At 45.2% G+C, this 143,412-nt stretch overlaps 3 protein-coding genes and 1 non-coding gene across 9 annotated transcripts in view; 2 read left to right on the forward strand and 2 right to left on the reverse strand.

Moving 5' to 3' along the window:
- The first annotated feature begins 13,756 nt into the window (after positions 1–13,756).
- On the forward strand, positions 13,757–13,829 carry Trnam-cau (transfer RNA methionine (anticodon CAU)). Its single transcript has one exon. It is a non-coding gene; the product is annotated as a tRNA-Met (tRNA).
- A 3,350-nt stretch (positions 13,830–17,179) lies between these two features.
- On the reverse strand, positions 17,180–64,654 carry Tbc1d31 (TBC1 domain family member 31). Of its 4 annotated transcripts, none has more exons than XM_075960986.1 (22): positions 64,441–64,654; positions 59,414–59,560; positions 57,322–57,437; positions 53,478–53,656; positions 48,054–48,205; positions 47,310–47,469; positions 45,619–45,819; positions 43,234–43,410; positions 41,147–41,226; positions 40,916–41,062; positions 37,867–38,000; positions 36,137–36,270; positions 35,407–35,586; positions 34,288–34,520; positions 33,651–33,803; positions 29,349–29,484; positions 26,477–26,569; positions 24,122–24,259; positions 22,838–23,032; positions 20,976–21,114; positions 18,275–18,373; positions 17,180–17,521 (listed from the first exon to the last, which is right to left on the reverse strand). In XM_075960986.1, the coding sequence occupies exons 1-22, from the start codon at positions 64,515–64,517 to the stop codon at positions 17,388–17,390; spliced, it is 3,204 nt and encodes a 1,067-aa protein (XP_075817101.1). In that variant the 5' UTR covers positions 64,518–64,654; the 3' UTR covers positions 17,180–17,387. The 4 variants fall into 4 exon arrangements, with proteins under 4 accessions (XP_075817101.1, XP_075817102.1, XP_075817104.1 ...); XM_075960987.1 differs by having other exon boundaries at positions 18,275–18,370; positions 64,441–64,611; XM_075960989.1 differs by lacking the exons at positions 17,180–17,521; positions 18,275–18,373; positions 20,976–21,114; positions 22,838–23,032 and adding an exon at positions 23,605–23,853 and having other exon boundaries at positions 64,441–64,616.
- A 16,691-nt stretch (positions 64,655–81,345) lies between these two features.
- Derl1 (derlin 1) lies at positions 81,346–107,874 on the forward strand. The gene is made up of 8 exons (XM_075960991.1): positions 81,346–81,778; positions 91,657–91,768; positions 96,333–96,397; positions 97,322–97,348; positions 97,831–97,926; positions 98,940–98,992; positions 100,618–100,728; positions 104,462–107,874. The coding sequence occupies exons 1-8, from the start codon at positions 81,626–81,628 to the stop codon at positions 104,598–104,600; spliced, it is 756 nt and encodes a 251-aa protein (XP_075817106.1). The 5' UTR covers positions 81,346–81,625; the 3' UTR covers positions 104,601–107,874.
- Positions 107,875–136,698: 28,824 nt separating this feature from the next.
- The window catches only part of Zhx2 (zinc fingers and homeoboxes 2), a 131,032-nt gene continuing 124,318 nt past the window's right edge, over positions 136,699–143,412 (reverse strand). For all 3 annotated transcript variants that reach the window (XM_075960992.1, XM_075960993.1, XM_075960994.1), the window contains one exon: positions 136,699–137,975. The gene's annotated coding sequence lies outside the window, so the exon portion shown is untranslated. The remainder of the gene's footprint in view (positions 137,976–143,412) is intronic.

The raw sequence follows: 143,412 nt of genomic DNA on the forward strand, positions 1-143,412 counted from the left end.
AGTTGCACAACTCTGAGAGCCTGGAGTCCCTCGGGCCTTTGTTACAGTGAGGAGCTGCTCCTCGTTCGCCCCCGACCCCCAGCGCCACCAGCCCAAGGGATAGACAGGAGCGAGGACCACTCTGCTCTGGTTCCCTGTGGGCTCCTCGGCTCAAACTCTGATGGGTTCATATAAGGGCAACAAAACCCCTCCTTCCCACCCGTGTTCCCTCCTTGATGTGCCTTTGTCTAGCATTTGCCATTATCCTGTTTTCTCAGTCTGCAAAGAGTTTCCAAGTCCAGGGCTCAAACTGACCTTTGGGAAGTATGGTTGCTGCTCAAGCTACTACTTGCTGGCCCGGGAACCCGTGTCTGGAGGCAGGGATTCATTTGTGAATGAACGCTGTGACTTCTGCAGAAGTAACCTGTGTTTTCTCTACAGACCAGATCCAAGCCAGCGGAGGGATGGAAGGAACAGCCAGAAGCCTGCCTTTCTCGAATTGGGTTCTACAGGAAATGGGCTAAGAGGAGGGCTTGGGCACAGGTGTCTTGCTTGGAAGGGAACTCCAGAGAGCCAATGTTGAGAGGGACGGGGAATTTAAGAGAAGGGAAGGACACTTGTCTTGGGCAGGTTAACTTGTAGGTCACTGTAGTGGCCATCTGGGGTTCCTGGACATGATAGAACACACCTAGGGCTCGGTTCTCTGTGTGTTAAGATATGGTCACATCTCAGCTTTCCTACCTGGAGGCTGAGGGGTCTGAAGTGTTTTACTGGCCAGCCTGTCGTCTATCAGTGACGGAGGGTCTCTCACGCCCAGGTTTACCCTGACACCTGGCCTGCCTGTCGTCTAACCGTGGCGGAGGGTCTCTCACGCCCGCGTTTACCCCGGCACCTGGTCTGCCTGAGAGTCCACTAAGTGCAACCCTGTGGTGACTAAGTGGCAGATGGTGCCAGGAAAATGTAACTGTGGGAGTGGTGACACTGGAGGACAGTGCCAGGCTCCGGCAATACCCGCTAAGGACCTGTGCCAGGAAACTCCAATTGTGTGTGTGTGTGTGTGTGTTGAGGAGTCAGAACATAGGAAGAGCCGGTACCCCTGGGGCATTGCTTCTCTTTGGAGGAAGACAGACCTAGGCTTCTAGGACAGTAGAAAAGTGGCCCAGGTGGCTTGGTCCAGCAGGACAGCCACACGTTTAAATCAAAGTCCAATCCAGAGACAAGAAAAGCAATTTTAAAAGGAATTTCTTTCCTCTTAGGACAGACAACGAAAGAGTCCAATTCACAGTTCAGACACGCCTCCCTTTGTTTTGGCTTCTCTCTTCCCTCCGTCCCTGTTCCCTGAGGACAAACCCACTAATCCCTCCTTGGCTTTCCGCCGTCTCCCTTCCTGCTCCTGGAAGTGGACTTGTTTCTCTTTCCCATAGCCTTCTCCCTCTTTCTGACTCCTGGGTTCCACTCATGTCCCCTCCCAACGTTATCTGATTTCCTGCATTACCTAAGTCCAGTCCCCCTTCAAGTAAGACAGACCCAGGATAGAGGGTGTACACCCATGGGATTTGCTATTCATGCCTAGGGGTAGTATGTGCACCCCTTCAACTCGAGACTGTCTAAAACGACCCCTGTGATCTCTCCCACACTTGACAGTCACGGGACACTTAGGCAATCTGACTCTCTAATATTGAGGGCAAGATGAGTTGCTGGCCCTCAAAACACAGAAGAGGAAACTAATGACCAGAAAGACTGAGTAGTTGGCCCTAGATCATGCAGCTATGAGGTGACAAAGCCCAGGCACTGGGATCCTAAGGCTCCCATTCTTCCTCTGCAGGTCCCTTTCTTTCTGTTTCCCTTTCTACTCTTCAAGCTCCGCAAATTCCCAGTCCCAGAGGTTGAGAAGGGCAGAAAGAAAGAAATAGGTGGGTGTCCTCTCCTCTGGACTCAACTCTGTGTTAGCTTGATAAATGGTTGAATGCCTCCCTTGAGAGAGCCGTAGATTTTTATGGCCTATAGGCACCATTTTTTCCCTGTTTCCCCACAAAGCAGCTCCTTTAAAAAATGATGAGAAGCCTCGCTGAGTGTGACTTAGCCTCTTCAGAGCCCTTCTCTTGTCCCCAGCTCCTGATCTTCCAGTGAAATCCTTTAAAAGAGTCAGCAAACATGAATATTGCTACCCGCCCCCAATTCCTTACCCTTGACAGACATTACTAGTTGATCACAGAGCTCTAATTGAGCAGGGAACTAATTTCGCAGTATAGCTTATAGGGGGCCAGAGAATTCATCTGCAGACACCAAGACAGACGCCCAGAATATGAGATAATCTACATAACAACTGGGCCAACAGGATAGTAGCAGAGATGACTTTTTGAGAAACTGAGGCATGGGGAGATTAATTAAATTCCTAAAACACCCCATGGTAGAGTCTGGACTGCCTTTCTCTCTGAAGCTCTTGTCCCTCCCTGCAACCAGATTCAGTAATTGCTAGACTTTGTATGTGTGTTTGAGACGGGGTCTCACTCTCTAGTCTAGGATGGCCTGGAACTCAGAATGTAGTTCATGCTGGTTTAAACCCATAGTGACCCTCCTGCACCAGCCTGCCGAGTGCTGAGAATACAGGCACAGTCTTAACCACACCTGTTTGTAATTACCAATGCAAGCGAGAATCCTCTCTGGGAGACCGAGAAATTTGTGGTGGCAGTAGGGGCAGGCAAAACATCTCTTGGCTTCTTGGCACCCCAAGTGTCTACCCTAGCTAGGAATCAGCACAAAGCAGCTATTGAGCAGGGTCTGTCCAAACAGTAGATGGTTAAGAGACCCCGATTGAGAAGGTGGCTGGTGTGGATAGGGTCTCACGGGGTCCAGGGTTTGGTTGTCTACTGCTTGGGAAGATCTAGAGGCTGTGACTGGGCCCTGGGAGAACAGCACCACCCCTGCCACTTCCCATCAAGGCCTGTAGCAGTGAGTCTTGTTACCCGGTGACCCGAGATAAGCAATTAAATTGAAAATTAGTTGGCATATTAATTAGACAGGCAGATCATTCCCTGTCAACACCAATCAATTTTAATTCCTTCTGCATAAAATCAGACCAGCGAAGGCAGGGCAGGGTGAGGTGTTCTCCAAGCTGTATCTGCTGGAGGCCAAGGCAGTGAATGGGTGGGGAAGAGAAGTGTTGGGGCGGGGGTACTGCCAGGTGCCCCAAGCCCCACTTATCCACAGAATCTTCTCTATTTGATTTTCAGGGAGGCCACCTTCCAGGTTGGTCTCACTGGGCCCATCTTTAGCACCTAACAAAATCCCAGAGCCAGTCCCAGAATCCCCCACTGTGACTCAGTGGGTCTTTTGTTTCCCACCTTTGACTCCAGATCAGTTCCTTGAGATTTCTGACATGGACAAAGACCACAGAAGTTCCTAGCTTCCTTAATAAACACCAAGCAGCTTTTTAAAAATTATTATTATTTACATGCACTAAAATTCATCCTTCTGAATGTGCTACCCTGAGCTCTAAGACCCACAGCTGTGTAGCCACCACCATAACCAAACAACACTCCCATCACCGCTAAAACCTCTGTGTCCTTCCAACGTCGTAGCTTCTCCTCCCTCAGGTATCTGTCCCTAAAACATTTTGCTTCTTCTTGAATGTCTCATTTATAGAGGCACACAGGGTTAGACTTCTGAATCTGGCTCTGTCTTCTTTTGATTAGCTATGCACTGTGATTCACCCATCCTGGGCATCGGTAGCCAGCTAATTTTTATTGTTGTGTAGTATTTAATTGTTTGTTTATCCACTTCCCAGAAAAAGGACATTGGGTTATTTCTCACACGAAGAGTTTATGAATAAAACCGCTATGAATAATCACATGCAGAATTTAATGTAAACAAAGTTTTATATAAATCAGAAAATTGTCTAGGACAATACTTCTAAGTATCATGATAGATGTTCTTACAGCTTTGTAAGAAACTGTTGCTCTGTCTTGTAAAGTCTGAACTAATCTGTATGCCCATCGCTTGCTCCACATTGCTCATGCATAAACTTGTGTGCGTGTGTGTGCACACGCGCGTGCATTCATGTGCGCGTATATATATATTCAAGTCTGTGCACACCTGCTGAGTGTGTGGAGGCCAGAAGTTAATGGCAGGATATTTTCCTCAGTTTCTTCTCCATCTTTTCTTCAAGGTCTCTTTGAGCTTGGATTCTCTGATTCAGCTATTCTGGTTGGCCTTCAAGCCCCTGGAATCTGCCCACCTCTCCACCGCCAGGGCAGGGGCTATAGATACATGTCACCACACTTGACTTTACATGACTTCTGGGGGTCTGAACTCGGGTCCTCATGCTTGCACAGGCAGCATTTTCCCCAGTGAGTCATCGCCTCTGTCCCAGTGTGTAAATTTTAAGGAATAAATCCATGTGTTGCTGGTGGCCACAGTTACACAATTTGCAGACACAGCAACAAAATACAAACATGGATTCCCTTGTGCAAAAGAGAAGGAAAGAAACCCCATAGATGGTATCGAGCTAGAGGCCTTTGTCATTCTTCTGGGGACTTTCTCTTGGCCTCTCATGGGTTGTTTATTTTGCTTCTTAAACGTGCTCCTTGATGTTTCTGTGTGGTGTGTTTACCTGTGTGTGCTGAGCAGAGATGAAGATCTAGATGTGGAGTAGGACTTACAGGGTTGCAAGTGTTATCTCAGCCACTCCACGAACGCCTGCCGTAGACGTGGAGAGGCTGGCGTGCTGTGGTTCTGGGAAAGCTGAGCAAGAATGAATGCCTACTGGGCCCCTGACCTTCTAAGAAGAGGCACTTCGTAATTAGACTTTCTCTCTGACTGTTGAGTGAGTTAATGGAAGGCCGCTAAGGCAGATGAGGCAACTCTGTCAAGGGGAGTTGAGCAATTCCAGCACAGCATCGTGTTTGGGGGAAGGTCTGGGAGCCGATTCCACTGATAGAAATGGAAAGGAATGGTGCTTGGGCAGCCCAGCCCTGTGAGCTGGCATGCCAAAGCCACACCCCCATTAGCTCTGTGAACCGGGGCCCCCATGGCTCTGTGCGCCAGCACTGCCCGTGGTGACGGGAGACACTGCCCACTACAACTGCTGCTATAAGGGTTGGAACTGGAACAGAACTCCTGCCCTGTTCTGGGTCTGAATTTGGAAGGAGCAGGCTCAGCTTTGGGCCCCAGGGCTGCTGCACCCACAGCCCACACCCACGGCCACCTGTCCCACCTGGCAGTAGGTGTGGAGTGGGAGGGTGCTGTTGGGTGAGCATGTAACCCTTTCTTCTCCGGCTAGGGGTTCTTGATGTTCTGCCCATCTGTACATGGAGACTAGAGAGTTAAACAGTAGGAAAGTCCTTTTGGATAAGAGTCCCACTGTGCAACCCTGTGTATCTTCAGTCACGTGAGACTGGAGGCACAGAAGTGAACCTGTCTTCTCTTCAAGGGAAGATCCATCTGAAGCAGGGAAACATCTCTTGCAATCAACCCTCAAATGCTCAAGGGCTCCCAGTCCCCACAGAGGCACAGTATGGCCCACCGCCAGCAAAGGCAGCAGTTTAGAAACCGTGAAGTGCCAGGCTGTGGTGGCACACGCCTTTAATCTCATCACTCTGGAGGCAGAGGCAGGTGGAGCTCTGTGAGTTCAAGGCCAGCCTGGTCTACAAAGCGAGTTCCAGGACAGCCACGGCTACACAGAGAAACCCTGTCTCAAGGAAAACAAATCAACAAAACCAAATCAAACAAACAAAAGAAACCATGAAGTCAAGCAGCAAGATGGATCAGCCAGATGGTAAAAGCGGGACCTTAGTTCATCCCCTGGATTCTCAAGGTGGAAAGAGAGATATGACTCCCCAAAACTGTACTGTGTATACACACGCACATATACTACACACACACACACACACACACACTAAATATAAAAGAAAGGAAAGAAAAGAAATCATGAAACCAAACATGGGTCTTGAAAACAAAGCAACCACGGTCCTGAACTATGGAATGACTCAGGAATTATGAGCACATAGCACAGAGGAACTCCACCTAGCTCCAGGGCAGAAGCCTCAGGAGTGGCCAGTGGGGACAAGAAAGGATGTCTGGCTGTGGGGCGAGGGTGAGGTGAGATGAACCATATAGGTCAGACCTGAAGGTACGTGAGGATACGGCTCCTCCCATGGGCGGTGAAGCGTTGAGGTGTCGGCAGGACACAAGTCAATGTCAGTATAATATTAGTAATGGCTAGTCTAGCCACATGGTCCTATGGAGCTCCTTGGGGACATCTGGCCAACAGCAGGGGTGAGGCTGCCTCCTCTTCTGCTGTCAGGGTGATGACTGTTAGACACCGCCAGTAATAGCTTGCTGCCTCCTGCCTGGCTGTTCATTCATCAAGTTGAACCCAGACTGGGAGGACTGTGACCTTCTGAAGCCCTGGACACTTGGCAGAGGAACTGCTGGCTGTTTCTGCTTTCTCACGCCTTGTATCCATACCTCTGCTCCTTCTACTTGCATACATAGCTGCCCTCCTCCCTTTCCTCGGTTTTGTTATAGCCAAAACAATAAGATGAGGTTCCTGGGCGTCTACCCAAGGCCAGCCTGGCAGGTTGCAAACCCCAGTTGTAGGAGACCTGGAGACCTTTATGTATCCCAGAGGACAGCAGCACAATTCCAGCCCCGAGGGCCTTCTCGATAACGCCCCCCCCTCCTCCATTCTCAGCCCTGCTCCGCTCAGTCTTAGTTGAAGCAGAGGCTGCTGGAAATGGGTGGAGGTCCTGATGCACAGACGTTTGGAGCCAACTCTTCTGTCCTTGCTCTAACCGAGCAGTCAAACTGTAGGAGGAAAAACTAAGACCAGGCTAGAGTGGCTCTTAAACCACTCACAATCCCTGCCAAATAGACAGCGATAGTGACCTGTGGGTTGGACAAAAGTGCAGAGAGAGGTGAGGGGCTAAACACCTTGATGGCTCATACCATCTGAGCTCCTGGTCTTGGCCTTTGGGTAGATGAAAAGTTCGCCTAGGGGTGAGAGGACAGGAATGAACTTGTCTTTATTTTAATCTGCCCACAAGTTCTTCTGTCTTCCACGATCCCACACATCAAACACATTTGCACGAGACCATTCGTATTTCTGCTGTCTTTGTTGCTAATGAAAACTAGAATGTCTGGAATTAGGAGACTTTCCTGTCCCCAGAGTGGGGAACATGAACAAAAGAAGCTGATTCTGTCGCTGTGTTGAAGGCTGAATGACCCAGAACAGATTGAAGAGACTCCGGGGCTTGTTTCTTCCCTCCTGGGTCCCTCTTACTGGATGTGGATAGACGGCTGTCTTCCTCCTGGCTGTCTTCCTCCTGCACCCTCATAGGGCCCTTTCTCTGTGTGTGCCCAGGTCCTGCTAATCTCTCATAGACACTCCAGGCAGCTACAAAGGCCAAGCAAGAGCTGAATGGGTCACCAGGTGTGATGGCTAGTCTTGGTAGTCAACTTGACTACATCTGGAGTTAACTAAAACCCGAGCAGCTGGGCGCACCTGTGGGATTGTTTTCCTAAGAAAACCATTTGAAATAGGAAGACACACCTTTAATCCAGATCTTTCGAGGTGGGGAAATAGACTTTTCATGTGGGCCATACCTTTGGCTTCTGACAGCCTATATGAAGGGCATGGGAGGATGGAGCCTCCTCTCTCTGCCTGCTGGCCCTCACTCTCATTGGCAAGACCATTCCTTCACTGACAATGAAAGCCCCATGGACTGAACTGCTAGATTCTTAGACCTTCCGTTGGTAGCCAGCCATTGTTGCGCTAGCTGGACCACAGCCTGTAAGCCACTCTGACAAATCCCCTTTATCCTCTGAAGATCCCTGACTGAGACACCAGGGAAAGAGTCCCAGCTCACTGCTAAGTGGAAATAAGAATAGTATGGTCCCGTTTATGTACCTAAACCCCGGGTGTTAATTTCCACTTTTGTGGGAAGATGCTGCTTCCTAGCGTCAAGGGTGAGGCTGGGTGGAGGGAACTATTCACTCTCATACGTACATGAAGGTTAGGTTGCATTGCTATTCTCAAGTCCTCCCTCCTCCCCTTGTCTTGGATCTCTCTCTCTCTCTCTCTCTCTCTCTCTCTCTCTCTCTCTCTCTCTCTGTCTCTCTCTCTCTCTCTCTCTCTCTCTCTCTCTCTCTCTCTCTCTTTCTCTCTCTCAGGTTCAGTGACTTGGAACTTGGTCATGTGATTTGCTTGAACCCAGGACCCCATTTGTATTAAGTAGACAGTGCGCTAACACTGAGCTATTTTCCCAGCGCTCTTTATACTTTTTATTTTGAGACAGGACTCACTAAGTTGCCCAAGATGACCTTGAATTCTCACTTTGTAGCCCAGAAAGGCCTTGAACTTGTGACCTTCCTCCTTCAGTCTGCTAGTAACTGAGACTTAGATGCCTGTTCCACCAGGCCCCACTAGACCGTTGGAATTTTACTGTACAAGCTAAGAGCACAGGCTTTCTGTGAGATTACCTAGCGTGCTATGATCTCTTGGGCTCCTCCTACTCTTTGAGAATGTGTCCTGTTGTGGAAGATTTGTACACCGTGTGAAAATTTATTACTGTGATTGGTTTAATAAAGAGCTGAACGGCCAATAGCTAGGCAGGAAGTTACATCCATTTACCTGTGAATTTCATGATTTTAATGGATGAATAATGTTCCATTGTATAAATGTACCACATATTCTTTATCCATTTATCCACTGACAGACATTTAGGTTGTTTCCAGTTTCTGCCTATTGTGAATGGAGCAGCAATGAATACAGTTGAACAAATGTCTCTGTAGTTTTGGGCAAATGTCTCTGTAGTAGTACAAAGCATCCTTTGGGTACATGCCCAAGAGCGGGTTAGCTAAATCTTAATGTAGATCAATTCCCATCTTCCTGAGGAACCACCACACTGATTTTCGTGGTGACTGTACATGTTTGTCACCGATAATGATGAGTGTTCCTTTTACTCCATATCCTTGCCAGCATGAGCTGTCATTTGTTGTATTGATTTTGGCCATTCTTATTGGTAATGACGAAATCTCAAAGTAGTTTTGATTTGTCTTTCTCTGATGGCTAAGAATATTGTACATTTGTTTAAGTGCTTCTCAGCCGTTTGTTTCCTCTTTTGAGGATTCTCTGTTTAGCAGGTTTGTTTTTGTTTTTGTTTTGTTTTTGTTTACTTGTTTTGGTTTTGGTTTTTTGAGACTGGGTTCCACCGTGTATCCCTGGCTGTCCTGGAACTTTCTCTGTAGACAAGGCTGGTCTTGAACTCAGAGATCTGTCTACCTCTGTCTTCTGAGTGATGGGATTAGAGGTGTTTGCCAACACTGCCTAGCCTGTACCCCATTTTTAACTGAGTTACTTGTTTTCTCTTTTACTATTACATTTAATTATTTAAAACAATTTTTAAATGTAAATATTCTTTGATTATATTCTTCCCCTCCTCAAGTCCTTCCACATTCTCTCCCCCTTTTTACCTACACGACTTTAAGTTTTTTCTTAAAGAGCAGACAAAAACCCAATATAACAACAAAACCCAAGAAAATAAAATAAAACACCACACCAAAAGAAATAAAAATCCACCAAACTGTAGCCAAATAAAAGCATATAAAAATGTGAAGTCCTTTATATGTTTATCAACTACTCCTAAAATAAGGCCCACTCTGAGCTTTTTTAATATATATTTTGTATATTAGCCCTCTATTGATATGCAGTTGGTAAAAATCTTTTTCCGTCTGTAGCCTGTGACCTGGTGCTCTGTCTCAACAATTGTGTTCTTTGCTTTTCAGTTGCATGAGGTCCCACTTACTGTTCTTAAAGTCTGGGCTATTGATGCTCTGTTCAAAACTACTCCCCATTTTCTCTCTTTTCAGATTCAGTGTATCTGCCCAGCATATGTTGAGATCTTTGATCCATCTGAAGTTTTGTGCAGGGTGGTAAGTATAGATCTATTTGAATTCTTCTACACGCAGCTGTCCAGTTTGACTAACACCATTGGTTAAAGATGCTGCCTTTTCACCTGTGTGTATTTCTGGCTTCTTTATAAAAAAATCAGGTATTCATAGGTGTGTGGATTTATGTCTGGGTCTTCAATTTGACTCCATTCATCAACATTTATGGGTTTTGTGCCAATACCATGTAGTTTTTATCACTATAGCTCTGTAGTACAATTTGAGGCCAGTGATGATGGTATCTCCAGCAGTTTTTTTACTCTTTGGGATTATCTTAGCTAGCCTGTTTTTTCTTAACTTTATTTATTTTTATTTTATATACATTGGTGTTTTGCCTTTGTGTATGTCTATGTGAGCTGATGTCGGATACCCTGGAACTAGAGTTAGGGACAGTTGTGAGCTGCCATGTGGGTGCTGGGAATTGAACCCTGGTCCTCTGGAAGAGCAGTCAGTACTCTTACGTGCAGAGTCATCTCTCCAGCCCCTAGCCGGTTTTGTTTTTGTTTGTTTTGTTCTTTGTTTTTGATTGTGTGTGTGTGTTTCCATACGAACCTGAAGGTTGTTCTTTCAAATCTGTGAGAAATTGTATTGGAATTTTGGTTGGGATTGCACTGAATCTATATATTACTTTTGGAAGGATGATAATTTTTACTATATTATCCTACCAATCCATGACCGTGGGAGACCTTTCCATCTTCTGATATCTTCTTTAGTTCTTATCATATAAGCCTTTTCACTTGCTTAGTTAGAGCTACTCCAAGATATTTTATATTTTTTGAGGATGTTGTGAAGGTGTTGTTTCCCTGGTTCCTTTCATAGTCTGTTTATCATTTGTATGTAGGAGGACTACTGATTTTTGTGAGCTGATTTTGTATCCAGCTACTTCGCTGAAGTGTTTATCAGCTGCAGAGATTGTCCACTGAATTTTTTAGGGTCACTTATGTTACTATTACATCATCTGCAAATAAAGATATTTCCTCCTTCCCAATTGTGTTCCTTCCCTTGATCTCCTTCAGCTGTCTTATTGCTAAGACTTCAAGAATTGTCTTGAATGGCTATGGAGTGAGTGGGCAGCCTTGTCTTGTTCCCGATTTTGGAGGAAATCCTTTTGAGTTTCTCTCCATTTAAGTTAATGTTGGCTATGGCCTTGATTTAAATCACCTTTATTATGTTAATGTGTGTCCCTTGTGTTCATGCTCTCTCCAGGACTTATATGAAGGGGTGTTAGATTTTTTTTTCCGTAGATTTCTTAACAGATGTATGAAGTTCCTCTTAAAGGGCCTTTTTAAGGACTGGAGAGATGGCTCAGTGGTAAGAGGTCCGGAGTCCAATTCCCAACAACCACATTGTGGCTCACAGCCATCATATAATGAGATCTGGTGCCCTCTTCTGGCCTGCAGGCAAACATGCAGAAAGAACACTGTATTTTTCTTTAAGGATCTCTAATGTATTAATAAAGTCTTTGTCTTGTGCTTCTGCTATTTTGCATTTCTCAGGACTTGCTGTGTGTTGGACTCTAGTGGAAACATATTGTCCTGGCTGTTATACTGATTGTATCTTTACATTAACATCTGAGCATCTGGGCATCTGGGTTTCAGATGATTGTAACTCTAGGTGCTGGTATCAGGTCCCATCTTTGTTGGGTGGGTGTTCTGTTCACTGGTTTCTGTTGCCCTCTCTGGTCCTTAGGAGACTGTGGTGGGTGTGGTTGCCTGGTGGGGAATGCGTCTCAGACGCAGCCAGGAGTGGATGCTGGGGGTTACAGTTTCAGAAGATTAATCCATGATCATCATGGTGGGGAGCATGGAAGCAGGCATGGTTGCTGGAGCTGAGAGCTTACATCTTACCTGCAAGATGGAGATTTCAAGATTGGGCCAGGTATGGACGCCTCCTCCAACAATCCCACACCTTCCAGTTTTTCCTAAACAGTTCAATGGGGACCAGACATTCAAAATATGAGCCTATGGGGCTATTCTCATTCAAACTGCCCTGAATTATGCATTTTCACCCCTCCACGATCCATCACTGAGTTTAGTATTTTAGGTTTGGTTTTGAAATTTAGTGAGCAAACATTAACACATGTCAACAGCCACTCCCCCTCCTTTTTTTCTTTTTACAAAGGAGGTGGCCCATACTCAGCTCTATATTTGCGGCCTTCCCTGGATGTCCCTCACAGCCTAGACTGACGAATACTTGTTCCTGTTGCCGGCTGATGTCTTGACCCTTTGGAGGACGCTTGGGCTGCTTCCAGTTCTCTGCTATTCCACAGATCGCAGAAGCAGCGATGGTTTTCTGTCCCTGTTCTGCCAGACCCGTGAGCAGGTCAGATTGCTGGCATGCAATGCACACTTCCTCTTGCCCGAGATCTGGAGTCCACAGCCAGCCAGGTTTACAACAGAGACCTAACCTGAGCAGAATCTCCACGGGATTCTCAAGGTTGGGCTAGTGTGAGGGCTTCCCACCATGATCTGTGGGCGTGAGGTTTCCTAGGCTTGGGGCGTTCGTGGTTAAATGGGGCGTTCGTGGTTAAGTCTGGACAACTAACTCTTTTCCGTGCTGTTCCTGGTTCATTCCCTCAGGTGTAGTGAGTACCTGACCATCCACCCCCCCCCACACGCGACGTGGGGGCTCTCCCCCTAAATTTGTGAGATTCTGCCTCCCACCAGCTCTAGTGCCTGCAGTCCAATGGAAAGCCTGCGCCTCTTTATAGTCTGCACTCTCCTAGTGCCCATAACAGAACTGGGCAGTGACCTTCCTCAAGCTCCTCAGAGGTCCCAGGAAGGCCTCTGCCACTCACTGGGGCTGGAATCCATCCCTCCACCCCAGTCCTGTCCGTCATTCTCTGGACTTGTTCAGCTCTCTCGTCCAGGACGGAGGATCACTTCCTACTCCCATTTAAATTTTAGCCAGGCACATGGCACATCTTCCAGTACTTGAAAGGTGGAGGCAGAAACCCAGAAATTCAAGGCCATCCACAGCCACATAGCCTGTTCCGGGCCAACCTGGGATATAGGAAACTCTGTCTCAAATAACCGCACACACTCAAGCAGCCAACCCACTCACCCACCAAACACCAACAAAATAATGGCGAAAATTTGCAAATCCCTGGCCTTCGTCTGGCTGGTTTTCTTTTTCCTTTTGTAGTTGTGTGTTGGTGATAACGGCGGTGTGAACAAGAACCCTAACCGTTTCTCGGTAACGTGAAGTTTTTTTCATTGAGAATTTAAAAGCGCGTCTGGAAAGAGCCGGGGGCGGGGGCGGGGGCGGGTGGGGTGTGGGCGGAGGGGGAGTTGGAGAGTGACAGGTGCCAGGGCTGGGGCTTTTCCGGAGCTGGGCCACCCAGAGCTCCTGGCGATCACGGGAGAAAGACACGTGGAAGCTGCACTGGAGGTTGGGTGCTGGGGATAGGAGTGGGGCGCAGAACAGTGTGCACTTGCACGCTTGCTAATTATTACCTCATGCTCCTCCCGCTCGGTTGCTCCAGGATGAGTGTCCCTGAGAACCCAGCAGCCGGAAAGAGGCGGGGAACGCAGTAGGTTTCATGAGATGACGAGTGTGTAAACTCTGCACAAAACTGAGCTCGTAACGGCCTCTTTCATGCTCCCCCTTACCAGGACAATGTTATCTAGCAACCCACTGTGCTTGTTGATGGACTGAGGGACAGGCGAGAATAAAGACGACACGAGCGAAAGTCTGCAGGTCCGAAATGGGCAGGGACCTCTGGGGTTCTGAAATGGGAACAAAACTAAAGGAAACTCAAAGATCTGAGCATGCGCACTGCGCTTTTCCAGCAGACTCTTCATAATTAGGCCGAAGACAACCACTAGGTGCCTCGTTAGCGCAGTAGGTAGCGCGTCAGTCTCATAATCTGAAGGTCGTGAGTTCGATCCTCACACGGGGCACAATAATTTTGATCTTTTCAGACATAAAATACCTTTGGCAGAAATGAATTGTATTCTTGTCCGGGTTTGAAAGTTACACGAAGCAGCCCCAGCGCGGAGATTGTCTTTCCTTGCCTGGCACGTCCTAGGTGACCCTAGCCCTGTTGATCCTTACCCTGCTCTTGAGCTGGCAATAATTTTGATCGCTGGGGACGAGGACAGCCCCGGGCTGGGAAGGTGTACAGTTTTGCCGGGTGCTGCTAGCCGTGCGGTTTGAGGGGCCAGGAGCTGGGCGGAGAGCGGTGGGGACCCGCCCATGCTCGAGCACTGCAGGGGCCTCGGCCACTCCTGCAGGCGGCTGCGGTGCCACCACGGATCAAATAGCAAGTTACGTGGGGGGTATGTCAAATGTAACCCGCTTCACCTTCCAAGCTGCACCCCTGTCAGGGATAACTGCGGTAGAGAGGATTCTTCCCAGAGTGACAACCCTTCTTTAGTGGGTCGGGGGTGGCAGCGTGGAGAGTCTGTCATTTTTCTGGGGTGTGTTTAGCTCAGTGGCCGATTCAGGTACTTCTAGGATAGGCACGGGTTAGTTTCCTGACTCCCTCCACTCCCTGGGATTCAAACTTCCCCCGAAGACTTCCTGGATCGCCCCGAGCCCCAACTGTAGTGGTCCGCAGTTAGTCGGATCGTCCTCTAGAAATCCCTGCCAGGTCTGGGGTTTTCTTTTCCTCCTTTTCATTCAATAAAGAGTCCTTGGGGAAGGCTAATGATGCGGGCCTACAGCAGGTCCTTTCTTAAGCCTCCCTCCCCTTCAGCCAAGAGGTTGAGGGGCTGGGATTACGGTGAGTGGAAACTGAGTCTCAGGTCCACGGATCTGGGCCGTTGGGTCCAGAGTCTTTCTCCTGCATACACTGAGCTACATTTTAGCAATCTGTCTGTCTCCTTCGTTCTTAGAGACAACACAGCAGCCAAAGAACCCCGACTATTACTGTCTTGCTGCACCTTGCTGCTCTTGGGGAATTGCTGACTTGGGGAATTGCAAAGCCCATTGGGTCGCTGCTACCACAGACTACGACTCCAGGTGGTGGTGTTTCTTACCTTTGCTCTCGGCCAGCAGGGCCACCACGGAGTTTCTCAGGTTGGCAGATGATTTCACATTGGATGCCTGACTGAAGGCCTTCTTTTCGGCTCAGAACCTGGAGTTGGGAGGTGTGTGGGGTTATGTCATAAACCCACAATTCCGTTCCTAACTTCCTAAGTTTGAAGAGCATTGTCTACACCGGGGGTTTCTAAGATTTTCCTTTTGGCCTGAGAAAATTTTACATGACCCGGGTTTATAAGTATATAAATAAATACATGAATAAAATTTACTGAGAAGAAGCCACAATTTTATTTTAGGTTTTTTTTTTTTTTAGTTGGGGCATGAGGGGTTTGTTGAAAGATCATGGTAAGAATGCTCTGATTGTCCGCCATCTTCCCGGCAGTCCTAGGGAGCAATTTTCATTTTACAACTAGTTTTTAACAGCAATTCTGAGTATACATATAACTAAACCATTTATTAGAGATAAAAGCAAACTGGAATGCGAATAAGATAGAAGCACTGAATTTTATACAGCGAATGAAGTCTCGGCTGAGAACGTGATACTGTAATGTGCAGCCTTCTTCAGAGCTGACTGGTGTATTCTTGAGTATGGTAGTGCGAGCCTGTCACCGCATTGCTTGGCAGGTAGGGGGATGAAGATTAGCTCAAAGTCATTCTCAGCTACCCAGCAAGTGTGAGGCAAGCCTGGGCTATTAAGTTCTGCCTCAAGAAAGCAGGAGCACGAACAACCCACCTCACAAAATTGATGATATTTCTATTTTATAATTGCTAATGTTGGGAACCTGGCTTTGCATAAATATGTAGAACAGAGTGGCCAAAGTATGTTCTGGGCCATTTCAGAAACTGTTGGAAATTCTGACTTAATCCCTAGCCAAAATTTGCTTAGTGATTTTTTTTTTTTAAACTCAAACAGTAATTTTGACATTGCTGGGAAGATTCCAAACACTCTATCATTGAGCCATAGATGCAGCAGTATTTTAAACCAATTATTTTAACTATGATACAATCTTAAAATACACTAATTTGATGCTTGCGTTCTGAGGAATGGCAGTAGGAATATATTAAAAGTCTGTTTCCGGAATTAAGCCATTATTTTTCCAGAAGAACAAAAAAACTCAGCATGCACAGTAAAAGCCTTGGAATCTATAGCACACAGTAAAAATCTTGAATCAGAGGCTAGATGTCTTCAGCGGTAGTCTTTGGTGTGTGTTCAGAGTAGAGGCAGCAGTGATGCTGCGCAATGCAGCGTGGAAAAGCCCCAGAACCACTGTGCATTTGATACCGGACTCATCTTTGGCTGCTGCATGTGCAGAAACATCTTGCTGTCGTCAAAGGTTCCTGACCTCCATTCAGTGACAGGATTCCATATAGCGCCGTGACCTACAGCTTAAGGAGCTCTGTATCAAGCCGGGCAAATGTTGGCATCTCAGACTCATCAAACAGAGGCCAATATTGAGTCAACTTTGTCAACCAACCAAGAAAGCTGTAGAGCGTCTTCCAGCCTGAGCGTTGCTGCTGTGAATCTACACTATTTTAAAAAGTCCAAAAAAGTTAAGTGTAGGAGGAGGGCCTGACAAATTGGTGCCAACGTGGCTATCTAAGTCCACACAAAACCTGAGAAAGCTTAAAAAGGAATTGTAGAAACAAAAATACAGGGTTTAACACCGCTTCTTGCTGTGTGCTGGTGGTGTGCGGCAGTTTCTTTAAGAGGTCTTACTGATTCAGCGGTAGTAGCTGCGGTTTCATAACAGCAGCTTCCTGGGGGCCGGTGCGCCACTCGCTGAACTGCAGACACCTGCTGATTCTCACAGGTCCTGCAGTGGAACAGTGCAGTCCTGCCTGCTGTCAGCAGAGGGCAGGAGACCACAGATGGTCACACAAAGAGACCGCACAGTCCAGAAGCGCAGTGCAGGAGGCTGCCATCCAGCCAACCCCACAACTGCAGGGTTCTAACCCCATCCTGCTTGTTGTTGGAGCAAACCCAGTTTTCTTGTTTGTTTGAAATTACAGGTTAGTTACTCATGATGGGCACCCAAGTGTGCGGTAGTCAGAGGACAACTGGGTTCTCTCCTTCCGAAACCTTGTGAGGCCAGGGATTTGAACTCAGGCCATCAGATCTGGAGTGTGCGCCTGCACTCACTCCGCAGCCTCCCTGACCACGAAGTCCTGCTCTTTATTTATTCTTTATCTTTAAAACACACCCCATCTCATCAGCTGAACACTCCCAAGTCTGTGCTCCTCTTTCTAAGAAGAAAGACAAGCTGGCTTAAAAGTTTCCAAATGCATTTATTGTGAAATACTGCAGACGCCCTTTACAAGCCCAAAGCATTAGAATTCAATAGAAAACATAATTTTATAGACATATTTCTCTATACAAAAGTCTGACCTTTCTAAAAATTTAGAATAAATAATTGAAAAATCAGTGCCATTGATTTAAAAGGTATCCCTTGGGTTGTTTCATGGTGAAGCGCCTTCTATGTCACCAAAAGATGAGGGGGCTGACACCTGTCCCGAGCCTGGGCTGTGAGTCTCTGGCGAAGATTCCGCACTTTCTTGAGAAGGTCACGTTCCGTGTGGTTCCATTCTGTTGTTTTCCTACTTGAAAAAGCTTGAATACGAAATTACAGTTATTATCAGTTGAGTTTCCTGATGTACTAATATAGTACTTCCCTTCAGTGGAATTATGTTATAAAAATCAATAACAAAAACCAATATCCTAAAAATGTTTCTTGAACTAACAGCCAGCCATATCACCCTGCTCGATGTGGCTTCATTTCCCACCCAAGCAGCTTTTTGTTGCTGTTGCTGAACTGACTGAATGACCGCAGAGAACTCACAGCTTCTGGGCACTGAGCACAGTCCTGTCTGAATCAGACACACAGCTGGGCTAGGGGGCTGAGCTCTTCAGCACAGCCCACATCCCACCATGGTGCTCAGCGGGAAGGAGACAGGACAGACTCCCAGTTAGGAGCTGCACGGGGCACCACAGCAACCTCCCCAAACACCGGATAGGATGTTCCGGCAGTAGCTAACGGCAGGGGAGATCAAGACTAGAGTAACACCCTGCTCAAGTTTATAGAGCTTCATCCCCATCGCGGGGCTGGGAACACTGGAATCAGAATCGCGGGAGCACCCTTTACATATTTAAATAGCTCCAGCTTCTGAAAATGATTTTCATCCCCCAAAGGAAGGCAGCTTTCGTGCTTTCATTTTGCATCCAAATAACTGAGCTCAGTTGGCTCCTCCTGGTTGCTCTGAAGTGCAGAGAGACTATGTGGCCTATGCATCCACTCCAGGATGTGTGTGACACCCCTCCCCCCTTGAAAAGTAAAACCACAGTCTTCCTTATTTACCAACTTACTCTGTGTGGAGGAATCCATTTCAGAAACGCCATTTAATTGTGAGGTTTGGGACAAATAGTTTGAGGCCATGTGTTCCCTTTGCAACCAGGGCAGTTCTGCTAGAAAGGGCGGAGAGAAGAAAGGTGTGAGATCCAGCAGAAACCATTTATTGAGGACAAACTATGCGTGGTAAACTCGCTTCCCTCCTTTCTTGCTCTGGGAAGAACACTGCTGCATTCGGCACACAGCAGAAGTGCAGCGTCAGGAGTGCGCAGCTGCACTGAAGCTCTGCTAATGGCTTTTACCAACATCAACTAAAACAAAGGCCAACAGAGAGCTAAGAAGTGGGCACCAGGGGCTAAAAGCACGGCTTGGTGGTAGAACACCTGTCAGCACACACAAGGCTCCAGATTCCCTTCCTTGTAAAAGATGCCAGGGTGGTGATCCCAAATATTAATAGAGATTACGGAATGTGTTAGCAAATGGTCCCTGAGAACCACTGTGAGCATCGGTGGCAGCGGGGTGGCTAGCCTGGTGGGCTACGTAGTCCAGACAGCGAATCAGAAGCAGCAAGCCTGACCAGAGTAGAGCAGCAGCAAAGCCCTGGGAGCGCGGCTGTGCAGTAACTGCTCTCCTCTGACAGGGCTGACAGACTGGGCAGGTCAAGGCATTGCTGCCAAACCCAAAACCAGAGTCAATCCCGGACAACACAGTGGAAGGAGAGAACTCTCACGGCCATACACAGGTACCCACCACAAAAATTCTTAGAGAAAATGTCAGAATATGTTTGTGTGCACATTTATCCAGCAGTTCTAGAAACAGGTGGTTGGAGGACGGTATAAAATAATGCTGGAACTGTAGCAAAATCCAAGACTCCCAGACACCATCTTTCCCTTTACAAACAGGAGACTGGAGACTAGAAAACCGAAGGCACGGCGCTCAGTGGTTATACTCAGCCCCACGATCTCAGGCCAGGGTCCCCCGCAGGCTCACCTGTCCCACGTGTCACCTCCTTTCTTCTAAGCCCTTCCTGTCCTACCTCCAACACCTTGTATTTTGAAACCTGGTCCAGGGCCCTGTCTGGCACAGCATGCCCATGTTATCTGATCATTCACTGTGGCTGTGGTAGAGAGTACGCACACATGCCGAGTGCAGGGCAGCGCACACGGCTCCTCCCTTCCACTGCCTGCACATCGGGCTTGTATGGAAAACAATGTCTTGTTGACTCCCACTGCCTTTTCTTTTTATGTATATAATTTATATATAATTAATACATTCAAAATGATTGTAGTCCTCATCATTACTTTGAGAACATTTTCATCATTTCCCAGAGAACTCCCAGATCCTTTACAGCCCTCTCCCCACCACGGTCCGGCACCAGCCTGCTCCCCTCTGTGGAGCTGTCCCCTTCCTGACGACGTCATATGGATGTGCTCTCAGTGAGTGGGCAGCCTTTCACGTCTGGCTTCTTTAACTAGACACAGTCTTCAGGGTCAGCTATTCTGAAGCATTGAACATTCCTTTTTCTAGTAGAATCAGATTTCACTGTATGAATAAATTTGTTCTCTCTCTCCTCAAATTTCACTGAATTTTCACAGAACTGAAACTCACGACAGCTTTATCTTTCTGGGTGCTTGGACTACAGGTACACATCACAGCACCAAGTTTGAACACATACTCAACTATATACTATAAACAGGCAAACTGTATATTGATACAGTATATATACAGTGAAGTTGTTGTTTTTTTAAAGGCAATGTTGCTTTCTTCTTTTTTTCCAGATTTATTATTATGTATACTGTTGTCTGCATATATCCTTGTAGGCCTGCAGGGGGCACCAGATCTCATTATAGATGGTTGGGAGCCACCATGTGGTTGCTAGGAATTGAACTCAGGACCTCTGGAAGAACAGTCAGTGATCTTAAGCTCTGAGCAGTCTCTTTAGCCTGAAGCTGTTGCTTTAAAAGGTAAAAGTCATATACAAAAGCCTGACAGTAGAAAATGCAGTAAAAGAGAACTCCTATCTGGACTCTACTTAGAATGTGACATTATAATTTTCATCTAAAATTACACTTATTTGCTCACTTATTTATTTTGTGCACGCGTGGAGGTCAGAGGACAGAGGTCAGAGGTCAGTGGAATGAGTTCTCTTCTTCCATCATAAGGATGCTGGGAATCCAGCTCAGGCTGTCAGGGGTGGCACCTGGGGTCTGCGTTGCTGAGTCATCTCAGTAGCCCAATAGAATTTTGATTTCTCAGTTGATAGGGTCGCAAGCCTTATCCTAAAACCTAACAGTTAGGCCCTGGAAGATCCCTGTGGTACTTTGACACCCTGTTGCCCTGGAGCCAATTGTTTGGTGAAGCACATCCTTACTAAACTTAGAAATAGTTCTCTGGGGACACACCAGATTCCAGAAGAGTAAGAGAATTCCAGAGAGCACAGCCGCCTGGAGTAAAGCAGCTCTACAGGGCGTGGAGACTTTGCTCTGTCTTCTGTGTGACAGTTCTGTGCCGGCCTGAGCTGAGGCAAGCCCTCCACTGCCAACCTCTGACCCCGCTCAGGCTGTTTTCTTGAGAGGCACTCTGCTACCCCCAGCCTACTCTCCCTGTACTCCTCTCCTCAAAAAGGTTACTAGTCCCTTTTAGTCAAGCACAATTTGAATGAAAGAAACAAAAATGGCCTGTAGATGTATCCCTGGTAGCAGACCCACGGACACTCACCTTCGCACAGCAGATCTCCACCATGTTCCCGAGCTGCACTTGTCTCCTGCTTTAAGAACCACTTTCTAGAGGCATCCGACAGGGCAGAGGCTCTCTTTTCTGATTCCAAGTGCAATTCCTTTCCTCCGGCTTCCTTCCACTGCTCATGAGTGGGGCAAAAAGACCATCAGAGAGTGCAAACAGACCACGTGCGCGGAGTGAGCCCCGTTTCCTCTACTACTCTCCTTTGTACTTGAGAAACACAGGACCTGTGTGGTACTGTGGGAACTGGGGTGTCTGTGGTGGCCCGCGGTTATGTAAGAACCCCGAGAGCAGAGGCAGGTCTTGCTAGCAGTGAAGCAGCAACTCTTTTGTAAGGTTCCAGGCCTTACCAGACTAAGCTAGCTTCCTAACAATGGGAATTAGTCTCCTTTAATGTAAATGCTATGCCCATGCTACAGAGACTACAAAATTCAGAGAATTAATTATTTGCTTGGCTCTGGAACACACATTGATCATAGAAGTCTAGTGATTTCTACCATCCCAGCTCTTTTCCCTATAAAATGAGAAAATTCATCTTAAAATGAGTTCAGAGGATGACTAAATGGTGAATTTAAAACACCCCAAAATGCTACAGCCTTTACATGGAAGCACACATACAAATTTTGTGATTAAAATGCCAATTCATTAAATACAAACTCAAAGACTCTCAAACTCTGAGGCCAGAAAGGCAGCAGAGATCATTCCCCCTTACTGGTCAGGGCAGAGTCAGCCAGCTTTCCCAAGACCACACCACAGTAGAGGTGACTTTAAGGCCAGGATGCTGGATGCAAGGACTGTGCAGCACGTGCCTGCACAAGGACTCATGGTCTACTCTCAAATGCACTGCTTTACCTCAAACTGCACTGTCTGCTGAGACGGTGCCAGCAATCCTTGCCTTGGACAGAAAGGGCTCCCACCACTATGCGCCTATGGCCAGTGATTGAGTGTTCTGGGTACCGCCCCGTATCTCAACCTTCTTTCTAGTCCTTGAGTGACAGGGCTATAAGGCAGGTTCTCCCCTCACTAGGGTGAGGTAGGAGGGAAGAGACTGTGGGACAGGGCAGGGAAGAGGCTATTACAGTGTATCAGCAGACAGGAAGACAGATACTAGCTACTCAAATGGCCAGCCAAAGCCCGAGCCTCCCACATCTGCAGGTAGGAAGATGAGGTCTGAGGACAGTAGTCATGGTACTGATTTCAGTCTGCCCTGAAAAAGAAAATTACTTCCGTTCTCCTTACAGTTCTGCTGCCTTGGGTACCTCTACTACTGGCTACAGTGCCTATTGTTTAAATAAGTCCCATGTAGATTTGATCCATGTTTGTCTCTTAGGGTCCTCTTTGTTCTCTAGGGTTGTGAACTGTAGGCTGTTTTTTCTTTGCTTTATGTCTAAAAGCCACTTATGAGTGAGGACATGTGATAATTGTCTTTCTGGGTCTGAGTAACCTCACTCAATATGATGTTTTCTAGATCCATCCATTTGCCTGCAAATTTCAAGTTGTCCTTTTTTCTGCTGTGTAGTACTCCCTTGTGTAAATGTACCACATTTTCCTTAGCCATTCTTCGGTCGAGGGGCATATAGACTGTTTCCAGGTTCTGGCTATGACACACAATGCTGCTATGAACATAGCTGAGCACATATCCTTGTGGTATGATTGAGCACTCTTTGGGTACATACCCAAAAGTGGTATTGCTGTATAGCCCATTATATCGTGATCATTTAAAGGGTGAGGGGAATAATCAGTGGTAGGGTGCCTGCCTTGTATTAGTAAAGACTGGGTCCAGCTGGCAAGGGAAGAGATTAGCTTAGCATACTAACAAGACACTTGTAAGTTTCCCTTACCTTCTTCGCTTCCTCCTTCATCATGGCATTTAAGACTTCTATTTCCCTCCTCCTGTTCTTCTGCAGGAGAGTGGTGACTTCCTGGTAGCCCTCGCTGCGCTGCTGGTCGTCACACTTCTGTTTGTGTAAAGCCTGAATCTGCCAGTCAGCATCGAGGCAGGCTTGCTCAGCTTTAGCCAAATTGTCCTCAACTACCTAAGAAAAAGAAAATTTCAGAAACAAGGTGAAATCATGTAAGGTATGGACGTTCACTCGCTGTATCTGAGTCTGCTAGGCTGCGCCATGTGTTTAACCAAACTGACTTCAGGGCCCCACCATAAACCAATTAAATTCATCACCAGGTCAGCGGAGGTAGTTTAACAGCTTCTAGAGAGGCCATGGATGGGGTACCGGATGGGATTGTGAGTTCAAGGCCAGCTCAAGGTTAGGTAGTGAGACCCTCTCTCAAAACAACCCTAACTCCTTAAGTGACTCCGATTCCTGCCCAAACTGGGAACTCCCAGGTTAGACAAAAGGCAAAATTCAACAACATCTGCTTTTAACACCCTGAAAAGCAGTTAGAAAAAGTCCCTTTTCAGATGCACAAAACCAAAAAACCTGTAAGAGAAACAAAACAGTACAGTACTTCAGAGGAGTCCGCTAAGAGACTGACTGGTGCAGAGGTTCCTCTCAGCCTCCACCATCCCTCATTTTCAGAACACAGCATTGTGTTAAATCAACCTCAGAGAAAGTTCTTTCTGAACATCTCCCGTCGAATCTCAGTCCACTTAAACTAACATTTCTGAAAGGGCACTTCGTAAGAAATGTTATAAAATAATTGGAAATTTTTCTTTAAGGCTTCACCAAGATATTGTGAATCAAACCTGGCTCAAGCTCTCATTTCACACCAGTGTTTCCAATCCCGCCTTGGCCCATGTTACTGGATGCGCATTTTCCAGAGGCCGCTGTGGAAAGCCTGGCTTGTACACCATGCACAGGCCTGAGGCTCTGCGACCTTGTGCTCTTGGGGGCAATTCCTGAGAGGAACACAGCAGGACGGAACAAGGTGCAAGTTATTAGTTCTCCTGTGCGTCCTCATGTGCCTTAACGTTCTCTCAAAGGGCACGTCAGCCGCGTGGACCAATGCCGTCAACAACCCATAAATACAAAGCCCCGGGGCTTCTAAGGACAGAGGCAAACAAAATAAACAAATGGATTATGCAACTTCAAAAACTTCCAAATGCGAGCTCTCAGAAGGCCACCTCCCAGCTCCCGCTGTGGACCCCAAGTTGAGTAGGCTCTCACCCTCAGAGTCCTGTTCCCCAGCTGGCTGGTTTCTAGTAGATTCCGGAACATGTGTTCTTCAAGAGCCACTTTCCGCCGATGGGCATCCGCACCATCTCGAATTTCCTTTGCAATAGCATCTTGACTTCTAGTAAGATCCTGTTAAGCACAAAAGGACTTTGCTTTGTTCAGGCCCCAAGGACAACTGTAACTGTCTCATTATCAGAGTGAAATGGAAACAGTGGTGACTTCACTGATAACTGCAGGGACCCGGAAAAACTTCTCCACAAATGCACTGAGACTAGCAGCTAACAGGTGTGTGACACGCTGGGGAACATGGCTCGGGAAGAAGGGATCCATGCCCAGCCCACCCCTGGCTCTGTATCAGCCTTTGAAACACAGCAGCCGTGGGTGGCTGTTCCTGGAGACCACATGTGAACCACAAGTCAAGGGCTGTGTGCACAGACCTGGGAGGGTCCCGTGCTCTCACTCCAGGTACCACTGCAGTTTCACACATCAGAGAGTGAAGCGAAGCTGGGCTTGCGAGCTGCATGGCTGAGTGCTGAGGGTGTGCACAATAGCTCCCCTGGACTCCTCAACAGAAACAGAAGCTGTTGTTGCACACAGCGTATCCACTACCCAGCTATGGAAAGGAATAAGGCACCAAATTATGCTACTCCATAGATAAACCTTGAAAACACTACGCTAAATGAAAGAAGCCAGTCACAGAGGCGCTGTCTATATGTTGCATTGAAATGGAATATCCAGGCTAGATAAATCCGTAGAGATGGAACTCGATGACTAGGTGGGGACATGAAAGGTGGTGCTAACGGTGGCTGGGGCACGAGGGATGCCAACAATCTCCGTGATGGTCTAAGTTAGAAAGGCAGAACACAAACTGCATGTGCCAATGGCCTCACTAACCACTGCTAAGGACATGAGTTTTCTTCTTACAGTATTAGGATTAAATACAGGGCCTGTGTGTTCTATCTTAAGATTTATTTTTAATTTGTCTCTGTGTGTGTGGTATAGGTGTCCTCAGAGGTCCTGGAATTGGAGTTACTGGTGGTTGTGAGCACCTGATATGGGTGCTGGGAACTAAACTCCAGTCCTCTCAAGAGCAGTACATGCTCTTAACCACTGAGCTTACTCAGTGTTAAAACTATAGGATGAAATTCCAGTCCCCAGGAATTCTTTCTTAAAGGAAAAAAATTATTTATTTAATGTGCATGAGTGTTCTGCTTGCACGGATGTATGTGTACCATGCGTGTGCAATGTTCACGGAGGCCAGAAGTTGGAGCCCCTGGAGCTGGAGTTACTGGTGTGCCACTGCTCAAGACCCAGGAGTTATTTCTTCATTCAGAGATTTTTCTTTTATTTTTCTAATGATCTACAAGCAGCTGGATTACCTTCACAATTACCTAAAGATAAAAATATTTTTCAATTACATACAGAAAAGGTACATGTACAAAGATGTTTATTACTAAAAATTGTAGGCAATTTAAGCATTTAAGTTTAAGATTTATTATTTTTATTTTATGTGTATGGGTGTTGTGCCTGCATGCATTTAAGTGCACACGTGCACAGAGTGCCATAGAGGGCAATGGATCACCCCACTGTACTCTGGAACTGGAGTTACAGATGGTTTTTGCTGCTGTGTACGCATGGGTAATTGAACCTGGGTCCTCGGGAAGAACAGTCAGGGCTCTTGCCCACTGAGCTGTCTCTCTGGCCCAAACATTTAAGTTTAAATAATGTATGTCTCAACAGCAGCCGCTACAGATGATAACTATGAAGATCTCTAGCCATTCAGAAAGAGACTTGCATCATACTGTCCTAATTAATACTGAATGAGTAACAAAATGTTTTTCTCAAATAAAAACTTGCATTAACAATTCTTTTCAATGATAAAAACTGAAAATATTTACCCTAACCACATGCAATTCAGATATTCAGATTTATATTTCTTGCTTCATGTTCCCACTGAAGTTCAGAGACTCTCCCTTATCTAAATGCTCAACATGTAGCCGCTCAGATTTGGGAGGGTTCTGAGTTCTGAGCACTGTGCACTGCGCAGGGTGGCAAAGTTCACTCGGGTCCTCAGATAAGGGATTTTAGTCCCTGCTACATAAAGGTCTGTTGGGGAGCTTAGCAAACGGGAAGCCATGGTGAGGCCAAAGGTGGGCTCCAGCTGGTGCCCAGACCTGCGACTACATTGCCGGAGAGCTGCGAATCTGAGCATTGCACATACGCATTCCAACATCCGCCAACTTACAATCCTGGGTGACATGATATCCTGCTTCAAGAGTAAATAAAATGCACAATATAAACCACAGACGAGCAGTTTATATAAACCCACAGCCCGCTGGCCTCTACCTTCTCATAATGTCGCTTCTGTGATTCGAGCTCCAGCTGTTTCATTTCCAGGTCTTTGGCCGTGGCAGCAATTTCTTCATCTCTCATTTGTACCTATGGACAAATCACAAATTGTCAAGGTCCCTACGAACTCACAGCACAATTTTTCATAGATTTAATAATATTGTAATTCAGGTATTCCATTAACAGCACTCCAAAAACAGCAACCACCAGGAACTGGGTTTAAAACAGAGTAGCTGGTAACACAGTCGTACTCTCGTAATTGAGGGCTAATCTGGGTTAAGCTTGTGTTTTTAAGAAGCACGCACAGCTGCCATATGCCCACGTAGACAGACTGACTAGCAGGTGGCAGCTCTTCCCCATTACAGCAACCAGCTCCCAGTTACGGAAAACCAGCAACTGCAAGTTAGGGTAGAGAGAAACAATGCTTACTCTTATAAAAATAGTGTATTCAATTGTAAAAAACTTTAACTGACTTGGTTTCTTGTGACTTGTCTGACTGCTCTGTGCTCTGCATGGCCCGTGCTTACTGGAGCTCACTGTCCCCAAGTCTGATTACCTGGGGCTCTCAGTTGTAAGACAGGAGTTGGGTAAGGGACTCTCTATAGCATCTTCCTAAGTATTTGGCTGCCTACAGACCCAGTTATCTTTAAGGGAGAGAAGAGAATAAACGATGTGTATTTGGAAAACAAAACAACAAAACCACAACCAATCAGCTTTCCAACTGTCAATTCCCATTCATTCATTCAGCGAACATGTAAGGACTGTATGGCTGCGATCTTGGTCACTACCAAATGCCTGCTGACTAAAGCGCATGCTATTAAATACTCAAGAGAAGAAGCAGTAAAAATAAGGATACCGTGGGATGCAAAGACACACACTCAAGGAGTAAAATAAACTGTGCAACTGACCTCGAGGAAGTTACGGGAAAAGCACTAGCTAAGGGGAGGTCTGAGCATGAAGCCGGATCCTGGCAGCAGAGGGGAAGAAGTGTGTGGAAGGAGAGCACCACTCTCTGTGGAGGGCCCAGTCATCGACTATGAATTTTCAGAGATACAAACAGCTCTACAAGAAGATCACACGAGACTATGCGTAGATGTCCACAGCCCCTGCTGGAGCTGGGGCAGACTCAGAGCACAGCACAGGAACAGGCAGCCAGAAGGGCATGCAGGGTCTCCCCGCTGCTGCTTAGAAGAATCAGGACACCTCACTGTATGTCAAGAGGATTTGGGATAAAGACATCAGAGTTTTGAGCATGGACCACTTTTGGGAAAGAATATATGCTTTTTATTAAGAATACAAAGCTATTAATTTGATTCACTGGATGAAGTAATTTAAAAGAACTGCAGAGTGTAAAAGCCAACTAAAATTAATTAGCCCTAAACAAAACAAGAAGTATTAAATTAAATGTTTTACAAGACATATTTTATTAAAACTAGGTTTTAAGTTTCCAAGATTAATGTATAAATTGAATACAATCCTAATGAGAAGAATTTCAGTTGAAGGGAGAAAGGACTCAAAAAGATGGGATTCTCAGTTTGGAATGTAAGTATTTCAGAAGAACAAGGAGTGAGGACGAGGCCAGGCTAAAGAGTCACAGCTGCTGTCACCCAGTGTGCTGCTGGACAGACACAAAGCAAGTGAAGACTGAGGAGACAGGCAAGTCTATGAGTAACAATGTTACCCAGCACGTGGGCGCTAACAACAAACGGTGCTGGGGCAATGGCATGCTGTCTAGGTCCCTAACTCACTCCTGACAGTCAATGTTCAGATACACCTGCAAGCCTTTTTTCTACAAAGTAACAGAGGGTAAATATTTTAGGCTTTGAGTGTCACAAGGTTTTTGATACAACTACCCACTTTGCGAATAATTTTAAAATTAAGATACTATTAAAAACAAATGACACTATTAACATTTTTAAGAGGCAAGGGTAAAAGCCAGCTGAAGATACTTACAACAGAAAAGGGCTATAGCCCAGCCATACACTGCAGGGCATACACAGCTATGTGAGACTGTTGTGCAAAACACAAGCTGCAAAGGCGAATGAACGCAGGCTGCCGTCTATCTGGTTAGAAATGTCACGGTTAATGGGGAGACATTTCATCTGCAGAGACTAACCTGGGTTTTGTTTTTAGAAAATGGTTAATTACAGTCTTTTCCTGTGTTTCTAAAGGTAGAGGAGTAGTTATATTTTCTTATGTTTATATAAATTTCATTTGCCTTCTATTTTTGTGCCATGTTTTTAAAGACTGTTTAACATCTTTCCATGTTGTCTTTATGTATCAGCTCTCTTCACTGTGGATGTATTCACTGGTGAGTTCGCCATGGTGAATCACTTTTACACACGTAACACACCCACACCCCAGACAGCTCAGCTGTAGAGATGAGGAAGCACAGGAAGTCAGCTCTCTAGCTCCAGATGTTCTGGACTGGAATTCTTTCTGTATTGATCACATGTGAATTTTCATAATAGAGAAGAATATCTCCCCCAGCTCACAATCAACACCTGACAGGCTTTTACTTCTAAACAAACAGTCATTAAATTGACTAATTTCTTGGCATAAGGATAGCTGAGCCAGGCAGTGGTGGTGCATATCTTTAATCCCAGCACCTGGGAAGCAGAGGCAGGTGGATCTCTGTGAGTTCGAGGCCATCTACAAAGCGACTTCCAGAGTCGCAGGACAGCCAGGACTGTTACACAGAGAAGCCTTGTCTTGAGGATCACCCCCGAAGGATAGATGAACGTAAAAGTAAACAGAACTGGAGGAGCTGTTTTAGTACTGTCATGGACTCTAGCACCATCACATAATTTGAAGGTGCTCGTTCCATGAGGCTACAGGGAGATCTTGAGTAAGATTAAAGCTGATGAACCTTTCTCTCAATTTCGTCCTCCAGCCGGCGCAGCTCCATCTCACGCTGATCCTGCTGAAGCTTGAGAAAGCGTCTCCTAGCAGCATCCTGTAAGCGCATTTCCTTCATCTTCAGCTCTCTTTTCGCAGCAGCCAGCCTGAAAGACAAACTGTATCAAAGCACTCTCCAACACACCTTTGATTTTTTTTTTACCACTGTGCTATTTGGATACATTTTGTCCACTATAACACAACTGTGCTTACAAGAAACAAAGCCAGTACTCAAGAGGGTCATGGTGAGGGCAACTGGCCATCCTTTCAACTTTACCTTCCAACATTCTACCTGTGAGCTACTTTCCCAGCGCCCTGATGGAATCCAGGGCCCTCTTACATGCAAGGCCAGTGTTCTAACAGCAAGCTGCAGCCAAATGCTATCACATCGTTTCAGTACAAGTGATACTCTTCAACTAGAGGATCACTGCAAAACCACTACAATGGCGTCAAGCAGGGTACCCACACCCTTTGTAATTTTAGTGGAGGTCATCAGTTCTGCAATTGCTCTAAATCACCAGGAGAAATAAGACTCAACAAACACGGGGAGAAGTGTGTGTGAGGTACACACCTGTTTCCCCAGTACTAGGGAAACCTGGGCAAGAGATTTCCACCTTTGCCAAAGTGTAAAAGTTTCAAACCTTGTTTTATGTATACGAGTGTTTGCCTGCATGCATGTATGTGCACCACATGCACGCCTGGAGCCTGTAGAAGTCATAAGAAGCATTGGACTCTTAGGAGCTGAAGTTACAGATGGTTGTGAATGCCTTATGGGTGCTGGGAACCAAACCCAGGTTCTCTATAAGAGCAGCAAATGCTCTTAACCACTGAGTCATCTCTCCAGCTTCTTGTCAAAGATCTCATTTGTTTGCTGGCTTTGAGACAGGGTCTCACTGCGCAACCTTGGTTGTCCCAGCTATCTTTGAACTCAAGAGATCCACATGCCTCTGTCTCATAAATGGTGGTATTAAAAACATGCACCACCACAGGTTCTAAATGCATAAGTAGATAAGCGATTTATGTTTCAATTTGTTTGGATCATATAGTTATGGTTAAACATAATTTTAAAAATTACATTGTGCTGTGTGGTAGTGACACAAACCTTTAATCCAAGCACTTGTGAGGCAGATGCAGGTGGATCTCTGTGACTTCGAGGTCAGCCTGGTCTACCCTGTCTCAAAAAATAATCAAAAAACTCCAAAAATTACGTTGCACCAAAAGTGATTTTCCAATACTCCAATACAAAGCATTTCTGCCTAACATAGAATGATTTTTTTTTAAAAAAAAAAAAAGAGAGAGAGAGAAAGTCTCACTCTGTAGCCCAGGCGGGTCTGGAACTTCACTATGAAGCCCAGACTAACCTTAAACTGGCAATCCTCCTGCCTCAGCCTCCCTGGGTGTTAGGATGACTGGTCATGCCTGACTTAGAGTGAACACTGCTAAGTAAGATTTTCAAAATACATTAGAGCTTATATTACATCTAAAAATTCATGCAGGGGCCAGATTCAACACTGCTTTAGAATTAATTTTACTACATAAAGTTTAGGTGGCATATGCACTTTTTATTACCTTACATATTTGCTTAATGGAAATTACACTGGGTAACTTTACAAACAGTGTTCTATGTAAGAAAGGCAAGGGAACAGAACTTATCTGACTCCTGTCCTCAGTTTCCCATAGCAGTGGATTATACCCATGTCCTGGATCATGTGGATGCACCCGTGTTCCTGCTGGGTCACGAGGACTGCACCCGTGTTCCTGCTGGGTCACGAGGACTGCACCCGTGTCCTGGGTCACGAGGACTGCACCCGTGTCCCTGCTGGGTCACGAGGACTGCACCCGTGTCCTGGGTCACGAGGACTGCATCCGTGTCCTGGGTCACGAGGACTGCACCCGTGTCCCTGCTGGGTCACGAGGACTGCACCCGTGTCCTGGGTCACGAGGACTGCACCTGTATCCCTGCTGGGTCACGAGGACTGCACCTGTGTCCCTGCTGGGTCACGAGGACTGCACCCGTGTCCCTGCTGGGTCACGAGGACTACACCTGTGTCCCTGCTGGGTCACGAGGACTGCACCCGTGTCCCTGCTGGGTCACGAGGACTGCACCCGTGTCCCTGCTGGGTCACGAGGACTGCACCCGTGTCCCTGCTGGGTCACGAGGACTGCACCCGTGTCCCTGCTGGGTCACGAGGACTACACCTGTGTCCCTGCTGGGTCACGAGGACTGCACCCGTGTCCTGGGTCACGAGGACTGCATCCGTGTCCTGGGTCACGAGGACTGCACCTGTATCCCTGCTGGGTCACGAGGACTGCACCCGTGTCCCTGCTGGGTCACGAGGACTGCACCCGTGTCCTGGGTCACGAGGACTGCACCCGTGTCCCTGCTGGGTCACGAGGACTGCACCCGTGTTCCTGCTGGGTCACTAGGACTGCACCCGTGTCCTGGGTCACGAGGACTGCACCTGTATCCCTGCTGGGTCACGAGGACTGCACCTGTGTCCTGGGTCACTAGGACTGCACCTGTGTCCCTGCTGGGTCACGAGGACTGCACCCGTGTCCCTGCTGGGTCACGAGGACTACACCTGTGTCCCTGCTGGGTCACGAGGACTGCACCTGTGTCCTGGGTCACGAGGACTGCACCCGTGTCCCTGCTGGGTCACGAGGACTACACCTGTGTCCCTGCTGGGTCACGAGGACTGCACCTGTGTCCTGGGTCACGAGGACTGCACCCGTGTCCCTGCTGGGTCACGAGGACTGCACCCGTGTCCCTGCTGGGTCACGAGGACTGCACCCGTGTCCCTGCTGGGTCACTAGACTGCACCCGTGTCCCTGCTGGGTCACTAGGACTGCACCCGTGTCCCTGCTGGGTCACGAGGACTGCACCCGTGTCCCTGCTGGGTCACGAGGACTACACCCGTGTCCTGGGTCACGAGGACTGCACCCGTGTCCCTGCTGGGTCACGAGGACTGCACCCGTGTCCCTGCTGGGTCACTAGACTGCACCCGTGTCCCTGCTGGGTCACGAGGACTGCACCCGTGTCCCTGCTGGGTCACGAGGACTGCACCCGTGTCCCTGCTGGGTCACGAGGACTGCACCCGTGTCCCTGCTGGGTCACGAGGACTGCACCCGTGTCCCTGCTGGGTCACGAGGACTGCACCTGTGTCCTGGGTCACGAGGACTGCACCTATGTCCTGGGTCACGAGGACTGCACCTGTGTCCTGGGTCACGAGGACTGCACCCGTGTCCTGGGTCACGAGGACTGCACCTATGTCCTGGGTCACGAGGACTGCACCTGTGTCCTGGGTCACTAGGACTGCACCTGTGTCCTGGGTCACGAGGACTGCACCCGTGTCCTGGGTCACGAGGACTGCACCTGTGTCCTGGGTCACTAGGACTGCACCTGTGTCCCTGCTGGGTCACGAGGACTGCACCTGTGTCCTGGGTCACGAGGACTGCACCCGTGTCCTGGGTCACGAGGACTGCACCTGTGTCCTGGGTCACGAGGACTGCACCTGTGTTCCTGCTGGGTCACGAGGACTACACCTGTGTCCTGGGTCACGAGGACTACACCTGTGTCCTGGGTCACGAGGACTACACCTGTGTCCTGGGTCACGAGGACTGCACCTGTGTCCTGGGTCACGAGGACTGCACCTGTGTCCTGGGTCACGAGGACTGCACCTGTGTCCCTGCTGGGTCACGAGGACTGCACCTGTGTCCTGGGTCACGAGGACTGCACCCGTGTCCTGGGTCACGAGGACTGCACCTGTGTCCTGGGTCACGAGGACTGCACCTGTGTTCCTGCTGGGTCACGAGGACTACACCTGTGTCCTGGGTCACGAGGACTACACCTGTGTCCTGGGTCACGAGGACTACACCTGTGTCCTGGGTCACGAGGACTGCACCTGTGTCCTGGGTCACGAGGACTGCACCTGTGTCCTGGGTCACGAGGACTGCACCTGTGTCCCTGCTGGGTCATAAGGACTGCACCTGTGTCCTGGGTCACGAGGACTGCACCTGTGTCCCTGCTGGGTCATAAGGACTGCACCTGTGTCCTGGGTCACGAGGACTGCACCTGTGTCCCTGCTGGGTCATAAGGACTGCACCTGTGTCCTGGGTCACGAGGACTGCACCTGTGTCCCTGCTGGGTCATAAGGACTGCACCTGTGTCCTGGGTCACGAGGACTGCACCTGTGTCCCTGCTGGGTCACGAGGACTGCACCTGTGTCCTGGGTCACGAGGACTGCACCTGTGTCCTGGGTCACGAGGACTGCACCTGTGTCTCTGCTGGACCATTTTCTCTTCCTCCTGCAGAAGCATCTTTCTTCTCGTCTCCTCAGCTCTACGAAGCAGCTCCTGCTTCTGGTACCAAGCCTCATCCTCAGCTCTCTGTTCATCGATTTCAGCTTGCATATTTTCAACTGTCTGCCTGAAGTAGACAATATTTATTATTATAAAAATACAAACAAGAAAGTGAAGTAATTTAATTCAAAACAACCAAGATATAAAACGTAGGACCTGCTGAAAGTCCACTATGTGGTTTTATTTTCAGATACAGGAGGAATTGGGCATCTTTGAAGACACCTCTAGCCTTTGAATTTGGATTTTATGCACATACTTTAGAATTCAAATTGACTTCTCATTAAAAGCTTTTACTTGGAGTTGGAGAAAAGGCTCGGAGGTTGAGATTGTGTGCTGTTCTTGCAGAGGACCAGGTTCAATTTCTAGCACCCACAATCACCTGTAACTCCAGGGGACCTGCCATCCTCTGGTCTCAATGGGCACCCACACACACACAGTGCCCACAAACCCATGCAGGGACACATACATACACATAAATAAAAATAACCTGAAGAAAAAAGTCTTTCTTATTTACAATGTTTGGTTTATATCAAGAATAATTACATGATTACCTCTCTCTCAAGAAATCCAATTCATCATTCCTGATTCTTTCTCGTTCCCGTGTCTGATAGTCCACAATAAACTTTGGATATTGATTAAATATGGGATATTGCCCTTTGGTCAATGCAACAAAAGCATCCAGCATGCTTCTTGGATGAATATCAGCAGGCGTAGTCTCCATGAGACGATAAACTTCTCTAATTACAACATTTATGTCCAGGTTATTCCGATGGTGAAAAAAATACTGTAAGAAAACTTGATGTTTAAATCAGAGTTTACGCAGTAAAGCTAACTACCACTCGGAAGTAGTAAAAACGAGGACACCATGAGATGCACAGACACACATTCAAAGGGGCAAGAGAAACAGAGCAATTGATCTTAAGAAGACTGGGGGAAACACTAGCTGGGTGAGGCCAGCTTTGAAGCCAGAGTTCTGGGAGCACAGAGAGAGGGAAGGGGAGGCTCTCTGGCACTGTGTAACAGTTTAGGCTAGTGCAGAATTTGCTACAAAGTCCAAACTAGCCTCAAACTTGTGACCCTCCTGCCTCAGCCTCCTAGTGCTGCTATCACGGGCCTCAGGCCTATAATTCCAGCACTAGGAAGCAAAGGCTGAGGACTGCTGTGAGTCCCAGGCTAGCCTATGCTACAGACTGAGTTTGAGCCAGCCTGGGCTACATAACAAGCCATTGTCTCAATAATCCGAAACTGGCTGCACACAGTAAAACTCTCAAGTTCTACCTATACACATTTCCAGACAAATACAGACCAAAGGAGCCACGCATGAGATCATTCAAAGAACAAGCAACAATCAAGCGTTAAATGCTCTTTACAAAGGAGAAAACAGCACAGTTATAACCTGCTTGTCAATAATCATGAGGTCAGGGATGTGGTCCAGCATTTTATCTATTATATTTCCACCACCTAACATCAATGCCTCACCCTGTAGGCTCTCACTAAAGAAATGTACTTCTTAGCATAAGCAAATGAGATTTGAGAACTTCTTGTTTGGGGTTTGCTGTTGACTCGGTGGGTGATGGGACGGAACCCAGGGCCTTGTGTGTGCTAGGCAAGCACTCCACCGTTGGCCATATTTCCAGCCTAGAGAACCTTCTCCATGGACGGGTATTTACCTCAATATCATCCTTAAGAGTAGAGTTGAGCAAAGGTGCTCTAGAGCAGGTATTGTAGGCCACCACGGCCATCAGGAGGAAGGAAGGGTGATTGGAGAAGACATTATCGAACAAACGGAGCCATTCCTCTCTTGTCAGCACTTCTGAGAACACAGTTTCAAGGAGAGGCCAGGCATACAGCTAAAGCAAACAAGAAACGGTGGATATCACACTGATAATCTAAGAGTCAAAAGAGTCAATGGAAATTTAAATTATGCAGTAAATATATTCAGTGTTTAATTATGAAAAGAACTTAAGAACTTTGTGAATTTGGGCAACAGGTCTGCTTTACCCCAGGCTAGAGATCAACCCAGGGCCTTGTGCACACAAGGCGAGTGCTCAACCACTGAACTGCACCCTCAGCAACTATCTGGACTCTCTTCATAGACTTTCAGGAAGACAACTCAATAAAGAAGAATGGCAAATTGTTAAAAATACAGACTGCAGCTGGACAGCTCAGCAGGCACAGTTGTTGGCCATCAAGCTAGATAACCCAATAAGTCCTACATACATGCTCACAAATGTGTACACACACACACACACGCACACACATACACACACAAATAAATTAATCTAAAAATAAAAATTACAAAGTAGAATATATCTTTCATTATTCATTGGGGGAAATACTGCAAAGTCAATTCTGGCTCTCACAATAAAGATGTCATTCTAAAGTCCTTCTGTTTCTTACCTGGGAAGTTACATCTCGCTCTATAAAGTGCTGCAGCAGTTCCTTGTCATGAAATGCCAAAACATTTTCTATCATGCTAAGAATATTGATGGGAGGGTTAGGAAAGTACTCAAACCAATGTTGACACCAATTGACTACAAAGGAAAAAAATAATCAGAAATTTTGTCTTTAAATACTATTATGTATTATAAAAGAATTTTTTGAGACAGTCTCACCATGTGTGTGTATCTATGAATGTATGCATGTATGTATTCATATTCCCAGGCTAGTCTCAAACTTCTGATGCTCCTGTCTCAGCCAACCTAATGTTGGGATTACAGGCATCGGCACTGGAACTTTTTATCTCTAGTTCTGTGCTATTCACTCATTCATTTAGTTAGTTATAGGTTCTAAGGCAGGCCTTGCACTTGTGGTCCACCTGCCCCAGCCTCTGGATCACAGCCCTGTTCCACCAGCCCCAATGAAATAATTTTTTAAAATTTTGCTCTTCAATATGCTCATGAATAAAGAAGAGATAATATCTTTTTAGTTTCTAGAACATGAAACTCCATGGTGTTAATATAGTAACTTAGGCATAAAGAGAATTTGCCAATTTCTTCAGAGCAGTCGTTGAAAATGTGTCAATAAAAACACGTGTGTACACACACACACACACTTCTAAACCATTCCTAATCCAACATGTTGGGCCTTCTGTTTCCTGCTGACTCTTGTATTTTCTGTCTTTGATTAACAAAGGGCTATGTGTTTGGTTTACCCTTACTGTCAACTTGACAGGACTTAAAATCACTCAGGAGACAAACTTCTGGGCATGTCTGTGAGGACATCTCCAGAGAGGTCTCGATGAGACGAGGAGAGCCATCAGTACCGTGGCTCTGCTCCATGACGGGGCCCCAGGAGGCACAGGGGAGAGCGTGTGATGCTCGGCACCAGTGGGTACTTCCTGCTGTGGCCTGTGGACGCTGCTGCTGTGACTCCCCTCCCACGATGGACCATGAGCCGTCAGCGATTTAAGCTGTGTTCCTTGATGTTATGACCGCCCATCTCAAACCAACAGCAGAGGTTTCGATAGCAGAGCGCTATACTGTCTATAAGGGCTTTCTAATTCTAGAACTCTATTACTTCATTTATTGCCATACATTGAAATCTGAGCTAATAATTGAGCCAGAAACAAGATCTTGCCAAGGTTTCCACCTCTTTAACTGCTGCTGTGGGAATGACACATGCAGTGAATTACTGGAGCAGACTGCCCTGACCAGCCTGAGAACGTGAGTCCTCTGTGCCTCGGTCTCATCTCTAGAAAGGGGATAGCCTTAGCCATTGCACAGGTGGCTATGAGGGGAAAATGAGCAAACAAAAGTCCAACATCGAGAACAACGCATCATACAAACTGCTCGACTTTAGGAGCCTCAGATGTGGGGCGAGGGCAGCAGCCAGCACCTGGGCACTAACCAGCAGGCCCTGGGTGCAAAGGGCTCCAGCGAACAGCGGTTCTCTGAAAACAACCAATCCCCACCTAGAGCGAGACCTGCTTCTTTCTAACCGAGTCCAGCCTGCAACAAAAGTGTCTAAAAACCCCAGCTCTCCACGTATAAGTGACTGATGTGTTTACTTCTGCTCTCAACTTGACTGTTTCATACTTGACTCAAAAATAAAGAGCTCTAGGTTCCCAAAGGGGGGCAAAGGTGCCAAGACACCAGGGAGGTTTGGTTCTGCAGTCATGAAGTACTTACTTATGAGAGTAGCAACGACTTCAAAACAGATGAGCTGATTGTTCTGGAATAATTTTACAAATGGAAAAGCCAAGAGTGGAAGATACGGTGTGTCACTGAAGATCGTAGACCAGTGAGCTAACGCAGAGAGGGTTCTGGAAATGAGAAAAGGAAATAAAAACTAGAAAGGGATAGCATTATTAAAAATGTCTGGGTAACTGATTGGATTTGGTGGAGACTTTCTCTCTTCTCCCCATCAGACAGTTCCCCTCTTCAGAAGCACTGGGTGGCGGCAAAGCACACCTTGATTCCAGCAATGGAGAGGCAGAAGCAGGCAGATCTCTGGGAATTCAAAGCCAGCCTGGTCTACACTGTCAAGTCCAGGCCAGCCAGGGATACAAGGTGAAACTGCATCAAAACCAAACCAAAACCCAGAACCCAATCTGCCCTTATCACCAACAAAAGAACTTAACCCCATACAAATGGTGGTAGGTATTACATAAATATGTGTTCTGTGCCTGAAGTTTTCAGTTAATATTTGAAACATTTACATCAGTATGTGTAGCATAAATATCTTCATGATGTTTTTCTCGGTGCCTATGAGAGCTTTGTGCTGAGGAATCTCATTTATTTAAATAAGGTTCCTGTCATTGGGCCTTAGGGTCTTTCTGCTTTTCTAAACAATGCTGCACTGAGTACCATTACAGATGCCTCCTTCTTCAAGAGGGTAACAGGCGGGTAAGCACAGAAGATATGCACAGCTGTAATTTCAGCAGCCACCGCCACACAGCCCTCCACGAATGTCTGTATACTCTGCCGCTGACACCGTGAAGGGATCTCTGTTTTCTCAAGGCTCCTCACAGTCTTGTCAACATTGTGTGATGGATATTCTTGGTTGTCAACTTGGCTATATCTGGAATAACTGAAATGGGACTGGCTGGGCACAGCTGCGAGGGATTTTTTCTAATTAATTCATTTGAAGTGGGACAACCCACTCTTAATCTCTGAGGTGGGCAGATCCACCTTTGACCTGGGCCCCACCTTTGGCTTCAGTGTATGTAAAGAACAAGGAAGAAGGAAGCGTGTTCTCTTTGTCTGCTTGCCTTCACTCCCGCTGGCAAGCCCGTTCTTTCATTGGCATTAGCCTTTAAGACTCTGGCGCATACTGAAGATCAGCTAAGAATCCAGCCTTGTGGGGGTTTTGGGGACTGAACTCAGATCCTTGAGTAAGTGCTTTATGAACTGAGCCATTTCCCCAACCCCTGGAAATTTTTCTTTATAGAAATTTCCCACAGAATAAAAGAGAAGGAATGACAGAGCTAGATAGTCAGTGTTTTGCTAGTCTCTGGGACACGATAGATCTAGAAGATGATCACCAATGACCAGTACCACCTTCAAGAGAGAAACGACCAGGGACTATAAGTCTCCTAACAGAAGCACACAAACCACCTATAATGTCTCCCAGTAAACCCAATTGGAGAAAATTAATACCCTAACTTTCTCTCCCCTCCCCCCTTCAAGACAGGGTTTCTCTGTAGCTTTGGAGCCTGTCCTGGAACTGACGAGTGCTGGGATTAAAGGCGTGCACCACCACAGCCTGGCAATGTCCACCTCTTGTCAGGACCTTTCATGCATGATCAGTGGTGAGTACATCGTGGATAAAGAGAAATAGGGCAAACACTAGGAAGGCAATAAACCACCAAATCCAGAAAATCTGTGGTAGAGTATGTAAGGTAATTCCTGGTTCTTCACCAAATACATTGCCAAGCAAATAAAGAGAATCTGTAGATTAAAAGAGGCTCCAGGGGGTCTGTGTGGTGGCACATGCCCAGACTCCCAGCTCTCATGAGGTAGGAGGGCTAAAGTTCCAGCACAGCTTAGGATACACAGACACTGCTTCCAAAAAGCCAAATAAATAATAAAATAGAAAAATAAAAGAGACTTCAAGGAGGTGGGGTCAATCAAACATTGTATGTGTAACTTGTTTGAATTCAGATTTGAACAAGTTTACCATAAACTTCCCACATCAATCAGTAGTGGGGACGCTAATTGGGTATGTGGGTACAGGAGTGAGCCTTCTTGTCGATGACAATAGCAGTGCGCATGCTCAGGTTAGAGGACCGGCATCTCCAGCCTTGAAAGGCACACATGTGCATGCATGTCCAGGGAGGCAGCAGAGCGGCTGCTGTGGAGAGGGAGGAACACTGCAGTGAGGGGTCCACGGCAGCTGCTGAAGCTAGCGAGGGCACAGCTGCTCCTTATGGGGACCTACTTTTACATAAGCTTGCGGTTTCTCATCAGAAACACGTAACACTGAAGAAAGGTCTTGGATTTTAGAAACCAGGAGCAACTCCAGCTCTAACAAAAGTGACAGAATCACATTACCCAATCTCTCTAGGCCTTAGTTTCTTTACCTGTAACATAAATTAAATCCACATTTACCTAGCAATGAAGATGCTTGTGAAGACGCTTAGCCTTGTGATGTGCACAATGCCACCTACAAAGTCCACCCTTGAAAACTGTGCAATACAGTGACTGAAAAGCAACCTCCCAATGTTTTACGTAAGCTTCCAGCTTTGTGCTCCACCCCATGCAGGGGTGGGCTGCAGCTGGATGTAGGGCTTACAACTAGCATTTACCACGTGTCTACTACAAATTAGATGCTGCTATAAACATCCCGAGTGACACGCTCTTCAAACACCCCAATAATCTCAGTATTGGGGTGATTAGCTCCCATTTCATTTCCTGCCAAAAATGTAAGGATGGGGGAGGAAAGACATATCCTTTATCAGTTATTAAATGATGGAATAAAGAGTCCACTCTAGGTCTTCTGTCTTAAACCCCAAGCTCTTTCCACTACTTTGCACTGTTCCTTTAGATTACCGGAGAGAGTATGATTTTCTGGTACATAGCACAAACTAACATCCATACATGATGTGTGTATGTTTTGTTTTTAAAACAGTCCTACATACCAGACAAGAACCAAGCGATACTTTGTAAGAAGGGGATTTGGAAAATGCGCAGTTCCTGGGTCCCATCCCCATGCACGGCTGCAGTGCGCTGAGCGTACCTCTGCAATACTCTCAGGAGCTTTCTACTTTTGATGGGGTATTTCTTCTGAAGGTTGAGATAAGCCACATGAGTCCCCTTATCCACCAGGCTACTAAATGCAGTATGATTTTCAGGCAGTTGTAGTAAAGAACGCCAAATAAACATTCTGAAACAAAAATTTAATTTTAAATAAATAAAAAAACCCTGCTTTGAATAAAACTGACTTAGAATGAAAGAATCCGAGTTTTACCTGTATTTTGTTGGATATTCCCCATAGCCTTTCAATAAGATTTGCAAACGTTTTTTATTTAATCCTTCGGACAATTCATTCTACAAAAAGATTGCATCGGTAAGTGACAGCTGTGAAACAGAAAAAATGGCGGTCATCTAGTCCACAGCGACTGCCAGACTTCAGAACACAACATGGCAGTCTGGTCCACAGTGACTGCCAGTCTTCAGAACACAACATGGCAGTCTGGTCCACAGTGACCGCCAGACTTCAGAACACAACATGGCAGTCTGGTCCACAGTGACCGCCAGACTTCAGAACACAACATGGCAGTCTGGTCCACAGTGACCGCCAGACTTCAGAACACAGGCACAGGACAGGCAGGGGGCACATGCTGGCAACTTAGCACTCAGAGAGTGGGCGCAGGGTCACGAGTTTGAAGCCAGCCTGAGCTACAGGGAAGCTCCTCTTTCAAACAACCCAACAGAACTAAACATAATATACAGTATTATGAAATATACAGAAATATTCATGTCCCTAGACCTTCCATCCATGCTTCCTCTCTCCCACCTCCCCAGTGTAGCCATACAAAGCATATGACAGTTACTCATATTGCCCCTCTAACAAAGCACCAAAAAGGAAGACACCAACCAACACACCTGGAATCTGCTTTATACATTCTTTCATACATGTAAGTTTTATAATTGAAATGCTTATAAAAATTATTTAAATTAATGTGAAAAATACCAAGTGTTGCTGAAGAGATGGGATAACTAGAACTCTCTCTCTACTGTGTTAGGAATATGAATTACTTCAACGGCTTAGGAAAACTGGCAGTATTTACTAAACAAACCTATGGTACATCAAGAAACTAAGGTATGAGGCAGAACACATACTTAGTACATATGTCTAATGCAAAGGTCTCTCCACCCTCCCCAGCAAGGAGAGTATTATCACTGAGGCAAAGGACAAAGTCTAGAAGGGAGTGGTAACGTCCATTCTTTAATGTGGGTACTGGTAGCCTGGGTGTATTCAGTTGCTGAAAATTTACTATGTACTTTGCATGTGCATTTTACTGTCAATAAAAAAGTTCCTTGAAGATAATGTTAAACATTTCTATGAAGATTTATATTTTCTTTCTATTTCAAAATAATATATATGCTTTGTAGATAAAACAGTTAAAAAAGAACAGGAAAACCATTTGAGAAAAGAACATGGGGCAATAAGATGCTCAGTGTTTTGGCAAAAGTGCTTGCTACATGAGCTTGGTGACCTGAGTCTGACCCTTGGAACTCACAGTGGAAGGGAAGAACACACTTGAAAGTTGTCCTGATCTCAACGAGTTCACATTCGTGTGCACATACATACACTTAATTTTAAAAAACAAAACGTTTTGAACTTTCTCCCAGAGTGATCCTACTATTGGCTGTGCAGTGACAGACTCTAGAGGGGCCGTGTAAAAAGCATACTTCCTGTTTTTCCCGTTATAACCTTTACAGCAGCACTAATAAAAATACAACACGAGTCACAAATAGCATCTAAAATTTTCTAACAAGAGCATTAATAAAAGTAGAGAGAAACAGGACAAAAATCAATTTCATAATATAACTTATTTAACCCAACATAACCCACTTTAACACATAATCAATATAAAGTCAATTCACAAGATATTTTACATTCCAGGCTTTCCTACTTTCTTACTGCATGTGTTTTACACCTAAAGCATCTTTTAGAAACATTTATTTACTTAGCACGCGCATATGTGAAGATGCGAGTGCATTCCACAACATAGGTGAAGATCAAAGGACGATTGCCAGAGGTGGTTTTCTCTTTCTATTGTGTGGGTTCCAAAGATGGAACCCAGTTGTTAGTTAGGGTTTGTTGTGTTTTGTTTTTAGATAACATCTCACTATGTAACTCAGGATCCTGCGTCTACCTTGTAAGTGCTGGAATTGCAGGTGTGTGCCACCGTGGTAGGCTGCTATAGCACATCTCCACTCAGATTACCACAGCTCCATTATCACCAGCCACACACCAGCCCTGAAATCACGAGCTGAGCCCACAGCAGGGTCACAGTAGGCTGGAGTCGAATTATAATGAATTCTTACCTCTTTGTTTTCTACGTTACCCTCCAGGTCTTGCTTGAGTATTCTCGTTTGAATTCTGCTCTCTTTAGATCTTGCTGGCCGCTGTACTCTTCCTGACACCATTTTCATCTTAAGATTACTGGAACTCAGTGTATTATTAGGCAAATCCTCAATCACTTTGACTAAGGGAGGAGGTGGCTGAAGAGGAGGAAAAAAAAGGCTCATGTATTTATGTACCTATACGTATCTGCCACAGGGGGTATCCTTGGAAAGTAGGCCTATTAATATATAGTTCATCAACTTTACTTGAATAGCACGCTTTAATTTGTATACAGCATATGTCTGCCAAATTCCTTTAAGAATAAATAAATATACATGATTAACACCAGTAAGTAGAATTTATTTTAAAAAGGTGTCTTGAAAGAGCATGATGCCAAACCACTTTCTACTTGCACGATAGAACCGGCACATGACGATGACACAGAGAAGGCAGGGTTAGACACATGTCCTGGGAGGATGCAGAGGACAGCATCCTAACAGGCTCAGGGCTCAGGTGCAAATCCTGAGGGAGCACTGGGTCCCCTGCACTGCGTGAGGTCAAAAACTGTGGTCTGCACAGCGACGGCTGTTGGTCCCTTAATGCATCAACTGCTTAAGAGGGCAGCTAGGCAAGACCACTCAGAACCCAACGGCTCATTTTTTGGGGGCTCTCGAGTGGGAAAATCTTACAATCAACTTACTCAAACTGAAATGACTCACTAGAACATTTTCTTCATAAATGGCACTCCTTTTGAAATCAGATGATCTTCCTTATTCAAAGGAAATGAGCAAAAAGGTCACACAGGCCAAGTTCTAAAGTGCCCCCTTCCATGATGTAATTCTTCATCTTGGGGTAGCATCAAAATGATTGACCAAATTATGGTCATCTTTAATATTGCTGAACTGTTCTTTCTTTAGTTTCAGTTCATTCTAAGTTTTTATTAAGCCTCTATTCTGAAATTATTTCCTCTGCTGGGGCCTCCTCCTTGGCTCTAAGCACAATCTCCCCAAGGCTAGAGCTGGACATGGGACTGAATTCGACTCCTCTCTGTAATGAATACGTAAGAATTCACTGACTTCATTAGAATCACATCAGAAATTCTCTAATGACGGGAAAATGAAGCAAAACTCGGGAGAACGGGGCACAGGTAAGTCAAGGTTTGAACAGGAAAAGTGGCTAGACATTCATGCAGCTGCAACAGCCACGAGACTCTAGGCAATGTGCCCAAAAAGTAAAACACGATTCCACTTTGGAAGACCTTCGCTTTTAACGGGGAATGCAAAGGCTTTTGGGAAATGTCTGTATCCAGGAGAACGCTGGGAACTGTAGTTCGGCAAAAGAACAACAATATTAAGAAATCATAAGACAGAAGAGTGGCTCAGAGGAGAGAGACAACTCTCCACAGGTCTGATGGCCTGAGTTCTAGCCCTGGATCCCACCATGTAGCGGCTAGAGAACCCCGCCTGAGAGCTGTCCTCTGACCGTCATACACATGCCATGGCACACATGTGCCTACACACACACTAAACATTTTAAATCACGAAATGACGAGGGACTGGAGAGATAGCTCAGCAGTTGAGAACACTGGGTGTTCTTCCAGAGGACCCGGGTTCAATTTCCAGCATTTATGGCAGCTCATAACAGCCTGTAACTCCAGTTGCAAGGGATTGGACACCATGACACAGACATATAAGCACAGGCAAAACACCAATGTGCACAAAATAAAAAAATTTACATTTATTATAAAAAATGATGAAGAGAACATTATTTTATAAAAATGTCATGTAGAAGATGGATTGATAGAAGGAATAGCCACTGAAGACTGACTTTAGGAAATGTGTTTAAATTACTGTAACTCAGAATTAGTTAATAAAGACCAAGATAGATTGCAGGTAGCAAAGACAGACGATCGACAGATTAACAAATAGATGACAGACAGATAATAAGATGCTCAACAGATAAGATGATAGAGCATAACAGAGATGATGGATAGATGCATGATAGGTAATTGATAGCTAGGTGATAGATTAGATGACAGATGGTAGCTAGAGACATATCTCAAACTTAAGAAATCTTACGACTTAGCAGAGACTGGATTAGGAAAGAAACAGAAATGGCCACAGCGCTCCAAGGGTTGTAACCTACGCCGGGATTAAAGGCCTCCTTTGGAAAAGAGATCACGGGTGACACTGAAGAGGGGAGCACAAGCTGAGAAGGAGCCTGGTGAGGAATCAGAGCTGGAGATGTAGCTCTTCAGAGCCAGGGAATGTATCTTAAAGAAGTCAGAAAACAGCAGAGGAAATATTTCCTCCTTGGTGATACAATATTGACGTGCAGAGAGCAGGGTCAGTCACTGGAGGACATACCTTATTTATTTCTTGTGTTAAAGCCTGAACAGAATATATGTTCAGACTTCCATTTTCCATAATAGATGCTATGTACCGACCATGTGGGCTAATTACTGATGAGCTAATTCCTTCTTCGACGCTCCCAATTTCAAAGAGAAGTTTACAAGTCTGTATGTTGACAAATCTCATAATCCCATCTTGACTCAGCACACCAAGAACCTGAGTAGACAGAAATGACGGAACTGTAACATTTGAGAGCCCAAGAGACTAGCTATATGTGTGTACATTTATATGTGTGTCATGCAAACATATTTTAAAAGTAATGTATTCATTTTATATAATTTCTAAGAGGGCAGTTCAACCTTCAGTGACCCATTATGCATTCTGAAACCACCAATGAGGGCTCGTGTGGATGTGTCTGACTGACATGGTATGGAGTACACTCCTGGAAACCATGGAAGGCTTTGGCTCCCCCAGGCAGGCCACCTCCACTGAGACACAGGATCAGACACTGACCCTCACCTCCACACTGGCTGTCAGCGGCAGGAACGAAGCACACATGCTCTTGGTGAAGGTTCCCCACTCCCTGCCAATCTCCAGCCGCTCTAATTGATATTTGGAGAACAGACTGAGATTATGGGTTTTTGTAGTAGGAAGCTGGTCTTCAATGGGAAAATAATGTAAATTTAAGTCATATGACTTGAAAGCATTATCTGGGTAAGCCTCTTGCACCTGTGGCCTGGGGGCCATGGCTACAACCCATAACCACACGACTTCCACTGTCGTGTCGCTGCATGGTGGTAACAGGAAAAGCTCTTCCACTGGCTCGCTGGCAGGGCACAGAGCTCCATGTGTGCAGAGACGCAGGCTGCTCTTGAGAACAATTTGGAAAGACCCTGTCCTAGTTACGATAACTCTGTGAAATGACTTCAATTCTTGGATTTTTATCCTACAAATAGGATATGAAAAATGACTCGTGAAAATTTATCTGGTGAGGCAACATTTATAACAAAAAGACCTAAGAATATATTAGGTGCCCAATAATAGAGAAATTATTTAAACACATCTGATTTAAACACATATAAAGAAAAATATGAAATATTACGAATCCATGAAAGACATTTTGTACTAATATAGAATAATTCCCAAATGAAGAAAAAAGGTATAAGGCTGTGTAGAGAGAAAACATGTTATATATAACAGCAGTTGCAGGGGAGGAGTGAATGACCACACAACAGGAGACAGGATGGGGCTTACCTCCAATACCTACTTGTAAGATACCCATGTGCTTACATATTACATGTGTGTGTAAAACTACATGAAACACATATGAATTTAACTTTAAAATTCATGACTGTGACTGTCAGTTTAAAGTTAAAGCAATTATTTATCAGTAGTACTAAAGAACACAAGTTTTTGAATTCTTCCTTCAACTCTAGATTCCTCACACACACACAAAAATACATAAAATTTTGGAATTGTGTCAATCATGCTATAGGTGGTATAGGAGCTGATGAAGATGAAGCTGGGATGCAGGTGGGGTGGGGGCATTATGGGGAGCTGGAGGGAGGTAGTGTGGGTGGACACGGCTAGCATACTTTGTATAACTTTCAAACTTTCAAAGAATAGGGATGATTAAAAAAGAGAAATACCTGAACAACAGAGCCAGCATGGGTCTGGAAGCGGAGCTGGCTCTTTCTGTTACTAACCTGATTGGAACCAGCATCAAAGCTGTCAGGAAGGAATTCAAGGTGGCGAACAGCTCGGACCTTAGTAGGCATCTGGATGATTCTGAAGAGCTGTGTGGTCTCCAAACACCACAAGTGCAGGTGGTTGGATTTGCCTCCAGCAGCCAAGATTCGGCCATCTCTACATTTAAAAATACAAACCCGGTGAGGGACCAAGAGCAACTGAGCGGGCGTGTGCATCAGTGCTCGCCTGCAGTCTGCTGTGAGGTCTACTAGTCACACCGGGCAGGACAGAAACCTCAGTCAACAGTATGGTTATATTCCCCAAAAGTAGAAATACACACTGAAATGTTTACCATCAAAATGATTTATGTAAGCTTTGTTGCTAAACAAGACAACAGAGAAATGGTCAGAGACAGAATTCTACAGGACCAGAACTGACTGACAACTGTCAATCGGATGAGTCCACAAGTTTCTCCATTTTTATATATAATCAAAAGTTTGCACAATAGCTAGTAAGTAGTGATGCAAACCTTTAATCCTAGCACTTGGGAAGCAGAGGCAAGGCAGTGTGGTCTATAAAGCTAATTCTAGGAAAACCAGGGCTACACAGAGAGACCCTGTCTTGAAAAACCAAAGTCTGCATGATAAAGTCAAGTCAAAGGTCTATAGATCACATCTAAAGCTGAAGGATTTTTCCCCAGATCCTGAATGGAAATTTAGAATTTTTAAATAGAAACTAAATTTCTTAAAAATGCTCATTACCTAGTCACGGCAAACACTTTGTATACGATGCTAGAGCCTTCAGGTGGAGCTGGTAATTGGTACTTGCAAAACAGAGTATCACATTCCCAGGCGAAGATGGAGTTGTCTTTGAAGCAGCTGAGGATTGTGTTACTGAACGGGAGAAAGAAAACCTAGAGACAGAGAAGGTCACCTTTCACCCTGGGTTCACACAGTCCTCTTAAATTTAAAACTACACAGTTATTTTCTTCTTTTAAGTTGATCTCTTCTAACACTGAGAAAATACATCTTAATATAAGATAGCATAATACCAGTATTTCATAAGCTATAATAAATAAAAATAAATGCCAAACCCTTTCAACTAAAAAGTTGACTAAAATGATGAAATACATAAAATTCTAAATAACAATTTAAAATTTGTCAGCTTATATTTAATAATTAGATATCTGATGAAAATTAGATACCGCTGAATCAAATGTTTTACACTAATGAACATACTTATATACATATATAATTACACATGTATTTACGAACTATAGTCACCTGCCTATTGTCCCATACGTGCAATGAAGATGAAAATCTACAGAATCTAGCAGCATGTTGTAAAGCTGTAGCACAGCTCACTATTCAAATGCCTATGATGCCAGGTGGTGGTAGCGCACACCTTTAATCCCAGCACTCGGGAGGCAGAAGCAGGCAGACCTCTGTGAGTTCGAGGCCAGCCTGGTCTACAAGAGCTAGTTTCAGGGCAGGCTCCAAAGCTACAGAAACCCTGTCTCAAAAACAAACAAACAAACAAACACCGTCTATGATGATGTTGGTGTAAACAAACCTGCAATGCCAGTTGCATTCAGTGTAAATACGCAATAGTGTACAGGGCCTAACACGGTAATAATAAGCATGACTGTTTCCAGTTCACACATCTACTCCACTTTTAATCACCACTTCGGATAATCCTCCCACTTTTTCTGAGCAAGCAGCTTCATACTGGCAGCAACCTCAGACACCTCCTGCTCACATGCTCTATGGCTACATCCAGAGCCATTGACCTGTACCATCTGGATTGTGTGAGCATGTTGCCATGTTCATACAACAAAACTGCTCAACAATGCCTCTCTCAGAACACCCACATGGTTCAGGGATTCCGACTCTGTATTCATACGAACACTATTAAAAACATTAACCACGCTAAAGAATATTGCATGTTAGTGGAAGCCTAGAAAGGCTCTGTCACGGTCTCTCTAGACAAGAGAGTCCCACATGCCTCAAAGGCCTTAATAGCATCCCTCCCAAACCAATCAACTACTCTATAAGAGTAAGTCCTCTGGGAAACACTGGAAAAGTGACGATAAATGTAAATACTACGTGTTCCGTGAAATGAAAGTGTATACACAATCACATTTTATTAGACACGTTACTTATTTGATGGAGAACTGAAGGTGGAAGCAGAGCTGAAAATGTTTATTATTTGTTTGTTTTTTCAAGACAGGGTTTCTCTATGTAACAGTCCAGGCTGGCCTTGAATTTATATAACCACCTGCCTCTGCTGGGATTAAAGGCGTGCACCACACGATGGAAATGGCATCTTTTATTCTAATTCTCACTTGTCTGTTACATAAGCTTTAACCAATGTCTCTTTTTGAATATAAAGGTTTTGCTAGGGCTAGGGGTGTGGTTGTGGCTCAACAATAGAGTGATTGTCTAGCATGCCAGAGGCACCTGAATTCCATCCCTGGCACCCCAAAACAAAACCCAAAATACTGAAATTGATCACTGACAGCCTCAATATAACCCTCTGGACTCATCTGCATAAAACTCACAAACACACACACATACAATATATATATATATATATGCCACACATAAACATGTATATAAAGTACTATGAAGCATAAAAGTCAAGGTAATTGTTGATAAGACACGTAAAAGCCTAACCAAAGTACCTAAGATGCCAACAGAGCCCAATCGGAAGGGCCCCTGCTCCTGACTTGTGCTGGGCGCACACTGCCACAGGCCATCCCTGGACCTTCTGATACAGACTTACTATGTGAGAAGATTTATAACATGATCTTAGAGCAAGAATTGGCAATGAATATATTATAATCCATAATGAACACATTAAGACACTTTCAAAACTGGTGTCAAAAAATGACTTCAGAAAATTCTTATTTTAATTAGCAGTCATTTTTTTTGTAGAAAAGTAATAAAGTTTATTCCTACTGGGAGAAGCAAAGGCTTAAAAGTTAATGAGCATCAACTTCTATTTTAGGTGAATAGCTGTGATAAGATTATTGCCTGCATGATTATTCATTACCAGATTTGTGATTTTAATTGCTAGATTTTAATGATTATAAAATTGTTCCTAATGAAACATGTCATTATTATTTAGATAATGTCATCTCCTGACAACATTAAGTACTTAAAAAAAAACTTCAAAAAAATTAACAAGATGCACGGGAGGGGGACAATTGAGCTCAGGGCGGGGGGGGGGGTGAGACTTGCTTCCTTGTGGCGTATGAAAACTCTAAGCTTTCTGTATTTGTCATTTTCTATTGCCATGAAAAGATACTGTTGGCTAGGTATTTAGCTCACAGTTCTGGAGAGCAGCCCTGCTCCTGTTGGCGTCTGGTGGGTGTCTGGCTACGTCATCGCGCAGCATGCCGGCGGCAGGTCTGCAGAGGGAGCGATGCAGATATGCAGGAAGCCAGAGGGCTCGGCAGCACGGCTTCCTGGCTTTCTCTCTAACTCCATCACCTTTCCTTTCTGCCTTCCCTCTTTCTCTCAGAGTTCTCAAGAATATTGAATCCATTTCACCTTCCTAACGCTGCGGCCCTCTAATACAGTTCCTTGTGTTGTGGTGACCCCTGACCATTATTTTCACTGCTATTTCATAGCTGTAACTTTCCTACAGTTATGAACTATAATGTAAATACCTTGCAGGCAGGATATCTAATATGCAAACCCTATGAAAGTGTCATTCAACTCCCAAAGGGGCTGCAACCCACAGGTTGAGATCCACCACTCTAAGGTCTTGAACTTGCGGCAATCCTGTGGACTCCTGGAGGCTGAGATTACAGGCATAGACTGCATATCTGGTTATTTTATATTTTTGAATGTTCCATTTTAAAGGGCTATATAACTTCGCTTTTGTATTATATTTATTTTCATGCACATGTGTTTGTGTGTGCATATATGTGATAGAACACACTTGGTGGTGAGAGGACATTTTGCGGAAATCAGTTCTCTTTTTCCATCCTGTGGATCCCAGGGATCAAACTCAGGTCATCAAGCTTGGTGATAAGGGACTTTCTTGCAGAGCCATCTTGTTTGCCCAACTATCTCTCTTGGAAAGAGTTTGCTGGTAACTTACAGACCACGGTGCTCTATTATTTTACTATATACTTACATGCATGCATCACAGCACACACTAACACACACTGTCTCTCTCTTTCTCCCTCTCTAACTGAATTCTCATACTTACTAAAATCTGGAGACATTTTAACTAAATGCCTAGATGACCAGCACTGTTCATGTCGGCATCCATGCTAAGAGCAGGAGGCTACTGTCATGTTCCACAGCCATTTCCACTGAGGGTTCAACTCCCACTCCTCTTTATGCTTTGGGATTTAAAATTCAATTTAAGTGCTAAAGTAGTTAAAGAGGGAAAGACCTACTAATACATTTGGCTCCCGTCCCTAATGAACACGCTGCCTGCAACTTCTATCTTCTTTTTAATTATCAAAAGCACACTAAAGAACTCTGGGATTTCCATGGAGACCGCATGACAAATTTTTGGTTGACGTGCACTATTAGCTGCTCATGTTAATAATGAAGAGAATAAAAGCAGCATCACATTACAACATAGCCTAAATAAAGCAATTAATCTCACAGGAGACACAGATACTACAAAAACAATACTGAGCTAATCAGAGAAAAAATATTAAACATGGAAAGCAAAATAAATGAATTTTTTTTTAAAGGTGGTATATTTATACATGGGACGCTAGTTAGTGAATAAAAGGAATAAAATACATAAAACAGGCCTTATATAAGTCAATACCAAATAGTTCAGTTTATATGAGTTTTATAATAGACAAACCAAACCACAGTAAAAATATATCGGAACTATCCATGGACGGACATGACGACTGAGTAGTGAGGGCAGGAGATAATGCACCCTGCAAAGTAGCCTACTACATGTCTATATAATTATGAACTGAGAAAAGAACATAAGAAGTGTAATAAAATAAAAAGAATTCAATACATGTGATCGTTGGCTATATCCAAATGGACTTTCAAGTTAGTGTCTGTGTATGTAGTACTTAACACTGGCTTGTTCTGAGCATGCCATCCTCCTGTACCCAACCCTCAGTTCATGGGCTACTAGTCACTCTGGGGATTAATATGCTAATGACTTGATGGACCTTGATGGCTGATTGCCCTGCTTTATTTTGGTTTTCCCTCTGGATGCCTAATAGAATGTTAGCTATATTTTTTGGTCAGCTTACTCCTTAAAAAATTTGGGTCCACTATCTAAGACTTACTGTTTGGTTAAGATTAGCTAGTCCGAACCCAAATATTAGTGGAAATCACCTAGATTAATTAAATGAACACAGTGTTGCATGGATAGCTTTGATCATTACCACTGTATGGGCTTCCATCATGGAAGATTCAATTAGATATAAACTCAATTTAATATGTTGGACATGTAAAAAGAGAGAGAGAGAGGGGCGATGGTGGCGCACACTTTTAATCCCAGCACTCTGATCTACAGTTCCAGGACTGGCTCCATAGCTACTGGGAAATCCTGTCTCGAAAAACAAAAACAGAATCCTCAATAAAAAGCACACTTCATCTTCTTTGTGGGAGAAAAAAAAAAGAAAAAAGAGGGTATGATGAAAAGTCCCCAGGCAACAGTGGGGATCACCCCACAGGCCACACGCATTTGCATCTGTCACCCTCACCAAAAGTGTATAAACATTTCATATGTAAACATGTGTAGGCTTAAGTACTTAAGTACAATGATGTTCACATTTAAATTTAAATTTACTTTAAAACACATAAACAACAATCAATGACCAGATGATCAATCATACACTAACGTGTAACAAACTGCACAGTAGAACACATGTTAATAAAGGACTCTAGATGACAGGTACCCATGTTCACTAGGAAATTTTATAAATCTGCTGCATGTTTAGAGCTGTTCATAGCTAAACTGGAAAAGGGTTAAACTAAAACATCTTAAAATCTTCCACTTAAACGTGGAAGTTTCATGGCTATAATAATTTAAAAGAAAAATTTCAGTGCTCTGATCATAACCATAAGCAACAGTTAAACCCGACTCCTCTGCCTGGGCTGAAGATACAACGAATCAGTACTTTCCGTCCCCTCTGAATCCTGTGACCACCATCCGGTGGGAGGGCACAAGCCACCATCGCTGACCTTCTGTATCCCCACAGACTGGCGGATGTTCAGCTTTCGTTTCCTCTGGAAAGTGTCCAGGTCCCAGAGCTGAGCAGTGTCTGAGGAAGTAGTGATGGCGTATCTCCCGGATGCGTGCACAGAGATGGAAGTAACCGACGATTCATGCCCTCTCATCCAGCTAACCAGCTCCCCGGCGACTGCGGGACAGTGAAATTGTTACTCGTAAAGTAAAACACTAGAGATGGAACTAACCGACGATCCATGCCCTCTCATCCAGCTAACCAGCTCCCCGGCGACTGCGGGACAGTGAAATTGTTACTCGTAAAGTAAAACACTAGAGATGGAACTAACCGACGATTCATGCCCTCTCATCCAGCTAACCAGCTCCCCGGCGACTGCGGGACAGTGAGATTGTTACTGTAAGGATTAGTAAAACACTAGAGATGGAACTAACCGACGATTCATGCCCTCTCATCCAGCTAACCAGCTCCCTGGCGACTGCGGGACAGTGAAATTGTTACTCGTAAAGTAAAACACTAGAGATGGAACTAACCGACGATTCATGCCCTCTCATCCAGCTAACCAGCTCCCCGGCGACTGCGGGACAGTGAGATTGTTACTGTAAGGATTAGTAAAACACTAGAGATGGAACTAACCGACGATTCATGCCCTCTCATCCAGCTAACCAGCTCCCTGGCGACTGCGGGACAGTGAAATTGTTACTCGTAAAGTAAAACACTAGACATAAACACCATGCTAGGACTGATTCAACTAATGGACAGGGACATAAAGGCATCGCCTTTAACATTGGCAAAGCTGGCAGCCGGCGGCTAATATTTACCACAGGAGTGTTAGCAACATATAATCATGGAAATTTCATGATATCTACTGAGGGCTTAAGAGCAGCCTCAGCGGGACACTAGAGCTTGGGTACTGTGACATGGTAACAGCTTTATGTTGCAGTTTACAAATAGTCTGAGGCACAAAGAACACGCTTAGATTAAAACAATTGATTTAAATAATTAATTTTGCCAGGCACAGTGACACACACCTGTCACCTGGGAGCACCTGGAAGAGTGAGTCGGGGGATGGCTGTAAGCCTGACGTCAGCTTGGACAACATGGTGACTATGAGGCCAGTTCTGACCACACAGATGCTATTTCAAAAGAAGTAAGTGAAAAAAGCCACACAGAAAATAAAAATTAAGATGAATTTGGGCCACACGTGTTGTGGCCATAATCTCAGCACATGGCAGGCTAAAGCAGAAGAGCTCTGAGCTTGAAGCCTGGGCTACACAGTGACTTCCAGGTCAGTGGGGGCTGTACAGCAAACAAATAAACAAACAAACAAATAAATAAAAAAGAGTTTTGGCTTTGAGGTAGTCGTGTGTGTGTGTGTGTGTGTACAGAGAATACAGTCTGGTAGAGAAAACAGCAAAACTACTCATGCTAATTACCACTGAGTAACTAAATGAGAGTTTTATTTTATTCTCACACTTGTTTGAATGTTTCTAAATCATCAATATCATATTACTTTTGTGACCCAAATTCTTCCTCCCAGAAAAATGGAAGTGAGGAGAGAAAGAAAGCGAGATGTAAATCTAGGAAACAAAGTAGGTCAGAACTGAAGACAGAGCAACAGCTCCTGAGGGAAACAGCAGCCGACTGCGGTTGTTCTCACTCCTTCCTGTGGCTCCGCAGTGAAATGAAGAAGGGGCGACCACATTGGAAGCTTCCCATAAGCTCCACTTAAACCACTGCTTCCGATTCAGTATCGCCCCTCTCCGCCTATGGTGGGGAAGTTTCCCCTCATATATGAAGTGCAATTCTTCTTTCCTGATGTTGAGTAGAAAACTAGAAGATGGCCAACTATGCTCAGTTCTTTGTCTCTAGGGTGGAGCCCGTGATACATCCCTTTCAGGACAGCCCGTCTGGTGTTGTCATTGCTCACGTCTTCAGGAAGCCATATTGCTGAGGTATCGTGGGTGTAGTAGCTTCCCTGTCATTTCTAGGAGACTTGCTCTCACAGCAGACTTCCTGGTCAATCCCAAGGTTTTTTTGTTTGTTTGTTTGGTTTTTAGAGACAGGGTTCTCTGTACCCTGGCTGTCCTGGAATTCACTTTGTAGACCAGGCTGGCCTGGAATAGATCTGCCTCCCTCTGCCTCCCAAATGCTGGGATTTTTAAAATAAGGATTATGGTAACTGAACTCAGGTCCTCATGCCTCAAAACAGGCACTTCACCACCTGAGCCATCTCTCCAGCTTAAACCCCAAGTTCTACATGCTACTGAGAAGTGGGAGGCAGGTGGGGGCTTGAGGACCTTGGAGACCAGAGTCTTCTTATCGTGGGGTAGGAGGCACAAGAGTCATTCATCTGTTAATGGATTCTGTGAGAAAGCAGGATTTGCCACAAACAAAGAAAAGGTGACTAGGAAGTAAGGAACTTAAATGGGGTGTCAGGTTCAATGAGAGAGACTAGGCTATAAAAAGATGGAGCTAAGACAGAAGAAAATGGTGGCATCCAAAGAAGCTAACTGTAAGCATATAATTTTTTAAACAATTTTTGTTCCAGCAGTGTTGGCTGGATTCTCTAGGCACTACTAAAAAAGGTAATTATTTCTGCTTATTTGCAGGTGGAGTGCAGTACAGACATTCCAAGTTCCAATTCTGGCTGCTTTACTTTATAATCCTGGAACACTGGTCAAGTTAGCTCGCTGCCTCAGTTTCCTCATCTGCAAAATGGTGATGACGATATCCATCTCAGCGAGTTATTAGAATGAAAATGAAGTAGAACATATAAATTCAGAAAATAGTCCTTGGAAAAGAATAAATACAATAAGATGTTCACTGTCACTATTATTAACAGTCATATTTATATCTTTCTAAATATTATATACCATGTTATTTAGTTATTAGTAACAAAAAATACAATTAAAATAGTTTTCTTTTCACTTACGATTGAAGAATAAAGGGTTTAGTCTACAGTCCTCCAGAATGTCAACTTAAAAATATATGTAATGTGGTATGAGATTCATGGGATTGTTTTTGTTTATTTGTTTGCTCATGGTTTTGGGAGATAACTGTATAGTAAGAAATTTGGCCTCAAAAGAGAGGTCTCATTTTTGTCCATATTCATGGGAAGAAATCTTTGAACTCTTTGGGTTTCCCACATGATAGGAATATTTTCATTACTCAGTCGTCCTTCAGTTACAAATAAATGGCTTCTATTAAGGCTTCAGAGTTGGGGCTGGTCTCACCACAAAGACCAGCAACATTAGCAGACTGAGCATCAGGAAGGCGGGAGAACGGGAAAAGGAATTCATCCACACAGGCAATGCTTCCACCCTGGCAGTAATGGGGTGAGAGATGTCACCGTCAGACTGCCCTCACCTCCACACATGCGCAATAATTCAGTCAGTTAAGTCTGTGTGAAGAAGCCTCAATGAAATTTCTTGACAACAAAGCTCGAGTGAACTGCCTGCCTCAGCGAGAACTGGCAAAGTCAAGGCATGCTGATGCTGATGCTGGGAACTCATCACTGAAGACGACAGACACATCCTTTTAGAAGCCTCCCAGATCCTACCCTATGCATCTCTCCCACTGGCTGGCTCTAATGAACGTGCTATATAAGACTGCAGTCAGTCAACACTTTCCTAAGTTCCCCTGAGTTTTCTAGAAGGTTATTGAAAACCCTGACTCTAGAAGCAGCTAACCTGAAGCAGGAATGGCCCTTGGACCCCAGACTGTGGCTATCTGAAGTGAGATGTTCTTGATCCGACTGTTCCTGAGACTACACAGACGGGTAATGGCCTCACAGTCTGTTAGCTTACATTTTATTCTGCTTCAAAAGACAAACTTCTTACCTGTATCAAAACATTTAATGGAATAGTCAGCTAATGCCACAAGGAACTCAGACTTCCTGCGAAGATCAAAGGCCAGAGCTGTGCAAGCTTGTGCTGTTCGCTGAACAAGAGCAAACCTATTAAGAAACAGCTGCATTAGAATCAGAAATTCCACCAGTGATCATAAACTTTACAATGGTGGAGTCCTTGGAGCACAAAATGAGACCTAGGAAATGGTGGGCCAAAAAAAAAGAACAGATAGGAAGGGCTGAGAGACCCACTGTGAACGATGAAGGCATTCCTATCGTGTGAAAAATGCCGGGGCTAGGATTCTCAGGAATCATGCTAAGGAGACTGGAGTCTACTGCCATATTTGGGAAGCCATTGTTAAGCCTCTGTAAATTCAGCATAGCAGAATTACAATCGGCCATGTCTTTGGGAAGATGTTTACAGAAGCAATGGCAATCGACAGACAGAGGGACTGAGAAGAAAGGTCACTGTGAGCGCCATGAGAGAAGACATCAGCCAGAGAGACAATCACACAGTGGAAGGGACACAGAGGAGGCGACGTCAAGCCAAAAGAGACCTGGGATGCATTAACCACGGGGGAAGAGAAGGAATCAGAGTTTCTCAAGTGTAAAAGAAAGACAAGAATAGGAATCCTAAGAGTTTGTTGTGATCAAATGAAATAATACACAGTAGTTCTTACAAGAGCTTGGCACACAATTAGAATTTCATTTATAAAATATTAAGCTTCCGAGCAAAGGGAAAAGGGCATGAGCCAGAGAATAGGGAATCTTAAATCTTATCTTAAAGATGTTGAATACAAAGGCCCTGGACAACATTTAGAGCCATGCTGTCCCTCCCCCCCCCCAAAAAAAATAATACATTATACGGGCCATATGTGTAAGCAAAATTTTCTAGGAGCTATGTCACAGTAATGAAAAAAATACAATTAATTTTAATATCCAAAACCTGAATAATCAAATTTTCTTTTTTTACACTAAGCCTTCAAATTCCAATGTGTATGCCAGCATTACACTCAGAATCTTTCTAATCACTTTCTGAAGGCTCAAGAGGTGCAGGCAGCTAGTGGTTATCAGAAAGCGAAGCACTGAGTAATTTCTAGAAGTAAAATCTGAGTTTATAGCATGTACATGATATCTGGTCATGTAAACACTCAAGACTCTGCTGGGGATGAGATTATTAAAAGAGCACAGAAGGACAATCCCAGGGCAGGAGCCTGAGCAACACAAAGTACAGGGTAGGCACTGGCTGAGGCCAGAAGACAGGGAGAAAGGGATCAGGGAGGTGGGTAAAACAGCAGAGCTCTAATTTGAGGCCTAGGAGAGGAGGGGAGGGAAGTATTTAGTCTTTATATACAAGAAGCTGCAGAGACCATTGTGTTGGACAATAAGAAGACTGTTGCAGTGATTTCCTTCCCACCTGCCTCATGGCATGGATACTTAAGAGACCGAGCCTACTTAGTTGCTTCTGCACTAAATGGAAGAGCAAGGAGGACAGTGTTAATTCTTTGTGGTTCTTAGATCTATACACCACAACAAAACCGTTCAAGGGAAATCAAGTTTCTAAATTGCCCAGTAAAGTACCAGAACTTAACAATAAATTAGCAGCAATAAAAAATTTAAATAAAAGAAAAAAGCAAGCAGAGCTGGCACGATTCCTCAGTGGGTAAAGGTGCTTGCCATAATGACTAACGGGCCAATTTCAGTCCCTGGGACCCGCACGGTGGAAGGCGTGCTAGTTAACTTGTGCTAGTTATCCTTTGACCTGTGCATGCACACACATACAGACACACATAAAATAAATAAAATACAATATAATTTCTTTTTAATGAAAGGAAAAAACAAGCAGTCGGGATGGTGGCTGCCAGCAATGGGGAGGTGAGGCAGGACTACAGAAAGTCAAGACTAACCCGGGACATGATGAGACTTTGTAAAATCTTTATTCCTCCTTTCCTCCATCCTTCATCAGGGCTGACAGTAGCTTCCCAAGAACTCAGTAGTGCTCTGTAAATCAGTGGTAGCTAACGAACTAGTCAACAGTCAGTAACTTCCTAAATGGAAAGTCCATACCAAAAGCACCTGCTTACCTGTTTCCATGCAAGTCAAAAGCATAGATGTTTCCCTGGTGGTCCCCAGCAATAAAGGAATTGCCCGAGCCATCAAAAGCCACATTCAAAAACCGCAAAACTTTCGGATGGTATTCAGAAGTGCTGTGAACGATGTTCACTATAATTCTGCCAAAACACATCAATCTAAATGTTACATTCTACATCACATACCAGCTTTTACACATAGGGTTCTATGAGGGCTTCCTGCCTGCCTATGCTTCCCTGGAGTCCGTCTTATAACGACTTCTAAACAGTTCAGAAAGCCATTCATTATGAAAGCTAGCATTCATTTATTCATTAATTATCCTAAGACTTACTGTCAGAACTGAAGAAACCAGACACGAGGAATAACTGATAGACAAGGTTCCTGTCCGCCTGTCATTCACAGATAAACATACAAACAGTATGTGTTATGGTGAACAGGCAGCAAGGTCTAAGAGTTTGTCTCTGTAATATAAAATGCTCCAAAATGACTTAAATGAGCTGTGTCTCCACCTCTAAGAGACTACACAATCCCCTAGCGGGTGTACTGTGAGGTCTACCTGCTCTTCACTGCATTCCGACACCTGACTTCACCACGCAACACACTCTCACCACGCTTGTGGAGTGCTTTGAATTGCTTCTTCATAATCCCCATGAATCACACTTCTCAAATGGTAAGAAATGAAGCTTACTCTTCAATATTATTGCATAGAAACACATAGCATGTGTTAAAGTTATGTGAAAATTCAAACATATTAACCATGGCTTTAAATTGCTCATATATAAATTCAAGCACAAACATACAATTAAAATAAAAGTGCAAAAGAAAAGGCATACAAAAATGGGAAAAAAGACATACACATATAAACACTGCTAGGTGTGTGCAGAGAACAGGAACATGGATCACTTTTCCCTACTCTACTTTCCTATTTGGCATAGTTGTTAACAATCATACACTACGTTCATGGGCAAACTTTGTGAAGGATGTATAGCAATATTTGTTTAAATTTACTATTTTTTGAGGATTCTTGTGTCATAGTTGCCAAAAAACTGTTTATAAACCTACAGCACAGGGCCAGAGTGATGGCTCGGTGGGCAGAGCCACTTGCTACCACGCCTGGTGACCTGAGTTTGATCCCCTAGGCCCACATGACAGAGAGAGAGAAATGACATCTACAAGTGCACCAAATATATAAGAAAAAAAGCTTGCACAAAATGACACACACACACACACACACATATAGGGTTGGGTTGCACAGTGGTGCACACCTATAATCCAGGACTGGGGTGGGGGGTGGGGGTGGAAGCACAGGCCTTGAACGCACCTTGGGTCACACAGTGAGATCTTTTCTCTAGAACAAAGCTTGCCATCTCATTCTGGTCTTGAACCAGTACAATCCCTTCCTGTTTAAAATTGTGTGTGTGTGTCCATGAGCATGCGTGAGTGTGCACACGCATGTAGAGGTCACAGGACAGTTTGTAAGAATCAGTGCTCTCCTTTAAGCTCAAGAGGTCAAGCTTGGTGGCAAACTCCCTCACCTTCTGTGCCCTCTGGCCAGCACTCCCTTCTTTATTTCAACAATAGTATTTATCATGAAGACTTTATCTTTTGAATCTCTTAGGAACTGTTTTACTAAGCTGGGCATTGGTGGTGCAGGCCTTTAATCCTAGCACTTGGGAGGCAGAGGCAGGCGGATCTCTGTGAGTTCGAGGCCAGTCTGGTCTACAGAAAGAGTGCCAGGACAGGAACCAAAGCTACACAGAGAAACCCTGTCTTGAAAAACAAAACAAAAAACAAAAATTGTTTTATGTGTATGGGTCTTTGGACTGAATCTATGTCTGAGCACCCTGCTCATGCATGCCTGCAGATGCCAGAAGAGGGTGCTAGATTCCCCTGGGACTGGAGTTACAGATGGTTGTGAGCTACCAAGTGCATACCTGGAATTAAACCTGGATCTCCGTAAAAGCAGCCAATGCACTTAAGCCCTGAGCCATCTTTCCAGCCTCTTGTAGAAGAGTTTTAATACAAATTAAATCTCATTTAAAAAAAGACCTTATGGAAGTGTGATAAACTGATATATATATATATATATTACATATTTTCATCAAGGATTGAGTATTATGTAGCTCGTTGGTGAAGCACTTACCTAATACATACAAGGCCCTAGGCTGAATACTCAGCAGTGAAAAAAGTTATTTTTCTGCATGTTTATCTAAATATATACTTTTTAGATTGACTGGGGACATAGAAAAATTCTTACAATGCTCTTTTTTTTTTAAAAAAAAAGATTTATTTATTTTGTATAGTGTTCTATCTGCATGTACACTTGAAGGCCAGAAGAGGGCGCCAGATCTCATTACAAATGGTTGTGAGCCACCATGCGGTTGCTGGGAATTGAACTCAAGACCTCGTGAAGAGCAGGCAGTGCTCTTAAAGGCTGAGCCATCTCTCCAGCCCCACAATGCTCATTTTTTAACTTTCTTTTTTATTTAGTCTTTGTGTCTTTCAAATCATGCATTTCCATTCCGTTCATTTTCCTGTCCTGGTAACCTCCCCCACAAAATAAGATAAAAATTAAGAGAGAAAAAAAAAAAGAAAAAAAAATGAATGATGGTAAGGACCTTAAATCCCAGCACTCTGAAGGCCCAAGGCAGAAGGATCACAAGTTCCAGCAAAGCCTGGGCTTAAAAGTGAGACCTTGTTTCAAAAACCGAAAGCCAGGCTGTTGTGATGGCCCAGCCAGTAAAGGTGCTTGCTGCCAAGCTTAACGACCAGAGTTCAAACCCCAGGACCTTCATTCATGGTGGGAGGTGAGAATCTCCCCAAAGCTGTCCTCTGCCACATGTATACTGTGGCATGCAATACAACAAACAAATAAATGTAATGAAACAAACGAAAACAATACAAAGAACCAACCAAACAACAAGTGCAAAATAACGGTAGAGCAAATGCAACTGGGTCACCAAGGGCAGTGCTCAGGCTACCAGAGTGTGACTAAGTGTGACTAGGGCTGATTTCCTGCTCTGAGGATACGGCTGGCAAACCTGGAGCTACTTCACCTGTCTTCTGACTCATCTTTGTCTCTCTCAACTCACGGCAATATTTTTTTATTTGACAAATGTAATTATTGCCAACGTGCAGGGTGTGTGCGCTACGCAGCTCACGTGGAGGTTGCGGACAACGCTGCAGAGTTGTGCGCACCCCTGCTAGTTTTACTTGTCCATCTGACACAAGCCTAGGTCATCTGAGAGCAAAGCCTCGGCTGAGGAAGGGCTTGATAAGACTGGTCTGTGGCATGTCTGCAGGGGACTGACTTGATTGGGTGGCATCGTTCCCTGGACAGGGAGTCCTCAGCTGTATTTCAGATAAGCTACCTGAGCCTAACCCAGAGAGCCGGCCAGCAAGCAGTGCTCCTTCGTAGCTTCTGTTTTACGTTCCTGTCCTGACTTCATTCAGTGATGGTCTGTGATCTGGAAACATAAGCCGAATAAACCCTTTCCTGTCCTAAGTTGCTTTTAGTCGGTGTGTTTAACACAGCAGCAGGTGGGAAGCTGGAATACGTGAACTCTGGGGATTAAATTTAGGCAGCCAGATGTGTGCAGCAAGCATCTTTACCTACCTAACCAGCTCCCTGGCCCAGCAATTGGTTTAAATCAGTGGTTCTCAACCTTCCTAATGGTGTGACCCTTTAATACAGTTCCTCAAGTTGTGGGGACTCCAACCATAAAATAACTTTCATTGCTACTTCATAACTAAATTTGCTACTGTTATGAATCATAATGTAAATATCTACTGTGTTTTCCAATGATCTTAGGTGACCCTCGTGAAAGGTCCGTTTGACCCACAGGTTGAGAACCACTAATTTAAATGAAGCAAAAGAAAGCTGTATTTTCATAGAAGCACATTAATAAATAACCAGTTCTTTGCTTTTCCATCTTACATACCTACCCTGATATGCAGCAGCAAGATTGTATCTAGATTGTAACAGCAAGAAATGGTAGGTTGGCTACAATTCTCCGACCTTTTGGAGAAGCCAGAGACAGAGTGTGCTACTAAACAAACTCCACGTTTGGAAATGAGAACGCTGAAGAATCTCCATTATTGACCATATTTTTTATTCAATAGGTTGGTGGGTCAATCGCATTAATAAAGAAAGGGTGGACAACCACCAGAAACCAAAGTGGCTAGGTGGTTAAGTAAGTGGCTGACCCAACACTTTTAACTGCGTTTTCAGCCTACAAAGACACATTTTTTGATTTCTGGGGGAGCAACTAAAAGATAAACAGAAAAGTCTCTGGAGTAAAAACCCTCTAGACTTGAACCCAAAGTGATACCACGAAGTCCGTACAAGCCTAGGGAGTCAGAAACACTAAGACATGAACCATGGGAAACCAAACAAATAAATCTCTGGGGCAAAGACTCCCTCTGACGTCACTCGGGAGGCCGGATCTCAAACCAGGCGGACAGCTCTAAACAGAATAAAAACAAGCGCAGGCGCTGTAGAAGGCCCCCGCATAGTTGACAGCCCCAGCAATACACACTTCTCCGTGCAAACTGCAGAACTTAGGTTTGTTCCAGCACCGTCCCACAGTGCTCAGCCTACACTAGGCTCTCAACATTACAGATGTGTGCATGACTGAGGATGGCGAGCTTCGGCTTTAGGAGCGATAGGTGTGCATTGCCTTCTTTGCTCCCATCACCTCCTGGCGTCCTTCCCGGATGGAACAGTCATTAATAAGCCAAAGCAGGCGGAGTCTGGCACTTAGCAGAACTGCAAACTCTTTTTGCATAAATAGAAGAGCCTCCTCCTGCCTCCCGCTCCCTGGGACCCAGGACCAGAACTTGGGACGCATCTGCAACCTAAACGGCTTCCGGAGCTACTTGCATCTCTTGAGGTCCCAACCCAGGGAAGCAGCGCTGGGCCAGAGTCAGAACCCCGGAGCCGGCACCCCACCGCCACGCTTCCCCACTCAGCCTCCCGCAGACCCGCCCCCTCGACGGTCCCCACATCCCGCAGCCTAACCCGTCGTGAGTGGCCGGCGAAGGCTTGCGGTGCCATATCTTGCCGCTCTCCTTGTTGCCCAGGTCAGTGCTCTGCATGTCGAAACCCCACTCGGGACCACTGCTGGCCGGGTGGGTAACCGTCCCGAGAGCTTCCCGGCAGGCTCCGCGCGCCCAACCCGGGAAATTCGAGCGGCCACCGCGAGGTCTCCGCCCCCCGAGGACAGTACCAACCCCACGGCGGACACCCTTCCTAGTTACAGCCAATCAGAATGCACATCGTCCACATCCGCCCTGGTGGTCCCTCCACTCAGGACAATGGGATGGGCCAACGATTTTTTTCCTGGACTCTACCCCTTTTTGAGGCGTCTTCCAAGCCTGCGACCCAAAGGCTTCTGGGAGTCGTAGTTTTCTGAAGACGAAACTTGTAACCTGCTCTCTGGCTGCCTCTAGGCTCAAATAGACAACGGAAGTGTTTTTCTCGTGAGAGCGCCTGCCTCCTGCATTCTGTTCTAAATCGCGTTTAGAGAATAAGGGATTTATAGAAACAACTAATGCAGAAGCAAAAAGACAAGTATGCTGAGAATTTACAGAGTTCCTTTCCTAGAACTTCTAGGCTCCGCAGAACCTCCTAGCTAAATATTCTGTTCTTTTTGCCATAGTCATCGTGATTTAATTGTGTAAATTTACAAGAAACTCCCATTTTATGGTTTCCAGTCTACAGTTACAATCTAGAAAAGTAAAGCTGTCAAGAACCAGATACATTGACATCGGAAATCTTTTTTTTTCTTCCAAAATTCACTTACTGTTTATCTAGTGCTTACTATGTGTGGCTCTCCTGAGTGCTTAGCATACTAACTTAATTTGCAGAGAGAAACTTAACAATTTAAATAACACTTCAGTGCTGTACGAAGTTGAAAATTCGTTTCAGATCAAATTGTCCCACATTTAGTGTATAAAACAACAGAAATATATTCTCTCAGCATTCAGTGTCAAGAGTCTGCCAACAGAGATTTTCTTCGTTGTCTGCTTGTTGTAAATTTCTCTGTACTTTTCTCATGTGTGAAAATAAATGGAAAATCATAATAAAATAAAAATTAAATGAGGTTTTCAAAATAGAGTAAAAACGTCTGTAAGGAAGCAGATCTTGGGCTGCCCTCGCTGAGCCTACTGCCTGGGAAGATGACCTTTGGCTATCATAGCTTTGGGCTACAGTCATCTGATGAGCCTATTGCTCTTGAGACTTAAGGTGTCTTTCCAGAAACTTTGCTCAAGAGATATTAGGTGTATGTATATATTTTCTTCTTATTGCTGATAGGTCACATAGCACCTGCCACATAGCTCCTGCCCTTCCTCAGCTTCAGTAGATGCTTCTCTGTTTTAAGAAGTATTTATGTATTCAGTGTTCTGCCTGCACGTTTGCCTGCAGGCCAGAAGAGGGCACCAGATCTCATTTTTGGATGGTTGTAAACTACCACGTGGTTGCTAGGAATTGAACTCAGAACCTCTCAGCAGCCAGGACTTTTAATAACTGATTCATCTCTCCAGCCTCCAACAGAAGCATCTTACAAGTGTTTGCTGCTTTGCAATAAATCAGCACTTCTGACCCATAAATGCTCCTATTTTACCTATTTCGTTTGGAACACTCATGCAAGACTATTTGAATCTGTATCTCCTGAATTTCAGTTCTTAAGTCTCTCTAACAAGGTTCTCTTGAAGTCTCAGAGCTTGAATTGATTGTTATTTCCTTGGGCACTTATAACTGGATTTAGGATTCACAAGAATAATCCAGAATAATATTCTTTTTTAAACAATTTATTTTGTGTGCATTGGTGTGAAGGTGTCAGATCTCCTGGAGCTGGACAGTTGTGAGCTGCCAGGTGGGTGTTGAGAATTAAATCCAAGTTCTCTGGAAATGAGTTCTCTTAACTGCTGAACCATCTCTCCAGCCCCCATAATGATATTCTTATATGAAAATTCTTATTCACATTTTCAAAGGTGTGTGTGTGTGTGTTTAATAAACTTCATGAATACTAAGAGATTGGCATATGGACATATATGACGGGGAGAGATGAAGCATTCCATCTACCATGGTAAATGCTATTATTATCCCTATTTTTTAGACAAGGAAATTGAAGTAGGGGGAAAAGCAAAATAGAATTCTCATCCCTTTGTTCCTGATCCCTATGATTTTCAGCAACAGAAAAGCAACAATAAAAGAAGTATTTGGTCGAGCATGCTGACGCATACCTGTAATCCTAGTACTTGGGAGGCTGGGGCAGGATGATTTCAAACTGGAGACCATCCTAAGCTACAGAGTGATTCTTTAGCTAAGAAAAAAGATCATGTGGATTAGTCAATAACAGATACACACATACAACTCATATATGTAGCTTTATTTATATGTGTAAGTTTTGACATAAGTACCCACTGTGAAACTACTACCAAATTAAGATGATGAACATTCTCTCATCTTAAATTTTTCCTCTATATTATCTGGGCGGTAATGGAGCACACCTTTAATTCCAGCACTTGGGAAGCAGAGGTGGGCTGATCTCTGTGAATTTGAGGCTGGTCTACAGAGTTGGTTCCAAGATAGCCAGGGCTACACAAAGAAACCTGTAAAAAAAAAATTCCTCCTATATCTTTGTGATCGTTTTCTATCCCCCTTTTATCTCCTTGGCATTGGTTCCTTACATTTTATAGCAATTTATATAAATGGGGTCTTATTCATCACCCACCTATTTTTCTCCTCCAACTGGCTTCTTTCATATACCATGAGTTTGGAAGTATTATTAAGAGATCCATTTGTTTTGTTGGGATACTTGTTAGTCATCATTTTCATGGCTAAGTGGTGTCTCATTATATCCTTATAATGTGTTTACTCATTCTTGAACACTGCCATGTCTGCAATTTTTACTTATTCCCTATAAAGCTGTTGCGAGTGTTCCTTGTATTTCCCTGGGGGGGTGTTATTGAAAATGGAGCCACCGCCTTGTGTGGCAGACATAGGTTTCGCTTTTCAGGGAAGCTGGCAGACGTGTTCAGCACGTTTGTGCGATTTCCCTCCCCATCCTCAGAGCAGGAATTCAGGTGCTCCACGTTTGTAATAAATCTTTGTCATTTTGGCCACTCTGGGAATATCCAGGTATCCATGGTGATTTTAATTTCTTCTGAAAATGCAAACGAGGCTCAGCACCTTTTCATGTGATTATTTATTTGTGTTTTACATGTATTCTTGGTAAGTAATTATCCAAATCCTTTATGTGTTTTTAACTGGGTTGTTTGAATTCTTATTATTGCACTTTGGGAGCTATTCATACATCCTAAATACAAGCTTTTCATTGTACATATATATGCTTTGTGAATATGTTCCCAGTCTGCAGCTTTTTCCAGGTGTTTTAAAAAAAAAAAACGGTGTCTGTCAAACAGTAGAAGACACTAATGAAGATCAACCTACCTATTTTCATCTTTGGAGGGTTTTGATAATCATATTTAAGAAACCCTTTACCCATGGGACTGGGTGATGGCTCAGTCGGTAATGTGCTTGCTGTGTTGGGTTCAAAGCTCCCCGAATATGCACAAAAAGACTGGGCATGGTGGTACACACTTATAATCCCAGTGCTGGGGAGGTAGAGATGGGCAGATCGTGGGGGCTCCACAACCCATTACCCTAGCCTACTTCTTGAGTTTGAGAGAAGCTGCCTCAGAAAAAAAAATGTGGATGGTTTCTGAGGAAGGACACCCAATGATGACCTCTGACCTCCACATGCACACGCATGTACATACCCACACATACAAAGTGCACCCACCCAGCTCGTACTCTATTGCTCCTATAAACCCTCAGCCCCATCCGGATAAAGATGCCTTTGCACGGGGCACTCTTCAAAACCACCGGTGATGACAACATCAACAGGTGTGACTGCTGAGTAAACGGCAGAGTGAAGCAGGATGCAGGCAAAAGCCAGAAAGTTGGAAGGAAGTAAACAGGCTGCCGTGCAATGGAGTTTGAATCTTACGCTGAAAGAATCTAATGGCCATCCTTGTTTCTAGGTGCACTTTGGTCTGCAGTGGGGAGGGCACTTAAAACAATTAGATGGTGGACTGGGGAGATGGTTCAGCTGGTAAACCTTTTGCTAGGCAAGTACCCAGACCCAACATAAAAGCAGGTCATGGTAGTATGAGTTTGTAATCGCAGCACTCCTAAGGTGAGCTGGGAGGTGGATGCAAGAGAGGACCAAGAAACACATGGGCTTACTTAGCAGTGAACAAGGAGGAGACCTTGTCCCAAACAAGAGAGAAGGCAGAGACTGACTCCCTGCGGTTGTCCTCTGACCTACGAGTACACACTGTGTCACATGTATACCTCACTCACATACATGAACAGGCACACACACATACATGTGCATACATCACACACACATACACATATACACAAAAGTGAAAGTAAAGGGTTTGAGGCTTCAGATGGAAAGGCAGGGGAGGGGATGAGCTGTCATTCCCAGCAGGACCGAACAGGAGATGGAGTTGGCCAGGGCAGTCACTGAGCAAGAACTGTAACCAGGCAACAGCTGGATGATGTTGACAGATTGTTGAGGAAGGCTGACGTTACATTATAAACAGTTCTGTTTCTTCAGTACAACGTCCGGGTCCTGCTCCCAGCTGATGCAAACCCAGGCAACGCTTGCCATCCAGCTGGTGACTCAGCAGTGTGACCTTGTGAGAGGGAGGAAAGAGGCAGAAGTCATCATAGGTAAACATGACGTGGGCATGTCCCCGCTTCTGTCGGAACAGGGGAGAAAGAGAAATGTGTTCTGAGCCGCTCAAATAACTATCCACGCCTAGGTAGTCTTATCAAACATACATGAGAGCAAGCAAGGGTGATATTTCATGTAGAAGAAGAAGGATTTGGCCCTTACAGCTGAAACTGTGCACTATCCCAGGGGGTGGCGGAAATGTGATGTTGAGCTTGATAGCTAGTTCACGTCCACACACGAGAAGAAAACAGCTGACATAGATCAGGGTTTCTCTTTTTGTTGTTATTGCTGTTTGTTTTGTTTTTCAAAGCATGGTTTTTCTGCTTAGCCCTGGCTGTCCTGGCAAGCGCTCTGTAGACCAGGCTGGCCTTGAACTTCAGGGATCTGCCTGTCTCGGTCTCCTGAGTACTGGGATTAAAGGCTTGCACTGCCAAGTTGAGTTTTTTGTTTGTTTGTTTTGGTTTGATTTTTCAAGACCAGGTTTCTCTGTAGCTTTAGAGCCTGTCCTGGAAACTAGCTCTTGTAGACCAGGCTGGCTCCGAACTCACAGAGATCTGCCTGCTTCTGCCTCCTGAGTGCTGCGATTAAAAGCCACCACCGCCCAGCTCAAGTTCAGTTTGTAAAAGGACCCCAGACCAAAAAGAAAAAAGAAAAAAAAACCAGAGTGAAGCTTCCAAGTCCATGAAAGATTAAACTGTGCCTGTGATTCCCAGTGTTCACAGTCTTTCCCAGAGCCAAAGAGAAGGAGCATATGGAGTTAGCAGCCTCTGTCACATTTAAAGCTGTCCTAAAAGTCAGAACAGTCTAGAGACACTCGGGCCTTAGCCACACTGTATAATCCTCTGTCTCAAGAGGGCATAATTTTATGATTCCCCCATTACTGGTAGGTGGTTTTAAAAGCTATTTGCCAGCGAGAGAAATGACCCTCTAATTGTGCTACTGCGGGCATTAGTGTACACCATCTCTGGAAAATTCTATCGGTCAAGCCTAAACCTTCAACATCACATTTGCAGTACCAGCCTATCTGAAGACTTCCTCAGGCAGATGGCTATGAAGTCAGGATGCTGGGAATATTTCCTACAGCATTGAATAATTAGCCCGATTCACAGGCTGCTAAGAGCATCTGTGGGCTCAGAGGGCAAGTCATCAATCAAGCATGACACGATGCTAGTAAACCTGGAGGAAAGCGCCTGTAATTGCCGTGAGGAAGGAAGATGGCTTGGATGGAGGGAAATGGCTCTGGGGTGGTACAGCATCTTTCCTCTGGCGCCCACTGGAAGGCTATGTGCAGAGAAGCAGTCCAACCACATAGCGATGACCTAGAAGAAAGCTGTACCCAGCAACCCTGCGCAAATGGTGTCACATCTCAACTGCTATTCAGGACCTCCCAATTTCTATGTAGCCTTCCTCAGTGGTAAAACCCATCCTTTTGAAGCACTGGGGGAAAGTGTCCATGTGTGTGTGAGTGTGTGTGTCCGTGTGTGTGTGTGTGTGTGTGCATGTGCACACGTGTAGGCCCATGCTTGTGCACACACAAGGTGGGGAGAGAGGTAAACCTCAAGTGTTGTTCTTCAGGTACTGTTATTCACTTTGTTCTTTGAAATGGGGAATCTCGTCGACTAGAAGCTTGCCAGGGCAGAGACTGCAAGCGTGTATCACCACGCTCAGCTTTTTGTATGGGTCTGGTGATTGAAAGCAGGTCAACAGGCTTGCAAGGCAAGTACTTTATGGGCTGAGCCATCTCCCTGGTTTGATATTTTTGTTTTTAACGTACTGATGAGTTTGGGAAATACAGCAAACACTCTCTCTTGAGAAAAGTGAAAGACAGGCTATCCAATGAAGTATTTGATTTAATTGACCTTAGAAAAGTTGTAGTCTTAATTGACCTTAGAAGAGTGTGATCTTTGTTAGCCGAGTCCAGCAGTCAGGACCACCTACCTAATCCTGCAGGAGAACGCTGTGCAAAGAAATACATATGAGGGCAAGGGCTAATGGCATCCACATTGACTGGCTTCTGGGTCAGGTGTGGAGTCGCTCTTTTTCATTTCCCTAGGGCTTTTCTTTTCATATCACTTCCTTTTTTTTTTTTAAAAATCAAACTCCATGGAGTCTTGTGTTTACATTGTACGTTAAGTAGCCGTCTCTCATTCATTCCCTCTGCCTTGTTCCTCTACCAGTAAACTTACACTGACTAGATCTCCGGCCACAAGAAGAATTTCTAATATGGATTAGAAGTTAAAAGACATGGGACTCACAATACCCATATTCTTTGAACCCACTGTTGAGAGGGACATTAACTTTGGCCCAAGAAGTTAATGTGTCTGCGTCTTGATTACTCCATCTGCAAAGCTAGGATAATCACAGTACTAAACTTGAAAGTGTGAAGGATTCGGAAGTGTCCGGCGTATGGGTGACAGGCATTATTAAACCCCCGCTAAAGAGGGCGGGTACCATGCTGTAAATGTTTAGCAGCTGCCTCTCTGGGCTGAAGAAAAAGTCCAAACTGTGGCATCCACAGTTCGGCAATTCTGTGGTGTAAACGCTCCTACCATGACTGCCGAAATGGCATCCCTGGCTGCGGAGCTGAGCTGCAGGAAAGGGGCATCAGACAGAGATAACCTCAAGTTTACGGGTAATAAAATGTGGCGTTACCTCTTAAACCTATGCTTTAAAGTAAGCTTGTGTCATTTGGTTTTTTAATGACAGTTGTGTTTAATCACTGACTCAAAGCAGCCAGGAGAGTATAACACTGGCTCCTATAAGCTGGGAGGAAGCTGCTTCAATCACTGCGTTGCTAACTCTCTGAGGTCATTTTATTCAGCTGTTTCCTACTGTATAACAAAACCACCTCAAAACTTGCTGCCGTAAAGACAATAACGTCCTCTTTCTCACACTTTTGTGTATCTGTGCTCGGCCAAATACTTCTTCTGATCCACATGGCACAGCCATAGTCATTCATGACTGCATTTACTTTTTGAGGCTCAGCTAGAGCTAGAACATCGGAGACGGTTTCTCATCCACCCATACCTTGCTCCACGGAGCCTTTCACCATTCAGCAGCCTACCCTGAGAATTTTTGCATGACACTGGCTTCTAAGAAAGGGACATCACAGTCACATTAGGTCCTGTTGCGGAAGCACAAGATCAAGGCCACGATCACTGCAGGAATGAACTGTGTCCATGAAAGAATGCTAGATGTTTTCTTTGGGACTGGTATTGCTCTGGACCCCAGGCAGTTGAACTCGGGGTGTTTCTCCTGCCTTTGCCCCTATGTACTAGGATTACAGATGGGAGCCACCAGGCCTGGCTAAGATCCCATTTATTAAAGGTTCTTTTACAACAGTTTTTATTGACGACAGCAAGAAACCCAGGGACACATTTGGAAGGAGTATGCAAAGGAATGAATCATCTTGTATTGGATGGGGGATGTCTTAGGTGTGTGTGTGTACTGGAATGAACATGCAACTGCAAAAGAAGGAGGGGTGAATAAGCATTACCTGTATCACAGAACGCAGGGCTTCTCAGTTGGGGTGGTTTTACCCCACCCACTCGCAGGGCATTTGACAATATCTGCAACACTTCAGGAGTTGTAACTGGGGAAAGGAGTTGTTTGTGGTGGCCCCAGGGATGCTGCTAACCAAGCGGAGGCCCCAGTGCATAGTCAGAGCCCTCGCAAAGAATAAACCGAGCCAGACTGTCATCAGCGACAGCACTGAGGCACTCCGGGGGGCACAGCCCTGATTGTCGAGTATGTGCACTTTCTCTTCCCAACACATTTCCCCTGTTGCTTCTGACAGCATGGACACAAAATTATCTCCGAGCTCTCTAAATGTGTGTTCGGCTTATTTGGATTGCCTTCAGACAAACATGACAGATGTAGCATTCTGGGCTCAGATGCCTTGCCAGTCAGACATATGCACGTGTGCACATCAACAGCAATAACATCCTGTGACCAAACGAGTCGGTGCTTAGAGTATTCACTGCTACATCTCCAATTACCTCATGTCCCCCTAAGTCTCTGGCTTTCTTATTACGACTCTTTTCTCTCTTCTCTACTTGAGCGATTTGATTCCTTCTGGTACAAAGGTTACCTGTGCTGGGTTTTGGCAGCGGCGCTATGCAGTCGTTAGTTATGAGCTGTTGTTCACTGAGCTGCTGCAGTGCACAAGAGATGCTCCTTGGGGCTGCGGAGTGAATGAAGCCAAGTCGCATGTGCACAGAGCTTACTTCCTAGTCAGACAATCAACAAGTGGGTTTTGTTTTGTCTTATTTTGTTTTGAAACAGACTCCTTATGTATCTATCCCTGGCTGTCCTGGAACTTTGTGTGTAAGGCAGCCTAGTACCAATTCCTGGTTTGATACTATGTCCATTTAGCAAAATAGTAGTAGTATGTTCATCTTTTGGGGCTGGTAACTCTCCAACATGACTCCTTGGCCAGATCTTAGTACCAGTTCTGCCTCTCTCTCTCTCTCTCTCTCTCTCTCTCTCTCTCTCTCTCTCTCTCTCTCTCTCTCTCTTGAGGTTTCTCTCTGTAGCTGTTTGGAGCCTGTCCTGGAATTTGCTCTGTAGACCAGGCTGGCCTCAAACTTACAGAGATCCACCTGCCTCGGCCTCTGAGTTAATTAAATTAAATTAACTGAGAATTAAAGGCATGCACCACCACCACCCAGCTTCTTCTCCCTTTTAATCCTACAGGTCCTTTGGATTCATATTATGTCTTCCAGTTTAGTGTTTTTTATGAGATTCCTGAGTGTGTGAGTGAGTCTCTGTTTCTTGTGCCTTCTCTTGGGTTCTTTTCCTTGTGTTTGTCTTGTCCAACTAAAATATGCTAATTTTTCTTTTACCTTACTATATTTTATTATTAGAACCTTAGAAGCCTGTTTTTCTTATTATTCATATATATTTTTATGTGCATTGGTGTTTTGCTTGCATGTATGTCTGTGTGATGGTGTCCAATGACCAGGAACTGGGGTTACAGACAGTTGTGAGCTGCCATGCGGTTGGAGAGAATTGAACCTGGTTCCTTTGGAAGAGCATCCAGTGCTCTTAACTGCTGAGCCATCTCTCAAGCCCCATGACTTGCATTTCTCCTGTAAGTGGGCATTAAATCCAACCAGGAAGCAGTTGACTACTCCCATAACAGTCTCACACTCTTGCATCCATGAGTAAGTGATATCTTGCTACTCTAGTTCCTGCAGTTCACAGAGGTCACAGCAGGCGAGACTGTTGATGGCTTCTTTCCTTCCCCATCCTTACACAGCACCCCCTGTCCTATGAAAGCTATGTGCCTTTATAATTTGAGCCCTTATCTTCACTCGCCAGGATTATTGGCAGTCACTCTGTACTCATAAAGAGTCCCCTTATTCTTTCTTTACAGCTGCATTCTAGTCAAATATTAGTTTACTCAACCAAGCGTCTTCTACATATGCACAATTAGTTTCTGTATGTTCTAGTCCTGAGTAATGCAACATTTAAGAACCTTATATCTGATTCTTTGTACAATACTTGTATACTGCTACAGTTTTGTTTCTAATATCCAACCAGGGTTTCCTTACATAGCTCATGCTATTCTGGAACTATCTATACGGTCCTTCCTGTGTCTCTCCTCATCTGCTCAGCCACATTGGTCATGTTAATGGCTTTCAAACAAGACTCCCTCCCTGATGTCCTGCTGGCCTTTCCTATCCCTGTAATGAATCTGCTTTCCCCCAAATAGCCACACAGTCGGTTCTTTCACTGTCTTGAGGTCTGGACTACAGTATCTCCTGAGGTCTCATTGAAGCCTTTCCTGACCAGCGCAAGCCTCCACCTGTTTCTCTTTTCCTCAGCATTAGCTATCACTTCACCTATTCTACATCTTTCATTCCTTTCAACTACGTCTCTGCCTGTTGTAGAAACTAAGCTCCAAAGTAATTGTCAAGTTGGCTAATTACCCAGAGGAGTACCTTGTACATAGCACACGTTGAAAAGAAAGACATTAAATGAATTAATGAATGAATTCCACCATTGATTTTAATAGACCATGGTTTAAGTATTACATATTTTCAGTAGCATATAGCAAGCTAAATATGTGGGGTTTTGTTGTTATTGTATTGTTTGTTTTGGTTTGTTTTTTTGAGACAGGGTGATGGATTTGAACTGTGGGGCCAGGGATTGGAGGTCTTGGGGAGCTAGAAATTTAAGAATGTATGGAAATAGAGCAGAAGCATTTCCACCTGCATTACTTCCTGTAGGAGAGGGAACCCCATCACCACCATATATGTTTATTTCAAGGACATGTTTATACAGAACTAGGATAAAAGTGGCATGTTGCCAAAACTGTTCTTATACAACAAAGTCCATTATTCTCTTCTGTGGGGATTCCCCAGATATCTGATGTCAGCCACTCTGTGCTGACTCATAACCCCTCTTGGCATTGCTGGATATCCATATCAATATGCCATTGTCTAAATATAGAGTCTTATGCTTCCCTGTTCCATATACAGGGCCTCAGCATATATGTAGTGTAGGCTGGCCTTGAACTTGCTGTGTATCCCGCAAACCCGGAATCTTTCACCTCATCCTCTTGACCGTCGTGAGCACAGGTGCGCATCACCACACCAAACTGCTGCTTAACTTCTCTGCAGCTCCTGCTGCACTTATGAGTGAAATCAAAGTACCTCACTGCTGTGAAGACTTGCTGAGACCATGCCCAAACGTGGCGTAACTTGGTGCCAATCAAAACATGCAATGAATGCTAGCTGTTAGTAAAAAAGGTATTAGTGTGCCAAAGACACTCGCCAGGCAGTGGTGGCACACGCCTTTAATCCCAGCACTTGGGAGACAGAGGCAGGCGGATCTCTGTGAGTCTGAGGCCAGGCCTGGTCTACAGAGCGAGTTCCAGGACAGGCTCCAAAGCTACACAGAAAAATCCCATTTAGGAAACAAAAAAAAGATATTCATTGCAGAATCATTCAGAGTATTGAAAAATGAGTTTCAAAAATAGGAAAATGATCACAGATCATGCCACATCAATGGTAGAAAATTAGCCATCAAAATGATAGATATAACTAGTAAGACTTTGTCGGAACAGAGAAGGAATCTTTATGGAAGTTAAATGAAAAGATCAAACAACACTCTGTGTGTGTGTGTGTATAATATATATGCAGCAAGATAACACAATTTACAATTTTTGTTATTTGTCTCTTCTCGGGAATATCCTCCTCTGCCAGATCTTCTTCTAATACATTGTTCCTTCCCAATAAATATCTCCCCTTCTCATTCTTTCTGAGGCAGGGTCTCACAATCTAGTTCAGACTGGTCTTGAATTTTTCTACTTCAGCTTCTTGAGTACTGGAATTCTAAATATGTGTCAAACACACACTCTCTCACTCCTATAATTTTAAATCACGAAATGGAAAAGTCTGACTTACATTTTTTGTTAGTAGCTGGTTCCTGACGGAGGTGGGAAGAGGCATCAAGTGTTTGCAAGGACCAGGGAACTGCCTAACATTCCTTTCTCCTAGTGTGTGTCTGGCCTCCAGCTGAAGAGCTTTTTTTTTTTTTTTTGGTCTGTATCTTTAGTCTAGATGAATCTCCATATAAGAGTTGAGGATTTAAACCCAAGGACCATAAGAAAGAGTCTTCTGCATTCAGATCCATCTCACATTCTCAGTCTGCAATGACCTGAACAGTTTTTGGCTCAGATAGAAGACACATTGGGTATTCATAGAACTTCCCCATTATATACCTGAGGAGTGTTGGGAATTTTTGTTTTAATTATGAATGCAAACTATGGTTTGATGAGTAGCAGTATTTATCGCTTAGATTGGTGTTATCCTGATTCTTTTGACTTGCAGGGATTGTTTAAAAGAAATTGAATGCTCCTTGGGTGCTGGGACTGAAGGCTCACACCAACATGCCCTGCTCTTTTCCTTTTTTTCAATTTGAGACTGATTTTCACTATATAACGCAGGCTGTTCTCACACTTGTGAGCCTCCTGCCTCAGCATCCTGAGAACTGGAATTCCAGTTGTATACTGCCAAACTCAGCTTAGAAATTATTTTCTTCCCAACTCTACAAACACTCTTTGTTCCAGACAGTCCAGCCCATTCATCTATTAAGCACAGAATGCCTCCTGTATCCAGGTCTTTTGCCGAGCAGAACAAAACCAGGCCCCCTGTCAGATACTTTGGACTTCTTAAAATCTCTCCATTTATCTTGGAGGAAAGGCACTGTGGTGAGGAAACGGGCTATCTAGTTGGGTTTAAGTAGATTTCTAAAATTTGCGCTTAAATTTTAAAATTTTATGTGTGTGTGTGTGCATGTGTGTGTGTGTGTGCATGTGTGTGTGTGTGTGTGCATACACACATGACTGCCACCCCACCCATGTGAGGTCAGAAGATAACTAGCATGTGTCAGTTCTCTCTTTCTACCACATGAGGTTCCAGTGATCCAACTCAGGCTGTCAAAGTTGGCAGCAAGTGATTTTATTCCCTGAGCCATCTTGATGCCTCCCTGTTTTGGGATTTTTGAGATAAGGTTTCAGGCTAGCCTTGAACTCACGGACACAATCCTTCTGCTTCAGCTTCTCAGTGGTTGGGCTGTGCTTGGCTTTATGGATTTGGTGACAACTGAGTTGTTTGTGACTTTGCAGAACTTTCACCCGCTTTTCAGTTTGCATAAACTGCAGTACTCATTGATGGGTGTTAAGATGTGAAGCAAGATAATATATTCAGAGCGCAAGCACAGAACATGGCGTACCATATGCACTCACAGCGCAGTCTCATCTTTTCCATTCGGAGGAGTCAGGTGAGTGAACTGTCCACATTATACACTTAGCAAACAACAGAAGAAGGACCAGAATTCAGGCTGATTTTTAACAGGCTGAGTTTACAATCCATGCGTGCATGCATGCACACACATGTTTATGTGCAGGCACGCATACCCAGGCATCAAGGATAATAAATAAATACTTTTCATACTGCTCAACAGATCCCTTATCCTCTGGACCAGAGTGCCAGAGTTTGGAAATTTTCCAGAACTGTGACTAAAAGGACTGGTTCTACTGGGAATATCATGATTCTTTTCAGCTTCGTTTGCAAGGTGCGGCTAATCGACCTGTTATTTAACGTAAGGATTAATTCCACATCGGCAATATGCTGTGACCTTCTTAAAGAGACATGCCATTATGTGTCATGCATCCTGCTAGGATTGTGTTCCTCTGTGTAACAGAATCTGTGAGTTACCAACTCCCCATCTGTCAGCATCAGAGAGCTGCACAATGCAGAACTGCAGTTCTAGCTAGTCACGTGCTATTGGCTGCTGGTTTTACTCCATTTTTTTCTAATTTATGCTTTTGAGAGAAACAATAGGGAGTGGATTTTTATTTTAAAAATGCTTTTAAAATGACATATATATATATATATATATATATATATATATATATATATATATGAGGGTTTTGCTTGCATATATGCATATGCACCATGTGTATGCCCAGTACTGGAAGGAGTGAGAAGGTGGCAGTAGATCCCCTGGAACCAGAGTTATGGATGGTTGTTGTGGGAGCCCATGGAAGTGGCTCCTCTCCATCTTGACATAAAGTCAGAGAGTTGGAGCTATTATTGCTCCTACAACATCAAACAACAGAATGTTTGACCTAATGTGACGTTGCTGTATATCTTGCCTCGATGGATGACAGGATGTTTGGTCTAAGGTGTAGCAACTGGATGATTTGCTCTGAATAACAGGATGTTTGATTTAGGGCACAGCTATTAGATGTTTTGAATTAAGAAAGTAATCACTCTTGTTTGCTCCTTGTATTATGATAAAAAGAAAGACCCTCTGCCCTCCCTTTTGGCTTGGGATGTAAAAGGGCTATGAGAAATAAGCTTGGCGGGATTCAGTATTCACTGGGATGCCCTCCCTATGCTATCTTCACTCTCTCATCTATTCCTTCCTTAATCCACACTCTGTTCTTGAGAATGTACAGCTGGAAGACAGCTCGTAAGTCACCAGGGGGTGCTGGGGATCGAGCTGAAGAAACGAGTGTTCCTAGCTGGGGTGCTGGGGATCGAACTTAGGTCCACTGAAGAAACAAGTGTTTTTAGCTGAGCCAGCTCCCCAGTCAGTCTCTTCTTATTTTTTATCTTTCTGCTTTTATGAGACAGAGTCTTGCTGTGCAGCTCAGGGAGGCCGGACACTCTCGCTCTCCGGCTTCCTGCATGCTGCAATTGCACGACTGTCCCACCACACCTGCCTCGGACTCCTGTGCTTTTGTGTGAACAATAGAGTTCTAGGAGCTCCACAACGGGCAAGGAAACCAAAGGCCTGAGAGGTCACGTGGTTTTCACATCACGGTCTCACAGAGAAGTGGTTTCCTCACCACATAACTGGTGTTTCTAAGCCAGGCGGTGGTGGTGCGCACGTTTGATCCCAGCACTCGGGAGGCAGCGGCGGGTGGATCTCTGTGAGTCTGAAGCCAGCCTGGTCTACAACATGAGTTCAGGCCAGCCAAGGCTACACAGAGAAACCCTGTCTTGAAAACACAAACAACAGCAACTATCAACGAGGACAAACCCTCTAGTGTTCTTAAAGCAGGCAGTCAAGTCCAGACGGCTTACTCAGTGAATCTGGGAACACAGCCTGGGTTCTGGCTATATAATCTTCCTGTTCTTTTCTCATGCACATGGACTGATGAGCTCGTTAGTGGAACTTTCCAGAGCCACGCTGGATAACCAGTGTTTCTTATTCCTTATACCTTATTTAAAATGGCAGTGCCGGGGACAGGAAGAGACAGGTACAATGACCTTCTTGCAAGGTTGTGCCGTGTGAACTCTCCTGACTATGCATGAAGTTTCTTCATAGACTTTCTCTACTAGAGATTCCTCAGGACCCCAAATTTGTTGTCCTCTCACTAAACTGTGAAATACTTAGCACCGTTCTATCTTACAAAATGTGCACTTCTTAACCTCAAGAGGGTAGTGACCAAATACTTTGAAATAATGCAACACTGGAAACTGGAAACGCATCACTGGACCCTATCTTTGCTCGGAGGATGCGAGCCACCTGGGCCAGGTGGGCCTAAGATTCTCAATTAATCTACAAAGTGAAATATTTTTTCAGGTCCCATTTGTTTTAAGTTTAAGGATTTTTTTTTGCCCCCCTCACTGAGTCTGCTTCTTGTTTTAGGTCCGGGCCTGATGTTAATCAAACACTACACACAGTTCTCCTCTACTTTGCTTTGCACCCACAAAGCACTGCTTCTTCTCGCTTCGTGCTTCTTCTTGCTTCGCCAACACGCCCCTCTTTCTCCGCCACCCAACAATGATGCTTTTGTTTAGTGAGATGGGTCCAGGTTTCTTTGGGGAGCAATCTCTTTTACTGTAGTAAGTTCAAATATTTTGTTCATTGCAGCTCAGTTTACAGTTGTGTTCTCTATGGAAGGTTTTAGTGATTCTAAACCAGAATTCCTAGCTCCAAAACAAGAGCAACAACATAGAATGAAAGTTCTAGCTTAATTGTTATCCTTCCACCAATTGTGTGTGTGTGTGTGTGTTGTAAAGCAATCACCTTCATCTGGAGCTAACTTGAAGCTCCTCAACGAACTAGATTAAAAACCAAGGCCAAACCCCCTTTCAGCTCCTTTGGCATTCCTGTCAAAAGCAGTCTTTTCTCTTTGGGAAAAATTCTTTCCCTAGATTTTTGTCCAGCCACTCTGCTCAGAAGGCCCTGAATATGTCCATTCTTAAATGCGGCCTCCAATCTGTTGCCTCAAGATTTTCCAGTCTTCCGGAGCACTGTACCCCATCATCTTATTATTATTATTTTTATCATATCCTTCTCTGAACATTTTCTTCTTTATTACTCTTTGATCTGTCTACCAGGAGACTGTAAAGTCCAGGTGCAGCCACCGTGTGGCAGCCACAATGGTATCCCCAGTGTCTAGAAACCCGCCTGGAATGGTGAACAAATTGCTGATGTTGGGAACAAATGGGAACTAGCCACTTTAGCTCCCCCTTTCCCTTTAAATAAACTCCAAGAGGCACCCACTCAGATTACACCTCCAGCGAGAACTAGGTGAAGGGCGTGTGACCTCCGGGTTGGCTTGAAAGTCTTGCGGTTGTTCTGGGCAACCACTGTTTCCCACTAGGCACGTCGTCGTCGCCCCGCCTGTCCCGCTTGGCCCCACCCCAGGACGCCGAACCTCGGTTCTCCTCTTAAAAAAACGACGCTGGCTCTTTAATCCGCGAGGGCATCTTTGGTCACGTGGTCCGCGGCCACCGGAAGAGGAAGTTTCTCTTGTGAGATCTGCCTGGCTCGTCCGAATTCGGTGGCGCCACGTCCGTCGGTCTCCGCCTCCTGCACGGCGGCTGCGCTCCTACTTTCCCTGGCCGAGCCGGTCGAGGAGCGCGGGGTGGGCACGGGAGGACGCGCGGCACTGCGCAGCCAGCCACCTGACGGGTGACCATGTCGGACATCGGGGACTGGTTCAGGAGCATCCCGGCCATCACGCGCTACTGGTTTGCTGCCACCGTCGCGGTTCCTTTGATCGGCAAGCTCGGTATTATCAGCCCGGCCTACTTCTTCCTCTGGCCCGAAGCCTTCCTCTATCGCTTCCAGGTAGTAGCTGGCGTCTGGCAGTGGCGACTACAGCCCCCAGGTGTCCCTGCGGCGGCAGGACTGGTTCGGCGGGCTGCGGGGCGCTCTGGGGCTGGTGGGATCTGTAGTGCGTCCAGCTCCAGGGGTTTAAGGCGGGGTCCTTGGGGTCTGGGGAGGTCCTGGGGTCTGGAGCTAAGACGGGGATAGCTTAGAGTCGCAGATTGGTGTGCTGGGAAGTGACTCACTATACTTGTCTGGCAAGATTGGGCTTCCCGCCTTCCGCACTCTGAAGGAACTAGGGAGAAGGTAGGTTAGGGATAGTTACCATTCTCATGGCAGATTGGGCCCAGCTGCCTTAACGTCCTCTGCCCTCCCTCAATCCCCACCGTGATGGTGCCTCTTAATCAGTGGCGTCTACTTGACAGCCTTCTAAATGGATGGCTCGTATGTTTACAGTTTCTCTCTCCGACTTAGAGGTGTGGTTTAAGGTCGGAGATTTTTAAAAAGTGTGAATTTCTGTGTATTTCCTGCGGGCCCCAACCCAGCACCTGGCGTAGAGTAGTTAAATGTATCAGTGAATGAATAAACTACTCAGGAAACGGGAGATGTCAGTTTCCTTAAGCATCCAGGAAAACACTCAAGATTATTTTTCCAGGCCAAAGAATACTAATTTCTCAGAGCTTATTTTTATCGCTTCTGTGCTATAAAATTTTTATCAGGGGAAACTCAAGATTCCAAGATTAGATATGAATCTCGGTACAAGTTCCTTGGCTTTCAGTTTCTCCTCCCCACTGGGTGTTATTCTCTAGTCTTCTTTGCTGATTTCTCATTTTCCTGACCTAGATGTTACGATAGGCCGCAGGAATCCATGATAGGATCCCTCTGTAGTCGCTCCCTAACCGTGGGAGGCAGATCTTTACCAGCCATGGGCATAAATACTTAAATGGGAGACTGTCAGGTACACAGGTATCTCTAGTGTAGTGGTGGAAATCACCACTTGGTGACCAGTCGACATCTAACCAAATCTCCTTTTGTCTTTGCCCTAGAAGTAAACAGCAACTGCTTTGCTAGAGGAATTGAAACTAACAGTCATAGAGACATCCTGAGTTCTTTTTTGCTTTTTCTCTCTTTTCCAGTGCAGGGGAGTCAAACCCAGGGCATAACATAGACAGGTGTGCTGTCATTGAGATACATACCTTGTACAGCCCCTCGACTTCTTTTTCCCAGCCCAGAATCTATCAAGAAGGTCCGTCCATTTGACTCCACCTCAGCTGTATATCCAGGACCCAGGGCTTTCTCCTTCTCCATGGCAAGCTGTCGTCATGCTAACTTGGCTCTTTCGTTCTCAGTGGGCAGGCTAGAGTGAGCCTCCTAAAACATAAATCATGTCTTGTCCGTCTCCCTAGAATCCCCCAGTACCTGCCTGCTTGCTGTTGTGCTAAGTCAACCCCAGGGCTTTTACACATGTTATTTCTCTACTGAGGAAGATAATCACGGCCCGCTCTTTTACCTCTGTGTATCCTTCACGCCTCTACCCACATGCGTTTTCCTCTTAAGGCCTCTCTGATGCTCTCCATCAGAGTTCCTCCTTCCCTCTCTTTCCCTCACCTTCACTTTGCCCTGCCACATGCCATCTGTTGGAATTTGTTAGTCCACTTCCCATCAGAGAACAAGATTTTGTAGGACCTTTACGATTGCCTGTGTCACCTAGACTAGTGCTGGGCACATAGCAGCTGCTTATATATTGCTTGAGTTGATAGGAATAATTGGGTGCTTGTGATGTTCTGGGCACTTGACTACAATAGTGAACTAGACAGAGGTTCCTGATCCTACGGAAAAAACAGAGGGAGGCACATTGTTAAGGAAAATGATTTAAGATATTGGTGTTTCTGAAAAGTCTAAGGATACTGAAGAATATCTTTGATTGGGTCTGGCTTTGGACCTCACTTTCCAGAGAGGAGGAATAATGAACTGGGAACAAAAAGAGGACCGGGTATGGAGTAGCGGCAGTGGGGAAGCCTGGGAGATGAAGAAGACAGGGAGTTAACCAGGGGTGTGTCCTGTAGAGCAAAGATGGGACTGTAGGTGAGGGCTGGATCATAGAGGGCTTGGTAGTTCATAGTAAGAGACTTAAATTTTAATATTTTTTCCAATGCTAAGGATCAAACGTAGGGCCCTAGGGCATTGCCCATGCCAGGCAAATACTCTCTACCTTTGAACTTTGATTTGAGAGCACCAGTAACGCCTGAGAGGATTTGAACATAACCCTGAGCAAGGCATCCCTGGTGCTCTCAAATCAGAGCAAGGAACATGGTGGTTGGTTCCCAGGTGGCTGTGGATAGATTTGGCAGTTAGTGTGGATACAGAAGGTGAGGAGGAGAAGGAGAGCGGGCTCAAGGATAGATAGCACTGTTTTTCAGGAGTGACTGGCACAGGTCCTTATGAGCATGGGAATGCTATGCTCTGAGGGGCTTGGGTTTGGTTGGCAGTGTGGACTGTGGCTGTGCTTTGGTCAGTATTAAATCTGGAGGTGCTCTCCAGGCATCCGAGTAGAGACAACCTGCAGCGTTGGTTGAAAGAACATGGTTCTAGAGCACAGCCTGAACTGCATACTGGTTCAGTCACTTGCTTTAATTAATATGTTTTGGCGGAGTACTGTTGTGCACCTTGTACCTGGTGGCATATTGGGTAATATGTGTGCATGAGGAGCGTTGGCTGTAAATCATTTTATGAGACGTGGTCGAAACAGACTCTTTGAGCCAGATTGGTAGAATAATCACCATCAAAAGCCTTTCTAATAAGCTACAGAGAGAGCAATATTAGAAGCAGGGAACCGAATTAACTAGAGACATCATTTGTTTCACACCTCATCAGCCCCTCAGATGCAGAAACAATGCAAGAACGAAAAGCACAGAAGGTGTGCTTTCCCAGTTTCTGCAGCAGACGCCTCTCCCTGGGCACTCCATCTGTGGCAGCTTAGAGAAATTGTGGGATAATTGATTTAGAATTGTACATTCACAATTTGAAGTACTGAAGGTATTTTCCTTCTCCCCTGTAGACTAATTTTGTGTAGTGTGGTGCTTTCAAACTATGAAGTCTAAAGTGCTATTTCTCTAGTTTGGGTAACAAAACACAGCAAGTGTGCTAAGCCTCACTGCTGGGCTGTCCACAGTTTCTACCTATCAAGTACTTCCCAGGGATGGAGTGTCTTCATATTTGCTCCTGATTACAAAAGAGGTGGCAGTTTCCTTATACTTTAGTGTATGCTGAGATTATATGCCCCTGTGGAGCCTGCACAATGTTTCATTTTTTAAAAACCATATAGCACCATTTGCTTTGATTAGTATTGTGCTTTTCTATATGTATGTTATCTCAGCTTCCACAACTGTCTTGAGATAAGTGCTGGCTCCTTTATGAACACTAAAGCTGGTTTCAATCTCAGTTGGTTAAGAATAGTCTAAGTTGTTAAACTCCTTGCTAGCCCCTCACCCCCAAGTATTTAGCAGAACATTTTGAAAAGTGATTTCTCCCAAATTAATTATAGAAAATGATTCTTCCTTTTTTCCTAGAACTGGAAGTCCATAAGGCATTGAGTAGTTGAGTTATTTAGGATAGAAAGATTGCAGTCTTTCAAGTATTTCAAGTTGTTGGGTCTTGACATCAAGGCCCCAACTCAGACGCTTACAAGTTGTGTGCCATGAACCAAGTTATGTCTGGACCTACATTATATTTACCTAAAAGCAGAGATAATATAATGACATGCTAACTCACTCACCAGAGTTATAGAACTCTAGTGACTACAGGGCTCTCCATTAGTTTGATGCTTTTTTTGAGGAGGGGGAGAAGAGTAGAAATTACATTAAATGAATATATTAATTGTAAAGTAAGCCCTAATTTCAAAAACATAAATAAAAGTGCCTTCAAATCAAGGAAATAAATTAGCTGTTTCATGCCTCTCAACTGTAACACAAAAATTTGTATAATAACCAGTAAACAGTCTTAATAAGCAAACTATTGAAATAGTTGACCATTTGTATTTATTAGTAGTAATAAGGTATTTTAATATTAATTTTAAATTAAATTAGAAATATAATCCATGAATTTATTATTATTGTTATTTAAAAGAATCCCAACTTACTGGGCATGGTAGTGAACTCCTGTAATTCTAGCATTGGGGAAGCAGAGGCCAGGCTGGGCTGTACAGCAGATTTCAGGCTAGCTTTGCTATAGAGTAAGACCCTAGCCCAAGAAAGTAAAAAATAAACAGCACAGCAAGAATCAGAAAGGGCCCTGCGGGCTGGAGATGTGGCTCAGTTGGTGTGGTGCTTGCCTAGCTTTCACAAAACCCTGGGTTTGATCCCTAATACCACATAAACACCAGCGTAGGCATGGTGGCCTGTGATGTAATCCCCACATTCGAGCGGTGCAGGCAGGAGGATCACAAATTCATGGTCATCTTTGGCTATATAGTAGCTTCGAGCATCGTCTACCTCAGAAAAGAAACAGAACTAATCAACAACAACAAAAGACCCCTAACTTAGAATGGGAAGACTCTTGTGAGCTCTGAGCTTCTCTTGTTTCCCAGGATCAGAAATGGCACGAGCTCCATCTGTGCTGCAGACTGTGCTTACATTCCCTAGCTTTGCTTGTATGTCACATTTAACCCAGGCACTGCAGGTTGACTTAAGAATATTTGGGATATGCTTTATAAATAGCTGGAAAGAGAGTAAACTTGAACTGTAGGCTGACATGGCAATAGCACCATCATTTAACACAATCATCTTGCTTGGAGGCCCATGCAGTGTGTGTTTCATGTGCGTGCATGCTCAAGTATACAAGTGTGTGAAGGCCAGAGATTAACCTTGGGTGTCATTTGATTTTTTTCTTTTCTTTCCTTCCTTCCTTCCTTCCTTCCTTCCTTCCTTCCTTCCTTCCTTCCTTCCTTCCTTTCTTTCTTTCGTGCCATTTGATTTTTTCTCTTTCTTTTCTTTCTTTCTTTTTTCTTTCTTTTTTTTTTTTTTTTTATACAGGGTTTCTCTGTAGCTTTGGAGCCTGTCCTGGAACTCTCTCTGTAGACCAGGTTGACCTCAAACTCACAGAGATCCATTCCCCCTGTCTTTGCCCCCCCTGAGTGCTGGCAGTGTATCGCCACTGCCCGGCTATCCCACTGGGATTTGGGCTCACTGATTAGCCTAGCCTAGCTGGTTGGCCTGCAAGCCTCAGGTGCTTACCCATTTCCTTCTTCCTAGCGCTGGAATTACAGGTGTTTATCACTGTGCTTGGCTTTTTACTTGGCTTCTAGGTATTGAGCTCATGCCCTCATCCCCTTTCCCTGTTCGCTCCCCAATGTTGACATTCTTAACTTCAAAATAACCCTTTTTGTTTCAGACAAATCTTTTTCTCACTTTATTATTCCACTTTAATTCTGGATGGCATTTGCAGTGATTTCATCGGCAGGTCCTAGGGAAGTTTTAGTTAAATGAAGGACACAGTCTCTAACACTGTTGGAAGAGTAACTTAAGAATAATAGGTCTTTTTGAGGGTTTTTGGCATTGAACATGTAGGCTAATGTCATCCCTATGTGAGGAACTCTGATTCCTCAGATTACCTAAATCTATCTAGGGCCTAGCTTTTCTCTTGAAGAACACACACACACACACACACACACACACACACACAATTTGTAGCTGGGCATGGTGACACAGACCTGTAATTTGAATACCTGATAGGTTAAGGCAGGAGATTAGCAGTGTAGCCTGCAATGTGAGTAGCAGGGCCCAGTCAGGATTGCCAGTGTCTCAAAAAAAAAAAAAAAAAAAAAGGAAAGCAGAATTCTCCCCTAAAGAACCTCGTCCCTACCAGGGCCAAGAAAACCCCACTGTATATTAAAGGTCTGGCCCTGGGCTGCTGTGTGGTGAAGGATTCTCTCCACCAAGTCCTCTCGGGAGTGAGACTCAGAGTTCTGTCTGCCAGCCCTGGGCTTCTGTGCTGGGCCTGGCTGCTCCCTCAGCTTTCCAGAGTTGAAGGTGTACCTGTCTACTCATGCCCTGCAAATAAAGCCTGCTTCCTTTCCTATTTACATGTCAGACAGAGGAAGGAAGGAGGCTCTTGGGGATTTCAGAAATAAACACTGTATCCTTCTGAAAAGAGCCAGTGCTTAGTGATTTCAAATTATAATTTTAAAGTAATACAAAAATAATAAGTCTTTCTGATGAATGAAAGCAAGTGTAACTCAAGGGTAGGCTTAATGAACGGCAAGAGAAGCGAGGTATTTTGACAGACACTGATTTCTAAAGAACAGGTGCACACAGTGGCTAAAAATAGTGTTGTGTCATCAGCATTAGAGAAAATGTAGTCAGGGAAAAACCAGAGGTTTCTCTGCTAAAATCAGGCGTTGAGCAATTTAAAGGAGTATGGGAGTAGGTGAGATGCAAGTTTTACAAACCAGGTCAGTGGGTGTTTTCTGGAAGGCTGTAATAGTAGCACGCCTCCATATATGCTTTAACAGAGCAGTTTGATCCCTTTCTTGAGGCCAGCCTTTCAAGCCCCTTAAGATAAAGGACGAGGGCAGGTGTCCCAGGACCCATGTCACTGTGTACACAAAGAAAGCCAGCTCAAACGTCTAGCCGTACAAGATTCCAAGGCTAGGAACTTGCTTCTGCCCTGTTTGCAGTGCATTTTGCAAGCAGGGGTGGGGGTGGTTAGGTTTGCTCTTAGTTCGTTTCTGGGTCATATAAGGATAGCAGTATTGGAAATGTTTATTAATTGTAGCTGTAATACCGATGTCTCTTACAAATTCTAGAGTCATGCTAGGACAGAATTCTGTCTCTACTAGTTACTAGCTCTTGTGTAACCTTTTATCATGCTGTTTCCTCATGTATAAGACCTTCTGAATCATTGCGTGTAAATAAACCAAGTAGCATACTCATTCATTCATTTTTAAGACGTCATTTAATCAAGGTCTGGGGATGTATACAGCTTAGTAGATTTACCCAGCATATTCAGGTTCTGGGTTCCATTACTAGGACTTCCTAAACAAAACAAAGTAACAACGTCATTAACCAATTGAGGACTGTATGTGATTCTCCCCTTATACTTTGAAATTGAGGCTAAGAAATATTAATGTTACAGCAACTTATGTTCAGGGCCTATGCCTTCTGCAGTGCCATTTTCACAAGATAGTCAAGCTATGAATGGAGATGATTGAACCTATTGCTTCTCTGCTTTAATACAGGGTCTTGGAAGGTCACGTTTACTCCATACAGATTGTTAAGGTCTGGGAGTTCCATTTCTGTCCATGGAGAATGGAGTTGGCAGTTCTGTTCTTGCAGGGTCTGTGACTCTGATCTTCCATTCTAGAAGCCTTGGATCATTAACAACCCTCTCCTATTTACTGTGCTCTTGCAGTTCTTGGGGGCTTTGTGCCAAGAGTGTATTTTCCCTTCCTTGTGCCAACTCTTGCTCATTTTGACAGTCTTGCCATGATTGATCCAGCCATGCTTTTCGTGCTTGGCACATAGCTTTTCGTGCCTTAAGACACATAGCTTTTAAGCCAAAGGTCAGCGTCATGCTGTTTTACCAAAGTCTAGGAGGCTGTCACTTTATTCTTGCTGTTTAATACTGTTTTGGAGATGTGAGCTGGTGAATGGTAAGGTGAAAGAAGATACAAACTTTTATTTGCGCATAGGCTGTGTGCTTGGGAAGGCCAAGAGGTTCAATTTTCACATGTTACTTATTTTGTGGTTGATTATAAAGAGGAAGAAGAGAAAGTTGTGTGGAAAACTGTGAAAGTTTGGCAAGAGTATGTCAGCGTTACATTGATAAAAAAATAAAGATGTTGGATCTGATTTCCTTTAGAAGAGTACTGGGACTAGCCAGTAAGAGAACTTGAGAAGGAAAAGGGGGAAGGAGGTTATATTTTCTTAGATCTGAAAATATTAAATCAGAAATGAAAATAACTTAGTATAGGCATTCATTCCAAATGATCTACTCTAAAGTAGGCTTTAAGGTGAATTAGCCTTTCACATAGTTGGAGAAAGTATAGTTACTTTAATGAGACCAGAAAGCTAAATGATCATCTAGAAAAATAAGCTGGATCTTTTCCTCATCTGTGAATTGTGAAGGCATTGCAGTAAAATTGGACATGTTTTTATCCTTGGAAAAACATCTTTGAAAAATTTATAAGCTTGGTAGTGCTGAGTACCTGCCTGTGTCTTAAACTTTATGTTGAACATATGGTAAAAGTCCTATAAAAGTCAGTGTATTTAAAAATGCAGAGACTATAGCAATAGCTATTGCCGAAGAAAATAACCAGAAGTGCTGTGAAAGCACCAGCCTAAAGGCAGAACAGAAAACAACGAGCAACAAGAAAGTCCCTTAATACATAAAGAAATGCAGTCTGTTGGAAGAGGATGTTTTTACAATATAGGAAAGATAAAGGAAATATAGTTAGAAAATATAGAGAGATGCTTAGCTTTCTCAGAGCAAATAAAAATTGGTTTTCAGGTTAGTGATTGTAAAATACTCTCCGTGGTGAGTAAGTGTGGAAAGATGGCACTCATCTACATTTTAGGAGGAGGTATAAATTAATTAAGCATTTCTGTAGACATTTGGCAATATCTACCAAAATAAGTGCATATGTCTGTTGATCTAACAGATTGATTCACAGGCATTTACTTTCTCTCTCTCTTTCTCTCTGTGTATGTGTGTGTGCGCATGTGTGTGCGTGCGTGTTTGTAGAGAATATACAAAAATATTCATCATGGCATCATAACAGTTTAAACGAAGTTTGGATATCCACATACAGAAATACTCTGAAGCCAATAGAAATATTTTGTCAAGGCAATGAAGATAGAAAACTGCAATTTAAAGTATGGTGAAGAAGGAGGAATATGGTAGAACACAGGAGGAAATGGGCCGTGCATGGTGGCCAGCTTTTGGAATCTTAACACTCAGGAGCCTGAGACGGGCAGATTGAACATTCTGGCATAGCCTGGACTTTGAGATCCTGTTTCAAAAACAAAGCAGAGGCCAGGTATGGTGGTGCATGCCTTTGATTACAGCACTTGGGAAGCAGAGCCAGGCAGCTCTCTTGAGTTTGAGGGCAGCTTGGACTACATAATGAATTTCAGGACAGCCAAGGCTACACAGAGACACTATCTCAATAAACCAAAAACAAAAGCAGGGCCTTGTGTTGCAGGCAACTCTTGTAATCCAGCAGCTCTTGATGCTGAGGCAGGAAGATTGAAAGTTCAAGAACTGTCTCTGCTGTAGAATACATTCAGGGCCAGCCTACACAATGTAGTGAGTCTCTCAGAATCATATGTGAAAGGAGGGCTGAGATGTATCTCGGTGATGGAGCGTTTAACGGAGCATGTGTGAGGCCCTGGGGTCAGTGCACAGTACTGCTTCCAAAAGGAAACCAGTCAGTTGTTGATGGAAATAACATTTGGAGATTGGAGTCAGGGCTTCCCCCTTCATGTTGATGTGTGTGTGTGCGTGCGTGTGTGTTACTTACTTTTGAACCCATATTGCCTATTGAGCACATTGGTTTGGTTCCTGTTAACCTCTAGCATTTGAGTGTGATACTTTTACCTTAGGATTATCTGGAAGCCTGATTGCAGGCAAGACTAGCCATATGTTTGCACAGTATTGATTTTATTGACTTGTTTAAAAATGTTAATAAGATTTTTGATAATCTTTGATGTCCTTTTATTTAATTGATCTGTGAATTGATGTTATATAAGTTGGCAGGAACTTTGTTTTCTCAAATTGTGTTGATGATGTAACTTTATCTCTCATAGAAAGATAGTTTGATTTTGTTTAGTTAAAAGGAAAAAAAAAAAACCCGTTCCGTCCAGCTCAGAGACACTGACATCTGTTTGTTTTGATCTGTCCAGATATGGAGGCCATTCACTGCTACCTTTTATTTCCCCGTGGGTCCAGGAACTGGATTTCTTTATTTGGTCAATTTATATTTCTTATATCAGTATTCTACACGACTTGAAGCAGGTAAGTTATCTTTTCATAATTGTTTTAAGTATTGTTTCATCCTAACTTACTAATTGGTACATTTACTTGGATTTGGAGGGCCATTAGCATTATATGAAGGAATGGTCAATGATGGTTCTTACCTGCACACTAGGTCATGACTGTAGGAGGCTCTTAGACTGAGTTTTGTGTTTTTTGTGTTTGTTCTTTTTTCTTTGGAAATGGGGTCTTACTATCTATTCCTGGCTAGACCCAGATGGCCTCCAACTCAGAGATCCACCTGCCTCTGCCTTCTGAGTCCTGGATTAAAGGTGTGTGCTACCACACCCAGCCTGCTTGAGTTTTTATTCACAGAGTGAGTTGTGAAGTAGCAGTGTTACAGAAGGAAATAACAGCAGATCAGAACTTTGCCTATCTTTGTCTCTTGTATGCCTGGGCTTTGTTCTCAATTCTAGTCATTGTCCTGCTAGAGTAAAACCGGGCAAGAGTACATGCATCTCTTATACTGATGGTGAAAGGCTTACTTCATGCAAGTCAGAGTTAATCTCATTCTCAGTGGTTCAAGCACTCGGCCTGCAGCTGGAGAGGATGGCTAAAGCACAGGACTGAGGATTTGATTTCAGATCCTTTTAGCTATGTAAATAAGCTGGGTGTGGCACTGTGCACCTGCAGTTTGGTGCTGGGAGACCGAGACCCAAGGATCCTGGGGGCTCCCTGGCTACCTAGTGGAGTCATTTTACTGTAAGCTCCAGTTTCAGTGCCTTGCTCAGAAAATAAGGGGGTGAACCTTGAGAAGATGCTGACTGTTGACCTCTGACTTCACACATGCGCTATGGGCACCTGCATGTGCACACATGCATATACTGCACATAGACTTTATGTAGTCAGTATTTGGTAGGTACTGTGGTAGTTTTTCAAATATAATCTCTTGTATGATGGAAAAACAATACATTGTTTTAAAAGTGTCTTGTTGAATTATCTATTTCCTACAATACTTTATACGCTATTTTTAAGTTGCTTACACAAAAAAAATAGTAAATTGATACTCTGACAAAATACAGATATATTTTTCTGAGTGGAAGTGATCTGCAAAGGTTGGCAGGCTTCAGAGATTTTATAAAACTGCCTGTTCTTACGAACCATCCTTGAATCTACCCAAGTATTTGAAAATTATTCGTGCCTTACAGCTGCAGGGACAGAGTGGGTTTGATATTTGCTGTGAAATACAACTTTCCCTGAAGTTGACATTGCTGTTTTTCAAAAAGAAGTCATTGTTAATACAGAGATTGGGTGGGGTCCCAACCTTTCTTTGCAGAAAAGCATAGGCCAGAGGCCAGTAAGTAGTTCAGCTGGTAAAGGTGCTTGCCACCAAGGCCCATTCCCTTGGAAGCCCACATAATGGAAGGATATCCTCTGACCTCTGCTTACATGCATGCTGATGTACACGCACGCACACACACACAGCACATCATGTATAATTCCTTTTCATTTTTCAGTACCTAGCATGCTTCTGACGCCAAGCCTTAAGGATTCCCTCTGATAACGGAAACTGGGACTGAACTGGGATAGTTGTATGGCCACCTCTGCTCTTGTTTGCTGTGTTCCTACGTCCATTTACCCCCTGTATTAACCTGGCCAGGCTGCGCAAGCTGGTCTGTGCTACTCTGTATATGCGCAACAGGTAGAGAAACCTGTCAGTTGTTAGACTGCTGGCTGCGTTTGTTTGCTTTTATCCTTAGAAGTGGCTTCCCTTTTTTTCCAGTCAGAGCATTTTTGAAATGCTCAAGCTGAGAGGCGTTTTTGAAACAATTTTTTTGAGATAAAAAGTTGCTCTCTGTATCTGTGGATTCTGTGTCCTGAGTCAGCTGCCTGAAAATTTGAAAATATCTGGAAAACGGGTGTACTGAATTTGTACAGTTTTCCTCTCATCATTATTTCCCAAACAACATATTGTAGCAGCTACTTAACAGAATTTACATTGTAAAAGAGACCATAAGTAATCTGATCTATTTCACAGTATATGTCAGAGTCTGTAGTTTCTGTGCAAATACTATACCATTTTATCCAAGGATTGCGAACATTTGTAGGTTTTAGCATGCAGGGAAGCCCTTGGATCCCATCTTCCATCCGTGACAAGGGAGATGGTAATCCACATCCCATCCAGCTTCCTCACTTGAGTTTAAAGTGTACAATTCAGTTAGTTTGTGTGTAGAATTGTACAGCCATTACCGTAGCAGTTTATAGCATTTCCTTGCCCCCGAGTGTCTGCACCTGTTACTGCTGCCCATTCCCCTCCACATAAGCCACAGGGAACTACCAGTTTCCTCCTGGCTCTTTATATTTGCCTGTACTAGTAGTGTCTTGTACTAATTTTGATAGGACCATACCATATATGGCCTTTTGTGACTTCTTTTACTTAGTATCATGTTTTTAAGGGTCTTCTATATAGCATGTAGTTGTAGTTTATTCCTCTTTATTGTTAAATCATATAGGTAATGTTGCATTCTCTTCATCCATTTATTGATGGGCACTTGACTTCATTTTGTGGCCTCCATGACTGATGCTGCTGCTTTGAACATGACTGTGGAGAAGAATCTTTGCCATCAAAGATTGTCCTGAGCAGTGGTCAGATCTCCCAAAGGTCGCAGCTATTTGAGATAACACTACGGGGAATGGAAGCCAGGTTTTCTGTTTTTCATTTTCTCTGCACTCCACAGAGCCTTAAGTTAATATGCCACCTGCATAATTTCTTGCCTGGTTAAATTATTAAGAATGAGCCAGGCAGCGGTGGCACACACCTCTAATCCCAGCACTTGGGAGGCAGAGGCAGGTGGATCTTAGGCAGATGGATCTTTGTGAGATCAAGGCTGTTACACAGTGGAACCTTGTCTCAGATCCACCCCCCAAAAAAGAGAAAGAAAGAAAAGCCCCCCTAAACCCCAGAAACAAAATACTGTAGCTGGACGGTGGTGGCGGATGCCTTTACTTCCAGCACTCGGTACTCAGGAGGCAGAGGCAGGTGGATCTCTGACTTCCAGGACATCCGGGGATGTTAAACAGAAACCCTGTCTTGCAAAACTAAAAAAAAATCGAAAAAAGAAAAAGAATGAAGCAGTGTTGGTTTAAGGGGTTTCTGATTTGCACTGAAAGAATGCAATTTAAGACCATTAATTGTAAATTCCTAGTTGCTTGCATGCCAAATAATACAGCACTACAGTTTATGTGATTATAGGTATCTCAGTCTAAAGAATCCTTAGAAATCACAGAGCCAGAACCACTCCAGAAAAGCTTGGCTCTTGTTCAGATTCAGAAGTCCTTTAATACAGTGAGCCTTTAGCGTGTGTGTCCTTACGCTGTGCTGAGAGAAGCAAGGAGAGCAAGAAAGGCGACTGGTCCCTCCTCACTTCCCTCCTGTTCCACCTTCTGGTCTGAGAATAGAGCCTTACTATGTATAGTCTGTAGCCCCGGCTGGCCCAGGCCTTGTACTCCTCCGCTTCCTGAGTCCTGGAACTACAGGTGTGCACTACAAGCAAAAGCTGTTGTTATGTTTTCTTTTTCCTTAAGATCCATCCTTCTGTCTTTGTGATTCTTGTTTCGGGGCTGAAGAATTGACTGCCGTGTCTTGTAATCCTAGCAGAGTGTGTAGAGAAGTGACTTTCTAGTCATTTTTGTCTCTTCCCTCTGCTTCTCTCAAAATGTCCTGACTGAGGTGTTTGTTGGGAACTGTCCCTAGATTAAGAGCTGGACTGTTGTGGTTTTCTCCCTTGGAATGAAGCACTCTTAGCAGCGGTGGGGTGAGAAAAGCGCTAACCTAGTCCTTAGCCCCACACTGCTTCAGACGAGCATGTGACTTTGGTCATGGACTTTATTTTCTCACTTTTAAGTAAGGGGTCATACATTTGACCCTTGCACCTCACAGGTACCTTATGGAGAAAGTCAGTTGTGGAGAGGTCTGGCCTTTTCTTTGTCCTCCCTTGTTCCCGAGTGTAAGATCTGTAATAGAGACTGACTCTGCTCGGTACGTCAGCCCGGGCTGGACAAGTGGCAGTGCATCTGTCTGGTCCCGATATTGACAGCAGCAGCAGCTAATAGCCCTGTCGTAATAACGGGCTCCCACAGAGTCACGCTGCAGGAGCGACAGCGGTAGGCAGAGTGGACATGGCCCCTGACAGGCTTTAATCTATGGGTGAGAGACGGGAATTAACCAGTATCAAAAGTGTTCTCAGTAGATTACGGTAGGACCATGAGGGAAAGCCAGCAGGACATGAGGAAGGGGAAAGGGCCTCACTGCGCTTGGGACAAGGCTCTGTATTTCTGGAATTGACTGTCCCCCTTGGGTCTGTTTTAGCCCATGGCAGCTACAGTGTGTAGCTTTCTGGAAGTCAGGTCAGTGGAGCATAAACCGATCGTAGTCAGGTGCCTGTGGTTCAGTTTTATGTCATGGTATAGACTTTGGTAAAAACTCCCCTTTCTTTAAAGAAGTGGTTTTAACTGTTTCAATATAACATTTTGAAGTATTTTTCTCCATAGATGCCATTTTCTTCCACAGTTCTGAACCCTGATGTTTGCTTTGTGTTTGTTCTAGGAGCTTTTGATGGGAGACCAGCAGATTATTTGTTCATGCTTCTCTTTAACTGGATTTGCATCGTGGTATCCTTCAGTGTTATTTTGGGCCAGAAACATGCTCCTCCTCCTCCACCCCCCCCCCGTTTTAAGGTTTTTGGAAATAGAATTCTATAAAATATTTAAATCAGTTTTTATACTGTTTAAAAATGTAGTTAATGAGATTGTTTTTTAAAGCGAGGATAAATTTTGGGTTTTGGGGGTGCCTCCTTTTAGTATTGCCTCTGGGATTTTCCATAGTCAGCTGACTTTTACTGCTGTCTCCTTGAGCCCAGTTCTCTGTGTTCTCTGGGATGACAGTTTGTGACTGGAGCACAGTCCGTGCTGCGAGGCAGCTTTCGGAATCTGTGGTTCTTACCAGAAAATTGATTTATAGCCAGCATTATTCTCTGATTTCATTGTTGTCCATCTTTTGAGTCTTAAATAATAATCTAGTCCTCTACTCTGGGTATAGTCCATCTCTCTGTGAGGCACAGTTGATAAGCAAACAGTCGGACCTAACTGCCATTTAAAGTTGGCCAAGAGCCAGAAAAATATAGGGCATGGGATATGCCCTCTCCTTTAAGAGAATGGAGGGAATTCTCTTAAATAAGTCATGGACTTTTGTGCTGTTAATCCCTGAGTGTGAGCAGGATCATAATTGTTTGAAATGCATAGGCATCTCCATCCTGTACTTGAAGGAGAGATGCTGAATAGCAGGGTACCAAAAGATACCAAGTGACCAATTTGCGCTGAGGTTTTCATTTCTGTTCTCCTGCTCTACTGACTGTACAGGCTAATGGGAAACTTATGCACAGTTACCCGAACTTTTGTGTGTTCCCATATCTAATTGATAGACATATATTCTCCTTTGGAACAGTGTAATGGAATTCTATTGGAGGGAAATAATCAGATCAACCTTGATATCTGTAGAATACTTTGTGTATATGATCTTTAACTTTACAAACCAAGATTACTGGTTTAGCAATGGATATGCAGGTAAGTCTTTCAACTATTGGTTTTTGTGTATATTTAAGCACTTGAGATTACATTGAAAGTATAAAATGATAACTGCTATTGTTTTGAATATGTTAGCTAAGCCTTTGATGCTTTTGTAGACATTATCTAAATCATTGAATTTTCTTTTTATTTTTGGCTTATGCGTTCAGAGTAATGGGTTTGCAGTATTTTCTGGCCATGTATGAGGCTCTGTATTCCTTGAAAGCAGCTTATATGGTTAAGAAAAAACTTTATTTTCAAATAACAGCTTGAACTAATGTTTCTGACTTCCTGTAAAAACATGATTGTATTGATTATAGATTTTTATGGAACTCATTGTATGATAAATGATGCAATTAGTTTGTAATTCTAATCATTGGTTTTGTTTGCAGATTTTTAGGGGGTGGGTGTAGTAGACAGGCCACATCAAACCCTTGTTGCATGTTCCTGGACCAGAGGTTCATATGTCGCCTTTTTTGCAGTTGCTGATGATTCCTCTGATCATGTCGGTCCTTTATGTCTGGGCCCAGCTGAACAGAGACCTGATCGTATCATTTTGGTTTGGAACACGATTTAAGGTACTTTACCTAGGTGGAACAAAACTTAATTCTTGTCTTTGTAGTAATCCCCCCTAAGCTCAAATGTGTATCTTTCTGACACTTCCAGAAGGGGTCACTGCAGAGTAGCATAGCATAGGCAGGCACCTTCCTCCCCCTCTTCAGTCCTGTGCATAGCCATCCCAACATCCCTTGATGATATTGCTTCCAGTTCCTCTGAACCTCAGGTTCCTCAGGGATATGTCCCTCAGTGATCTTGTGTATGTGTTTGTGTGTGGGAGGGTGGGGGGAGAAGTACAAGAGATTGCAAAAGAGACAACATGCAGGAATCCTGCCATTTCTAATCTTTTTGTCACTCCTGCATACCCTTTTCGGTGCTAAGTACTTTACCTTGAATAGCGCCCTCAAATGCTGCCTGAGCTTACCATTTCTACCAGTAATGTCCTGCTCATTACAGAACTGAATATTGCTTGAGTCATCTGCCTGGGGTTAGATTTGTTGAGTCTGGGATTTTTGTCTTACTTACCTCACTTAGCCTTACAGCTGTTTATGGATAACCCTCTTTTTATTAGTTTTATTAGACTGAAGTTCACTCAGTCTTAAGTTTGTCCTATGGTTCGGATGTCAGATCTGGAAAGCTAATACCTTGTTGTGAGAGTGTTAGTTCAAGACATCCACACAGTGTTAGATAAAAATTCAGGTTAATTATCTATGACCATTTGCTGATTGGAGGCTTAGAGTTTGGGGTGTTTTTACTGTCATCCATAAAACCCTTATTTCTTTGTTACTATTAACTCAGCAGGGTATATACTGAATTTGAAAGAATTCCTTCCATGCAATTACAGGTGTACAAATGAGCACAGTTTTAGGTAGGAAGATGTAACTATGATGAGGATGGTGTTAGATTTGAGAAATTCTTAATGACCTAGTGATTTCCATAAAGCTCTGGTTAGTATTTCCTTCCCCATTTTTAGGTTTTGCAGTGTCATGGTGTCTTCAGACGTGGCTGTTCACATTTGTGTCCTCTTTCCTAGGCCTGCTACTTACCTTGGGTTATCCTCGGATTCAACTATATCATTGGAGGCTCGTAAGTAATGTTAGATTTATTTAACTGGAAACCAATCCTTGGGAAACTTAATTCATTGTTATCTTCCTTTCCTGGTCTTTGAAAGACTTTGTTAGCTTGTCACCAGATACATTGTATTTTTAGACATATTTTTTGAATACATATGTCTTTATTCACTATCCATAATGAGTAGATACAGAAATATTTGTCATAATTCCTCTTAGGAACCTATCCATAAGATGACTCTATTATGTACTTGTAAGGCACTTTCAGAATGTCTGGGAAATGGCATACTGCCACAGAAATGGAGTCTCAGAGAAGTTGTTTTGTACACAGTTTGATGGTATAGAACTTCTGCCAGGCAGGTTGAAATTTTTACTCTTGCTGGAGTTAGTACTGAGATGTGGAAAACCTTTCACGTTTCCAGTCTAAATTCAGAGAGAGACCATCTAGATGGAGTTGTTCTGGGATGGAGAGACAGCACAGTGGTCAAGAGCAGGTGCCACTCTTGCAGAGGACCCATGTTTGGTTTCCAGCACCCCTGTCAGGCAGCACACAACAGCCTGTAACTCCATGTGGTTTCTGGTATCTCTGGCCTGGTTGGAGACTTATAGCTATGTATACACACACATAGGCATGCACACACAATTACAAATAAGTTTTCAAGTTTCTTCTGCCTGGTGTGGTAGCACACACCTTTAAACCCAGCATGTGGGAGGCAGAGGCAGGCTCTGTGAGTTCAAGGCCAGCCTGATCCACATAGTGATTTCCAGGAAAGCCAGAGGTACATAGAGAAAAATACCTGTCTTGAAAAAAATAATGAGAATGTTCTTCATAAAAACAAAACAAAACACAAAACTAGAGATATTTTAAGAGCTTCCATTTCTTCCATTACCAAATATTTTCAAAAGTTAATCGAGTTGGAAAGTACTAGTCCTTCATCTAGCTGATGTGTTTGCCTGTTGTGGTCCTTACTCCTCGTCTGCACTTACAGAGAAGGGAGTGGACGGTCTAGATCAAAGCACGTTTTGAGATTGGTGAATCCCCCTCCGCTCTCCCACCCTCAAGGGCGGAGGCTTGGGCGAGATCCCTTTGTGGGACGATGAAGAATGATGTGTAATAACAGCAGTGGATAGGGAGCCCTGGGTGAGCCTTGGGAAACCTGAAAAAGTCCCAAGTGGTCTCTTTGTGTCTCATTTGAGTGTCATGGCTCCAGGAGCCAGAGCAGTCGTGTGTTGTCACCTGTCTCCCTCCCATGCTCTCCTCTTGGTAGTCTGCATATTTGTCTGTTTTACATGCACTGTGTTTCAGAATTCAGAAACTAACTTGCTTTGCACCTGCCCCAGCTCCTGAAATAGACTGGAACAAAGTTCATATTTTGAGGGTGGGCGGGGCCTTGAGATTTCAGAGGTGCCTCTGGCCTTGAGGAGCTGTGGGCCTCATTAGTTCTTCAGGCCCGATTTCCCTCTCCCTCAGAATGCATTTGTCACTCACACTGTAAAGGCCATTGTGGAGCTGTCGCTGACTCCCAGGGGCTGGAATGGGCTTCTGTGAAGGCTGCCTCTCTTTCCCATGCTCTTAGTTACAGCTTGTGCAGCTCACTGTGTTGCCTGGATGTCTTTGCACTGACTCGACTCTCTTTGCAGGGTGATCAATGAGCTCATTGGAAACCTCGTTGGACATCTTTATTTCTTCCTGATGTTCAGATATCCAATGGACTTGGGAGGAAGGAATTTTCTGTCCACGCCTCAGTTTTTGTAAGTTTTTTTCTCCTCTTACTGAATGTGGTGCTGTCCTGTGGTTTCAAGTATCCTGATTGGAGTTTCGTGAAGAGACACTCTCCTGCCCTTTCTGAGGGAGAAATGAGAACTAGAGAAGTTCTTCTCACGGTCAGGACACCAGGGATTGGTGCCACAGTGCTGTCTCTTTCATGACAGCTTCTAGCTAAAGATCACGAACTTGACTAAACCATCGCAAAAATAGATCAGCTATGCTGAGCGGGCTGAGGCACGTGATTCCACTGTAAAGTGCCAGGCATGAAGGATGGCACCACAGTTTTTCTTGGAACATCGGTGTCACCTATGATGTTGGCTGAGTAAGTTAGCCTGTTATTTGCCATTTTTAGAATGTGATTTTTGTTTCTGTTTCTGAGATAGGGTTCCTGTTGTGTAGCTCAGGTTAGTCTTAAACTCTCCATTGTTCTGCCTCAGTCTCCCAAGTGCTGGAATTATAGGTGTCACTACCCTGCCTGGTTTAAACTTTTATATATTAAACGTTATAGACTAGAAAATTTGTAGATTGTTTAAAGTTAAGATGAGAGACTTGAGAATTGTGTAGCGGTCGCAACTCCTTAGAAGTAGGTCCTTCGTAGTTGTCTTCTTTTAGAATTAAGTAGAAGAGGCCGAGGGCAATAGCTTCTGGGGGTTGGGTGCCATTCCCTTTGGTACTCCTTTTTTTTTATTTGTTTGTTTTTGTTTTTAGAGACAGGGTTTTTCTGTGTAATAGCTCTAACTGTCCTGGAACTAGCTCTTGTAGACCAGGCTAGCCTTGAACTCACAGAGATCCACCTGCCTCTGCATGCGCCACCACTGCTTGGCTAGTACTACTTTTGATACTGGTCAGGTTACTTACTAAAACCTCCAACCTTTGGTTCACAGTCTGAGTTGAGAGGCTGCCCCTGTCTCACAGGATTGGATAAAGCAAGGCTCACTGTTGAAGACATAGTGGTGGGTTGTGGATTAATGGCATAGTGTTGGGATCTGGGTTAATAAAAGCCATGTACCAGACGTTGTGGGGAGGACTGGTGGCTGAGAGGAGATGTTCAAACATGAGTGTGTAAGTAGCACGGCCATTCTGTCAGTGAAGCGAAGGGCTCTTAAAGAGGGACCAGTTAAATCCCCATCTGGCTGTCACCATCTGCCTGACAGTCACACCTAATTTCGTGCAGGGCTAGGAAATAACCACTTGCATTTAAGAGTTAAAAAACTGAACCCCTCTGAATCAAGATATTATTGTAATGTTTGTACTTTTGTCTTTTTTCCAAGGGATAGGTGAGGGGCAGTAACCCCGGAGTAGTATTTGCCCCAGCTCTGTGCAAGCTAGGATGTTTGTAGAAGACATTTGATTGCGAACTATAATATTCAGAATAATTCAGTGGCTTGTTTGTTTGTTTCTAAAAGAAAATAAGAAGAAATTTGTTTCTCTTCTTGCCTCTGGGTTGCCGTCAGACTGAAGAAACACATGACCAATCTATTTCTAATCACCAAAGGACACAGTGGGGGCAGATTTGGGTTATCAAGTAGGTTTGGCAGATGTATCAGCTTTAAAAAGCTTGTGTCCTGGGGAGTCACCAACAGTTACTTTACCTTAAAACGGCCATTTCCTGACTTTAAGAGCTTACAGATATTTTTGAATTGTGGACAGAAGTGTAGAAAATTCTAATGGCAAAATCGGCAGCGCACTGGAGCCTGCCTTCCTCTCGAGATCTCTCTGTTGGTGGACGCCCTTCTGTTAGATTTTGCATAAAGATCAGATGGTAAAATGTAGCTCCTTGCAAAAGCAGTAACTGCTTTGGAATTACCATAAATTTTTGTTGATTATGTATAATTGGGTGTCTTTTTATTCTAATTACTGGCATTTAATTTCACTCTTAGCTTAAGCAGTGGAGCTGGCTTCTATATTGTCTTGTGTGTGCAGTAGAGTGAGACAGCCTTACTGCCTTTTTCAAGTGCTGTTTTATTCTGTACTGCAGAGGGGGAGTATCGAACAAGATGTTACAGATGCTGACAGTTTGGTGCCTGGACATGACACTTCAGTTTAATGAGAAACTGTATCTTGTTTTGTTATTTAGTTTTTTAGAGACAGTTTTGATATGGACGTCCCGATGGTTGGGGATTTGTCATCCTACCTCAGCCTCCTAAGAGCTGGGATTATAGGCATGAGTCCCCATGTCCGACTGGGCATGAGAGAGGAATTGACTTATAGAAACTCTAAAATCCATATTGTGCATTCCCTTTAAAAGGCAGCTATATCTTTTCTTCTGTATGGTTTTCTTCCAACAGTTACTTTTCTGTAAAAGGGGTCATTCTCTTTTTTGGGGAGGAGTGTGAAGGTATTTCACATGTTACAAACTGATGCACGCTGGTGTCTGAACAGTCGTACTCAGTGTTGTAGTAGTTGCTTCCGTGCACATGAAGGAGTGTGTATGGACACTAGCTTGGGTCAGGCTGCCTGGGCTGGAATACTGACCATTATTCCTGAAGAACTTCACTCGCTTTCTGCCTCCATTTTCTTGTCAATTTAATAAGTTTTTTAGCTGGGAACTGTGGCTTGCCTCTAAACTCAGATACTTGGGAGGGTGAGGGCAGAGGTTCTGGAGTTCAAGGTCAGCCTGGGCAACTTAGTGGAACCTTGTTGGGATTTTTTTTTTTTAAACAAAAAGGCTGTTAGCATAGCCCAGTTGTAGAGTGCTTGCCTAGCACTCCTGAGGCTTTGGATTCAACCCCCAGAACAGCCAAAAAGGAAAAGAAAGAAAGGGGTGTGTGTGTGTGTATGTTAATATCTTCACAGGGTAATTGTGACAATCCAATGAACTTCTAAACATGACATTACACAGGTGCCTCTTGGCCAGTAAACTGCTTTCATATAAGGTTGTGCTGTTGGGTGTTGATGTGACTACTAATCATGACATTCTGGCTGCAAAGAGTTTCAAACCAGGGTGTAAGTTTGTACTCCCTGCTTCCATCAAACATTTAAACTTTAGAACCCTATATAAAACAGGTCCAAACACATTGCCAATTTACTAATGCAGACAGTGAAGAGAAATGTTGAAAATGTCACTGAGAACAGACATGGGTTAAAGTTTTGTTAGCTGTCCTGTGATGCCTGGTTTATTAATTTGTAAAGTTAGAGATCATGTGACTTTTTTTGGCCTTGGTGTTGACACTGTCTGAGATGGGAAGGGTACAGTTGGAAGGCAGGCAATGAGTAAACTAGAAATACACCATAGCTTTGAGACAGAAAGCCTGTGGTCCAGAGCTGTGGAGATGCTGTGCAGGGCTCAGGCGTGCTGCCTGTGGGTTTTCTCTGAAAGTGAAGTGAGTTCATTTTGAATTCTTTGATCCAGTCTGACCCATCTGCTGACAAACCAAGAAGCCATCAGTGACTCTTGTGCTTGTGTGTGCAATCTTTTTGTTTCCATATTGCTCTGCATGAATTACTTTTATAATCGGTGAAAAAAATATGGAGAGCGTGAATTTAACTGAAAGCTTGATAAGTTTAGAAACGTGAAAAGCAGTTGCCATCTGTGGTCAGGGCATTGCACTAAGTGCTAAAAAGGAAAGCCAAATAAGCCCGTATCTCTGGCCTTTCCCATCATGACAAATGTTTTGGAACACCCAGGAGATGGAGATGTTCCGAGTGGCTGGAGATGGTCTACGAGTAACCTTGTTCTCGTCTTTGTCTTTTTTTTTCTCTCTCTCTCTCCTCCAGGTACCGCTGGCTACCCAGCAGGAGAGGAGGAGTGTCGGGGTTTGGTGTGCCCCCTGCCAGCATGAGGAGAGCTGCTGATCAGAATGGCGGAGGCGGGAGACACAACTGGGGCCAGGGCTTCCGACTTGGAGACCAGTGAGAAGCAGCCCTTGGCCTGCCCACCAGCCATGCTGAGCAGATGACAGTTTCCTCCCAGTACTGGGCACGCTTAATGGCCAAGTTCTTGCTGCCGCTCTTGGACCTGACCCACGCTGAATGTAGTCTTTCAGTACAAGACGACATTTTTAAATCCTAAAGGAAAAATACAAGTGTTCCTCAAGTTTCATGATTTTCATTCAAGTCCTTACTGCTATGAAGAACAAATATCAGCTGTGCAGATTTCAAAACTGACTCATTTTCTGGTGTCTTCTCTTCTTTCCTTTCCATCTGAATAATGGGCTGGGCAAGTGGGGTTGGTTAGCCAAGCCCTGCCAAAGGATCCCTTCCTCTTTCTCACACACATGTCCCCAGAGTTGCAACTCGAGTTGTCCACAAAATGGTTTTGCCTTTGACAAACTCTTATTTATTGACTTTTTGCCAAAGCTTGGTCACAAAGAGCTTGTTCACACATCGCTCTCAGCTGTTGCTGGCAGGACTGTGACAGTAGGGAGAAGACTGGAGCGGCGGCCGAAGAGTTTTCTCAGCGGTGGGGACTCTGTCGGCCAGACAGCAGCGTGGCCATTTGCTGCCTCCGCAGATTTTCTATCCGAAAAGCACCACTGAGTCAGTGAGGCCCCGTGGGAATAATGAGGTTAGGAGTTGTTGCTAGGCACTTCTCTCCCCCTAAGCCAAGTGATCAAAACCATAGTGGAGCTGCTTCTAACGCAGAGAATGGGTTCAACATGATCTCTTTGTGTTTCTTCCATGGGTGCGCTCTGCTGGATTTGTGTACCCAGAGCCGTTGTGCTGTGCTGTGTTAGGAGGTTCCAGATCCCATTGGCCGGACATGTCCCTGGAGGCAGGCTTCAGGGCTTTGTTTCCGTTTCATTTTCACTGTGGATGTGTGTTCATTGAGTCAGCAGAGGAGAAAGTGTCAGACTCTTTAGATTTTTCTTTCATTGCTTTTGTCCCTTAATTTTTTTGGTCAGGTGTTTTGGTTACTGGTGAGGGAAATATGGCTCTTTGGATGTGTATCAGTCAATCAGTTTTTAAGGCTGATAGCACACCTGAGTAAGTGACACATAACTAGAGGTTCCAATAGCTTTAGAATTATTTGTTATCTTGGGTCATGCATGTATACATTTGTGAATTAGACCTACTCCCTTTTTATAGGTGGGCTTTTGCCAGCTGAGCTTGGCTCATCACTAAATAAAATTTTCTGAAGGCCACAGTGCTTTATATAGTTAGTTTATGCTTTTATTCTGAAACCAGACTGCTGGGAACAGTGTGGTGTGGCCGCTATACTTTGAATATTGTCCAAACGTTTCCAGTACTTTGGTTGGTTCCTTGCAGGAAATGTGCCCTAACAGTATGTCTTGTCTTTATCTGCTTATTAAAACTGTGATGTGTTGTATTAGGAAGTGGGAGTTTGAAAATTTGTGTACCTTTCCATATTTAATTTATATGATAAAAAATTGGGTGGAGAGAGGCTGAACCAAAATGCCCAGATTCTCCTGCTGTCCTGAGGCTTTACAAAATGTGTTTGCAAAATTCCACATTCTCCCCATGGCATTGCATAGGTTCTCCCTGTGCAAGGTGGAGGCTGGAACTCGGAAAGACTGTCCCAATGAGAGAGCAGGAGATTGTGCTACACTCTCTCACCAGGCTGGCTCCTGAGAGCACTGTCTTTTCTAAGGGTCTGCAAGGATGTAGAACTTTACTTTTCAAGGCAAAATGTTCATTAAATTCTTTCTCCTGAACATGGTTAGGAGACTGATCATTTTATTATCTTGCCTGGATTACCAGTCCTTCTCGGATAGTTGTACCAAAGCGAGCTGTTTTAGTTTTGACTTCACAAGGTAAGACACCACAGTGGGTTCTCATTATGAATGTGAAAAACAAAAACCCTTATTTTGTACAGACAGCTTTCTTTTTTGTAATTAATCCTTTTTACTGGTAAATATTGTAAATTAAACTGTGTAACTTGAAGGCTGTCTATGTTAAGTTTCCATACCTCTGCTGTGCTGTGTTGTATGATGTACTTTATGTTATTGTCTTCACTGGATCAGTTTTATGTGATTTCCAGTAGGTTTTGATTAGCAGGACACAGCAAGCCTTTTGTATATGATGTTGTTCATATATTAGAGAATGTTGGAATTCCTGGAAGAATTAGTACTGAGTTTTCCTTTGTGTGAGTGTAAATGTATATATGTGTGAGAGTGTATGAGTGTGAGAATGAATGTGTGTGTAAATCTTTGAGAATGTATGTGAGAATGAGCAGGCACATATGTGTGTGGTGTGGTGTGTATGTATGTGCTGATTGGGTCTTGGTATATAGCCCAGACTGTCTGTAAACTTGGGATACTCGGCCTCCCAAGTTCTTGAATTAGGCGTACACCACCACCTCTGGAAGCAGGGTGCTTCCAGATTTTAGGTTTTCACCCATGGGTGTGAGTGTTGGAACTCTGGAATTACATAAACCCTTCCTTACGTAGGAAGCCCAGAGTAGAAGGCACATGCCTAGTTTTTTATCTTAAAGGTGAACAGTTTGAGTATAGTTTCCTGGCCTTCCAGTGCAACACAAAGAAGCAGAGCCTTGCACCTCCTTTCTCTACTTAATAGAGAAATAATAGAACACGAAGGAAAGATCCTATTTATTTGAAATGATGGGACATTGCCAGCCTCGTGATGTTCTGAGCTACCTTTTGAATAGCACTAATAATAGGCAGTGTCTCAGTTGCCAGCATCTTCATTGCCAATTGTGAGATCCCTTGCCAGTTTACATTTTCAATAGTGACAATACTAAATAATAAAACTTGTTAACCCTTGGGCAAAGGTATGGATCTTCCTGGATTTCTCCCTGATAGTATCTTAGAAGCCTGGCCTGGGCAGCTGTGCTTTCTGGCAGTTTGCTTTCTAAAGTGGCTCTGGGTTGGGATTGGGTGATTGTGTGCACAGCCTGTGCTTCCTGGGGTGTGTGGTTTAAACCCAGGGCTCCTGTCCCCCGGTTCCCCTTTTCCACACTTTTCTCTCTGATCTGTCCTGACATGTTAATGTCTATATGCAGGTGTATTCCATTGTGAATATTTTAGGACTCCTTGGCTTCTGACATGAAACTCATTTGGGATTGGGGCCTGAGGGGAGTAGTTATCTTGTATCTTTTCCTTTTTACATGTTTATAAAGTTTCTGGTAATTCTGATACTCAGTTGGCTTTGGGAACCAGTGCTTAAACCAACTTTTTTCTTTTATTAAATGTGTTGTGTTGATAATTTCATACTCGTGTTGATATAGTACGTTTTGATTACGGAGACACTTATCCTCTCATCCCTCTCACACCCGTTACCAGCCCCCTACAAGTCCCTTTCCCGTATTCAGAGAGTTGGGCTTTGTGACCCAGAGTTTAACCAGGGCTGTTGGTGTGTTTACAGGTTTGCTGCTATTCACCGGAGCATGATCATCAGTGGGTACACAATAGAAGACAACGCCTGCCCTTCCCCAGAATGCAGCAGTAGCTCATAGTCGAGCAGGAAAAGTAGGGTCCCATGCGCCCCTTGGTGGTCTGGGTTGACTCTTGACAAGCCCAGTTTAGTGCAGGCCCATGGCTGGCAGCCGCTCCTGTTATGAGATCATGATTGAAATGGCTGGGCCATACCCACACGGTTTCCCTGATCTCCCTCTCCTCCAGCTCTTAGATTCTTCCTGTTCCTCTGCGTTATTCCAGCAGCTTTACAGGTAGTGATAAGGATGTCCAGTTGAGAGCTCAGCCCTCCACTGTAACTAAGTCTCTCTGTTTGCTACCTTTCATTGTAAAGTCTTCAGAAGGCAGCCTGATACTGTGTCAGTTTAGCTAAACAAGAATAGTAAATTTCCACTAGGGCCTAAGACTTCAGCCAGGCATAACAGTTGTACCATAATTGTGCTAGTGGGCACAAATTACTTTGTAGGTTGGTATTGTAGTTTTGTAGGGTTTTCAGCAGAGTTGGGCCACTCTCAACAGCTTACATTGCATCTTCTGGTACTATGAAAGCCAGCCACCCAGGAGGAAATCTCCAGCTCAGATCCAGTTTGATTTCACTGTCTCTTATACCCAATCAATGTATGTGGTGTCTTCAGCCATAGGGTCTCTGTCAACTCTGGATAGTTGGAGGGCAGCCAAGAGGAATTTCAAGGACCTGTATTGTCCTGAAAACTTCTTGAGCCTCCCTGACCACAGCTCATAAGGACGCATCCCATCCTTAGCACTAGGATTTTGGTTTAATAACACCTGACTCTTTGAGCGTTATTCAGCCATGCCGGCTCTTTACCCTCCTAACTCATTTTTTACTCAGCTAATAAAGTAGTAGGTTTCCATTTGACTTTTTCTTGCAAACCAATTTTTTCCTGCAAACCAATTTTTGAAGTTTTTTTCCCCCCAGATAAGGAAGGACTCAAAGATTAAGTCATATAGGGAAGTGCCAAAGATAAGAACCTAACATGCCGTTCTTTCTTGAAACTGAAGCCGATGCTGGCAGGATACGGTCTGCCTTCAGGAGGTGTGCTTTCTGCTGAGGCAGTCCCCTTGGCCCACCTTATGCAATCTCGTATTTGTTATGTAATCAAAGACAGTTACAATTCAGCAAGCCTCCAGAATGGAAATGTTAGTTAGGAAGGGGAGCTTGGTGTTGAGGAATTGGTAGGCAATTGTAGGCTAAAGTAGAGAGAGAAGCCGTTTGTTCTGGGGAGAGGTACTAGCAAGAGTAGCAACAAAGGCAATTCAGAAATTTGACTGTTAGGGGTAGCAGCCTGAGCCTGTAACCCCAGTTCTGGACATGGAGGTACGGAGATCAGTGCATCCTTGAAGCGCATTGACCTGACCTGAATTGACTCGGGGTCAATAAGAAACCCTTTCTCCAAAAATGAAGGTGAAGTGCAATCGAGGAAAGATGTCCCCCTCTGGCTTCCACATACGTGTACGCAACGGCATGCACAAGTGCACACACCCATACCAACAAGTATAGTACAACCTACACAACACAAAGTTTGGAGCCGAGAGGACTTTATTGCTGGACATGCAGAAGGCAGTAGGGTGTGGCTGGGAAAAGGCTGAGAAGGGAGATGGGGTCCAAATTCAGTGGAGGGAGTTAGGAGAGAAGGGAAAGAAACTGGCCGAATTTTGTGTTGGTAGCTATGGAGCAGTTTCTGATAAGGCTTGCTCTGACCTCCGGTGCTGGGATTGGGTGGGGGGATGGGAGAACAATGAGAGACTGACTGCAGGATTCCCAGGACTTAGTGAGGACGAGGATTGCTCATGGTAACTGGTTTCCACTGGCAAGCTCTGTAGGTCCAGGTGAGGGAGAGGCAGTTCTCATTCGGTGTCATGCTGCAAGGATTTCATTAAGGAGAGACAGCGACCTGTAGGGACAATTAGGTGCTATCCCATGTGTCCCATTGCTACCCTGTACTTTGTTACACACATTTTGCCATTTGCTTAATCTTTTCCATGATAATTGTCATTCCGTCCTGGAACAGTAAAGGTGCACCAAATAAAATGCAGGTGGTTTGTGGGATTTTTTTTTTAAGTTGGTTTTTGAGACAGGGTCTCATGTAGGCCCTATTGATCCCATTGGGTGGCTGAGGATGACCTTGAACTTCTGATCCTTCTTTTCTGTCTTCTGAATGCTTGAATTATAGGCATGTACCAACCATGCCTGGTTTATGCTGTGCTAGGGCTCAAACTCAGGGTTTTTCGCGTGCTAGGAAAGCACCCTACCCACTGACCTGGAGCGCCAGCCTTGTCACGTGGTTGTCCAATTCTGATGAGTAGGGGTTTGGCCTGCTTTAGGGGAGAGCTAGGGCCTGGTCTCCCAAGAGCATTCAAAGATTTGGTTGTTTATGTAAAAAAGTCATAGTCCTCTGATGAAAGATATTAAAAGAGTTTGGAATAATGGGAAGAATGTACTCAAAATGTTTCTTTTAAAAACAACAAAACGGTCCTTGTCTACAGTTTGTAGTTAGATATTCATGAGCCTCAGACTTGGGGTGGTTTGGGTAAAGGAGATGGTACAGACTGAATTCAGGCAAGCAAGAGTGTGTAGGAGTTAACTGAAGGTGTAACTTTAGTTTGCTCTCTGAGAAATTCCCCTGGGGTCAACACAGATGTCAGCGTAGTAGGGAGAGGAAACCCCTGCCATAGCGTGGGACCACACAAACCTCGGAATACAGAATTGAATTTTTGGTACAGGACAGGCTCAGTTGGGCAGAATAACAGGGCTCATTGGAAGCCTTCACCTGACCCAGATGAATCTGATTTCTCCTCGGTGTGCTGGCCCTTTTCCAAGGGCTGGCATAGACACAGTGGGTCCTTGTTAAGCAAGGACAATCGCCGTTAGCATAGGGAGCCTTTGGCTTTGGGCTGTGCTTGTCTTGAAAAAGAAGCAGGAAACCCAGCTCTAAGAATGTAATGCATCCCAGCCAGGGCCCGCTTCTCTCCTGGTGGTGCTTGGACCTGTTCCTGGAGAGGAGATTGAGATTTTTGTGGTCATATAGGCTCCCAGTTTAAGAAGAACCCTGGCTAAGGTAAGCCCGAAAAGTCTATTGAAGGGGTTTGGAAGAACTCGTGACCGAAGGATCTGCTGAGAACTCTTACATTGGCAGGGCCCCCGGGATCCAGGCGGCAAGCATTGGGCTCATCTCTCGATGGGCCATGTTCATTTCACCATTGGTTCTGTTCTTTTGTTCCCTTTAGAATCCAACTCTCGGGTCTTGTTGGCCCACATTAGACATTTTGCTCCTAGCTTTAAATTCAGAAAAAACATTTGCCTGTCAGTCCCATTACAACTCCCCATAATAGGAGGAGAGGCCATTGTCTAAAAGCACATCAGAGTGCTGTTGCCGGAAGAAGGAAGAAGTGCATGCTGGGTAGGCAGCAAGCCCCGACTGGGTTTGTGTGCCACACATCTGACCTGGGAAAAGCCACCGACTGTGTTTCATTTTAGCCTGAAAATGAGACAATATCCCCACTCTTGGGCTTGGCTACCAAGAATTTAGCAGGGAGTGTACAGTTTGCTGATCATTTGGGGGAGGTTCAGAAATGATGGGAGTTGACATTTAACATCAGGGACTGAGTGGCTGGCTGGATTTGAGGGTGGGTACCATGTCTCTCTGGCTCTCTATCACATCTCCAACAGAGCCTTCCCTGTGTAGGCTTTCTGGGAGAGTTATTAGGGGTCTCTGTTGCTGAGACAAAACACCATAACGAAAAGACAAGTTGGGGAGGAAAGGGTTTATTTGGCTTACACTTCGGCATTGCTGTTCATCACTGAAGGAGTCAGGACAGGAACTCAAACAGGGCAGGAACCTGGAGGCAGGAGCTGATGCAGAGGCCGTGGAGGGGAGCTGCTTAGTGGCTTGCTCCCCATGGTTTCCTCGGTCCACCTTCTTATAGAGCCCAGGACCGCCAGCCCAGGGATGACACCACCCACCATGGCCTGGGTCCTCCCCCATTGAACACTAAATGAGAAAATGTCTTACAACTGTGTCTCAAGGACACATTTCCTCAACTGAGACTCCTTCCTCTGGGGACTCTAGCTCTGTCAAGTTGACACAAAACCACCCAGTAAAACTGACCTCTTGTTAGCTTGACACACAAACATCACTATTAAGCTATAACCCTTCCTTTCTTCTTATTCATCCTCAAGATCTTAAATAACTTTAAAAGCCCCACAGTCTTTAGAAATTCAAACACATTAAAATTTCAGTGTCTTTAAAATAGCCAATCTCTTTAAAGATACAAAGTCTTTTAAAATTCAAGTCTCTCAACTGCAGCCTCCAGTAAAATCCTTATTAAAGGGTAAAATCGGCACAGTCACAGTCAAATCATAGCAAAACAAGATTCTAACCGTCCAATGTCTGGGGGGCACTCACTTTCTGGAAACCTGCATCGGGTCACATCTCTGGCTCCACCCTCTGCAGCACACACAGCTTGTCTTCTAGGCTCTGGCGGGCTCCACTCCCCTGCTGCTGCTGCTCTTGGTGGTCATCCATGGCACTGGCATCTCCAGAATGCTGAGGTCTCTGCTGCTACTGGGCTGCACTTTGACCAATAGCCTCTCATAGACTCTCCTCATGGTCCCAAGCCTCAGCTTCTTTGCATGACCCCTTCAGCCTTGGGCCTTTAACTGCCACTAGGCTGCACCTTCACCAGTGGCCTCTCAGTGTCAAGCCTCAGCTACTCTCTGTGACCCCTTATGCCTTCAAAAATCTGTGTACCACCTGGGTGACACATGACCAAGACCAGCTGCCAGCACAAGGTATAACCATGACTGCCTTAGGAACACAGTTTCTCAGTGCTCTCAGGAAACAAATGCCAGAAGATTGCACCCCAGGGATAAATAATGGTCTCTTCTTAATCACCGCTAATTTTTTAACTCCAGCCAACTAGCATCAAGTATCCCAGCAAAGCAAAATTTTGCTTAAGTGGTTCTGTTAACTTGATTCTTCAGCCCCGTTAACCAGAACCACAAAAATCTTAATTCAAAATAACAAATGGCCCTGATAGTCTTTTAAGCTCCCTCTGAACGTTCACAAGCCGGGCCTCCATCCTCTGCCCTGCTCTCAACAATCTTCCAAGTTGCCACAGAACATCCCACTGAGGTCTCGATGGCTTTTCTAGCCCAAAGTTCTAAAGTCCTTCCACAGGCCTCCCCCAAACATGTTCTGGTCTGTCATCAATACACCACTACACAGGTACCAATTTGTCTTAGTCAGGGTTTCTGTTGCTGCGACAAAACACCACGACCCAAAGACAAGTTGGGGAGGAAAGGGTTTACTTGGCTTACACTTGAACGTTGTTGTTCATCACCGAAGGAAGTCAGGACAGGAACTCAAACAGAGCAGGATCCTGAGGCAAGAGCTGATGCAGAGGACATGGAGGGGTGCTGCTTACTGGCTTGCTTCCCATGGCTTCCTCAACCCTCCACCTTCTTTTAGAACCCAGGACCGCCAGCCCAGGGATGGCACTACTCACCATGGCCTGGGCCCTCTCCCATTGATCAGTAAATGAGAAAATGCCTTAAAGCTGGGTCTCATGAAGGCATTTCTTCGGTGGAGGCTTCTTCCTCTGAAGACCCTAGCTTGTGTCAAGTTAACACACAAAACCACCCAGTACAGTTATTGAAGGAATAAATAGATTTCATAACCTAAATTCTTTTTTTGCTGTGACTGACTCTTCTCTCCATCCTTGTTTTATGTCTCGGCCCCTCCAATGTCCTGGGTAAGTTAGCTCTTGCTTCAAGCCTTTACCCAGAAACACTCGCCAGATACAGGGGTCATGTGAGGGAAGCAGATGAATTCTGTTAAGGAAAGGAAGGTTATTCCCCTTGAACCTATTCTCCAAGATTCTACTATAACCTGAATAGTGGGTTGAATGGGCCTGCCGAAGTTACATGTATCAAAAACCAGAGTGTGACCTCATTTGGGAAAGTAGGTCTTTGCAGTTGTAATTAAATGCTGTTGAGATGAAGTCATCTTCTATTATCTGGGTGACTCTGAATCCAGTGGTGGGAGACTGGAGTTTCAGGGCTGCATTATACAGGCCTACATTTCTATATTGTATGACAGCCAGAACTTCAGGGCACAATTTGCACCTGCCACACAAAAGGTGGTCACCTAGGCTTTTGAGACAACTGATGCCATCCAAAACAAAGGGTCAGGATATGCTTTTGTCGCTCTGCTCCTTTGTAATTTGGGAAGTGGCCTGGGAAAGAGATGTTAATTCAGTCTACGTGAGATGGGAAGACATGACAAAATGGGCATAGAAAGGTGTGGACGTGACCACAGTCATTCTCCTGGCTACCTAGGAAGCAGAATGCTAATGAGTTTCCCCCTCAGTTTACATTATGGTATAAAAGCTGTTGGGCGAATAAACACAGATGATTCTCAGGATGTGAATTCTTCATGAGGGATCCCTGAAAACTTCCTCCCGATAAAGTCATGTGAGTTGTGTCTTTATTCCCACACCTCTTCTCTGTCAGGGCTGGCTGAATTTATTGGTAAGAATCTTAGGCAACACATGGGATATATGTGTGTGTGTGTGTGTGTGTGTGTGTATATATATATATTATATAGGTAGATATAATGATGTGGCCACAAGCCAAGGAATGCCTTTTAGAAGCTGAAAGGCAACAGACTGTATTCTTAGGACTTTGGAAGGAAAGGAGGTCCTGCTAACACCTCACTCTTGACTTCAGGCCTCTAGAATTGAGAATTATTGTCTTATTTTATATAATAAAGTCTGCAATTATGTGTCATAGCAATTCTGGAAAATTAACACACCCTAAAGAGCTTCAGTGCTCACCCCCTTTGATGCAAGGAACCCTCTTTTCTTCCTTTCATCCCTGGAACTTTCTGTCTCTGTTTTCGCAGGAACGTTGGTCATCTGTATTCCAGCTCACCAGCGGCTGGACAGCGTTGCCTAAGGTTGTCTGCATATTTCTCTTCTTTGCTCCCTTGTTGGCAGAGACTGTGCATTCATTTCCTGGCCACCCAGACCCAAAATAATCACACAGAAACTGTATAATTACAACGCTGCTTGGCCTATTAGTTCACACTTCTAATTGGCTACCTCTTATATCTTAAATTGACCCATTTCTATTAATCTGTGTATTGCCACATAGTTGTGGCCTACCAGTAAGGTTCTATCTGGCATCTGGTGTCTATCTCCTGCGGCAGCTACATGGCTTCTTGTTGACTCCACTTACTCTCTCACTAAATCTCTTCCAGCCTGACTGTGTTCTGCCCTGCTACAGGCCAAGCAGATTCTTTTATTAATCAATGGTATCCACAGCATACAGAGGGGAATCCCACATCAATCCCTCAAGAACTTTTAACTAATTTAGAAGCTGACCACAGGTTTCTTTCTGGGTCCTAGTGTCAACCTTCTGTGTCATAGATCACAACATCAGGTGCTCAGACATTTTATACATAGACGCTATGCTCTTGTGAAACCTCAGCTCTTACTGTGTAAGACAAGTGGAGCTGATGCAAACTGTGGCCCAGATGGGTCACCACCTGGAATTGCAGGTATGTGCCACAATGCTCTCCTGGGTGAGTAAAGTGCTCGCTGTGTGAGCATGAGGGTCTGAGTTCGAATCCCAGCATCCATGTGAAAAGCCAGGCATGGCAGTGCATGACCATGATAACCCCAGCTCTAGAGGGGCTACCTGGCCAGGCTGCCTAGCCAATTGGTGACGAGCCAAGTTCAGTGAGAGCTCCTGCACAAACAGAGAGCGGAAGAGACAATTTCTCGCCTCCTCGTGTGCACACTCGTTAGCCCTTGCTCACCTGTGTACGTGTGTGTGAATGTACATGCACATATTCTAATCTGGCTTCCTTTCTGGGCCACTGCTGTGGAGGTTATCTTCTGAGCCTCAGGTTTTTCAGGGAGCCAAGAAATAGCTCAGCCATCCCTCCTAAGTTTGGTGACTGGGGAATAAGCACAGCTATTCAATGGAAGACAAATGCTGGTTTCATGGTAGAGAAGCTGGCACTTCAGGGTGTGGTTCTGGGGGGGTCCTAAAACTTAACCTCAAACTTTGAAAGCCTCCGCTGGCCACTGGCACAGATGGGTAAGGACAGTTGGTCGCTGCCTGCTTACGTGGGGGAGGTTTCTGGGGGTCCAGCTGTGTCACAGGGCTGCACTCAGTTCCTTCCTAATTACTACATCTTTCAGGGAAGAAAAATAAGAAGTTTCTTACTTTTCCATTTTGGGAAATTGCTTTCTCTTCCCTGGAAACTCAGAGGAAGACTACTAAATACTTCCTAAGAGGGTTCCTTCCTATTCCCATTCCTATGACAGAAAGTGCCTCTTGGGGGACCCAGGACCTAAGTAAGGTTTATGTGCACTGATAGCTGTGACAGCCCCCAAATCTCCATCTTTTTTTTAATCAGTAGAGATTTAGTGCCTATTCAAATTACAGTCCAGTGTGGGTAAGCAAGCAGGATGGTGGGGGTGAAAAGGCAGGAAGTGAGTACGGGGCTCAACTCACTGCAGGTGTTTGGAGACTTAGAGTCCCGTCATCTGCTGCAGGGATTTTGAACATCGTTTTGTGCCGTGCCAAGAACTGTTAGTCCCTCCATCTTCTAGGACCTGACTCTACCATTGAATCCTTTGCAGGTAGGGGTCAGGCCGAGAAAGAGAAAGCTAGGAGAGAAATGCAGATATCTTTCTTAATGGCCAGGCTGAAAGTAGCACACATCACTCTGTGTATACACACACACAAACACACACACACATCATCATCTGTTGGCCAGAGCACCTCACAGGGTCCCAGCCAACCACAAGGAAACTCGGAAATGTAATCTCATACACACAGAAAGAGGATCAAAAGAAGGCTGGAGAGAGAAAACACAAAACCGCCTAAGTACAATGTCACCTTTCAGTGACTGTGACCCAGCCAATAGAGCGGAGAGACTGACACCCTACTTGAACCTGCTCTGGAGGGACTTTTTAAACAAAACGATGCTGTCTGGGTTTTAGGAAATTTATATACTGCAATTTCAGAAAATAGTATGTATAGCTTGACAGATTTTTATAAGCTGAATGTCTTTGTTACTTCTCTATGCAGTGGCCAAACACCTGACAATTCAGCTGAAGGGAGAACAGGCTCACAACAGCTTAAGAGAGAACAGGCTCACAACAGCTTAAGAGAGAACAGGCTCACTACAGGCTCATGCCAATTCACAGTCAGAGAGAAAGTTTATCAAGGTGGGGAAGGCGTCATGCAGGATTATGGGGCAGCAGGTCACATTGTGTGCACAGTCAGGAATCAGGAGACAAGAGGCACTCTGCTGACTTTCTCCTTTCTCTGCATCCAGGACCCGAGGCCATGGAACCGTGCCTCTCACACTTCAGGTGAGTCTTTCCACCTCAGTGCCATCTAGAAACTCCTCAGAGACACAAACAAGACTCTGCCGATTCTAGATGTCTTCAACCTAACAATTAGCCCTAGCCAGTGCATTGCGTAACTAGCGACCCATTAGAGTAGACGTCACTAGCCCTCCACCTTGCACCTTCTTTCTCCAACAACCCCTAAGGGAGCTATTGTCCTGGCCTTGTAGACTGGTGTTTGCCCAATTTTGAGTACTGTGTAAATGGGATCATGCCATGTGTTCTCTTGTGCCTGACTTCATTGATTTAATAAGGCGTTTGTGGGAGTCATCCATATTTCTGGTGCTTATGCTTTTGGCCACGGCGTGAATAAAGCAAGCTTTGTCCATTCCATGTGGGTCGCACTGGATAGATTTATGACATGATGCAGAGGGCCTCCATGAATACTCTGTCATGTATCTTGGGGTCAATGTGCATGCCTGTCTCGGTGGTCTGCAGTATGTCTAGGAGTGGGACTTCGGAGTTCAGAGTACGAACATGTTCAGCCGTAGTAGCAACCATTGGAAACTAACAGGTTTCCCAGGCCAGTGAGATAGCTCAGAGGGTAGAAGTGCGTGTTGTACAAGCTGCAAAGGAGAACCAACTTCTGCAAGCTGTCCTCTGACTTCCACATGTACACCATGGCATGTGCATCTGTGCTTGTGAACACACACACACGCACACACACACACGCACGCACACAGTAAATAAAAATGTTTAAAGAAAGAAACTTGGACCTGGAGAAATGGTTCAACAGTTTAGAGCACTTCTCGCTCTTTCAGAGGACCTGGGTTCAATTCTCAGCACCCACATGGTGGCTCACAATCATTTGTAACTCCAGTTCCAGCAGACCCAACACCCACTTCTGACATCTGCTGGCACCAGGCATGTTTAGGGTACACATGCATACAAGCTGGCAAAACCTTCATCACAAAAAACAAATCAATCTGAAACTAAAATAAGGGTCTTAACAGACTTCTAACTGAATGGGCTGACCCCGGTGGGGTGGTGAGAGTCTGTACGTTGATTGCCCTCGGGGGGGCCCCCCTGAAAGCCCTCGCTCTGCCTTGCTTTGTCACCCTGCAACCCGAGACCTCACTAAAAGCCTTGACTTCTCATGGCCAAAAAGGTACCCACAACCTAAGTTTTGGAACCCCAAACCCTCCTCCCTTTTCTTCATTCTTCCTGTCTTCCTGGTCACTCTCTCCAGTACACAGCCTCCACGCTGGAGGAAAAACACGGAGGTCACAAAGGCCCGAAAAGGCAAAGATAAATTTCCTTTAGGGGCAGTGGTGGGGAGGGAAGCTGGGATCACTCCTGTATTAATGGTTTTTGTATCCGCCACACAGAGGAGGGGAGTCACAGAAAAGCCCTTAAAGACCATTAAGACGAAATACCTGAGGAGAGTAGATTCTTATTAATATTCAAACCCTCAGGCTTGTGATTAGAGGAGACAGGACTGCAGTGAGGAGGCAGAGGACCCACAACTCTGTAAGGAAAGACAGGGAGGGCAGTGGGGGAGGAGCCTGCTGCGGGGGCTGTTAGATCACGGCAGGGAACCCAGTGACCCCTGGGCTGGGCCCTGGAGGGTCCTGTGGGTGGAGTGGAGGTCAAGGTTCTAACTTCATCTTAGCCTGGCCTTGATTAATGTGCACCTGGGGAGGGGCTGGAGCTCAAGCTTTTCCACGTCTCATGAGAAATACATAATCATTAATCAACATTACCGGGTCCCACTCAGACTAAGTGGCCTCTTGTGATTAGGAAGGGGCTCTTGAAAAAAAAAAAAGAAGAAGAAGCAGTCTTTTTAGCATTTTGATATTTTCAGCATGTACGTTTGACAATGGCTTTCTTGATGGGGGGGGGTGGCAGTGAGAGGAGCTATTGTCCAGGGAGAGAGGAGTGTTCTCTCTCTCTCTCTCTCTCTCTCTCTCTCTCTCTCTCTCTCTCTCTCTCTCTCTCTCTCTCTCTCTGTGTGTGTGTGTGTGTGTGTGTGTGTGAATACACTCACCTGAGAAACAAAGACAGAAAGAGGCTCGTGGGAGTGTGCTTAGGCAGCGGGCCATGCTCTTCTCTCTAGTGTGCAGGCTGCATTCCCACAGGGCGCCTTTCTCTGAGTGGGAGCTGCAGCCCGCAGGGAGTGAGGGCAGCTGAGGCGGGCCCTTTCTTCTTTCTTAGTTATACATTCTCCAACTCCAGGGTGCCAGAATTAGGATACAATCCAGTCTTACTTCAAAATGGGTAAGACCAGTGTGATATTAGATCAGATATTATAAATACACCCTTCAACTAGCCTGAGAAACTTTACACACACACACACACACACTCTCACACACACACACACACACTCACACACACGCTCTTCATCACGTGTCCATTTAGTCCTCACTAGTTACCCTGGAAGGGTCTGTGGCTCTGAGTTGTTGGGGTTACCAGGCTCAGAGGCAGCCAGTGACCCCTCTAACCAGTCATTTGCTGAGCCTAAGTTCCCTGCTTTCTGTGATCATCAGTATGACTCGGGATGCTGGCCAGGCTTTGATAGAGCTGGTGTTGCCCTTGGCCAGCTTGATGACTTTGAACCAGTTGCTGAACCTCTCTGAGCTTCTCAGCTTTATAAAGGAAAGCACGAGCCCCAGCGCCTGCCTCGCCCGATTGCGAGGACTCAGTGAGCTCCTGTTGAGGAGGAACACGCTGTCCACAGCAAGCATCTGCCCCTGCCTCCTTCCTGTGCTCTTCAGGCCTGACATCGGCTTGATCCTCAGAAGAGGCTGTTGGGATGGTGTTGTTACAAGTAGGGAAACAGAGGGTCAGAGAAGCAGAGAACCTGCTTGCCCTGCCAGGACCTGCTTCAGTGAAATAGCAGTGGCTTCACTTAGCTCCAGGCTCACATTGATGTGGCGCCAATGACAGAAGATGCTGTGTGCCCAGAGGATTGTTATCTCCACCATCAGAAACAATTCTGCTTGCTTTGAAGACAGCTTGGTGGATGTAAGTTAGAAAAAAACAAAATATGGCTAACTCACACTCCAGTGGTCAAAATGGACACTTGTAAGAATGTAGGTAAGCAACATTACCTGCAATAAAGCCATACGAGAAGCAACCCAGTGTCAAACAGTGCCGGAGTGGCTGAGTTCTTGCTTACCGTGCAATGAATCCTGTACTTCGAGGAGTCTGATCACTGTGCTGCCGTGGGAAGCATTGCTGAAGTTCTGAGACAAGTGACATGGAAGAAGCTGTACACAAACCAGCCAGCATACGTGGCATGGGCCCGTTGCTGAGAAATTCGAGGCTATGATGCTAGGAGTTAGGCTAGTGACTTTATTTAGTGAGGGGGTGGTTGTCGGAAAGGCCAATGGGGCTCATCTAGGGCTTCTGATCAACTTACTGGTATGGGTGGTGATTCAGTTTATGACACTTTTCTGGGCTGTATATTCATAATTAGTTTACTTTTCTGTGAGGACATCCTTCAGTTTCGTTTGCTTAAGACATGGCTGGGTAACTGAGAGAGTCCTTGGGAAACCTGGAGAACCAGGGTGCGGGCTGTGCTCTGGGAATAATACCAATTCTGCTGCAGAGCTTATTGAATGAGGGAACTGCCATCACACAGAATGTGTAAGTGTTATACTGCCCAGCCCTACCTGCCCAGGGATAGCACCTACACAACCGGATGGGTTAAAAAAATGTTCCACACACATGCTCACAGGCAGATCTGGTGGGGGCAATTCTTAGGTTGAGCTTCTGCTTTCCTAGGTGTGCCAAGACGGTAGCCAAGATTAGCTATCCCACCACCCCAGCATCAAGGCCTCCTTCTTCAACAAGAGATCAGCAAATTCTGCCACCTTTTCAAAACATGGATGTTGGCTGGTGCCTCTATTCCAACTGTTCCTCTGTTGTGGAGTCAGTGTTTGTTCTTAGCTGCAAGAGAGGCAGGCAAAATAAGACCACCTTGGGTTTGGAGATAGAAAGCAGGAATTCTTCAAATGTAAGAGGGCTGTAAACAGAGCCATGAAATATGGCAGAGGGCCACACTACTGGATTTATTTAACAAGGACCCTTTGGGAACAATGACCTTATTTTCTCATGGCCCTAATGGTGGAATAGATGTCTGTTGGCATCTAGCTCCATACCTAACTTTTGACACACATTTTCTTCTACCACAAAGACTGAGAAACTAATTTTCTTTATTCTCCTGTCAGCTAGATTCCTGTAGGGTTTTCTTTCTTTTTGTAAAGAGCACCAGTGTGATATAAGATCCAAAGGCAGAGAAAAGTAGAAGTCATCTTCCCCTGGCATAGTGTCACTGGTACTTAGGTCCATGAACTCTGGTTCCTGTCTCCATGTCCTCCTCCAACTTTCCCAATATGAACGCTGTAATCACCCACTTTATTTTGCTGGTGGACAGGTACTGAACACACGGGCATCTCAGAGCCTTGGGGTGGAGGTTTTATATAGGTGTATTTGTAAGGGCTAGGAGAATTGAGCTTTCTACGCTATACAGAGAGGGGTGATCAGACAGTCTCTAGGATCATTTTGACTCATCTGTCATCAGAGGGCTGTGGGCAGTGACTGTTCATCTAGATTGCAGGATTGCAGACTGACAGACTGAACCTAGCGATGCTAGAGACCTGGAGCACATGATGGAAGAGCAAGAGAGCTATCAGAATGGCCAATCTGGATGCCCATCCTTTGCCATCTTCCAAGGGACAGTCTAAGCACTTACATGTCTTCCGGCCCCAGTTTCCTCACTGGCTAATAGGTTAACACTGGGAGAGCCACGAGGAAGTAAAGTAGGCAGGTGTCTGTGAATACCCTTTGGTTTCCCATGCAGAGGGCATTTTCAGATCCCACAGAAAAGCTTTGAAATCTTATCAGTGGCTCACCTGAGGGAGAACACTTGTTCATTTGACAGGGCATGCTCTTTTAGGCCTGGTGCTAGGGATACAGGGGAAAGACATGGCTTAGGAGACGGGGGATACGCTGAGGCTATTTGATCCTTTATGACGGAGGCATTTATGGGGATGTAGAGGAGGCAATGGCCTCTCAAGGAAGAGAGCTTCTCCAGACCTGGATGTGGGGACACTGGAGATTTCTAGAAGCAGGATTTGTAGACTGAGCTTTGAAAGAAATGCAAGAGTTGGCTAGGTAAAAGCAGGGATGGAAGACGATCTAAGGTATTGTGTGCAAAGGTCAGGAAATGAGAACCGTGGGGATCTGAGGGAGCTCTAGGTGAGTGCAATTCAGGAGACAGAGACCAGGCTGAGCTGCCGGGGAGTAGATTTGTCCCTATCATTGTGGAGGACACATTCTCTGCCCCAGGAGAGAGGTGGCTGGCCTGGAGCCCAGCTTCAGGCTGATTTACAGGCAGCTAGTGCCAAAAGTGGCCATGCCACCTGCTCTTAAATCCAAGGCACGTAAGACTCTGTGCCTTTGTCCAATGTTAACACAAGCCGAGACGAGAAGCTTCCCCTGGGATGGGTGCTCTCTGCCCCAGCCCTGCGCACCATTGCACACACAGAGAAGTTGCAGGCGCAGAAGCTGTTCTTGCCAGCACCTCTCCACCCTTTTCCTGCCTTCTGGTCCTGGCACCTGTCACAATCTGATGTCCTCTCTCCGCTGGGTTTGTCAGGCTAGCAGGTGCCTGTTCCAATTCTCCACTTATCTGCAGATAGGTGCTTTTTTTTTTTGAGGCGACAGATAATCTATGGGATTCTCAGGAAGCTGTTCACCCAGGAGGGAGTTAAGACACTTTCTACTGCTCAGGGAGGGGCAGGTTGAAGTTAAATATCAGAGAAAGCCAGAAGAGAAAGTGCTGGGCTCCTTCCTATCAGTTCACTTGTGTCAAACCCTGTCCCCTCCCACCTTGTCTCTGACCTCTGTCTGGCAGGCATCCCCTTCTCTAGGAACACACCTGCAACCACCAGTTTCCCATCCAGTCCTCCGCTGTCTTCTCAGTTCTGTCTTCTATCCAGCTGCGGTTGTTGATTAACATGTCTGCCTCCCCTCTTACATCAAGTTGAAGTTCAGCGGCAGTGAATGGTACCAACGTGTTGGTCCCGTGCCAGGTTCTGAATGGGCAGGGACAAAGTCCTGGTGTGGCCTACAATTAAGAGAGGCACAGGCCAATGGGGTTTCCCTCCCAGTGGGTGGGAGGAAGGCACCAGCATTTGTTCAGTTTAGTTTACCCAGAAATTATAGTGCTTGTCACAAAGAAAGTCCTCAGTAAGTAAATATTGACCGAATAGTTTTGCACTGTGGATGTATTTCTCAAGTTTCCCAAGAAAGAAATAATGCAAGAGCACTCAGAAAGTGACTCAGCCGTGGGGCCTTGCCAGCTGCACGCCTGCGTGGGCCCCTCCTGGGGATCTCCCATTTCCCAGAGGCACAGGCATGGCAGAGTAGGACGTGGAATTGAATTATGAGAAGGAGAAAGCATGGGACAGCAGATGTCCTCTAGTCTAGGAGAACAGGAGTGCCCTTGGGAATAGCTTAGCATGGAAGACATTATGTTCCCACTGTGTGGACACTGACCAGATGACAGCTACTTACCCTACCCTTCCTCACTTGTGACAAGCACTGTTGTATACATGGCACTGGTAGCCAACGGCTACCAGTTTGCAGACCATTGGCTACTGCATTGCTGTCTCTTAAAAGTACGGAGAGCATGGCCCATAGAGGCTAGGAATTTGTTTAAGCCATATCCATTTTACTAGGTGAAAGATGGGCGTAGAACCATGGCCTTGGATTCTATGTTGGCCAACACCCCACCCCAACACACTATGAAGTTGGTTTGTAATCTCTAACTTAGTGTGTTATTATCATAAAAGGTAGATAGGGACATCTAATCTTGAGTCTACAGGAAAGGCAGTATCTTTCTAATCATTTAGCCATCTGTACTAGTTACTTTTCTTGTTGGCCAAATAGCCTGACGAGAACCAACTTAAGGGAGAAAGAAATAATTTTGGCTTACAGTGTGAGGGGTTCCCATCCATCATGGTGAGAAAGGCATGGCAAGTCACTCTGCACATGTAGTCAGGAAGCAGAGAATGGACCCGAAGTCCTGCCTTCAATAACTCACCTCATCCAACAAAGCTCTAGGTCCTAAACATTCCACAGCTTTCAAACTAGCACTGCTAGCTGGGGACCAGGTTTTCCAACACAGGAGCCCAGGGAGGACATTTCACATTAAAAATACAACAGCATACCTTCATTTTTTGATGATTCATTGCCTGCCTGTCCATTATCAGAACATTCAACCATCTAGTTATCCACTTACCCAACATCCACCTAAATACTCACTCAAATATCACTATCTGTTGTGCCACACAAGTATCTATGCATCTTCTCATTTACCTACTTGTCTGTCTATTCACTAATCCACTCAAATGTTCACAACCTATTCCTTCAGTCCATCTGTCCATCCATCTACTCACCCATCCTCTCACCCATCTATCCACCCATCCATCTGTCCATCCATGCATCCATCTATCCATCCATCCACCCATCCATTTGTCCATCCATCCAGCCCATCCATCCTTCATTTAGTTTATTAATATATATTAAATATCTTACAGGCCACCCAGTGCATGAAGGCGCAAGGGCTACCAAGGAGACTAGGTTGTCTCTTTCCTTTGAGCAGCTCTGCCTGGCATAGCCAGGGGATGAATGCAATAGTGGTAATCTGTATAAAGGAACATAGGAAAGCTGGAGTGATTGCCTCCCTTCCATGACAAGATAAGGACACATATACGGCTCTACAGGTGACAGCTGTCAAAACAGCTGAGTATGACATAAACTCATGCCAGTGATCACAGTCTGGGATCAGTTGCAAGGTGCATGTATGTGTTTATTGAGGTGAGCGGAGACGTCTTGGGAGGTTAAAGACCAGCGAGATAAATACTCAAAGGCAATTGTGTATTTTTTTTTTGGCATTCGCAGCATATAAAACAGTGCTGAATTAATGTTAAGAAGTATGGCTACTGTCTTTGGCAAGAGAAAATTAAATGAATAGAACAGTAATGACATCAACAAGTACCCCTCCCTTGCCACGAAGCTTCCGCTTGAACTTAGACTTGTACTTTGAATGTGGAGGAAGGGTTATCTCTCATTACGCTCATTCCGTGGCTAGTCTAAGTTCAACCACTGAGTTATCCCTCCAGCGTTTCCATTATTGTTTTGAGTTCTGAAGACCATGTGTTCCCTCTTCTTGCTTGAACTCAGAGAAGCAACTATCCCAGTTTCTCATAGCTTAGGTTGGGCAGCCAGTCTTTAGCAACTTCAAGCGTCTTTGTGTCTACCAAAGACAACTTGAACAAATAGTTACAAAAAACGTTTGTTTAAAACTGCCCTGTGTCGGGGATGGGTGCGTGGGCTGGAGTGATGGTGCTTATTGCTCATGCAGAGGACCCAGCTTCAGTTTTCAGCATCTCCACTACAGTCCGCAACTCCAGTTCCTGGGGATTGGATACCTTTTGACCTTCTGTAGGTTTCTAAGCATGCATATCATGCACATACATACATGTAGGCAAACACTCATTCACATAAAATAAGTCTAATTTGCTTTTTAAGATCTTGAGGCTAGAGGAGTATACTGGTCAGTTTTTGTCAGCTTGACATAAACCTAGATATACCTAGCAAGAGGGACTCTCCCTTCGTCAGATTGGCCTACGGGGGTGTCCATAGGACATTTTCTTGAGTGCTAATTGATACAGGAGGACCTAGTAGCTTGCCCAGAAGACAGCATCTTATGGCCTTATTTCTTATCATCTGTCATTTAAATCCTTTCATTCCCTGTTCTGTGCTATTCCCTGGCCTCAGAGGGATGTTATGGATGTCCCTTCAGTGAGTGAACACTTCACAGTTACTTTGACCAGTCATGAGTCTTTGCATTAACCGTTGTTTGCTGCAAGAAACTTCAATAACTCAGATTGCAGTACCACTCTGTAGGTATAAACATCCATATTTAGAGAGGAATTTGATAGCATATTCATTTAGTAAAATAAGTAAAATTAGTAAAATAATCAGTAAGTTCATCCCTAGAGCTGTGACCTTCCCAGCCATGGATTTTTGACCAGGCCCACAGTCTTAAGGCATGAAATACTACTTCCTGTGGACTGAACCTCAGATCCACTCAGAATGTAGCTGGTTACCCCCATAACGGTAATAATGTTGTGGCTTGGTAAGACTTTTTTTTTTTTCCAAGACAGTGCTTCTCTGTGTAACAGCTCTGGCTATCCTGGAACTTGCTCTGTAGACCAAGCTGGCCTAGAACTCACAGAGATCCGCCTGCTTCTGCCTCCTGAGTGCTGGGATTAAAGGCGTGCGCCACCACCGCCTGGCTAAACTTGGTAAGACTATTGATGACTCTTCTCCAGCTATTTGCATAGCAACTTCTGTCACTATGAAAGCTACCCTGCTCAACTCCATCCCATTTCTATGTCCTGGACCCAAAGTACATGGTATCTTCAGTAGTAAGATCCTTCCCTTCTAGTTGTGGGCAATCAGGAGCAATGGCACTAACCTGCATTGTTTGGAGGCCTCTAGAGCCTTCCTGGCCATCAACTTCTAGGGCGGCATCCTACCCTTGGCACTTAGATTCTGCCGAATAGCTCATGTCTTCTGGATTGCATAACCCACCTACACGGGGCACTCCATTTAATAAAAACAAAACTATTTTATTCTTGAAATTATAATTATAACATTTCTCCCTTCCCTTTTTTCCTTCAAAATTCTCTTGTATACTGTCCTTCAGATTCATGGTCTTTTTCCCGCCACTAATGTGTGTGTGTGTGTGTGTGTGCGTGTGTGTGAATGTATATCTATATACATTCCTAAATATAATCTTCTCAGTTCTCATACTGTCATTTAAATGTATGTTTTCAGGGATGACCACTTGGCACTGGACAACCAATCAGTGTGTGTTGGGAGCAGTGAGACCCCAGATCCTGAATTTCTTGTAATCCCTTGATCTGAGTGCCTACAGCTGCTCTGAGCACGAGACCTTCAGGAGTTCCTGATGGCAGGAGAGTGGTTTCTGGTGGGTTTGGCTGGGGCGTGGCTATCTCTATATAATCTGCCCCTGAACACAATAAAGGGGGCATTCTTGGGGAATTCAAGGATGACCCGTGTCGCCGTGTGTGTGTCTGTGTATTTTAACCTCCAGCCCCTTGCCCGAAGCTCGCGAACTGGGTGCCAGTGCACAGAGCACAGGTGGTGCGTGGCAGGTGTGCTCTTCCCTGGGGAGGGCTACCTTCTCCAGTTCCAGTTTTCTTCAGCTGCCTGTAATTCTTTAACTGCTGAGACCTTGTGGTCTTTCCCCATCCACTTTGGCATGTTTATTGGTGTCTTCCTTGTTCAGCTCATGTTCCGGCAGTCATGATGGTGAGCCCTTATGGATATAGCTTGATATTACTAGGGGACACAATCTCAACCAAACTCCTGGGATCCCCGTCTCTTACAGTCTTTCCACCCTCCTCTTCCACAATATTTCCCGAGTTTCAGGTGTAGGAGTATTTTGCAGATGTAGCCAGTGGGACTGGGCTCCACAGCTGCATTTGATGGGTCATGGCTTTCTGTAGTAGTATTTATCTCTTGCAAAGAGAAGTTTCCTGGATGAGGGGTGAAGACTCTACTCATCGTTGGGTATAAGAACAGATGTTTAAATAGTTGTTAGGGATGATGCTGGTTTAGTAAACATAGTTTTAGTAAATTGTAAATTTAAAAAATAGTAAATTGTAGGTGGGTGTAGATTCTCCTCCAATGACCATGACTTCACTAGAGCTGAGCAGTTAGCTAGGTTTCTAATACCAGATATAGTTTCCCCCTTGGTGAGTGGGTGTTAAGTCCAACTAGAGAGCTGTTGGATACATCCAAGGCATGTGGACTACTACTTCACCCTTAGGGCTATTCGAACATTATATTTTTATTTAGCCTGTAAAGTAGTAGATTTCTATTGCTTCTTCCTATGTCCTTAGTTTTGGTTAACAGCCCCATCGCCTCCTGTGTCCCATCTTCCCCAGGTCGTGTGTTTTTGGTTCCTGTCTGCTTCGTCTCTGGCAGTAACTATAACTGTGACTCTAGCTATGTGGCCTGGCCTTTCTCTGGGATCTCTCTCATTAGGTTTGATGTTGCTCCATCAATTTGTTCCTTCAGCTTTGATGGTGGTAATGTGTAGAAGGAGCTGGTTGCCGAGGCTCGTGAGTGGAAAGGGTCCCTCAGATGGCTAACTCTAAAGCAGCATGTGAGTGTCCTGCCGGAGAGGAAGGCTAGACATCCCACAACTAGGCAGCTTCTGGTAAACGATAAGGAAAAGAAAGAAAGACGAAACTACTAGTTATGTAAAGCAGGGCCTCATTGGTCACGGCATAGATCTGAAATTCTTGGAGCTTCCTCATCCTTATGAATCAGCAGGAATTTTCCTCCTCTAGTTGTTTCCGGTCTGTTTTCAGCCCTCTTCGCGGTTCTTTGGGAGACCCTGTCCCTGCCATAGCCCTCATTCCTCTCAGTTTTCCACAGACATGATTGTCAAAGCCCTCTGAAGGAGTGTCTGGCCTGGGAGTGTGTAGAGGAATCCCGAGGGAGAAAGTGTTCGGGACACACCCGCCGTGGGTCAGCCTGTTTCGAATGTGTGTGTGTCCGTGCACGGCTTGCAGCGTGGTAATCGGTTCCCAGCCGCGATGATCAATTGCCAAAGGACTGGACAGCTGTGGTTAAAAGCCTGGGCTTTGGTTTCAGAGAAACCTGGCCTGAAACCTTGCCTCTGACACTCATTAACTGTGCAGCCTTGGGAAGATTCCTGAATCTGAGCTTGAAGGACTCTGAAGTCTGGGGTGTCGTCCTCTAATGTGGGAAATTATGCAATTTCCCAATGTGGAGGATCAAAGTTATCCTGTTCTCTGGACATCCTTCCTTCTCAGATCCCTAGCCATTCTCACACAATAGGCAGCCACTCTGCCACACAAGGGAGTTGGAGGCACTACGCAAGACATCCCTTGGAGTGCATGTGGATTAAACACAATCTCTTAGGGAGAACGTCATTGCGCTAAGGCCAGTTCAGCCTTTGGCTTGGTTCTGGCGACGGCACCTGGACAGTTCACCCACCTCTTAGGGGTAGAGGTTGCATCCAGACGTAGACTGGGGGCAGCTGTCTTTCTCGAGCAGCTGGCGAAGTAACCTCCAACAAAGATCCTCTGTTTTATTTAACAGGCGCCACTGTGGCTGTAGCTTGGCAGAGGAGAGATGCCGAATGACACGCTCTGGGTTGAGATAAACAGTCCCCAACAGTCCGTGTTTCACTTTCCCACCCTGTTGCTGCCCTTCTTTAATTATACACTGTGGACCCATGCTTCTCTGTGGTGCTCCAGGGGAGTTTGCTGACACTCTTTGCTCCTAAGCTTGAGAGCGATGGCCCAGAAACACACTCGGCTCTCTGTTGTCCTGTGAAACTCACGCGAAGGCTTTGGTTGGGGTTGAGCGCTGCGATCTGGAGTCTCTGCTCCTCATGCTGGTCCAGGCTCCTGGAATGGCAGTTAAAAGGCCTAAACCCCTCATTTTCAAGAAAGGAGACAGAGGCTGAAGGAGGAAGAATGACTGATTTTCCCAGGCTTATGAGCCCCATTAGTGTTAAAGCAAGGGCCAGGATTCCTGGACCCCTGACTCCTCAAGGCAGGTGAATAAGCATTGTCCCAGGCAGCCCGTGTGACACCCACATCCTCTTCCATGCTTTAGTCATGTGTCTATCTCTTCGAGGCCTCATAAGGGTCCTTACAAGACGGGAGGCAGGATGAGCAAAGGTGGAGACACATAGGGTCAGTGGAAACGGGTAACAAGGCATGCACTAGGAACAGGGGTGTGGCACCAGCTGGTTCTCAGCTTCATTTCTCATCTGCTGGAAATTGTTCATGAGACTTTATTGAAAACGTGACCACATGGTCTGTCCTGGCAGCACAGGTCCACCAAGTGAAACAAGACTAAAAGGGAATTTATTTTTCCTTGTCTTCCGAAGAGACATTAAACAGGCTTCCGTGTTTAGCACACGGTGACATGACTTACATAGTTTTCATGTGCCCTCTTCATTGTCTAGTTTCCTCATGCCCTGTTCTCTGAAGCTGCCCCTGCCCAGTGTCTATAAACCTCAACAATGACTGGCCCAGTCTGAGTCATCTGTGTGTCTCTGGACTGTTGACTGAGGTCAGAGAGATGCTGTTATTGGCTAGGCCTGAGTCATATGACCTTCCATGGACAGAAGGGTCATGTGCTGTGTTGGTGCTGCTCCAGCCTTATATGTGGTAGTTAGAACAGGACTGCAGGAGACACACACAGGTGTGTGTGTGTGTGTGTGCTGTTATTAAGGGGGAACAGTAATAATGGGGAGATGGAGACCTGAAGGAACCTCCCAAGGAGACAAAGGCAGAGAGCTCTGATGTGCTAAGAAGTAAGTGCTGGTGCTGGTGGTTTCCCAAAGGTTCAGAAGGACAGGATGTCCTGAGAGCTGGTTTGGGTGGATCTCAGCCTTCAATCCAGCTACCCCATGATCTCAGATTTTCTTGTATTTGGTCTGGTGGAATTTAGGTTGGGTTTCTAGGAGTGGCTGAAATTTAGGAAAGGAAAGGGGAAGTCGTGGACATTCCAAGAGGAAAGATTGTAACAGCCTAGAGACCATTTACCCATCAGCCCCCAGACAGAAGGACAGACCACGCACATAAGGAACCAGAGCATTTGGAGAGAATGACGTAATTCCAGGACTTGTGGTGTAAATTCAGCTAAGAGAAGCAATCCCAAGGTAAAAAGACTTCAAACATAACCTCCACTTGCTTCCTACATGCTGTTTTACTTATATTGGGAAGTCCCACATTGGTTCTTCGGGTTCTTTCCCAATAAATGATCACATCTGCTTTTGTTTTTATGGAAACAGGGTCTCCCGGAGGCCCAGCGATCTTCAGATTTCCTACATAGCCAAAGATGACTTTGAATTTTTGATGATCTTAAATCAGCCTCCTGTATCCCAGGATGACGAGTGTGTGCCACCATGCCTGGGTGCACGTGGTGCCAGGGATCTTGGTCCAGGGCTTTGCACATGCTGGATGAGCACACTGCCCTCTGAGTTGCATTCCCAGCCCCACATCTGGGCTTGAGTCGGGGTGACTTGGTTGTCGAAGCTGTTTGTTTAAAGTTGGTGGTTTCTTTCTTGCATACAGCTTACTGCTTGGAGCCTTATTCTTTAAAATCCTGAATGTGCCCTTTCATATCTGCTTGCTGGATCATCCTTTGGTTTATTCACTTGGCAGATACCTACTAGTCCTTCAAACACAAATCCTGGAATAGGAAGCAAATGATGTCGAACTCATCTCCCACTTTGCAGGGGGAGGTGAATAGGTACACGCACGCACGGAGAGATTTCTGTCATGTGGGGATGGTATTCAGGTGGTGCTATGAGGGCAAATATCAGAATGCTCCCATGTGAAGTTAATTAAACAAATACAGCATTACCTTCCTCACATATAAAGAAGTTTGTAAGCAGGAAACAGACATGGATTCAGCTGGTCGGGGTCCCGGTCTCATGATCAGTAACTTGTGCCAGGTAGGAAAAGAGGAGAGAGGGTTAATGGCACCGGCTATACAGTGGTCTTCTGGCCATGTCTAGTAGCCACCTTAGCTGCAAAGGACGTTGGGAGGTCAATATGCCCCTTACTTGGAGTTGAACAGGCTACTGACAAGCATATTTATTTGTTTGGTTGGCAGGTGTGGGAAAGGGTTGGTGGGGCGATGGGAATGCAGAACCAAGCAGGATCTAGTGGCCTGTTAGGCAGCCTGTTTGGCTGAAATAGCAAGTTCCGGATTCAGTGAGGGACTCTTGTCCTCAAAAGTGAGGTGTTGAGTGAAAGAGAAAATGTCTGATGCGGACCTCTGACCTATGTGCTCATGCGTGCGTGTGCATGCGTGCGTGCATGCAGGCAGGGATGCACGCACATACACACAGAGGCAAACACATCTGCATGTACATGCACACATGTGTGCACACAAATTCAAAATCAAACCACAAAGAGAGAGGAAGTAACTGTCAGCTAGGCAGCCAGCGGCACCCACGACATGCTTCATCTCACATTCCAGAGCTGGATTCATGAACGGGCTCTATCTTAAGTATTACGAAGCCTGCCAGGTGAAGGTAAGTTGAATCATTATTGCTTAAGTGTGGAATGTGGCAGAATGTGGAATGGTGTGGATTTGACATCCTGAGTCCATTCCACTGACTGACTGATCTGTTCCCTGGACCAGAAGGAACATCGGAAGAATTTGAGCGATGGGTATTTTTGTGTTTGGCTTCTGCTATATGGAGGCAGTCGCGGAAGAGCAGAGGGTAGGTTCAGAATGTTTATTCCCCGGACTGTCTTCCCGCTGGGTCACCATGGCTTATGTTATATGTTTATTCCCCGGACTGTCTTCCCGCTGGGTCACCATGGCTTATGTTATATGTTTATTCCCTGGACTGTCTTCCCACTTGTATGTTATATGTCTTTACATGTCTGTTATATGTCCTTTCAGGTCAGTACACTCAGTACAACTGCCTGCTTCTGGTCCTTTGCTTTTCTAGCCAAGCTCGCTCCCTCCCTCGCAGTGGTTTCCTCAAACCCTACCTATGCCTTTGTAAATAGTACTTTGAATCAACGACCCAGGACACCCAGCACAAGTTCCACCTCTTTCCTGCAAAGATGTGGGCAAGAGTCAAATAGTCGGCATTTTTTTATGGGAGACGGGTTTAGAATGGTTGATGGAAGGCTCATTTTCCCGTTAGAGTTTAGGTTCTTCAAAGTCAAGAGAAACCGGAGAGTGCTTCTACCACTCTGTGGGATACCTGACTCAGATGCGTTCTGGAATGTGCTCAAGTACATTTTTATTCATTTGTATTGCCCCCCTCCCACCGCCCCATGATGGTGCCCCGTGGTTCATATGTATGTTCTGCGGTGAGGTGTTTAGATGGGCTCCGGGGAGCCCTCAGACGTCAGCAGAGGGAGGAGCGGATAGCACCCCTAGGTCAGTCCAGATTGAACTGTCGGACTTCAGGGAATTGTTATTCTCTAGGGCTGTGGCTGGAAGTGCTTGCACAAGTGTGTCAGATAAGTGTGCTCACGCCTGTTAGGCCACACTCAATAGCCTTTCCTTTCGCCTGCTTCTCCTCTCCAGGCTATCAGCCTACACTCTGAAGATAGGGTGATAGGTGATTGGATTTACCACTCACCCGCATGAATGCTGGAGGAGGTGGGGGTAGCTATCCGATGTCTCCAGTGTCGTTGCTTCACCTATGATGAGCATGCCAGTCCCCTGGGCACCCTGTCCAACTGCTGATGCTGGAGATCTTGGGGACCACATTTGAATACTGATGACTTAGCCTTGTGTCATCCAGCTCAGGAACCACTAGCTGTGTGTGCCTCTTTACCTGCATTTTATCTCCCTTGCCTTTTATCTTGTGATCTGATCAGCCCATTAGAACTCAGAAGTTTTAGTAACAGAAACCCAGCTCCTGAGTTTGTTTGTTTAACACGCGTCAAAAGGGGAATGTGTTGGTTTTATGAAACCACAAGGTCAGGGAGATGGTCTTAGGAACTGCAGACTTCAGGGACTAGATGTCCCTGCACCGTTTATTGTCACCTCTACCTCTTCCTGATGACGCTCCCTTCTTAACTTTTTGGGCCACGTGTAGTTTTTACTTATACACTGACTTCCTCTCCTGGCAAGATCTCTGGGTTGCAGTGTTCTCTCCTACAGGGAAGAGGGAGGGAGGAGTGGAGAGGGAGGAGGAAGAGAGGAGGGAGGAGAAAGGCTTATAAGTCTCAGAAAGTTTACAAAGCTCTAGAGGTGGAGCTCCCTGGAGGCAGAAAAAGCAGTAAGCAACTGCCCTCTCAGCAAGATGAATAGAGTTCCAGTGACTCAGCTAGGTGATGATATGCCTGAGTTACCTCCTCCTGTAAGCAACCTCTATTAAACGTACTGGTTCGTCAAGCTAAACTTGGGAGGGTCCCTTTGTTTGGGTCTGTTGTTGGCACCCTAGCTTGGACGCATAGATATTTGTTCATATCTCCTAGAGAAAGTCTCAGAACCATATCACACTCAATATCCACATGGGAGAAAGTAGCCCCTTCTACCAGACCCTAACTGGTCCAGATTTGGTTTTACATGTGGCCCTGTATGTGTCTAGACACACTAGTGTGTAATGGCTCTCCCCTGGCTGGAAGAGGTGAGTCCCCATGATGGGCAGCCCCAGCCCTCAACAGAACGTGAAGAGAAAATCCCTTGAAGGAAGCGCTGGGAGTCCAGAGGGTCCACGTCAGATAGACCCAGCAGCTGGCTACTCCCCTGCAGTTCTCTCCCACCACTTCAAGCACCTTGCCTGCCCCACTGAACCTCTCTCTTAGGTCTGCCCTGCTTCAATCATGCCCACCGGAGAAACGCAGCTTGACACATTTTGTTGGTTGTTTGAAAGGACACAGCCATCTTCAGTGTTTTTCATTCCTGCCTATTATCAGGGCCTTTTCCCTCTTTGGTTTCTACAAGACATTAGGCATTTGATGGTAGCTCCCACTGACTTGCTGGAAGAATTCCGTTTAAATTGCTTCCAAGTGGCAAGCCTAACTGCAAGGGTGGTAAATAGCAGGAGGGAAGTGCGGCCACCTGTGGAGATGGACTGGAGACTCTCATTAATGGGAAGGACAGGACAGCATGGGGGTGATGAGGGGCCAGGTGCTGGGAGCACAGCGAGAAAGGTGGTGCAGGGACGAGAATGAGTCAGAATGCCTACCAATGCCAAACCTCTTTCTCTCCCTCCCTCCGTCCCTTCTTCCCTCTCTCCCCCCTCCCCCTCTATCTTTCTTCCCTCACCCATCTCTTAAATGCTATTATAAGTTGCCTTGGTCACGGTGCTTTATCAGATCAATAGAAAAAACGAGTCAGACAGTAGAGCAGAACAGAGAGAGTTGACTGCAGGCATTTTGACTTTCAGCGCGTGCCCTTAAGAAACATGGCCACCTCACCCTCACCTCTTGACACCCCTGGAACTCAGGAGGAAGAGAGATGCACATAGGCCAGGTGGAGATTCACCTGTTCCCTTCCTTGTGGCTGGGCGTGAGCTTGTAGCTCCTGTTCTAGATTGCCTATCTTCTTATCTGGTTGGGGGGACACCCAGAGGAACCCCTCCTTAACTGTGACCCTCAATGCCTTCCCTCTTATTGGCCCCCGAAACCTCTGACCTCACCAAGCTTGACTTGTCACCATTTGTAGGTGGCATCTTGCAGGCATGAGCTGGCGGCCAGCCTATCTGGCATACTGCACTTTGGAATAAGAGCTTGGCACTCCATGCTCCTGAAGGCAGAACATGGATTCTGAGGTAGCATGAGTAGCTGGTAGCTGGCCTGCTGATGAACCCGCACTCCCCACTTCTTGTGCAATGTGCTTCTTCCGTGTACAGATGTGGTATGAGCACTCACTCTCCAGTCTGAGGTAATGTGCCAAAATCACAGTTGATAGACGTCCACTCTGTAAATGGGGTTCTCATGTGCAATAAAACAGTAAAACAGAACACTGTTTCCCGAAACCATCTCTGGGGTGGTTCATCTCTTGTCAGAGGGCATCCCGGTAATGACAGCAACCACAACTGTGTCCCTGACAGAAACGAATGGGCTAGGTGATCTTCAAGACACTAGAGACGTTTTACCCAGTGAGGAAGAGTAGACGTTGACCTTGGCAAGTCTTGAATAAATTCTAAGTTCAGGATGACATTGGTCATGATTATCAGATTAAATCAAACACAATGAAAGTAGCTGGCAGCGGTTTACAGAACTAGGAAGGGAGGTGGAATTGAGGTCAGATGTAGCTAAATCTCCTTGTGGTTGATTGTCTGACTGTGATAGCCACTCCACTTTCCCCTGAGGGACAGGACTCCTCCGCCGCTGGCTCTGGACCACTTGGCCATTTTTCCTTGCAACCAGGTGTTACCATGCCTAGGATTTTGGCACAGGAATATAAACAAAAGGGATAATTTCTGTTTCGTGACTTTAACACACACACACACACACACACACACACCAAATAAAAATAAACCTTAAAAAAATAAGGTCATAATGAATTGGCAATGGGAGGTGGCCAAGTCAGGAGTACAGGCTGAGGCCTCAGGAGTCAGTTAACAATGAAGAACAAGGAACAGAGGGAAGGTTACAAAAATGTTTAGTCTTAGCTTTATTGAGTTACAACAAATGAGCAACGAGTTAGAAAAACTGCTTTTATTCAAACCCCCTAGCGTTTTATTTGTGCAGTGGACCCCAGTGGGGTCAAGGGGCGGGGAGTGGGAGAGGGGACAAGGACAGCAAACAGAATCCATGTCGTGACATTTATATGAGATATATCTCTTGGCTTTTCTTCTTTAAAAGTTAGGACTAACTAAAAATAAAAGTGCACTCAGGTATCTAAAATCGGTCCAAACACACACACGCACACACGCGTACACACACACACACACACACACACACACCCCAAAAAAAATCAGTTTATAGTGAGGCTTCGAGCTGAGATCTTGTCAAATGTCACACCAGAAAAGGCAGCAAGGAAGAGCAAAGAAACCCAGAGACGTTCACCTTTGTACGAGCTAGGCAGAAAGACGACTCTTCCCGTTTCCTAAGAGCAAGGATAGTGTCACCAAGGGTGGGAGCCCTTTCTGCTGGTATTTCAAAAAGATTTGTAAAAAGAGGGCAGCCACCTGTTCCCCAGGTTCCAAGCAGTTGAGAATCCAGACCCACCTCTTGGCACTGGGCTGAGAGGCAGGATCCCCAAAAGGCAACTGGGGGGGCCTGGGCATGGGCTTGGTGCAGAAGGCCTGCTATTTGTGAATCCATCCAATGTTGAGCCAGAGGACCAACCTCAGTCCTTCCCACAGAGACACCTCCCAAATGTCAAACTACTTTAAAAATAAAGATATTCTTCCTACCTAAAATCCAGTAGCTACAGTGGCACTAATAGTAATGCTCCCATCCCCTCGTTAATAAAGTGAAAAGAAAAAAGAGAAAAGCAATGTGGTTAGCCCTCCTTCCTGGGGGAGGGAAAAAAAAAGAAACAAAAGCAAACACCTTACCATGGAAGTGGCTGGAAAAGGAAGTTGCCCTCGATTAAAAAGGTAACAAAATTCCCACATTGTATAAATCGGTTCCAGTATAGCAAGAGGTGGGGCTGGGGCAGAGGCAGAGACTATGTACAGGGACTCATCGAAAAAACGCAGTAGTAGGACTTTGGCACTACGAACAATTCCCACCCGGCCTCTGGGAGGGGCGCCGAGAGCTCCGGAGTTCCCGTGGCCTTCAGGCGCGCGCCACTGAAGCACTTGCACCCAGAGTCAATGGTGAGACTGGTGAGACGGCCCACAGACGCTGGGGCGGAGCTTTCTTCTCTCTTCAAAGACAGAGCCCCCTTTGTCAGTGCGGAAGTTCAGACCAAGGGCCCTAGAGGGACGACACAAACCAAAGAGATGTCAGAGAGAGGACTGCCATTCCTTGGGGTGGAAAGCCTCTTCCTAGTCCTCCTGCGGTTTGGGGGTCTCTTTCCAAAGCCTGGACGGGTTTGAAGGAGGGACAGATGCCCTTCATGTAGGGCTCTGTTTGAACCTGAAATATCCCTGACAGACCCTCCTGTATTTGAACACATGGTCCCCAGCTCGTGGTGCTATATTGGGAAGCGATGGCTACTTTGGGAGGTGGGGCCTGGAAATAACTAGGAAACTAGGGGAGGGCTCTTGGGGGTATATTATCCCTGGCTGCTTCCTGTTCTCTCTGCTTTCTGTCAGTCACAGGCTCCCACTGCCATCACAGTCTGCCATACCCCAGACCCAGGAACACAGCCCCAAGTCACCACGGCCTGAACTGTGAGCTAAACTAAACAATCCCAGTGACGTCATTCCTGCCAGGCATTTACTGCATTCATGCAAAGTTTCACTTACAGGGCTCAGGAAATACTGCCTTGTTTTTCCAGGTTTAAGTGTCAGTTTAGAGCGTGGGTGGAGGCTGACAAGGTGTGTGTGTGTGTATGTGTATGTGTGTGTGTGAGAAAGAGAGAGAGAGAGAGAGAGAAAGAGAGAGAGAGAGAGAGAGAGAGAGAGAGAGAGAGAGAGAGAGAGAGAGAACACATGTGGAGGTCCTAGGAGAACCGTGGGACTGGGTGTGTTCCAGGAATCAAACTCAAGCTTGACAATCATTTCACCAACTGGAACGTCTTACCAACCTTCTTAATAAAGTTTTTAGACATGGGCATAAACACGTATGCTCCTCCAACCTTTTGTAACAATGTTGATGATGATTACTGATGGACAGGTAAAAAGTCAGGCCCAGAAAAAGGTAGACAAAGCTTATCTCCGCCCACCTTTGTTCCTTTTGCATTTATCCCAAATACATGTGTGTGTGGCTTCAGGCACTAGAAGCATTCTTCAGATCTCGTGGACTCAATTCTCCTCTGCCCTTCTTGGAGTATGTGGCCATCGTCAGGGTTCAGGCTGTGGGAGCTGGAACTCTCAAGGTGAGGGTGGAAATGGGATCCCTGTCCAGAGGTGTCTCCTCACAGCCCAAACCTAAAGGGCAGCCGGTCAGCAAGCACATCCTAGACTGGTCTAATTTCCCCTCCCGTCCCAGGTTCCTGCTAGGCGTGAAGAGACGGCGGGTAGGGATGATGGCCCTGCCTGTGTTTCTCACGGCCCTACCATGTTCAGATAATGGAGCAGGGCAGACAAAGCTAGCCCTGGCCCCACGCTCCCTTTCGCCACCCGCAGCAGCCATTTGTCCCTTGGCATATTCTAGTGTCAGGCTCCTGATTAAAGAGGCCCCCGGGGCATCGGGCATGGCCCTGTTCTCCTATCAGAGTGGCAATTTTGAGCCACTCCATTTACTCTCTTTCCTGCCTTCACTAGCTGCCCTGGGAACCAGGCCCAGTTTTCCTCGTGCCTCAGGCCCTGCATGGATGAGATCTGACTTAGCTGGGCGATGTTCTTGGGCCTTTCTCCTCCACCTACTCACAGTGCTTCCAGTCCCTGACCTTATCACACAAGGGATTCTCTCTCAGCGACACAGCCAAGACACTGTCCAGCATGGCTGTCACATATTGCCTTCAATTGTCTAGTTGACTGTCGTTTGTAGGAGGTAGTGCCATGGCCATGGGTGGTACCCACTGTGTTCCTTGCTGGCTCCAGCCATCATCTCTTTGTAGTGCCAAACCCACATGGGATACTCAACAGGCATTTGTCAGTGAGTATGGGGAGTGTGTGTGAGCTGTCATGGTGGTGGCTGTTGTAAATGGGAATGAAAAAGTCCACATTTGAGGGGTGGCTGTTTTCTTTAGACCCTATCATTGTGCTTAGTCTGTGTGGCCCCTTGTTAACTCCCTAGGGAGTCTTATCACTTGATCAGACACCCCCAAACAGAGCATGCATGCCCAGTGGGTCACCTCACCCCAGAGCTTTGGAGGAAGCTGCAAGGCGTGAGGCACAATTTCTTATGACCTCTGTTGGAAAGGCTTTGCCTTCTAGGATGTCCAACCCCACCAGAAACACCTTGTAGGCACAGGAACCCTTCCTACTTTCCACATCGACTCTGAGGACAGTTCGCCACGTCGACAATCGAATTCTGACAAAATCCGCTTCCCTAGTACTCTACGTGTTGGTGAAGCATGAAGAAACAAACAGAACCACGTGACAGCTCTGTTTTGCTTTGTTTTTCTATTTTCCCATTAGGACTTTCTCTCGGGCCCCCGAGGACTTGGGAGAGAATAACTATGCACTTCATGAGAGAGACGGTGACTCTCTTCCCGTAACATAGACTCTCATTCTCTCTGTCTCTGTCTCTCCCACACTCCCCTGCTCCTTTCCTTTCGTGATAACTGGCTGCTGGTGGCACTGGGAGGTTGAAAGGAAAAGTCCTTGTTATCTGTGGTCTCGGCTTTGCAAATGTCCACTCATTGCTCATCTTTTTCATCCTATTCCAAGCAGGGGCTGAGGAGCTGTTGGAGGGGGGGGGGGTGGAAGCTCTTCTGCATCTGGTTCCGCTTCCTCTCAAAGTCCTCTCCATCACTAGGTCCCGGTTCCTCTGAACAGTGCTGAGTGCTGCACGGATACTCCGGGAGGTCCATGTGGTGCTCCTCATCTGCGGTGGTTCAAATGAAAACGGCCCCCCTAGACTCACAAACAGGGGCATTATTAGGAGATATGCCCTTGTTGGAGTGGGCGTGACCTTGTTGGAGGGTGGCTTTGGGGTTTTAGAAGCTCAAGCCAGGCCCAATGGCTTACTTGCTCTTCCTGCTGCCTGCCGATTCAGATGTAGAACTCTGAGCTACTTCTCCTGCACCATGTCTCCCTGTATGACTCCATGCTTCCCACCATACTGATAATGGACTAAACCTCTGAACTGTAAGCCATCCCCCAATTATAAGTTTTCCTTTATAAGAGTTGCCGTGGTCATGGTGTCTCTTCACAGCAATAGAAACCCTAACTAAGACAGAAGTTGGTACCAGGGTCTGGTGGATTGCTGTGATAGGCTGGGCTATGTTTTTATATGGAGGAATGGGGACTTTGGGACTCTGGGTTAGGAAAGCGTTTAATGCTTTAAGTGCAGCTTAAAGGCAATACTACTAGGAACATGGAAGACAGCGGTGCTGAGGGTAACTTGAACTGTGGGAACCCTGCTCAAGAGGTTTCGGAGGGGAAGAACATTAATATGTGGCCTAGAGATTGTTCTTGTGATATTTTGGCAAAGAACATGGTTGCTTTCTGCCCTTGTTCAAAAAAAAAAAAAGTCTGCCCGAGGCTAAATTGAAGAGTTAGGGATTAACAGTTTTGACAGAGGACATTTCAAAACAACCCAGCATTGATTGCGTTGCTTATTAGTGGCCAGTGTTCTGCAGACCCATAATGAAAAAGAGTGAGCTGAGCAAGAAAAGTTACAAAACAGACAGTTTGAGGAGAAAGGAGCACCAGGAAAAGGTTTAAATGTAATAAAGGGAGTGAGAGCCTCAGGGAATGACCCCACCGAACCAGGCTTCAAGTCTGTGAAAGGAATTGAAGAACAGTTCAGGTCTGGGTACGGGGGTCCATGCTTTTAATCCCAGCACTCAGGAGACAGGCAAGCACATCTCTGAGTTCAACATTAGCCTCGTCTACGGAGTGAGTTCCAGGACAGCCTAGCTTAGGCAGTGGAAGAAACCAGGGAAGCCAGAAAGCTGTTGAAGATGTAATTGAACAAGGGGCCATGCTCCAACCCCAGCAAGCAACAGCCAAGGCCAACAGCACAGAGTGGACTCTGAGGATCGTTCAGGCCACAACCACAGAGACAGATGGCATGGCTGGGACTCGAAGAGAACCAGAGCCCGTGTGCCAGAGGAGGGAGTCCCTTCTTAGAGCTTTGAGGATGGGGATGGGCTCCATTGCAAGAGCCTGCCTCCACGCTGGTTCCCAGACAGAGGCTGCCTCCACGCTGGTTCCCAGACAGAGGCTGCCTCCACGCTGGTTCCCAGACAGCCTGCCTCCACGCTGGTTCCCAGACAGAGGCTGCCTCCACGCTGGTTCCCAGACAGAGGCTGCCTCCACGCTGGTTCCCAGACAGAGGCTGCCTCCACGCTGGTTCCCAGACAGAGGCTGCCTCCACGCTGGTTCCCAGACAGGGCCTGCCTCCACGCTGGTTCCCAGGCAGAGGCTGCCACTGTGCTAGTTCCCAGGCAGAGCCTGCCTTCACGCTGGTTACACATTTAGGTTTGGGTTTGGATCTCAGCCTCACTACCTTCTACACGGATGACCTTGGGTACGTCATCTTTCTTTGTGTCTTTTCTATGGTCGCACGTGAAGAAACTCCTGCTGATCGTAGTTGCTGTGAGGATGAGCAAGCATGTGCGAGGCGCGTGAGCCATGCCTAGTGTGGTAAATACCCCCCCCCCCCGCACATGTCAGCCCATGTTGCTGCCCCAGGCCTCTCACGCATACCCCTCTCGTTATACAGCGAATGCATGGCGTGAGCTCGCACAAGCGGGGTCCAACGGAAAATGTCAGTGTGGAAAGGCAGGAAGTAGCCAGCCAACTTCACCATATGGAGAGGCAGAAAAAAGTTCACAGGCATCGCTACCGAGCAGGTGCCGCTCTTAATGCCAGCGCCTGGGGGCTCCCTCTTATCTTCTCATTTAACTCCGACAACCACAGACCACGCTATAAGTGTTGCTGCGTGAACCGTATGTGTATACTGGAGCCCTGTGTTTGCAGCTAAGATCTTTAAATAGGTAATTAAGTGGAGAACAATCAAGTACTAATCTAATAGGGCTGGGTAAGCAGAGAAAAAGATGCTGGGGGTGTGAACGCACAGTGGCTGTTCACACAGTCCACGTGAGGACGAAGGTGGCCTTCTGAGAACCACGCCGTGGAAGCTCTACTAGGAGAGGCAAATTGCTTGGGGCTGGATCTTGATGTTTTATGTCAGGGTCCCGTTCCACGCTCTCTTGGTTTCCTGGCTGCTCAGGCAAGTGACCAGCTGGCCTCCTGTTCCTGCCACCATGCCTTACCCACCTTGATAAAACGTGTCTCCTTGAACAGTAAGCAAGAACGAGTCCTTTCTCCCATAAAGCACTCCTAATCAGGCGTTTACTTACAAGAAGGGTCACTATTACAGTGTTTAACGGGGTTATGTCTAAAGTATGGGAGTTCCTCAGAAACAACAAAAGCCACAGCAACAAGAAGAATCCAACCCCCCCCCAACTAAAACCTCAAACAAACAGAAAAGCTAAAAATAGAGCTATCATTTATCTAGCTGTGTAGCCAAAAGACCTACAGGGAGTACATACTAGAGATATTCGCATAGCCATGGTTACTGCAGCGTGACTCACAAGAGCCAAGACATGCAATAAATCTAGATGCCTGTC

Source organism: Microtus pennsylvanicus, chromosome 2 (assembly GCF_037038515.1).
Source record: "Microtus pennsylvanicus isolate mMicPen1 chromosome 2, mMicPen1.hap1, whole genome shotgun sequence".
Classification (NCBI taxonomy): domain Eukaryota; kingdom Metazoa; phylum Chordata; class Mammalia; order Rodentia; family Cricetidae; genus Microtus; species Microtus pennsylvanicus.

Excerpts from the sequence above, each read along its gene's own strand:
- Tbc1d31 (XM_075960986.1), bottom strand. The coding sequence starts at position 64,517 with ATGCAGAGCACTGACCTGGGCAACAAGGAGAGCGGCAAGATATGGCAC. Across the intron at positions 36,271-37,866 it reads AGTCGTTGCTACTCTCATAA|TCAATTGGTGTCAACATTGG; the intron begins GTAAGTACTTCA and ends TTTCCTTTGTAG. Across the intron at positions 29,485-33,650 it reads ATGGTCCAGCAGAGACACAG|GCTGGCTGCTGCGAAAAGAG; the intron begins GTGCAGTCCTCG and ends TTTGTCTTTCAG.
- Derl1 (XM_075960991.1), top strand. The coding sequence starts at position 81,626 with ATGTCGGACATCGGGGACTGGTTCAGGAGCATCCCGGCCATCACGCGC. Across the intron at positions 96,398-97,321 it reads TTAACTGGATTTGCATCGTG|ATTACTGGTTTAGCAATGGA; the intron begins GTATCCTTCAGT and ends TTACAAACCAAG. Across the intron at positions 97,927-98,939 it reads GGTTTGGAACACGATTTAAG|GCCTGCTACTTACCTTGGGT; the intron begins GTACTTTACCTA and ends CCTCTTTCCTAG.